The sequence below is a fragment of the Oncorhynchus keta genome, chromosome 6 (assembly GCF_023373465.1).
Source record: "Oncorhynchus keta strain PuntledgeMale-10-30-2019 chromosome 6, Oket_V2, whole genome shotgun sequence".
Taxonomy (NCBI): domain Eukaryota; kingdom Metazoa; phylum Chordata; class Actinopteri; order Salmoniformes; family Salmonidae; genus Oncorhynchus; species Oncorhynchus keta.
In genome coordinates this window covers 29,805,504-29,915,976 of record NC_068426.1, presented here as the reverse complement: position 1 = coordinate 29,915,976, position 110,473 = coordinate 29,805,504, and the positions used below count along the sequence as shown (strand labels likewise).

Genomic DNA, 110,473 nt, shown 5'->3' with positions numbered 1-110,473 from the left:
ACATAGACTGACCAGGTGAAAGCTGTGATCTCTTATTGATGTCACTTGTTAAATCCATTTCAATCAGTGTAGATGTAGGAGAGAAGACATGGATTAAGTATGTGTGCCATTCAGAGGGTGAATGTGCAAGACAAAATATTTAAGTGCCTTTGAACGGGGTATGGCAGTAGGTGCCAGGCGCACCGGTTTGTCCAGAACTGCAACGCTGCTGGGTTTTTCACATTCAACAGTTTCCCGTGTCCACCACCCAAAGAACATTGAGCCAACTTGACACAACTGTGGGAAGCATTGAAGTCAACATGGGCCAGCATCCCTGTGGAATGCTTTCGACACCTTGTAGAGTCCATGCCCCAACGAATTGAGACTGTTCTGAGGGCAAACTGGGAGTTGCAACTCAATATTAGAAAGGTGTTCCTAATGTTTGGTACACTCAGTGTATAGATGAGCTTTGAGTGCAGGCAGTTTAAAGGTTCCATTTGGTGCAATAACACAATCTTTAAGTTTTCAATGTTTATTATGATTTTAGTGGCAAAGCAGAATTCAAAAATCTAAATACTCCCAACAAAGCCCCAAGTACAATGGATTTATCCTCTGGCATGTTGATGTCCTCTGTAGGCTATCCATAGCCAGAATGATTTTGCAGTGTTATAGTCATCAGAGGTATAAGGAGGGTGAAGTCTGTAAATACAAAAAATTATAGAACTCTATTCAATACCTTGGTTTTTGTGGTAAAAATGTATGAAAAAACATCACATTTGACAACGGTTTTCATACACATACCTTGTTTATAATGTAGGGGCCTCTTGGTCCTATAATATTTTAGAGATTCAAATGAGATGACACTTGTGATCTGCATAACATTATGAGACAAACCAATAACAATTGTACATAACTTTGTGTGCCTCCTTGTCTGTATACCTGCAGACACACAGACACAAATAAGTTAACAGTTCAGTCATCTGCACCCAATGCGGGTAAATTCTTTAACATATTCTTACCTCTTTGTTGATTGACAGCCATTGAATTGTACATTTTCTTGTTTAGAAATCATTTTAAATATGAGTGTCAAATAACACAGCCATTTGCACAAATATGAAAAGATATATGGTATCATCATAAAACATTATGAATTTAGGTCATTCAAGGGAGAACCCTTACCTCTACATGAGGAGAGCCTTACATTTTTCAGTTAAGTGCCTGCACCTGCTGTCTTCTCAAATTCAAATCCACATTTTTCTGTTGGGCATCGAGGAACAAAAGGGGTTCCTCGATTAACCCCCTCTCCTATGGGGTTCTTGGAATAACTTTTTTGGGGGGAAATTTTGGATCTAGTCACAAACTGGTTGACTAAAGACTTTTTAAAAAAACTTATTTTTACTGACAGGAATATGACATATTTTTCTGACAACCATAAGGCCAGCTGGTCATAATTCTGACCACTATGTTATGAGCTATGTTACCTACTAGTCAGGTTCTTCGAGGCATTGTGAGACTCCCTGTTAGTGTAGAGAAAGTAAACAGGTACAAGTCAGTTTCACCTTGATTTTTTTCTACACCGTGCTGCTGACATTAATTATTTCTCTGACTTTTTCTTACCTCTCCCTCCCACTCGTGGCGTGACGTTGAAAGAGGGATGGAACTTTAAAAATTGAAAAAGACTGCGCGCTCGAAGAGCTTCTTCAGACGCGCGCAGCGAAATACACAACGATCGCGAAAACTCGAAGATTTACTTAGAATGCTGTGATAGAATATGTCGCGGTATGAATAATCTGAAACTCAGTTTCTATATAGTTTGTAGGACCGACGAAATAACATTGATTAGTGCCAGATAGTTTCACTATAAGCATTTCTAGACGATATTAGGCTATTCCACTTGGAGATTAATAGGCTACTTCTCAAATCCGGGAGAGTTGCTCTATGGAGTGAGACCCGTGTTGCAAATGTATTTCGTTGTTTGAAACTCAATAACAACTTTCTTGATTTTATTGAACAAGAGAACTGGGACGTCGGCTTCAGCGCGCCTCTGGAGTCATCCCTGACTAAAAGCTGGACATAAAACTCCGGTAGAATGAGCACGGATAAAAACAAGTGAGTATGAACCCGTTTTATATCTGAAAATAATTATTTTACAATGACCATAGCCTATCCAAAATTGGGACTTGAATTGTCCACTATATAGTGGGGCTGTGGCTGTGCATGTTGCGCTTCAAATATTGCCCCAGTCAGAAGTGGGGTAATTTATTTTCACGTTACTACTGAGTAGCAGATGTTCCTAATACTACGACTTTGATAGAGTTCCTATTTCAACATACGCTATATCAATTTTTCTGGAATCTAAGCGTAATTACGCATAGACCTTTTGTCGCCAAAAGTGTATTCCATCATGGAAAATCTTTCTGTCATTGCATTGAATCTGGCATGGCATTGTGTACCTTTTGAGAATTCCATTTTAAAAGCAGGGGGTAACTGCTTAGTGTAAATTACAACACCTTTCGAGGAAGGATGTTCAGCTTTGTGGTAAAAGAGAATTAACTACGTGTTAACTATTTAGCAGCCTACATTTGCTCAATTCTCAGTAGCTAACGGATCTTATAGGCTAAGCAAATGAGGTCTGGATAAGCCGCATGTTACGGTTGCTTCTTCGAGACGGCTTGAGAGGGCACGGTAATCCTTTTTCCCGAGATCCCGTCACAGTCAATTAGATTGGACGCGTCTAAAAAAAAGCACTAGAGCCAAGTGTTATCGCTCGTCGGGGTAAAATAATCCATGGTTACAAACATGTCTGTATATAAGACAACACCACAAAGCATGTGGCACTTCTCTTTCAGTCTGTGTGGCCTCTGTTGTAAAGTATACCCAACCAATTGTGCTTGCTTCTCAGGAACATGCAACCACGTGGAAAGTTTGAATGTTTGGGTTGTATAGGTTGTTACACTCCACTCATTCTCCTCATATCTAATCCTCCAGATGGCATTGTACTACTTTGCTCAGTTATTTGTACAGAGTATGTAATCCATTCATTCTGTAGATTTTATTCTGGTATATGTCTGAAGCAGTAACTGGGTGGGTGGGGGGACATCAGCCTGTCAAATTCATTGAAAAAGAGAGCAAAGAGAACCTTTGGATATATTTGATCTCCTTCTGAATAATTTCCACACACATGCAATGTGCATTCATTGCTTCATAGTTTAACAAGGAAACACTTTTTTTAAAAGTTCTGTCCACACCTTTAATCTGAAATTGCCTACTAAGAACCTTTATAAGAAATAATTGATTCCTCGTTCTTTGTCTATGTTCATCTTTTTACTGTCTATCAGTGTATTGTTTCCTCTTGTTTCTGCTTTAGAGAACACATAGAGCAAACCAGTGATAGACACACTGCATGGCACATGCTGGTTAGATTTTGAAAACATCTCTTACTTCCTTGTTCTTTTCTTTCAAGTGGCGTCACACCTGTACAGGTATTGTTAGAGGAAATTCCAAAGTGACTTAAGACTTAAAAGTGCACAGTCACTAGGAAAGATACAGCCACTGTTTACACAATCCTTTAGAGCCGATAGCAAGTTTCCCAAAGATCGTTTTCCAAGCTGCAAAAACAGCCACCTTAACATGTGAGAGTGATAGGGAAGCGCGGGTGGGGAAAGTACTTCACCCTGAACCAGGGACGAAAGGCCTATGCCTATGCAGGTAAGAGTGAATGCAAAGTTGAATGCCAATCAAACAAGACTACAAAGAACCACACATGCCCAGACCAATCATACCCTCCAAAGGTCACAACAGTTTTTTGCTAGCCCTGAGAAGGTAGCTCTCTCTCACTATCTTTCTGTTATTAGCCTTGTAACTAGCTCTGTGCCAACACTGTATTAAGGTTCAAACCTCAGCCAGAGGCTAGGCTTAAGGACCCTCTTCAGGGTGGAGGACCTGACCAGGAACAGTGTGGTGGGATTGGGATTTAATGAGTCATGCTGTAAGGAGCCTGGGTCCAGGGATGATTTCTGATCCTATGGCCCTGGCCTGCTGATCCCACATCCTCACGCACTGACACACTAATCTGGGCTAGCCCAAGAGAGAGGTCACCTATATGCTGAGAGGTATAGTTAGCAAGAGGTCTGTTGGTAGTAGATAAGATAAGATTGTACTTTAACACTCTGTGGTGAAATAAGTCCTTGGTGGAAAGGTTTTGCCCTCTGGTGTATCAACAGCCTATTCAGATTGAAGAGAGTTGAAGCAGAGGTTTCCGAATTAGATTTTAATTAGCATAATATGTACATAAACTTTTATTTTTACATAAACAATGGGAAGGCATGTGCCGAGAGATGGTTCGGGGGCTTGGCGACTAAACATTTTTTCCCCGCAGCTAAAATTTTAAGTCAACTCCCCTTCTGTCCTTGACTTTTCCTAAATAAATCAATTTAACACACTGACTTTAGAATTTCGATATCACAAACAGAGTTTTTGTTATAAGCAGTTTTATGAGGACATGTCATTTCCCCCCCTGCCCTTCACCCGACAGATAGCTACCGATCTGACGATGTCCCATCGAAACTACACCTAATTTATATTGAAACAAATTTCACACATGTAATAATAAAGGGTGACAATATATATAAATTGTCTTCTGAATGAAGAGACTGATGAACAGTGCCGTGTGTAATTGACAAAGAAGGGAACGGAACATCAAGGGATAATAAATCCTGGGCTGAAAAATAAAAGTGTCAATGTATGCCGATGACTCAAGTTTCCCCTTAAGTCTGCAATCTGGATACCTGCACGGTCTCATTGAAGATCTAGATTACTTATCTTGCCCCTCTGGACTAAAACCAAGTTATGATTAGTGTACCATATTACGTATTGGATCGTTAAAATACACAACCTTTACATTACCATGTAGTTTACCAATAAAATGGGCTGATTGTGAAGTAGACATATTTGGTATTCATATCCCTAAAGATATAAGATCATTTACCACAACAAATTTCCATAGAAAGTTAGCAGAAACAGATAAGATCCTGCAACCATGGAAAAGTAAATACCTGTCAAAGTGTCACCCTTTCTTAAACAAGCAATACAAAGCAGGTTACAATAAATGATTTATATTCCAGAAAAGACAGAACACATATTACAACAAATAGTATGTTTAAACTAAAAAAAAAATCTTAATGACAAAAAGGTAATATAGTCATTAATTATATTATGAATAGGAATGGTGGAGTTATGTCATACATGCAGCTATTCAAACTGATAAACAACTGATTGCAACATTAACGCAAAAATGGAGGAGGGAAAAAAGTTAGGGAACTTGTTTGTCTGCCATATATTAAAGACAAATTCTCTGAAATACATTGAACAAAAATAAACGCAACATGTAAAGTGTTGGCCCCATGCTTTTTGAGATTAAATAAAATATCCAAGAAATATTCCATATGCAAAAAAAGCTTATTTCTCTCATTCTGTGCACAAATTTGTTCGCATCCCTCTTAGTAAGCATTTATCCTTTGCCAAGATAATCCATCCACCTGACAGCTGTGGCAAATCAAGGAGCTGATTAAACAGCATGATTGTTACACAGGTGCACCTTGTGCTGGCCACTCTAAAATGAACAGTTTTGTCACACAACACAATGCCACAGATGTCTCAAGTTTTGAGGGAGTGTGCAAATGCAATGCTGACTGCCGGAATGTCCACCAGAGCTGTTGCCATAGAATTGAACATTCATTTCTCTGCCATAAGCCGCCTCCAACGTAGTTTTAGAGACTTTTGCATTACATCCAACCGGACTCACAACCGCATACCACGTGTATGGAACCGAGAATACCAAATAGTGATTTTATTCCTAAAATATGGTCAGAAACAGCAGATTCTAAGGTTTCTAAAACACCTACATTTGCCAAACAGCTCTCAAAATTGATTGGATGGGCTATATTTAAACATATTTTCTATTTTTGAATAACTGTAAAACTCGTCGTATGAGGTAGACAGCGTGGTACGTGTTCATGGTTCTTGATTTTTCTCAGAACACTAAACAAAACAACAAAAGAATAACGAACTGTAGGCTTTACAGAGCTAACAAAAAAACAACATCCCACAACCTAAGTTGGCAAAACAGGCTGCCTAAGTATGATTCCCAATCAGAGACAACGATAGACCGCTGTCCCTGATTGAGAACCATACCCGGCCAAAACATAGAAACACAAAACCTAGAAATAAAGAACATAGAATTCCCACCCAAATCACACCCATGTCAAACCAAAATAGAGACATAAAAAGCTCTAAGGTCAGGGCGCATTTCTCCGCGGTGGCGGCTCTGGTGAGGGACATAGACCCCGCTCCACCTCTGGCTTGGCCCACTTAGGTGGCGCCTCTAGAGCGGGGACCCTTGCCGCCAAGCTGCTGGGGACCCTCGTTGCGGGCCACGGACAGGAGGGCGCCTCGGGAAGCTCCGGACCGAAGGGCGCCTCTGGGCGCTCCGGACCGAAGGGCGCCTCTGGGCGCTCCGGACCGAAGGGCGCCTCTGGGCGCTCCGGACCGAAGGGCGCCTCTGGGCGCTCCGGACCGAAGGGCGCCTCTGGGCGCTCCGGACCGAAGGGCGCAGGCACAGGACTCACCAGGCTGGGGAGACATACCGGAGGCCTCTTCCTTGACCGAGGCACCGGATACACTGGGCCGTGGAGGTGCACTGGCGGTCTCGGTAACCCGTTCTGGCTGGATGCCCACTTCCACCCGGCATCTGCGGGACGCTGGCACCGAGCACACCGTCCTGTGAATGCTCGGCCGAGACAGCCTGGGGCCTGACCAGTCACCTGCTCGCCACGGTAAGCACGGGTCGTGGGCTCAGGTCTCCAACCTGACTCCGCTACACTCCCCGTGTGCCCCCCCCCAAATTTGTTTTGGGGGCTGCCTCCCGGGCTTCCTTGCCGACCGTGTTCCCTTATAACGCTGGTTCCTCTTTCCTGCTGCCTCCACCTGTTCCCATGGGAGGCGATCCCATCCAGCCAGGATCTCCTCCCATGTGTAGGATCCCTTACCGTCCAGGATGTCTTCCACGCTGCTTGGTCCTCTGGTGATGGGATGTTCTGTAACGCTCGTCATATGAAGTAGACCAAGGTGCATCGTGGTACGTGTTCATGGTTCTTGATTTTCTCAGAACACTAAACAAAATAATAACGAACTGTTCTGTTCTGTAGGCTTTACAAAGCTAACAAAATAATGACATCCCACAACCTAAGGTGGCAAAACAGGCTGCCTAAGTATGATTCCCAATCAGAGACAACGATAGACAGCTGTCCCTGATTGAGAACCATACCCAGCCAGAACATAGAAACACAAAACCTAGAAATAAAGAACATGGAATTCCCACCCAAATCACACCCTGATCAAACTAAAATAGAGACATAAAAAGCTCTAAGGTCAGGGCGTGATAATAACCGCAATTCCATGCATTCCACACCTGCGCACTCGCAGCAGCATAGAGCCTAGGCTAGTGATCACAGACGGCAAACAAATAATATAATAAAGTATAAAATATGCAAATACATGGGTCTGCTATTAAGATTTTTTACTGTAGGAGAATTACGTTTGAAGAGACAATTCTGTTTATATCCGACTGCTCGGAGAGGGTGAACTTGGGCAAGTTCGACCGCGACCTCCGGAGGTGGCGCACGAGAATTTCGCAGCTTTACATTACAGTAAATTGTCTAGTCGCTGGTTATTTTTGATACCTCTTGAATCTATCATAGAGTAAGAATGTTCTTAATTATGTGTAAACCAAATACAATTCACCCAGACTCAGGCAGTTATATGAGGAAGACATGTGTGTTAGTGATTGACTAGCTACATAGCAGACTGTGTCGGACTGTGCGAAATCACTGGTCTATAAATCACCATGCAGCCCAAATAGCTACTCATTATGTGATCCCGATGAGCTATTCTGCTCCTCTTGCCTTGCTCAAACTGATCCCCTCAAACATTGGATCTTAGGAAGACATACTATCCCCAAATAATGAGTTGAGTGACTAGCAAAACCGTTGTATGGAATGAAGCCAGTCCTGTAGAGACAAGCCAAACCACAGCTTTGCTGACCTTACACCTGACACAAAAATCAGCTCAACACCAAGGTGTGAAAAATCGTGTTAGGCCAAATGTCCCAGTGGTAACCTCTTGTACACTGCTGTGGCCCTATGTACATGGAGACCACGAACACTACATATCATGAGGCTGGTATAGAGAAATAGAGTATAGAATATTGTGTCACTAATAGTGGGGGGAAAAATATATCCTGAAGATACTTTTCACCCCCCTGGTGTGTGTACATCTAGTCCTGCGTCCCTGTTGTGGGTTTACCTCCGGTCCTGTGCTGTGCATTACTCATAAGGCCCTCACTTTCAGAAACCGCATCATCGGCAGATTAACTGGCTTCTGTCCTGGGCGGCGTATGGGGCCCCTAGTGTGGTAGGAGTGTTATCTTCCCCTTTTGGGCAAGGCTAGAATGAAGGCCCTATCACTCTGTTACTTGACCTTGACCCCCCTCTGAAGGCTAACCTGGTGAATGCTTCGCTAAATGCTACTTGAGGGCTATGGTAAAGTCTACGCTAAATTCTACGTGAGTGGATCGGCTAAAGGGTTTGTTCCCGTCTGTTTGGAAGATCGTAGACTGAAAGGGCACTATCAGCCAGTACTTCCATATCACGTTTCTGATGTCCTTCCAATATGCTATATCACAACAATGTAATACTAAGGCTTTATAAAATAATGAAGGTAAGCCACTGTAAACTTAATTCACTCTTCACTTTTTCCAGGGAAATTGGCCAAATAATTAGCAGTTGCAACTTACAAATACACATTTGACAAAGCCTTGTTCTGTTCAATGTTCTCTACTTTATATAGTACTCTAAATTCATGTTCTTAAGTTCAAAAGAATAGTAGACAAAAAATAGCTGACACCATTCAGGCAGAGGTAATTGTAAAGCTGGCTAATTTAACTAGCTAAATATTGAAAACCTGAATTATGCCAGCCTTACAATTACCTCTGCCTGTTTGGCTGTCTGTCTCATAAACCCTCTTAAACCACTAACCAGAACTCCCTACTCCTTTTAGTTAATATGAATAGGAATGACCTCTGACCCTGTACACTTCAAAGCTCACTCTCCCTATGTGCCTGCAGCTGTCCGCACAGACGTTTCTCTCTGTCCTTAAACAGAGCTTCAGAGCCTCAGAGGAAGGGCTGGCCTTGTCATATCACCAATGACACCTCAGGGACTTGAGAGATTGACTGGCTGACTTACTGACTGGCTGGCTGACTGAAGCTATGGCCGGCTCTGACAAATAGGAGATGATTCTCTGTAGCTGTTCGCCTCGAAGGCACGTAGTATCTTGGAGGGATTGACTGAGGCCATGGCCTGCCCTCTGTGTGACAGATATGACTCTATAACTGTTCGCACCAGGAAGGCACGTAGGCTGTCCTGGAAAGACCGAAGAAGAACCAAGGAGATAATGGTGAGAGATGCAGTATAGTACAACACCCCCCCCCATTTCAATCCCTCCTTTACCTCACAAAGAAACACAATGACACTCAAGGCTGCTTTGATCCCGCTCAAAACACAACTCTGTGGTAACTAAACCTTTTCCCATTCTTTCCTCCATTCTTTCCTTTAAGAATGAAAAACCAAAGGAGGGTACACGAGAGTCTGAGTCCAAGCTTTGTCATCGCATGGCAGGATGGCCTAATGACAGGCCCCCAGGCCACGCCTCTCCCCTGTGTGTTTGATGTTGGGAGCTTTGCTTCAACTTTATGGTTGTGGCCTGACCCCAATCATATCTGAAGGCCAGATAATGGAGTGATAAGGCTGTCCCACCACTGGGGAAATGCAGATGAGCTGCTTGCTAGCTGGTGCTATCTATCTCAGGAACAAGTTGTATCCTTCCTGTCTTTGTTTATTATTTCTTTTTCAAACTGTGTAGCAGTGTTATTCCAGCCCGGGGCAGTGAAAAGGGAGAAAATAAACATTTGCTAGCCTACCTTGCTGTCCAAGGTGCTCTAATTAAGGAAGTTGGATGTGAAATACCACATTTATCGTCAGTAAAAATCACCTGTTGACGATGTGTCTACAGGACCATATTATTGACAAGTTAATGTATATATTATTTTTTAAATCTAAGGACCGTGAGAAAGGGGGATGGTCACAGTTCTGCCCTTATCCTGTTAATGATCTGTATTGAAAACTGGAGTGCCCAATTACCCATATGTTGGGTAGATTTAAGAAGTATAGCTTACAATGGGTACTGTAGGTATGTTCAGTATGTATAGCTGCTGCCATGAAACCACAGATGAACAACAGCCCCTCTCCAGGACCCTCTAATGTTACAACCCCACTGGTGAACCCGGAAACCATGTGGAAGCAAACTGCTAATTCCCTTACCAACGCCTTCACTCATCACCCTTCCACAAGGCCGGAACCACTGACTGTCTTTTTTTTCTTCAATTTAAAGTACTGACTGACTGTCTAAAGGAGAATTTACCAGACTGATTGTCAGTCTGCACAGTACGGGGCCGTTTATTTGCCGTTCATTCGCTTGCTGTCAGTGCGGTGTGCCATGGGGACCACCTGCCATTGGCGACTGACAGCCGTAATTTCCCCCCGTTTCTACATGTAGAGCCGATTTTGCATTTGGTTTACAAATTACGATGGCACTCTGTTCAGAGATGCTAACTGCTCTCGGCCGGCAGACGCTTAACAATCCTACCCTTCTGTCCGTGCCTTAATCTGTCTCTTTATGTTAGCATAAAAAGGGGGGATAGAGATGGAGAGATGTGAAAAGAGAGATAAGAAGAAGGGGGGTAGAGAGATGGAAAACTCTCTCTACTGATGTGACCCAAGTCTACAGGTTAAGAACATTGTGCAGGTATGTAGAATACCAAGTGCGCTTGTGTGCTTGCCCCTGTACCTTCTGTCAGACACTCTAAGCCACGTGTCAAACTCGTTCCACAGAGGGCCAAGGGTCTGCGGGTTTTCGTCCACCCTTGTACTTGATTGATGAATTAAGGTCACTAATTAGTAAGGAACTCCCCTCATCTGGTTGTGTAGGTCTTAATTGAAAGGAAAAAAAAAAAAAAAACCAGCAGACACTAGGCTCTCCATGGAATAAGTTTGACACCCCTGCACTAAGCGGTTGATTCACTATGAACATTTTAATCCATCCAGGAATGAGGAAAACAGTAGTATAATGTGGTTTCTACAGGAGAGATAGGAATGATAATACAATTAGAATTGTACAAGGATTCATCAACACAGTAGTGTAACATAGTAGTACAATGGTAATAAGCTGGGATGTTCATGAACATAGTGGTAAAAATATGCATAATAATATGAAGAAATGTACACAAACATAATGGCAAACATTATAGGGAATGTGCATGCATAATACGTTGCTGGAATATACATAAGTAATGCAAACAATAACGAGTTATTAGGACCTCTCCGGGAAGTCATGAAGTGGCTGCCTAAAGTGGTCAGGACGTTGTGTCATGGTCCCCGTGAGGCTTTGTTTAGTGCCCAAGTTAGTCTCAGGGACATCCCAGAGGATGTTTTTAGGACGTCCCCCCCGGGACAAACCGGGAACTAGACAAAACCTCCAGGGGACCAGGACACAACGTCCCAAGAACGTTCAGGGGACCTTCAGGGGGCCATGACAAACCTGTAACTATAAAAAGATCCCCCAGAGAACGTTACCTTGGGACCATTGATGGGAACTACACAAAAGTCTCTCAGAGAACATACCCTTGGGACCATCATGCAACATTCTTAGAACGTTCTCAGAACATCAGTGGTATAACGTCGTGCTGAAACCCTTAAGGGAACTAATGGGAACGTTGCCGAATGTCCTCAGGATGTCCCCTGTTTCCTGGGATATTAGCTGTAATATAAACTGCGTGGGAGAACAATGTAATGCTTTAAATGGCTGACTACCGTGAAGATGCCGGAAGGGGTAGAGCTAGTGAACAACAACCTGTTGTAATCAGGGGTGAAAGTAAATTGAGAATTCGTGTGATTGATACTTCGAAGGAAGATGGCGGAAATGTATGTTGTCAAGCAAATGCCTGCTGGTCTCACAGTAATTGAACGTTAATTAACATAAACACGTTTAGCATCTCCTGGTTTCCACACATAGCCTACAAGCCACTGATGCAGGACTTTGGAACATCTACATTTTAAAAAGTCCCAAAAATCTATGTAATATAGCCTACACCTTCACAATAAATCCATGATTTACTTTAGACAGGTCTAAAGAAACATGATATGAAGGAAATGTAGTCTTTTTCAGAAGAACTGAATAGCATACTGAGTTTTGCTTATGTTAGGTCCTGATCTGGCTATGCCAAATGGCTGTGGGCTACACTACTTCATTTAATTTAGCAGACAAGATTTGCTTAGAATTCTGTGGCATTATTTTATACTATTTTATAGTATTAAGAATACAATTGAACATAGCTGAATAATATAGAATGGATATTTTCTCCAAATGATTTGAGTGAGTGTGCCCACATGCTGCTAATCTGTGTTAAGAGGTTAACAAAGTTACAGGTCCTCCTATATTCCGAGGTGCATATTGAAGATGTTGGAAGAACTGTCCACATTTACTTTTCTACAAGATGAGTAGGCCTAACGTACAGCAAAAGCACTAGCCTATTTCAATCTACTATCTTCCACAGTAAAAAAAGTTGATATATTCTGTGCGAGAAACTCTTGCCCTGCGTGTGTATGCCAGTTAGGCTCTACACCCGTTGTAAAGCAGATTAATGTGCTTAATTTTTAAGAAGTTATTTGTCCACTTTAGTTGTGATACAAACCTTATCAAAACATATAGGGCTATGGACTAGGCTACATGAGGTGTGCGACTATGATTTGAAAAAGTCAACAACAACAAAAAGGCATGCGCTATTTTTTTTGCCTTAGTGCCCACAAGCTGGGCATCACTCACAAGGATAATATATAATTCACAAGTGATAGGCTAATATTGTCACCCATCAGACTATTCTTTGATTTAATCTTGTCTTTACATATACTAAATGATTTATATGTGTGAAATTAGTTTTGATTTAGAATTGACCTTTGTCATGCACCTGTATCTAAACCGAGGCAGGGAAGAAAAATACATCAAATGCACTTAAATGGCGAATGGAGGATGCTTTTCCTGGGGTTCATTTTTATGCCAGTCAGGTGGCTATACTTCTGTTGTAAAGAGAAGCAATGTGTTTAATATTAGGAAAGTTTAGAAATAAATGTAGTAGGCCTAGCCTAATTGCATAGCCTATAGAAATGTTGCGCAACATGAGCTCATGAAGAGTGCTGAGTACCAGGCAGTTAGCAAGTTTGGAAGGCTACTAATGACCATCAGCAGCATCAGTGCTTGGAGAAGCCTAATGACTAAACAGTCACGTTGGAATTTGACTGCCGCCTTGACCCGTGACTGCCGTTGTGGGGGTAATATGGCCACCGTAACAGCCCTAGATGGAAACTAAGAAACCCCTAAATAATTTTTTGGTCGGAGTGAAAGTTTTAGACCAATGTAACCTGGGAGATCCGTAAATGTCATGGATGTGTTGGGTGAAGTGGCATCCGCAGAGCAGTAGAGGCCTGCATTGTTCCTCAAGGAGATATATGAGTGGAATGTTTTGTGTATGGATCTTCAAAACAGAGTGCCTATCGAGAGGGTTATCTCTGGGGTGGGGGATTAAGTGTGTGCAGACGAAATGCCTGAGGAAGTAGGTGGATTGGTTCGCGCCCGTCGACTGACCCGTATGGTTGATGGAGTGAAGAAATTCACTTCATCCACACTTTTGTTATTTCATGTGATGTTAGGCTATAAGAGATACCCTGTAAGACCATTCGGCACAAACCCCTTCAGTGCCGTAAATGCAAAAGTTTCGGACATGTGCTAAGTGTATGCAATTGGGAAGAGTATCGAATGCCAGTGGAGGTTAGATGCTGCATTTGTGGTGGCAAACATGCTCCCGAGATGGAGAGACGAAGGGCTGTCCAGCGTGTCTCCTATCTTCAGGGCAGTGGAAGGAGCTGGTGGCTTTGAAGACGCAATGTTTTTAGGCCTGCACCAGTGAATTTATCTCGGCAATCAATGGATCCTGATATATTACCTGTGAAAAAGGTGGACTTTGTATCATTTATTACTATGGTCATAAACTGCACAGCACAAAAGAAGAAGAAATCATTGTGAGGGCAGCAGAACGCTTTTTTGGACTCTGAGTTTACAGCCGAGGCATTGCAAGAAATCCTGTAAAAGGATGTTCTGCCCTCACAGGCCCCTAAGCCTGTGTAGGGATGTGACTTGAATTGGAATGTGACGGAAGGAGTGGGATGTTGTTTATGTATCTATTTTTGTATTTTGTTGGATGTTGTTTTTTTTTTGCCCTTTCCTACAATGTATATTTTTTCTATACTACACCACCTGTACAGTAGGTGGTGGCATCCACCTCTACCGATTGTTTACCGACCACCATAATACCATAGAAAAAGAAGATGCAAAGTGGAAGACCAAAGTAGATTGACATTCTTACCGGTACAGGACCTAATATGTCTGCACGCAACATTTTTGTATGGGTCTAATCATAGAATTATACAGGACCTTTATGTGTGCTTAGGGTCGTTGTCCTGTTGGAAGGTGAACCTTCACCCCCCCCAGTCTGAGCTCCTGAGCACTCTGGAGCAAGTTTTCATCAAGGATCTCTCTGTACTTTGCTCCGTTCATCTTTCCCTCGATCCTGACTAGTCTCCCAGTCCCTGCTGCTGAAAAACATCCCCACAGCATGATGCTGCCACCACCATGCTTCACCATAGGTATGGTGCCAGGTTTCCTCCAGACGTGATGCTTGGCATTAAGGCCAAAGAGTTCAATCTTGGTTTCATCAGAACCAGAGAATTTTGTTTCTCATGGTCTGAGAGTCTTTAGGTGCCTTTTGGCAAACTGCAATCGGGCTTCATGTGCCTTTTACTGAGGAGTGGCTTCTGACTGGCCAATGCTGCAGAAATGTTTTGGTTCCCTTCCCCAGATCTGTTCCTCGTCACAATTCTGTCTCGGAGCTCTACGGACAATTCCTTCGACCTCGGCTTGGTTTTTGCTCTGACATGCACGGTCAACTGTTGGCGCTTATGTAGACAGGTGTGTACCTTTCCAAATCATATAAAATCAATTGAATTTCCCAGAGGTGGACTCCAATGAAGTTGTAAAAACATCTCAAAGATGATTAATGGGAACAGGATGCACCTGAGCTCAATTTCGAGTCTCATAACAAGGGGTTTGAATACTTACTGTATGTAAATAAGGTATTTCTGTTTTGTTTTTTTTAAACCTGTTTTTGCTTTGTCATTAGGGGGTACTGTGTTTAGATTGCTGCAGATTTTTAAAAATGTAATCGATTTTAGAATAAGGCTGTAACGTAACAATATTTGTAAAAAGTTAAGGGGTCTGAATACTTTCCGAAGGCACTGTATATAGAGTTCTCCTCTGTATCTGTGGCAGCACTGGCAGTGCCATTGAGGCTATTTATATTTTAACGTTGCATGCGCCATGCTATACCAAATGAGCTAAAGAGGATCACTATGTGGGTAGGGGACACTTCAGGAAACGGTGTAGAATATTGATATGCATAGCCAGCAGGGGGGCTCCAACCCTTCAAGAGCCCAAAAATGGACATCTTTTTGGCCAAAACAAATATGTCTATAATGTACTATACTGTGCTGTACTGTGCTGTACTCGAGTTTACTCGACTTGAGTTGCTTACATTTTGAAGAAAGGACCCATGGACTCTTGATCTAGTTGTTTTGGTCTTGAGACTGCTCAAGACCACATACATTTTGTCTTTCACTTGTCACAGTCTCAACTCTTTGGGTCTGGATCTTGGGATCAACATCCTCGTATAAATATTGGTCTTGGCTCCTGGATATCACTGTAGTCTTTGGTTTACAAACCTGAGGCGACCCAATTTGATGAAGACATTTCTCTCTCATCTTTGGCTGATCACTCCCAACCCTGATCAATCACCACCCAGTTGACTACTTTTAAATGGTGGAAGTTATAAGTTGCAATTTGTGTAGCTGTGGCAATATAATACAAACATAATACCTTACACTTTATAACATTAGGAGGATTACTTACACAGGCATAAATGCACACAGAACTAGAAAAGAACACAGCTAAATGTTTGTGAGGGACAGCTGTAGCTGTAAGTGACCACTGCCTTTGGTGATTGAGCTGGAAACTGATGGAGAGAATTGTGTGCAGAGTCTCTCACCGGGGTGACCTCACACCCCAGCTCGTGTCTGAGGGAGCAGGGAGTTCTTCACAATGTGGAAATATTTGACTATCTCCTTCCTGCTCCTCTCCCTGTGGTGTGCCTTCTTGTTCTGACGGAGACTGGCTCTCCATGTGGTCTGAACATCTGGTCTCTAAAGTCACCTAAGCTGGCTGGTCTCTGCTGGACTGGAGGAGCCACATTCCTAGCCCTCCCTGCTCCTGGAAGAGCTGGCTGGCTGGGGGATCAGGGGAGATTTTGTAAGCCATGTAGCCCCAGAAAGTGATCCGACTCTGGGACAGGGAACTGAACATGAGCCCTTACTTCCTCATACACCAGATACATACCTGTCCCGCAGCAGGCTTTTAGCACAGACTATTTTGTTCTCTCTACTACGACTGGCACTTTGAAGCAGGTGTATGGTCATTGTCAGGCATACGACTAAAGGTAAAATACACAATTAGTCCTACATACCAGTAGTATACACACATAGGAAACATATTAGCATGGACAGGACATGCATGCATGCACATGCTCAAATCATTTAACACTGTGTAACAAGTGTTTGGAAATCCTGCTCAGGAAATGCAAATCATTACTTTTCCAGCCTAGGAGATCGGAGCACACATGCTGGTATGAGCAGTGCCACACACTCTCTCATAGACACCGTGTTGTGCTGGTCAGTCATGGGAACGTGAAAGAGCATCTGACCAATGCAATGGAGTCACATTGTGTCTCGAGACCTGAAGAGTTACTATCCAACAACGAGAACATAGAACTTTGCTCTATTACGTGATGTTCCAGAGTCCATGCCAGGTTCAGTGACGTCCCATGAAAAAAGATGAGCAATAGAGACTGAATGGGAGGAGTAATGATGTTCTATCTCTCCATTGTAGTAGCAGGATCCTCTGCCCTCTGGCACAGTGTTTGACAGGTCTGAATAATAAAGGAAATAATTAGTCTGACAATGCACAACTATGTGTGTGTGTTATACAGTAGAAGTGGCGGAGGTTAGCTATAGCAAGAGTACTTCGCCATTGAATGAACAGCAGCAGATTTTACTCTTTCTATTCCTACTACGCACTTGTTGTCCCTAGAATTAACAAATAAGCATAAAACAAGTTGAGGCCCTTTTCACGGCATCTAATGAGTCGTTCTACCATTTGCTTTTTTATCAATCTGCTCGTGTTCTTTTATTTTCTCTGCACGCATTTGGATACACAATAGACGGTAGGTGGTGTGATCATACTATACATTTCACAACGGAGCTCATAACAGTCTTGATGTAAATAAACACTGAGCCTTTGATCTAGTAACTTGTCTCTTAGTGTAGGTAGCTGCAGTAAAGAAGCTTTGTGTGTGTATTTGTGTAACACGTGTTGTAGGTCTATTCCCCTGTTCAACTAGTGTTCTAAGTAAAGCTTGGCTAATCCCGACAGCCAGGGCAGATCATTGTAAGAAGCCAGCTGGAGGGGTAAGGCATGTGTGTCTGTGTCACCCTCATAACCACAGGAGTCTCTGCTCGGAGGAGCCTCTGATGTTAGGTTAATGACACACCTCCTGCTCTCACTGCTACAGACTCTCTATTGATCTCATAATAATAAATAATCATAATGATAATAATGTATATGCTATTTAACGGATGCTTTTATCCAAAGTGACTTAGTCATGCATGCATGCATATATATACGTATGGGTGGTGTTTCCCAACCCTGTCCTCAAGACACCCTGACACTGACTTTTCACTTATCTTACCTATTCCAGTACGAGCACAACTGATTCAGGTCAACTAGTCAACTTATCAGCAAGTCCTTGATAAGTTGGATCAGGCGGACTCGTGTTGGAAATTAACAAATGTGGAGGTGCTGCTGGTGGTCATGAGGATGGGTTTGGGAAAAAGTGATGTTGCTAGTGGTCTATTCCTCTTGTTCTACAAAGTGTTCTAGTTATATTGCCCTGCTCTACAAAGTGTTCTAGATATTTCCCCCTGCTCTACAAAGTGTTCTAGATATTTTCCCCTGCTCTACAAAGTGTTCTAGATATTTCCCCCTGCTCTATGAGTGTTCTAGATATTTCCCCCTGCTCTGAGTGTTCTAGGTTTATTCCCCGGCTCTACGAGTGTTCTAGTTATATTCCCCTGTTCTACGAGTGTTCTAGTTCTATTCCCCTGTTCTACGAGTGTTATTAGTTATATTCCCCTGTTCTACTAGTGTTCTAGTTCTATTCCCCTGTTCTACAAGTGTTCTAGTTCTATTCCCCTGTTCTACAAGTGTTCTAGTTCTATTCCCCTGTTCTACAAGTGTTCTAGTTCTATTCCCCTGTTCTACAAGTGTTCTAGTTCTATTCCCCTGTTCGACAAGTGTTCTAGTTCGATTCCCCTGTTCGACAAGTGTTCTAGTTCGATTCCCCTGTTCGACGAGTGTTCTAGTTCGATCCCCCTGCTCTACGAGTGTTCTAGTTCGATTCCCCTGTTCGACGAGTGTTCTAGTTCGATTCCCCTGTTCGACGAGTGTTCTAGTTCGATCCCCCTGCTCTACGAGTGTTCTAGTTCGATCCCCCTGCTCTATGAGTGTTCTAGGTCGATTCCCCTGCTCTATGAGTGTTCTAGGTCGATCCCCCTGCTCTACGAGTGTTCTAGGTCGATCCCCCTGCTCTACGAGTGTTCTAGGTCGATCCCCCTGCTCTATGAGTGTTCTAGGTCGATCCCCCTGCTCTATGAGTGTTCTAGGTCGATCCCCCTGCTCTATGAGTGTTCTAGGTCGATCCCCCTGCTCTACGAGTGTTCTAGGTCGATCCCCCTGCTCTACGAGTGTTCTAGGTATTCTCCCCTGTTCTCACAGTGTTCCTGTTGTTGTTCCTGCAGGGTGGAGGATGAGGCGGTGTTGGACAGAGGTGCGTCCTTCGTCAAGCATGTCTGTGATGAGGAGGAAGTGGAAGGTAAGAGCACTGAGCTTCTGACGTCTATGATGGCTGGCTAACAATGTTATTCAAGAATGTCTCCTTCTCTCATGCCTCTCAACCACTAACTCCACAAGTCTACCCCTTTTATTTCTCCCTTCTCTCCCTTCCTCGCTCTTCCTCTCTCCATCACTTCTCCCACCCCTTTCTCTCCTGCGCCATCCTTTTTTGCCAGCTGTCACTCTCCACTACCCTATTTCGTAGTACTCTCTCTCCAGGTCTGTGTTTTCTATTGGTTCTCTATTGTTGTGGTTTTCCCACTAATATCAGGATGACGTATAGGAGGGATTAATATTGAAGATAAAGATGTGGAGTGCCTAACACAGGTTTATCAAGCCATGTAATGCCTGCCCTACTCCCCACATGAAGATGTTTACTCCTTTAATCTCCCCAATGGCCAGCACACACACACGTTTTCACAAACGCATACATTCTTACCAATTTTGACACAGACAGACAGACAGACAGACAGACAGACAGACAGACAGACAGACAGACAGACAGACAGACAGACAGACAGACAGACAGACAGACAGACAGACATGCCACAGTTTAAGCTATGATAGGCAGTGTGTACACAGCCATATCTGCCAGCTATCTCACCTTTCTGTGAGATTGTGTCTTAGAATTTCCCCCAGTTCAAAGAAACTCCAAAACCAGAGTTCACCTCACATGGAGTCACACAGTGAAAATAATCAACAGCCAGAAAGCCACAGTCAAACTGAATGTGAAATCACTCAAAGCCACATTACTCAGTCACGACCAACCTTATGTTTGAATGGATTTCGCCATTTGGTGGATGACCCCTGGTTGATCTCAACTTCGCTCTTTTTTATACATCCCAAGACAGCCTGTCCTGACATGTAGTCAGTGCTCTGATTTTAAGTGACCTTTGTAAAGCCTAGTTTATAATATAATATTCATAATACTACTTTCAGATAAGATTAAAATATATAAGCAACATTTTAAAAAGCAGCCTGTAAAATGTCTTCACTTGACTTCCTAAATCCACTGTGAATGCTACATATAGGCATGTTAGAATGTAGCATGTAGCATGTTAGAATGTAGCACGTAGCATATTAGAATGTAGCATGTTAGAATGTTAGCATGTGTGTGAGATTACACTAGGGCAGTTCTTTCCAACCCTGTTCTTGGAGAGCTACCATTCAGTTTTCACTCCAAACCTAATCAACCCTAATCTGATTTGAATAATTAGCTGGTTGATAAGACGAGGGTAGCTCTCCTGGAACAGGGTTGGAGACCCCTGCACTAGGTGTGAGGTGTGAGTTCTGTTTTGTATAGATTACCCATGCCAACCAAATCAAATGTTATTTGTCACATGCGCCGAATAAAGAGGTGTAGGTAGACCTTACAGTGAAATGCTTACTTACAAGCCCTAACCTAAACAACAAACCTAACAACCAAAACTTTTTTTTTAAAGTACCGGTACAGGGTCAATGTGCTGGGGCACTGGTTAGTCGAGGTAATTGAGGTAATATGTACATGTCGGCAGAGTTGTTAAACTGACTATGCATAGATAATAACAGAGAGTATTAGTCTACATTGGGATCGTGTATACAATCCTAAAGAACTTTGACCAGGCTGAGATACAGAAATCTGTGTGCTGGAGCATCTGGCTCTGTGGGACTGTTTCTTTCTCTCTCTGAAATGACTTCCTGGAGATGTTTAGCAGTTTCCTGTCAGAGCTGCTGCACGGGAAGTGGTTCAAATTTATTTACATCCCCAGCATGTGTCAGGATGAGGACAGATCCCAGTCGGATTGGCCCAGGGGAAACAGCTTGACAAACAAAGGTTGTTTTGTCATATAACTTTTGTTTGGTAACAGCCTAATTCATACCTAAAGGCAGGTAGCCGAATCGATCAGTAGGCATACATCTATATGTATTCTTTGACAGCCAACCCTCCCCCTGTCAAATCTAATCCATCACTGTCTATCCCACAGTTTTACTTACCCAACTGATCCTCATTGATTTTGTGCATTTCTTCCGTTTGATGCGGATTATCAACATGGCAGGATTAATGTTATTTCCTTGGCATAGTAATCGTAGTCCTCCTAATCTGACCTGCGTCCTTTGCATTGTGTCCCCTCTCCCTCCCTCAGGTCACCACACTGTGTACATCGGCGTACACGTGCCCAAGAGCTACCAGCGGAGGCGGCGCCACCGACGCAAGTCCAGCCACAAGGAGAGGAAGGAGAGGCCGGTGGAGAACGTAGAGGGGGACAAAACGGACGGAGAGAATGCTGATGAGGCAGCGCCCAACATCCTCAAACCTCTCAGTGAGTTATGACAGGAGAGACTACACTACCCAGCGTGTATCTCCACTAGTAAAAACAAGGAGTGAATAGATCTATGGATCTTTCAACTGTTAGGTTCTAAATAATCAGAGTAAAAAACTCAGACGCTTAATCGAGCTCAAACCAAGTTTATTCACCCACTGGGTCATACAGCTGCATAAGACAATGAATATATTCACACAATCACTGATAATGAACCCTTTCTCATATGCTGAGCCCCTCCTTACAGATCTGAACAGCCAATACACCTCTGTTGCTATCTACAAGATTAGTGACATATATATTCTTCCCCACTTCATCTAACCTGACCTCTGCCCAAATTCCTCACTCCTCTCCAACTCACGGCTGTCATGGTGACTTGTACCACTGACTTGTAGACTGTTTCTCTTCTCCTCCCATAGGATCCCTAATGGCTCACAATAACATATCCTGACATAATGTAAATGTTATGCATTACCGTCTCTTCCTCAGTGAAATTAATAAGTAGGGTGGCAGGGTAGCCTAGTGGTTAGAGCATTAGACTAGTAACCGAAAGGTTGCAATATCGAATTCCCGAGCTGACAAGGTAAAAATCTGTTGTTCTTCCCCTGAACAAGGCAGTTAACCCACTGGGCCGTCATTGAAAATAAGAATTTGTTATTAACTGACTTTCCTAGTTAAATAAAGGTAAAAAAACAAGTATTTCTCATTATTTCAGAGGTTAAGAAATCAGAACCCATCACAACCAATATAGGGAATAATCAACCAACCGTTTCACTCATGAATATCCTGATGAATATCCTGATAACCATTTAATTAGATAGATTTGGTAGATCTCTGTCAGCCTTGGGATACCTTACAGTATGTTGACATTAGAAAACTGTTCATCGACAGCATCGCTGACTGAGAAACTATTACCTAATTCCCCTGGCCTAGTATTGCCTAGTAACACATCGTTGTTAACCAAACCTCACTACATCAGTATTCACGGATGTGTTACTTTTAGCTGTTGGTTCACACTAGACCACTCAACAAATAAATCCATGTGGAGTTGTTTTTATGCTAAGAATGCTATTTCCATACTGCAGGCTTAAACCAGAGAATAAATGGGCAGGATGCTTGTCCTAAATGTAAACTAACACAGAAGCTCATGATAGACTCGTGCCATACCTTCTGTCTGTGATAACTCCGTTGGTGTCACGTCAAATAGAGACGTGTCAAAACCATAATAATCCAAACCACCACAAGCAACTTTCACACATTCAGGGTTTCTCTTGACTGTGCAGTTACCCCTCCTTGCAGTCAACTGCTTTAATCCAGCGTGTTGATAGCCCTCCAATGTTGGTTTTATTACTTCGGGGCTCAAAGTTGTTGGCCTAACAGCAGTAAAGAGTATATCCCCCTGCAGGAATACAGGGGCAAGCAGCAGTAGCAGTATGTCCAGTTGATGATTGAAAAGAGGGGACAGAAGGAGATTAATTCTCCTCTGTTTGGGTCACTGATGGAGTTTAGATCTGGTTGAAAGACCCTGCTGACCCCATGGACGTGACCATCAGTACACACACTTGAAAGGGAAGCAAAGCGTAGGTAGACAAGAGATCAGAGTTATGGTATTGTGTAACTTTGACGGACAGAATAAACAGTCACACTTAATGTGGATAGTTCGGGTTTTCCATCTGTAGATGCTCCACAGACGGTCATAACCTCAACATACTGTCTGTTGAAAAGCAACTGCTTGCTAAGGTTAGGGTTCGGTATATATGGAACGGTATTGAAAACAACATATAGCTACTCCCACCATCCTCCACTGATCCATAGAGATACTCTTGATTAAAATGTGTGCTCCATGGTATCTTATCTCTCAGTCAGTGTATGTCCTTAATTTGCCCTGTAACATTTCTATGTTGTATTATCCACACAGAGCCATGCACACAAATAAAAACCAAGCATTAGCGGCTGTTTATGAAGTTCTTATCTCTGCTCGGATGCATTGGAACAGAACCAGACGGACTCAGGGATGGGGGACTCTTTTGGCTGTGACAAGGCACCCAGCCAGCCAGACAGCCAGTACCTGTAGTGTGTACTTAACCATAATCCCCTCTCTGTCTGCCTGTCTGTCTGACACTACCTGTAGTATACACTTTTCCATAAACCACCCTCTCTGTCTGTCTGTGAAATGATGTTGCTGTAAACAGCTCTTTGTGGTTGACTGAGAGGGTAACTAGATGGAATACTATCACACGGTATTGAACCCCCCGAACCATAAATACCCTGACACACTGTATTGACGATGAAGCTATTGCCAATTACGTCAAGTGTCAGTACACTGAAGAGGATTATATCATTGACACACATTGCCTTTACCTGGTCCTGTTCTTGGTCTATAGCGGGATATTGAGAAGGGTGTGGTCATGTCACCAACCCTGGTTAGCTACTAGGGATGTGCATCTTTCCCTTTCAAGACGATTCAATACGTTTCTTGATACATGGGCTCCGATACAATACAGGAACGATACGGTTTAAAAAACAAGGTGAACCCCGAAAGCCAGATGGAAATGGGTAAATTAGACGTGCATTTGGTATTTATATTACTGTATCATAGACTATGCCCCAGAAAATGTAAGCCTACCTGTCACAAGAAAAAAAGTTACCATGAGGAGATGAGGTTGACATGCATTGTGAAGTGTGCTCCATACTGAGATGGGCGGTCTGTCCCAACCCTGAGCGTTGATTCGTCATTCAGAGGCCGTAGAGAAGCCAGATTTAGACATCACATATAATTGAACAGTTCCATTTCACGCCATCCTGTTCTTCTAAATCATTTATTATATTTGACCGGTTTCACACATGTATTTATCCCAGGAAAAGGGAGAGGTTTTGAGCGATAAATCCCAGTAACCAGGTTCCCGCCACACAACGTTAGTATGGGCAACGTGCCATCGCATCACAACACACGCAGACACCTATCCTACAAGTCTACAGCACAAAAATTTTAACTTTGAGGATTTTCCGAACTCTGTTTTGCCCTCTGGCTAATTCCCCTTAATACTGTTGATTTTGGCAAACAGTGTGAAGCCGTCCACCTGAGAGTTGTGAGCAACAGCAACAAAGCCCCGTTTTTTTTATTGATAACACCAGTTGGTAGATTTAGGAGTTAAATGGCATAATGTTCTGTACAGCGTTAACAAACACTCCGTTGGGCCTCCCGGGTGGCGCAGTGGTTAAGGGTGCTGTACTGCAGCGCCAGCTGTGCCATCAGAGTCCCTGGGTTCGCGCCCAAGCTCTGTCGTAACCGGCCGCGACCGGGAGGTCCGTGGGGCGACGCACAATTGGCCTAGCGCCGTCCGGGTTAGGGAGGGCTTGGTCGGTAGGGATGTCCTTGTCTCATCGCGCACCAGCGACTCCTGTGGCGGGCCGGGCGCAGTGAGCGCTAACCAAGGTTGCCAGGTGCACGGTGTACACTCCGACACATTGGTGCGGCTGGCTTCCGGGTTGGATGCGCGCTGTGTTAAGAAGCAGTACGGCTGGTTGGGTTGTGCATCGGAGGACGCATGACTTTCAACCTTCATCTCTCCCGAGCCCGTACGGGAGTTGTAGCGATGAGGCAAGATAGTAACTACTAACAATTGGATACCACGAAATTGGGGAGAAAAAAGGGGTAAAAAAAAAAAAAACACTCCGTTGTAAAAGTCAGGCCCTAAAAGTCAGACAGCGCTAGCACGCATGTGCGTCGCCCCACGGACACACACACACACACACACACACACACACACACACACACACACACACACACACACACACACACACACGCTGCAGACATCAGACATCAGGGAGTCCTAACATAGGACTGAAAATATAACTCTGTATTCCCCTTGTCTTCTCAGGAACATGTATTTACACTGTGATTTATTCCCTCTTTGTTTATTTTGAGCAGTTATGCAGTATGACTTTGTATATGAGCATCTCCGAATGGAACAGGACAAAGTTGTCCTAGAAATGAAATCAATATAATAAACTGCAACAATGGAAAACTGTATTTATAGAGCACAAAGTGATTAGCCATGGATTAAAAGCTTACTTAAACATTTTTTTATTTCACAATTATTTTGTGAACTATGTAAAGCAACTCTTAAAGGGGCAATCCGAAGCTGAAACGATAACACCGGGGCATCCCCACCCCTGTTTTGGTAAAAAGCTGAGGGATGTGATTGGAGAAATGTAAGCACTCTCAAATTCATGAACAGAGCTAGGGATTCAAGGACTGATATATTATATCAAAATGATAGTTTTAACTGTGTTTTAACTGTGTTTTGAGGCTAGACAGTGGTTTGTGAAATTTACTTTATTGGTGTAAAGATTCTATTTTGCTTTCTAATGGTGTACGACAGTTGAAGCTCATGGGGCATTTATCAATGGGAAGATATAATTAATTAATCAGTCAAAAAATGGATGTTGCAACTGCTGATTGACCCATTTAAGCCCTCTGTGTGTGAGAGTGTTTCTTAGGTGTCAGTAAGTCAGTTAGTCTTTGGAGCTTATTAATGGCTTCCGTAGGAAACTCTCGTCCTTCAGAAATAGCCTGGTGATTGACATCTTCACATCCTCTTTGTGACTCTACAGGAGTTGCACAACCTTTCCCTCTCCTATTCATAGAAGTGACAGCAGATGTCAATACAACTCTTATCTATTCTCACAAATCTACTTGTGACGAAATGCCACTCAGGTATCAGCTTATCGGCTTCTCCAATTTAAAATCAAATTTTAAAAAAGGACGTTCTCTGAAGCGACGTCTCTCTATGTATACACCAAGTTTTTTGTGTTGCATTTTACGGCCTTTCTTAACGCAATCCCGGTTAACCCAAAACTATGCGTAACAGACGAATGAATCTCCATGAGAGATTTAAAAATGATATGACTCATTAGTCACACACACTGGGTGCCAAGTAGACATAACCCCTTTTCTAAGAAGGAAGTCATTTCCTGAAACTTACATGCACACAGAACATTTCTGTCAGTCTATCAGGTGTGTGATTGCCTTCCCTTACACTAAGCATTCCATCAGCTCTGGCTTAGTGAGTATGTCTCATTCTGGAAGCCCTGCTCCTAGGAAGTAGGGAGATCTGTAGCGAGGTCAGAGGAGAGTGAGCTAAGCATACACATGTATTTACTGTAACATTTATTTACGGGTCATGCACATGTTGTGACTGGTATTTTATTTCTGTCTGAATTCCCGTCTTTATATAATGAGTTATGATGTGATGACGTACAGATGGGAGCTGCCAGTGAGCACACTACAACATGCCCGCCAATAGTAGTGATCAGTAATATTACTGACGCAGGCCTACCTCAGACCAGGGGTTTAAAGTTATCCGTCACGGCGACAGATTTCCGTCATATGGGTGACATGAGAGGTTTTGAGTAAGAATGATTGATTATTTTGGGTGAAACCCCCCCCCCACTCCAGGACACACTTGAATGTCTAAAACTACTGTAGATAAAGTACAGTGGGGCAAAAAAGTATTTAGTCAGCCACCAATTGTGCAAGTTCTCCCACTTAAAAAGAGGGGAGAGGCCTGTAATTTTCATCATAGGTACACTTCAACTATGACAGACAAAATGAGAAAGAAAATCCCATTGTAGGATTTTTTATGAATTTATTTGCAAATTATGGTGGAAAATAAGTATTTGGTCAATAACAAAAATGTATCTCAATACTTTGTTATATACCCTTTGTTGGCAATGACAGAGGTCAAATGTTTTCTGTAAGTCTTCACAAGCTTTTCACACACTGTTTGCTGGTATTTTGGCCCATTCTTCCATGCAGATCTCCTCTAGAGCAGTGATGTTTTGGGGCTGTTGCTGGGCAACACTGACTTTCAACTCCCTCCAAAGATTTTCTATGGGGTTGAGATCTGGAGACTGGCTAGGCCACTCCAGGACCTTGAAATGCTTCTTACGAAGCCACTCCTTCGTTGCCCGGGCAGTGTGTTTGGGATCATTGTCATGCTGAAAGACCCAGCCACGTTTCATCTTCAATGCTCTTGCTGATAGGTTTTCACTCAATCTCACGATACATGGCCCCATTCATTCTTTCCTTTACACGGATCAGTCGTCCTGGTCCCTTTGCAGAAAAACAGCCCCAAAGCATGATGTTTCCACCCCCATGCTTCACAGTAGGTATGGTGTTCTTTGGATGCAACTCAGCATTCTTTGTCCTCCAAACACAACGAGTTGAGTTTTTATTAAAAGGTTGTATTTTGGTTTCATCTGACCATATGACATTCTCCCAATCTTCTTCTGGATCATCCAAATGCTCTCCAGCAAACTTCAGACGGGCCTGGACATGTACTGGCTTAAACAGGGGGACACGTCTGGCACTGCAGGATTTGAGTCCCTGGCGGCGTAGTGTGTTACTGATGGTAGGCTTTGTTACTTTGGTCCCAGCTCTCTGCAGGTCATTCACTAGGTCCCCGCCGTGTGGTTCTGGGATTTTTGCTCACCATTCTTGTGATCATTTTGACCCCACGGGTTGAGATCTTGCATGGAGCCCCAGATCGAGGGAGATTATCAGTGGTCAATAGGTAGACCAAGCTGCTTACCTATTGCAGATTCAGTCTTCCCAGCCTGGTGCAGGTCTACAATTTTGTTTCTGGTGTCCTTTGACAGCTCTTTGGTCTTGGCCATAGTGGAGTTTGGAGTGTGACTGTTTGAGGTTGTGGACAGGTGTCTTTTATACTGATAACAAGTTCAAACAGGTGCCATTAATACAGGTAACAAGTGGAGGACAGAGGAGCCTCTTAACGAAGAAGTTACAGGTCTGTGAGAGCCAGAAATGTTGCTTGTTTGTAGGTGACCAAATACTTATTTTCCACCATAATTTGCAAATAAATTCAATGTGATTTTCTGGATTTTTTTTTTCTTCTCATTTTGTCTGTCATAGTTGAAGTGTAGCTATGATGAAAATTACAGGCCTCTCTCTGATCTTTTTAAGTGGGAGAACTTGCACAATTGGTGGCTGACTAAATACCTTTTTGCCCCACTGTATGTAGAAATTAAAATAGACCTTTTGTACAGTATTTTCAAATAACTGTCCTTTTTCTTGCCCGAAATTAATTGTGAAAAATGAATCGGTCATAAAACAATCTGTGCAACCCTCGATTTCAAAATTTCAATATGGCCCTTCAATATTACTTAAATTTCAGTCATGAGATTTTGTTGTTGTTGCTTTAACCACTGAGCCTCAGACCCTCATGTGATCTTTCGCTCTTCTTTGCTCTCTCTCTTTCTCTCTCCACCTCTCTCGCTTTCTCGCTCTTTTCCTCCCCATCCCCTTCCAGTCTCTGCAGCAGCAGAGAGGATCAGGTTCATCCTGGGTGAGGAGGATGATGGACCCCCGCCCCCTCAGCTCTTCACTGAGTTGGACGAACTCCTGGCCGTCGATGGACAGGAGATGGAGTGGAAGGAAACAGCCAGGTGAGCTGTACACACACACTGACTCTTTCCTTTAGTTGGAGAGTTGGTCAGTAAGTCACTCATGCGCGTCAGTTCAAATGTCGTGGCTTTACGCGTTTAACACCCAGCTGTGGTATATTGCAGTATCGGGTGTGTGTATAGATGTAGGGGAGTGTTCGTGTATGTACATGAATTAGGGCTGGGAATTGCCAGGGACCTCACGATACTATATTAACGCTATATTAACACTATATTAACACAATTCCATACTGCGCTTGTATTGCAATTTGATGTTATGAAGGTGTTCTTAATGTTTTGTACACTCAGTGTATGTCTGCTGCAGAGAGAGCACAAGAAAATTAGTTTTCATCAGTCATGAAAATAAAAATGCAGAAAATATTTTGGCTCACTTTTGAAGATGGAGAACAAGCTATAGGAAGACAAATTGTTTTAGTGCAGGTACAGCTGACTAACGCTCCACAACAAATTATATATTTTTGTATTATTTTGTATTCTTTAGTCATACTTGGAGTCAAAGCATCAATATATTGTCGTCCAAAATAATATTGCGATATGTAACGGTATACATCCCCCCCATCACTAACATGAATTCCTGCACAGGAGAATAGTGTGTCCTCCAGTGAACTCCTTGCCCACTCTTATCTGGATGAACAACACTGCACTGTCCCCTTAGCGAACCCAGAACACAACCTCAGTTACCTACCATGTGATCTTCTTTCTGGACAGGTGGCTTTCTGACAGCGCCTCAGTGTTGATTTCGGATACATTATGCCTTTTACAGATGTAGGATTTCAATTGGATCACTCTTTTGTTGCTGTCATTTTTCTGCTAAGCAGGAAATGCAAACTTGTAGTGTATTTGAGTTTTAAAAAGGCATCTAAAGTTGGTCATTTCCACTTTGACATTTCAGACTTGATTTGCCCTAATGGAAAAATGTCAAACCCTACAAAAATGTCCATTAATTATAATAATTCACATTTCCTGTTGCTGCAGGATTCTTTTCCTGAACTGTGCAAACTGGCTCAAATTAAGATCCTACATATGTAGATGATTTAAGATTAAACGGGGGGGGGGGGGGGATCTGTTCCAACATCAGTATTAGTACTCTGATGCGCTTAATACATATAAAGTTTTGACCCTAAGGGCCCTGGTCAAAAGTAGTGCACTAAATAGGGAATAGAGTGCCACTTAGGAAAACAAGCACAGTAATGAAATAGCCAAATACGTCAGTCGTTTTTACTAGCAGCAGTGAGTTCCTGGTTGGCTCAAAGTGAAGGACGGGCAGACGGACGGAGCCAGTAATAGCATTGCAGGTGGAAGACAATGGACATTATCTTTAGGGAAACAAATGTCTGCTTTATACACCTCCTGAGTTTCAGTAGTAGGCTTATCTATTATCATACAGCCACACACTGATACTCACACCCTATCATTTTCTCGCCCCCACCTTCTCTCTCTCTCTCTCTTGCACCACCCTCTCTCTCTCTCTCTCTCTGTCTCTCTGTTTCCTCCCTTTCTTTCTCACCTTACCACTCACTGACAGAGACATGTACACACATACTGAAAGATACGTGCTCCTTTACCCATTCATTTAAAACCTCCAATAAACCCCTGCTGTAATACTTGAATTGAGAGTGCCTTGAGTGTCTTAGCCCTAGTTCAAACACTGCTCTATCGCCACTCTGAACAGAAAAAAATGCCACTCTTTGGAAGAGCATGGGAAGAGTGCCGTCTGAAACAGTGCGCCTCGTCGGACATTTGACGATAGTCTCTTTTGGTGCGGTGCAGGTGAAGCACGCCTCTGTTTCATGCAGCGAGCCAGAGCAGTTCTTCGACTGTCGGGAGAAATGGTCATGCATATTAATAATAATGCAAATAAAGGTTGCTTTTTACCACACCCACAACAGAAGCACAGCACGGTCTCAGATTTTCAGCGTCGTTTTTGGTGTTCTTTGAAACCAGAAAAGACAGTAAAAACATGACTTCTCAACACAGCGGTTGAAACAGTCATAACCGATGGGCAATACATCAGCGTACAAATTGAATGTCTACGTTGCACAGTAGGCATAATATCACTATCTCTAACAGATCTCATGGTTTATTTTAGGGATGAGGAGACTCTTCCTGATTCCTTAGTGAAACGGGAGTTATGAAATCTGAAGACACGTTACATTACCTGGGACATTAAACCAATCATATTCACAGTTTCAAACAATAACTTCAGCAATGCACGCACAGGTGTGTGAATAATCTTTATTTGTATTTTTAGTGCAATAAACTTGGTTTCTTTAAAAGAAGAGGTCGGTGTTATGCTTGAATTTGACACAAAACCAACAAGGAAGTCTGCAACGGTTGTATGAAACCAATCAGTACGTCAAGCAAAGCTCTCAACCATGCCAGCCCACTCTTAATTTCTATTCAGTTCGCCTCGCCATATGTTCGGTGTCTGAATTGTGCGTTAGAAGATTTCAGTCCACCCCCAAACTCCCTGTGGGTTCCAGCTCCCCCGCCTTCCCTCATCCCTGCCTCCCCATTAGAGGGAAAGTAAATCCCTAAGGCTGTAAGTGTCCCAGGGGTCCCCTACCTCTCCCTCCCTCTCCTCCGGGGGCCTGAATGGAGGTGAGTCAGGGGGACCGAGGTTAGATGAGGCCTGAGTTATGACCATAGGGACACTCTATCCTCCTAGGAAACCCCATCCTCACCCTCTCCTGGACCAGGTGAATAGCTCTTTGTTATGGAGAAATGTGAAGAATTCTAAAGGGATGAACCTCTCCCCCTCAAGGTTCTGACTGCCACAGAGGGTGTGTGTGGTCCTTGTCTTAGTTCAGAGGCTGTTATTTTAAGATTCTTTGATGTGTACGGTTACAGTGGTTCTACCTTTAAAAGTTTTGGAGCTTACGCCGCAACCTTTTGTGGTAGATGGTGACAGATTGTGGTAAATTGCGCCATTCTGGCAACAATGGCTGCCACTTAAATGACGTGCCATAGAATTCTGCGGCACCCCGCAAACTGTGCTGCAGTACGTCGCAACTTTTCAAGGAAGAACCACGACTTGGCAATGGAAAGAACCACGTTCAGCATGTAAATGTATAGTTTTTGTATTGGGTCGTCCCGCATCCTCTGCTATTTTCCGTGAACAGTGATGAAAGCATGACATAGAGGGGTTGTTTCGTAACAAAAAAAAAAAAACTGTCCTTGTCTCCTTTTGTCTTCGGCCTGTTTTTGGCTGTGAAATGATATGAAAGGCTTTGTTGGGATGTTTTTATTGCTCTCCTCTACTGACCTTTACTGTGAGGTAACTTACCTTGCAGAACCTGCACCTCTGTAATGATAAAGGATTTTTAAAATCAAACTTAACCAAGGTTATTCCCTTTCCTTCTGTTTGTCTCTGTATCTATTTATGTCTGGGTCTCTCTCACTCTCTCTCTCTCACTCTCTCACTCTCTCTCACCCCATACCCTCTCACCCTCTCTTTCTCTGTGTCCTTAATCTATTTCTCTCTAGGTGGATAAAGTTTGAGGAGAAGGTGGAAAAGGGAGGTGAGCGTTGGAGTAAGCCCCACGTGGCCACCCTGTCCCTTCACAGTCTGTTTGAGCTGAAGACCTGTATCGAGAAAGGCACCATCCTGCTGGACCTGGAGGCCTCCACTCTACCACAGGTGGTTGGTAAGACAACTACACTTCACATAAGACCCGGCATATCACTGCACCAGACAGGCAAAATCATCAGTCAGTGTGTCTGACTGTACAGTGCTTTTACAATTGGGACATTGCAAAACAGTGTTCTTTGAAACCAAGTGTCCTCAATATTGACATGCTCTTCATTCCCTTTTGCCTCTCTCTGCCCCCCTCCCTCTCTCAGAGTTGATCACTGACAGCCAGATCGAGATTGGTCAGCTGAAGGCTGAGCTGAAGGATCAAGTCATGTACACGTTGCTACGAAAACATCGTCACCAGACCAAGAAGTCCAACCTGCGCTCTCTTGCCGACATCGGCAAGACGGTGTCCAGTGCAAGCAGGCTGTTTTCCAACCAAGACCAGAACGGTAATGCAGAGGACAGTTTGTTGCAGTCTTTATTTTTTTTGTCCTTACCTCCTCCTACCTACCTTATTCCAATCACATCTACAATGATAAATGTTTTACCTCTGGTGGACTTAACATCAATTCTATAGGATATGGTGTAGTGTATGATCAACATTATGGGCCATCATTTGATTGCATTAAAGATGTTATAGGTACATACAGTTGAATTCACAAGTATACATACACCTTAGCCAAATACATTTAAACTCAGCTTTTCACAACATTAAATCCTAGTAAAAAAGTTAGGATCACCACTTTATTTTAAGAATGTGAAATGTCAGAATAATAGTAGAGAAAATGATTTATTTAAGCTATTATTTCTTTCATCACATTCCCAGTGGGTCAGAAGTTTACATACACTCAATTAGTATTTGGTAGCATTGCCTTTCACAAGCTTCCCACAAAAGGTTGGGTTCATTTTGGCCCATTCCTCTTGACAGAACTGGTGTCACTGAGTCAGGTTTGTAGGCCTCCTTGCTTGCAAACACTTTTTCCGTTCCTCCCACAAAATTTCCATAGGATTGAGGTTAGGGCTTTGTGATGTCCACTCCAATACCTTGACTTTGTTGTCCTTAAACCATTTTGCCACAACTTTGGAAGTATTATTGTGGTCATTGTCCATTTGGAAGACCCATTTGCATCCAAGCTTTAACTTCCTGATGTCTTGCTTCAATATATTCACATAATTTTCCTCCCTCATGCTGGTATCTATTGGTATCTATTTTGTGAAGTGCATCAGTCCCTACTGCAGCAAAGCACCCCCACAACATGATGCTGCCACCCCTGTGCTACACGGTTGGGATGGTGTTCTTTGGCTTGCAAGCCTCCCCTTTCTCCTCCAAACATAATGATGGTCATTATGGCCAAACAGTTATATTTTTTGTTTCATCAAACCAGAGGACATTTCTCCAAATACTATGGTCTTTGTCCCCATGTGCAGTTGCAAACAGTAGTCTGGATTTTTTATGACGGTTTTGGAGCAGTGGCTTCTTCCTTGCTGAGCGGCCTTTCATGTTTTGTCGATATAGGACTCGTTTTTACTGTGGATATAGATACTTTTGTACCCGTTTCCTCCAGCATCTTCACAAGGTCCTTTGCTGTTGTTCTGGGATTATGTCAATTAGCCTATCAGAAGCTTCTAATGCCATGACATCATTTTCTGGAATTTTCCAAGCTGTTTATAGGCACAGTCAACTTAGCATATGTTAACTTCTGACCCACTGGAATTGTGATACAGTGAATTATACATGAAATAATCTGTCTGTGAACAATTGTTGGAAAATTTACTAGTGTCGTGCACAAAGTAGATGTCCTAACCGACTTGCCAAAACCAATAGATTGTTAACAAGAAATTTGTGGAGTTTTTGAAAAACAAGTTTTAATGACTCCAACCTATGTGTATGTTAACTTCCGACTTCAGCTGTATATCTAGGTGGCTATAGACTGAACTATTAACCATGTGAATGTGCCTGGCAAGATTATTGTAACCCTGAGTGTTGATGCTTGTTTTTTTTTCTTCTAAATACTACTATCTCCGAAATGGATTCAGACTTTACAGCATCTGATTTAATTATTTATCAAAACCGGAACTGCTTGGATAGCCACTCACAGTAATATGGTACAACACTTTGAAGTGTGTGAGATTGTTCTTGTTCTCTCTAACCTCACTCTTTATTCTCCTGAGCAGACTAACATTCTCTACACTGGCTTTGTATGAAAAGTCTAATAGGTTCTTGTCTTTTCTCTTCCTTTCACTTCTTTCCTTTCCCTGTCTCCCTTCCTTCACTTACGCTCTCTCTCTGGATGCTCTGTCTGCACTAAAGCACGCAGTCCCCATGAACACTCCCAGCCCTTCCCCCACTCCCAACCCCAGTCCCAGTCCCAATTTGTGCCTTATGCAACCCCGCTCGGGTCTGAGGAACCGATAGAGGAGGTCCAAAGGAGCTCCAGCATGCAATACATCAGTAAGTCAGGTTATAATGCATTTATTACACATGGGATACCGTATTACGTCAGGTTATAACACGTATGGCACAAGACTTGCCTGTGTAAGTCAGGCTATAATACATTATAACCAGGGGTTGGAACCAAAGTTATTTTCCTATTGTTTCATTCTAAACAGAACCACTTTTGAATTTTTTTTGTTCCACTGTTCCGACTAGCAAAATAAAGTTCTGAACTTGAAGCGCTGGGCAGCTTGTTAGGTAGATAACAAGCTTGTGTGTGCAGAGTTAAAAACACGTCTTACCTTTTTGTAGTTATTAAATCCAATGTGAAATATAATAACTATGCCTATAGTGTCCTTAAAAAAAAGTGAATTAATAAAAAATCTCATCTAAATCAAGTTTGTAACGTCAGTACAGTAGCCATTCTTCAGATGTGGGGATGGGCAGGTAGCTTAAACACACACAGGCAAAGATTATCAGCTTGCTGGCAACCACTGGAATAAGTTTGGATTTACAGAGTGAGGGCTTTGCATAGGCACTTTTGTTGCGTTTTGTTGTGGGACTAGGAAAAAATGCCTGTAACGTAAAATGAATATTATTAACTGGTTTCCATACTTTTAAAATAACGGTTCTGTTCCGGAACAGTATGGATAACTTTCGTTCCAGGTTCCGGTTCTGTTCCTTACAAAATGTCATTATTTTCCGGTTTTCAGTTCTGTTCCCTGAACCGATTTCAACCCCTGATTATAACATTATAGTGCATTATAACATACCCTTGTGTGGGATACTTTTGTAAGTCGGGTTACAAAAAAATACAACACTCTAAAACATGAACATTTTTCAGTAAGTCAGGTTGTAATGCATTACAACACCCTAGTGTGGGATACCTGCGTAAGTCAGGTTATACTAGTCATATAACATTAGTCTATAACAGGTCATAACACATACCTTGACAATAGTCTATGTGCTAATTTGCGATCCAAACTCATATTGCTGATATTAGTATTGATGACTGAAAACAATACTCTCATGGGAAATCACAATCAGTCCACCATTTTTGGAGGATTTTTTATACGACTGCATCAAACAGCATCCTAGTCGGTCTGTCATGCCCAGAGAACTAGTAAACAACCAACTAGCTAATGTAGACCCTACTTGACTATTGAACAACTTTGTCAGGTTAACAGAACTGCAATGCAAAGCCAGCCTTCTCACTGAGTCTGGGTATCTCTCCCACTCGCCCACCAACCCCACCATAGACTACAAACAAGACTGAGTGTCCGTGCCTTCTCTCTGCTTTGCCGTGTCAGTGAGTGACCAGTTGGCATCAGATCAGAGACGAACAGGGCACGGCAGTGGGAGATTTCAGTCAGAAGATCTGATCCACTGCAGCTGGCATCGGCCCTAAAGCTTAACTAAGCCCTGGCAGCCTTCCCGATTTTTATATTAGGCCTTCTGAAGTTTCTGTTCCTATTTTCTTCTGTTTCTCTTCATCTCCTTCTCTGAGATCAGTCTAATCTAACTGGGCCTTTGTCTTTTCTGTGACTTGTGCTTTACCTTTCATCTCAGTGACTTTGTTGGACCCCAGGGTTGTGTTCATTAGGCACCAAACAGAAGAAAACTGCCTGAAACAGGGAGGGACTACCTGGTCCAATAAGAAACACTCATCTCCACTTCAGAAAGCTATAAAAAACATTTGACTGTTTTGGGCCCTAATGAACACAGCGACCCCTCTCAGTCCTGGTCTTTGAACTCTGACCTCTGACCCCACAGGTAGCCCAGCCACAACCCATCGGAACCTGACCTCTAACAGCCTCAATGACTTCTCTGACCAACCAGATCGAGACCAGGTGAGGATATATTTGTGTGTGTGCGCGCGTCTGTTTGGGCACTCTAAATTTCAACTCCTGCTCTAACACTATGCAGGGTCAAAGATTGGGCACAGCGTGTGTGGTTGTATGTGATGGAGTGTGTTCCTAGGGGTGTGTGGCCTTGCTCGACTGATAAAGCCGATGAACCCTGACACTCTCTCTTAAGTGTTTAGTGCCAATGTTGCTACTCCTCCTGAAGCCTGCTGAAACCAGTACACAGACACAGTAACTAACTCCGGGAATTACACTGACAACAGTAGCTCATTTGTCAAATTGCTCTGGCTTTTGATTAAAAACCAAGGCCTTGCTTAGTTGATCATCTCCTCACCCGAGGTCTCTGGATGTTTAGTTTTTTAAAAACATTTCACTGGGACTCGGTAGTACGTCCAGTGTCCCACTTAGGCCTTCATTTGAATTTAGCGGCATATTGACCTAAAGGGAAGGGATGGTATGCATTCACCTGGCCTGTTATTCTGTATATGCACAGAGGTGAATATTTTCTTCTGTTGCTACTGTGTTACATTCTCATTACATATCATTATAGAGACTTGTTCAAGTGTATAACCAATGAACAGAAAGGACTTCATTATGTGTCCTTTCTCAGACTGCTTGTGAGTTAGTGAGTCACAGTGATAAAAACGCTTTAATCTGTTTCTATAGACGCGACGAGCTGCAATGTTGCCACATAAATCAGCATGCAATGCCAATGTGCCGGGGACGGGTTGTACTGTGCGGCCCCATTTAATTCATGGAACTATGTACAATTTTGGAGCATGTGAAATGTCCATTGTTACAGTACCTTTGCTGCTCTTCTCATTCTACTCTGATAAGGACAGTCGTTTCAAGCACCGTGTCTTTTGAATGGATGTGGGTCAAGGCTAGGATTTCATTGCTTTCTTTCTCTTTTTCCGTCTCCATCTTTGTTTCTCATGCTCTCTCTTTCGCTCTCTCCTCCTGCTCTTTGTTCAACTCTCTCTCTCTCCCCTTTCTCTTTATCTCTTGTCCCCCCCTCTCTCTCTTAATCTCCCTTTCTCTTCCCCCCTCACCATCTGTAGCTGAGGAATAAGTTTATGAAGAAGCTTCCTCGTGATGCCGAGGCATCTAACGTCCTGGTCGGAGAGGTGGACTTCCTGGACACGCCCTTCGTGGCGTTCGTCCGTCTGCAGCAGGCTGTCATGTTGGGAGCTCTGACAGAGGTCCCCGTCCCTACCAGGTAACCTCATGACACCAACTACAACCACAATCACAATCACACCAGAACTAAACAAACCCACCAAATATACCACATATCTCATAGCCTGTAGAGCAGGCCTGGGCAATTCCAGTCCTCGGGGCCTGATTGGTGTCATACTTTTGCCCCAGCTAACACACCTGACTCCAATAATCGAATAATCATGATCTTCAGTTAAAAATGTAATTTGTTTAAATCAGGGGTGTTGGGGCAAAGGTGTGACACCAATCAGGCCGCCCACGAAGACTAGAATTGCCCAGGCCTGCTGTAGAGGATGATTGGTACTGTATTTATAGAGTTCAACCACTAGTGACCAGTGTTTCACCCAATTTTGGCTTTTTGTTAACTGTCTATTTCTGAATAACTGTCTACTTTTTTCTCCGTTTCCTTTCAGGTTTTTATTCGTGCTGCTGGGGCCCAAAGGAAAAGCCAATTCTTATCATGAGATCGGACGCGCTATCGCCACCCTCATGTCCGATGAGGTACGTGACCACTGTGTCCAGCCCGCTTATATTGTATATTTACCAAGGAGTTGATACCGTCCAGTCTTCCTGGAGTTCAAGGGACTTGGTCCGTGTGAATGTATATTTTGTTTGTTAATCTGAGTGTGAGTCTATTGCTGCGCTGCTATGTTTCCCCTATGTTTAGTGAATGTCTGGCCAGCTGTAGTATTAAGAGATTAACATAGGCAGAAAGAAGACTCCAGGCCACATATAGCACCCAGGTGGCATATGGCTCAACACGGTGTAGTCTAGGAAACTAAGATGTCATGTCTTACACAAGGCTTTCTGGATCCTACAGTTGTAATTATGAAATTGGCAAGGCTTAAAAGGTTGATCTGGGATTGAAGTCATAGTACGGTTAGAGTTGATTTTAGCCTTGTACTTCCACATTTATTTATTTTTTATTTCACCAGGTAGGCCAGTTGAGAATAAGTTTTCATTTACAACTGCAACCTGGCCAAGATAAAGCAAAGCAGTGCGACAAAAACAGAGTTACACATGGGATAAGTAAAAGTACAGTCAATAACACAATTGAAAAATCTATATACAGTGTGTGCAAATGGAGTAAGGAGGTAAAGCAATAAATAGGCCAATAGTAGCGAAGTAATTACAATTTAGCAAATAAACACTGGAGTGATAGATGTGCAGATGATGATGTGACAGAAGAAATATTGCTGTGCAAAAGAGCAAAAAAAGTAAATAAAAACAATATGAGGATGAGGTAGGTAATTGGATGGGCTATTTACAGATGGGCTGTGTACAGCTGCAGCGATCGGTAAGCTGCTCAGATAGCTGATGCTTAAAGTTAGTGAGGGAGATTTAAGTCTCCAACTTCAGAGATTTTTGCAATTCGTTCCAGTCATTGGCAGCAGAGAACTGGAAGGAAAGGTGGCCAAAGGAGGTGTTGGCTTTAGGGATGACCGGTGAGATATACCTGCTGGAGTGCGTGCTACGGGTCAGTGTTGTTATGGTGACCAGTGAGCTGAGATAAGGCGGAGCTTTACCAAGCAAAGATGAGTCGTAGAACGAATATGTAGCGAGGGCCAGCCGACGTGAGCATACAGGTCGCAGTGGTGGGTGGTATATGGAATTGATCTTGCGAGATTACATACGGTCAGGTCCATAATTATAAAAAAAAATATTTATTTAACCTTTATTTAACTATAAACAGTCAGGTCCATAATTATTGGCACCCTTGATAAAGATGAGCAAAAAATATGGTATAAAATAAATAATACAATACTGTGCTGTATTGTATGATTATTTTTTTGCAAATGTTTTGCTCATCTTTATCAAGGATGCCAATAATTATGGACCTGACTGTTTATAGTTAAATAAAGGTTAAATAAATATTTTTTAAATAATTTATTATCCGTGTAGCAAATCATATATGTAAGCTTGTGAGATCAGTGTGGTAGTACGAGGCAAGGTTGACCCTCATGCCTATTGACAAGACATTATGACAAGACAATCGTAAAAAGGAGCAGCCGCGTACTGTACGACAGCTGTATCGTTTAGTGTTATTGCAGGGAAATGCCACATTCTCTGACTATTGTCTCCCAGCCTCATAGTAGGATATAAGGTGTTATAAAGACCAGCACTGCTCCTGCTTTAGAGTTTCTATGATTGTAATCTCTCATGATTGTCACCATATTCTTTTCCTGTGTTGGTGGATATCTGAGTTCTTATTTTACACTCCTCCTAACCTCTCCTGCACTGCCCACACTGACCCACAAAATGTTTACAAACACTCCTCTCCCTCCGATTACCCATATTGCACCGGACTCTCATATTCCCCACACCCCCTTTTTTTCCCAGGATTTCCTCAAGTTACAGTTGAACTAAAACCTCAGCTTCCCTGTGAACGCTCAGTCCCATAGAGATCTTTATCTGACTGTGGCTCTGATGCTGCTTTTTGACTAACACCAGTGTTTCACTTAATGTATACTGTACCAGGGAAATTATACTAGGGGAGTTGTGTTTGCCTAGCTAGGGCTGACAGTGAGGACTTGTGAAGAGCAGAATCGACAACTCCCACATAATCAAAACAGTTTCTTTCTGAGAAGCTGTTAAAGCTCTAAAGTACCAGTGGCCCGGCTTTGGCCCCAAGTGAGAGCTGGTCCGTCGGAGCCATGGCCCAGTGAGACACGGGTGCCGGCCCATGTAGATGGAAAAGGCTGAGCCTTTTGGGTTAAACACCTGGTTAAATCCTGTATGAAGTGATCTGCCCTGGCCTGGCCTGAGTCGCTCAATACTCTGTGCCTGAGATTTACAGAGATACTCTCAGTGCAATAAAAGCTCCTGATGGTCCTCTGTAGCTCAGTTGGTAGAGCATGGAGCTTGCAACGCCAGAATAGTAAGTTCGCAACCCTGTACGTAAAATGCATGCATGCATGACTGTAAGTTGCTTTGGATAAAAGTGTCTGCTAATTGGCATATATGTATACTATTATTAAGAGATTATGGCTTAAATAGATTGGATACGGTAAGTCTTTACATAGAAATAGATGATAATGATTAGGATCCAATTACTCAGGTCACAATATGAGGAAGAGACAAGTGTGAAATAAGAAATGCTTGGTTGTGTGCCACTGTTGATGTTAATATGATTCCTCATCGGTTGTGTTGTGGTCAGGTGTTCCATGACATTGCCTACAAGGCCAAGGACAGACAGGACCTGCTGGCGGGCATCGAGGAGTTCCTGGATGAGGTCATTGTCCTACCCCCAGGGGAGTGGGACCCTGACATCAGGATAGAACCCCCCAAATCCCTGCCCTCGTCTGACAAGAGGTACAGCCTTGTCACACACACCTCTGGTCCTAGAAGGGTTAAACAATTCTGTAAATGTTCCTAGTTCCAGGAAATTACTTAAATTGCGCATGTCTTTTTAAAATTGACCCAGACTATTCCCTCTCTTTCCTCCAAACAATCAGATGTGTGTCGGAGAGTGATGTCTGTGGGTTAACCTACTGTGTCTGTCTGTATAGGAAGAACCAGTATAATGCTGGGGGTGGAGGGGATGGGCCCCAGATGAATGGGGACACACCGGGACATGACGGGGGTCAGGGAGGAGGGGGACATGGACATGTCGGAGAAGAGCTCATGAACACTGGGAGGTAAGGATGACACTGCTCATTACTACTAGCCTAAACCATATGATATGGTGTAGTCTTGAATAACAGAGCAGTCTTCAACTGTCAATACAGAGCTGTCTTCAACTGCCAATACCAACATGTACATTGATAGAATGTCACTCAGCAAGGGCCTCAACTCTCCCTGAAATCAGAATGCAAAACTATTTACTTTTACACTGTAAATCCATGCATGTTTACTAAGGGATTCCAGGAAATTACACCTCATGTGTGTGGCCAAAGCAAGACACTATTTACCATTGCCTTTTAGTTACGTTTTGTGCCAGACACTGATTTGTGATGAGACCGCATCTTTAGTTATCTCGTAAACCAGACAGATTCAGTAGCTACGCTGACCAAAACAGAATGGGGATCGTAGCGATCCGTCTCCTTTTACGAGGCTACGTCTTTAAATCATTTGCCAATAACAAAGAGTTTGTGGCATAAATGTAACATTTTACTGTCACATTTTCATTGTTAAGGTTTTGCGGCGGCCTAATTCTGGACATCAAGCGGAAGCTGCCTTTTTTCGCCAGTGATTTCTACGACGCCATTCACATCCAGTCGCTGTCCGCCATCTTATTCATCTACCTGGGCACTGTAACCAATGCAATCACCTTCGGAGGGTTGCTAGGAGACGCTACAGAAAACATGCAGGTGAGCCCCACCTGTTTATTTCTTTGTGAAACAGAATCAGTTGAAATATTTATTATATATATTTTTTGCATAGGCATAACTGGATTTAAGCATTGGCAAATACTATATTAATAATTCGTAATGAGGGACAGGATATTGACCTGTGACCTCAACAGGGCCCTAGTTGTAGCATATAACTGGGACTCCTTGTCATAGTACCGTCATGGCAAATGCTCAACTTCTAAATCTAAATTGCTTTACATCTCCTTATAGCTCATCTTGTAATGTAGGCTATAGTATAATTAACCTGACCTGGGACACAGCGCCCCACCCTACTTGTGCAGTTGCCACTAACTGTGTGTTAAGGGCATATGCCAAGACAGGTGTGTGTATATTGCTGGCTAGCATGATCTGGTTTACTGTAGATATGCAGACAGCTTGTTGACTGTTAGAGTATGAAGTGGGAGAGTTGGGGAGAGTACAACTAAACACACACGCTCACGCACACACACAACCCTCCCCCCCCCACTACCACCACACACACAGCAAGCTGTATCAGTCGTAGCTGAGTAAACCATAACTCCATATACTGAACATCTCAATGGAGTTGAGTTGCAACATCTCAATGGAGTTCACTGAGTTGAGTTTTGGCGGAGTGCATCGCCGACTAAATCGATATATCGGTATCTGTCGATACTTGTTAAAATGTAAAAAAAAATTACGCATACCTTGTACCTATGTTTGGACTGTATAGCTATGTTGTTTGCTTTGGGTGCTGCAGTTTTGGATAGAAAATAGCATTTTATACAACCTCCGCCAAGGAATCTGTTTGTAAGCAGCCCCTTTATTGCACGGCAGATTTTTTTGCTTTAGCAGGGGATATATAGAATACAATTTTTTTTAAATAAAAAAACTACGGATCGCAACTTCTATCGTATACTCCATTGGGAAACAGTGGATTACACGGCCCAATAGAATTAAGTTATTATCAAAAACTACGGATCGCAGAACCCCCCAGAAATAACATAGTTATATAGTACAAACATATGTATGCATTCAAGAATGCACATTTTTGCAAGTATCGACTGATGCCGACTTGATGTAGTCTAAGTGACAACTCAACTCTATTGAGATGTATATGGGGTTGAGTTTACTCAGCTACGTCAGTCGAGGCAGGCATGTGTGAGCCGAGGAGAGCTGGCCTCAGGGGATTTGGCTCCACTAGAAATAACTACAGATCCAGATTACTCAGCTGGCCTCGTCATTGCCCCATCTCCTCCGTCCTCCCCCAACCTCACTCCACTGTGTGGGAGGAGGGGAAGGGAATCCCTCTCCTGACCTCTGACCTTTCCAAGAAGCCATAGCTATCCAAGCATTGGTGCACAGCGTTCCAGGCAGCGTAGCTCTGATCCTGCATCCCATCTGTCCGTTGGCTCCTACCCAGGCCTGGTGATGGTGTGTAAAATACAGCTAGTATAAACACACGATGGCACAATGTGAACTTGAACAGGGCTGTCTGTCCTGATTGACCTGTATAACAGCTCTTTGTATGTCTGGAGTTGTGTGATGGGGGAAATAAAGCAAACGCTGAATCGGCAGATTGATATCATGATGTCGAAAGCTTAAAATCAAAAGAAATTACATTTGTCACATGCTTCATAAACAACAGGTGAAGACTGTGAAACGCTTACCAACAATGTAGAGAGAAAAAAAGATAATTGATATGAAAAATAATAACACGAGGAATAAATACACAATGAGTAACGATAACTTGGCTATACATTTGGAAAGTTTGGAAAGTTTTCAGACCCATTGACTCTTTCCACATTTACTTACTTTACAGCCTTATTCTAAAATGGATGAAATATATATATTTTGCAATCTACACACAATACCCCATAATGACAAAGCGAAAACAGGTTTTTAGATTTTTTTGCAAATTTATTAAAACTAAAAAACGGATACCTTATTTCCATAAGTATTCAGACCCTTTGCTATGAGACTTGAAATTGAGCTCCGGTGCATCCTGTTTCCATGCATCATCAATGGTGACTTTAAAACTGAGCAATCGGGGGAGAAAGGCCTTGGTCCGAGATATGACCAAGAAACCGATGGTCACTCTGACAGAGCTCTAGAGTTCTTCTGTGGAGATGGGAGAACCTTCTAGAAGGACAACCATTTCTGCAGCATTCCACCAATCAGGCCTTAATGATAGTGGCCAGCAGAAGCCACTCCTGAGTTAACCATTTAATACATTTTAGAATAAGGCTATAATGTAACAAAATGTGGAAAAAGTAAAGTCGTCTGAATACTTTCCTAATGCACTGAAATACACAGGATACCAGTACAGAGTCGATGTGCAGGGATACACGGTCATTGCGGTAGATATAGGGATTAAGTGACTAGGCAACAGGAAAGATAATAAATGGTAGTAGCAGCATTGTTTTATTTTTATTCCACCTTTATTTAACCAGGTAGGCTAGTTGAGAACAAGTTCTCATTTATAACTGTGACCTGGCCAAGATAAAGCAAAGCAGTTCGACACATACAACAACACAGAGTTACACATGGAATAAACAACATAAAAAGTCTATACACAGTGTGCAAATGAGGTAGGAAAGGGGAGGTAAGGCAATAAATAGGCCCTAGTGGTGAAATAATTACAATATAGCAATTAAATACTGGAGTGATAGATGTGCAGAAGATGAATGTGCAAGTAGAGATACTGGGCTGAAAAGGAGCAAAATAAAGTAAATAACAGTATGGGGATGAGGTAGTTGGATGGGCTATTTACAGGTGCAGTGATCTGTGAGCTGCTCTGACAGCTGGTGCTTAAAGTTAGTGAGTAAGATATGAGTCCCCAGCTTCAGTGATTTTTGCAGTTAGTTCCAGCCATTGGCAGCAGAGAACTGGAAGAAAAGGCGGCCAACTGAGGAATTGGCTTTGGGGGTGTCCAGTGAAATATACCTGCTGGAGAGCGTTCTAGGGGTGGGTGCTGCTATGGTGACCAGTGAGCTGAGATAAGGCGAGGCTTTACCTAGCAAAGACTTATAGATGACCCAGAGCCAGTGGGTTTGGCGCCGAATATGAAGCGAGGGCCAGCCAACGAGAGCATACAGGTCACAGAGGTGGGTAGGATATGGGGCTTTGGTGACAAAACGGATGGCACTGTGATAGACTGCATCCAATTTGTTGAGTAGAGTGTTGGAGGCTATTTTATAAATGACATTGCCGAAGTCGAGGATCAGTAGGATAGTCAGTTTTACAAGGGTATGTTTGGCAGCATGAGTGAAGGATGCTTTGTTGCGAAATAGGAAGACGATTCTAGATTTCATTTTGGATTGCAGATGCTTAATGTGAGTCTGGAAGTAGAATTTACAGTCTAACCAGACACCTAGGTATTTGTAGTTGCCCACATATTCTAAGTCAAAACCGTCCAGAGTAGTGATGCTGGACGGGCGGGCAGGTGTGGGCAGCGATCGGTTGAAGAGCATGCATTTAGTTTTACTAGCATTTAAGAGCAGTTGGAGGCCATAGAAGGAGAGTTGTATGGCATTGAAGCTCGTCTGGAGGTTAGTTAACACAGTGTCTAAAAAAGGGCCAGAAGTATACAGAATGGTGCCGTCTGCGTAGAGGTGGATCAGAGAATCACCAATAGCAAGAGCGAAATCATTGATGTATACAGAGAAGAGTCGGCCTGAGAATGGAACCCTGTGGCACCCTCTTATAGAGACTGCCAGAGGTCCGGACAACAGGCCTTCTGATTTGACACACTGAACTCTATCTGAGAAGTAGTTGGTGAGCCAGGCGAGGCAGTCAGTTTGAGAAACCAAGGCTGTTGAGTCTGCCGATAAGAATGTGGTGATTGACAGAGTCGAAAGCCTTGGCCAGGTCGATGAATACAGCTGCACAGTATTGTCTCTTATGTGATGAGTCAAAAGAGTTAGTGCAAAAGGGTCAATGCAGATATTCCAGGTAACTGTTGGTTAACTATTTAACTAACTATTTAGCAGTCTTATGGCTTGGAGGTAGATGTTCAGGGTCCTGTTGGTTCCAAACTTGGTGCATTGGTACCGCTTTCCGTGTGGTAGCAGAGAGTGGTAACAGTCTATGATTTGGATGGCTGGAGTATTTGACAATTTGTAGGGCCTTCCTCTGACACTGCCTGGTACAGAGGTCCTGGATTGCAGGGAACTCTGCACTAGTGATGTACTGGGCTGTACACACTACCCTCTGTAGTGTCTTGCGGTCGCATGCCAAGCAGTTGTCATGCCAGGAGTTGATGCAGCTATTCAAGATGCTCTCATTGGTGTAACTGTTGAACCTTTTGAGGGTCTGAGGGCCCATGCCAAATCTTTTCAGCATCCTGAGTGGAAGGGGCATTGTTTTGCCTTCTTCACAACAGTGTTGGTGTGTGTGGACAATGATAAATCTTTAGTGATGTGGTCACAGAGGAACTTGAAACTCTCAACCCATTCCACTACAGCCCCTTTGATGCAGATGGAGATGTGCTCGGCTCTCCTTTTCCTGTAGTCCACAATCAGCTCAATTGTCATCGCTGTAGGCGATTATAAGTTGTTTCATTGTCGTTGGTTATCAGGCCAACCACCGTCGTGCCGTCAGCAAACTTAATGATGGTGTTGAATCATGCGGCCATGCAGTCGTAGGTGAACAGAGAGTACAGGAGGGAACTAAGTATGCACCCCTGCGGGGCCCCCGTCCTGGGGGTTAGCGTGGTGGATGTGTTATTGCCTACCCTCAACATCTGGGGGCAGCCCGTCAGGAAGTCCAGGATTCAGATGTGGAGGGAGGTGTTCAGTCTCAGGGTCCTGAGCTTAGTGATTAGCTTGGAGGGGACTACAGTGCCTTCAGAAACTATTCACACCCCTGATCTTCTTCCACATTTTGTTGTGTTACAGCTGAATTAAACATTTATTAAATTGAGATTTTTTTTTGTCACTGGCCTACACACAGTACCCCATAATGTCAAAGTGGAATTATATTTTAAGCAATGTTTACAAATTAATTAAAAAGGAAAAGCTGAAATGTTTTGTGTCAAAAAGTATTTGTTATTGCAAACCTAAATGAGTTCAGGAGTAAAAATGTGCTTTAACAAGTCGCATAATATGGATGGATCATCAAAAGTGTGGTTATTCTGCAAAACTAACCTAATTGGCAAAGTGAAAATTTGAAAGCCAGTAAAGAATAACAATATTCCAAACATGCATCTTGTTTGCAACAAGTCACTAAAGTAATACTGCAAAAAATGTGGCAAAGCAATTAACTTTTTGTCCTAAATACAATACAATACATTACTGAGTCCCACTCGTCATATTGTCAAGCATAGTGGTGGCTGCATCATGTTATGGGTATTCTCGTAATCGTCAAGGACTGGGGAGTTTTTCACAATAAAAAAGAAAAGGAATGGAGCTAAGCACAGGAAAAATCCTTCAGAAAATCCTGGTTCAAACAGCATTCCCCTGGGAGACTGGGAGTTGAATTCACCTTTCAGCTGGACAATAACCTAAGACACAAGGTCACATCTACACTGGAGTTGCTTACCAAGAAGACAGTGAAAGTTCCTGAGTGGACGTGTTACAGTTTTGACTTAAATCTACTTGAAAATCTATGCCAAGACCTGAAAATGGTTGTCTAGCAATGACCAACAACCAATTTGACAGAGCTTGAAGAATTGAAAAAAATATATTGGATAAATGTTACACAATTCAGGTGTGGAAAGCTCTTAGAGACCCAGAAATACCACAGCTGTAATCACTGCCAAAGGTGCTTTTACAAAGTAAAATAGTTCTGTTTTTCATTTCCAATAAATTAGCTAAAAAAAATCTAAAACATGCTTTAACTTTGTCAATATGGGGTATTGTGTGTAGATGCTTGAGAAAAATAACAACTATTTTATCAATTTTGAATCCAGGCTGAAACACAGCTAAATGTGGAATCAGTCAAGGAATGTGAATACTTTCTGAAGGCACTGTATGGTGTTGAATGCTGAGCTACAGTAAATGAGCAGCATTTTCATGTAGGCGTTCCTCTTGTCCAGGTCGGAGAGGGCAGTGTGGAGTGCAATATAGATGTGAATTTGAATTGGTACAGGGTGTCTGGGATAATGGTGTTGATGTGAGCCATGACCAACCTTTCAAAGCATTTCATGGCTACAGATTACCTTGGCGTTCTTGGACACAAGGACTATGGGGGTCTGCTTGATACATGTAGGCATTATAGACTGGGTCAGGGAGAGGTTGAAAATGTCAGTGAAAACACTTGCCTGCTCTGAGTATGTGTCCTGGTAATTTGTCTGACCTCACAGCCTTGTGAATTTGAACCTGTTTAAAGTTCTTACTTACATTTGTTGCGGAGAGCGAGATCATACAGTCGTCCAGAACAGCTGGTGCGCTCATGTATGGTTCAGTGTTGCTTGCCTCAAAGTAGACGGAATTTAGCTCATCTGGTAGGCTCGTGTCACTGGGCAGCTCACGGCTGGGTTTCCCTTTATAATCTGTGATAGTTTGCAAGCCATGCCACATTGGAGTGTCACCTCCGGCAAAGTAGAATTCGATCTTAGTCCTGTATTGACATTTTGACTCTTTGATGGCATGTCGGAGATCATCCCGGGATTTCTAGATTAGTGTCCCGCTCCTTGAAAGCTGCAGCTCTAGCCTTTAACTCCGTGTCGATGTTTGCCTGTAATCCATGGCTTCTGGTTTGGATATGTATGTACTGTCACTGTGGGGACGACATTGTCGATGCACTAATTAATGAAGCTGGTGACTGATGTGGTAAATGTTATCGGATGAATCCCAGAACATATTCCAGTCCGTGCTAGCAAAACAGTCCTGTAGCTTCATTGGACCACTACCCTATTGAGCATGTAACTGGTACTTCCCATTTGAGTTTTTGCTTGTCAGCAGGAATCAGGAGGATAGAATTATGGTCAGATTTGCCAAATGGAGGACGAGGGAGAGCTTTGTATGTGTTTCTTTGTGTGGAGTTAAGGTGATCTAGAGTTGTTTTCCCTTATTGTTACACAGGTGACATGCTGGTAAAAATGAGGTTAGACTTTTCCCTGCATTAAAATCACCAGGCACTAGGAGCGCCCACCTCTGGATGTGCATTATCTTGCTTGCTTATGGCCCTATACAGCTCATCCTGAATTTAATTTAGCTGCTCTATCGATCTCTCCATGCGTCAGTCTGAACCACCTATCCTAGAAGTCGTTTGGGCTGATGTCCCAATTACATGATTCAGGATCTGTGTAGGCCGGCTCTGGTCCCAGAAACCAAATGGGTTGAGCCAATCAGAACGTTTTGAATGTGTTCACATTTGAGAAGTCGTCAGGGAGGAAGCAAATCCAGGCTCATTGTAGAGAAGAAGCAGTGAGAGTGGCTTTTGGCCGGAGCGATGCGGATGGGTAACCAGGCAAGCCAAGTGTGACCAGAGCTTTTCTCTCTTGTTTTTTTTGGTAGGGTACGAGAACAGTAGTTTAGAACCAAACCCTGCCTTCGGCCCTCTACCAATCACTCTCCTGTCCAGTCCCACTCGGTTTAAACATATCTAACAGTGGTTTGGATTTTGCCACTCTCGCTGTTTACTCTGTGTTCTTGACCTAGGACCTTTAACTAACTCCACCCAGAGACTAATCGTTCTCTGGATTTGGGACAAACGTCTCCATCTGCCTCTTTTTTTCTATCTCTGTCTGTTTGTGTGTTTCTTTGACTCACCAGACCCTCTGTGTCCCTCTCTCCTGTCCTCAAGGGTGTGTTGGAAAGTTTCCTGGGCACGGCAGTGACAGGGGTCATATTCTGTCTGCTGGCTGGCCAGCCTCTCACCATCCTCAGCAGCACCGGTCCTGTACTGGTGTTTGAAAGGCTCCTCTTCAACTTCAGCAAGTAAGTGTCACCCTCTATTTTTCTTGCATTATGAGTACCACAGATATTGATACTCCGTCGGGGAGGCTTTCAAGAGTAGGTTCCTCCAGGTTGTTAACGCTGTGGCTCCCATTAGGCAAGTTAGAGTAAAGCAGAGAGCCAACCCTTCGTTTAATCATGAAATCCTTGAAGCCATTGAATGAAGGAACAATGCCTTCCTTTTATATAAAGGGCTCAGGAATGAGGCTCAGAAGATTGTGGGAGCCAAGAGGGGGTACTATACTGACTACATTGCAGAGAACAAAAATAACCCCAAAAATCTGTCAAAATCATTAAAGTAATTAAGATATAGTAACTCTGCGACAAACAAATCCACTAGACTGGGAACTAATGAATTCAACTCATATTTTACCTCAGTAAGTAAGTTGGCAACTTACCCACCACCAGTCGTTTGTTTCTCTCTCTCATATTTAAATGACCTCCTATGACTGGGGAAATATGTCTGAGAGAATTCAATAGAAGTAAAACAAATTAGCAACAATAATGGCCCTAGGGATGTCTGTCTTTGCTCCAGTATTTGTTTTCAGAGTTGGACTGTTGTTGTGAGGATTACCAGTGGTATGTGGTCCTGGCTCAAGGGTACTGTGGTGCCCACTAAAAACCCAAACCCCAATCTAATTCACCATGGGAATGTGTTTAGTTCTCCTTCTGGCAAAAGTTGCATATTGCTTTTCTATTTACACAGGTTCTGTGTATCCTTCATTATAAAACAAGTAAAACTAAAATACAAATAATACTCACGATAGACATAAACAATATGCAATTCATCTCCAGTCAGAGGTTGGCCACATTGTTTTGGGCTCAAGTTTTTGTATCCATCTGATTCTCTGGAACAAATAGTCCTTCGATTTATTCACAATAACAAACAAACTGCCTGCGGTCCCGTTGCCAGGCCGATTGTCCTTTCATTTCCCGCTGCGTCCTGCTCGCTACTTCCTATTTCCTCCACTAAATGGGGTCATGTGACCCCGGTCTAGACCTGCTCCCACACGGGCCAGACCAGACCAGAATTCTCTTCTCCTCTTTCTCTCTTTTTCCCTCCTCCTTGCCATGCCAGAGAGAAGGCCATCTTCAAGTATTACATTACAGAGAACACTGGAGTGGTTATGTTCCGTTATGAATAATTCACATTCATTCAATGTCATAACGTGAATGGAGACTATCAACGCTGAGCTGACGGCACCATGTTTCCACGGCTCGGGTCTGAGTTGAAGCCGCCATGCCCTTCCACTGTTTTCACGACTGGGTTCACTGACTCCTGGGTGGTGTTGTTTGCAGGCCTTACAGCCTCTGTCCATCTTTATGACTGTCTCTGATACACACAAAACACACATACTGTACATGCTGTGCAAGCATCGATTTGGGATAGGAATGACCAAGTGACTTAGAAGGGACTTCCTTTTTAGATAAAGGTTAATATATTAATATGCTACCATCTCTCCCACCTGTCCCTCTACAGAGACATTGACTTTGACTACCTGGAGTTCTGGTCGTGGATTGGCCTACTCTTACATTAACTAACCATGGTTGTACCATCACTCTCTCTCTCCCTCCAGAGACAATGACTTTGACTACCTGGAATTCCGGCTGTGGATCGGCCTATGGTCAGCTTTCTTTTGCCTGGTGCTGGTTGCAACAGACGCCAGCTTCCTGGTCCAGTACTTCACGCGCTTCACAGAGGAGGGCTTTTCATCCCTCATCTCCTTCATCTTCATCTATGATGCCTTCAAGAAGATGCTGAAGCTGGCCCACTACAACCCCATCAATGCTGATTACGACCCTAACTTCGTCACAACGTACGACTGCCGCTGCATGCCCCTACCGGACGACGGTATGCTGATCAGCACTGTGCTCACAGCTCATTGGCTGTTGTGTGGTTTAAACCAATCAGATCAGAAAGTGCTAATGATGATGATCCAGGTGACAACAAGGGTGTACCGAAGAGGGTTTGACCCATTTATATATAATCCCTTTTGTGGTTTGGCCAGTGTTGCTCTAGCTTTGAGCCGGTGATCTCACGTCCCATTGACATCCCTATAGCTCAGAAAACAATTTTTCACAATATTTAAACTGGTTATAATTATATGGTACAAGTATGTATTTACTTAAGAGATATCACTGTGTACTTGCTCAACAGTTTTACCAGGTCCTGTTTAGTGAGTGACTTGACAGATTTCTATGGTTGTAGTGCTGAGCGATTAACCAAAATGTCTGTTATTTTTCATTTTTTTAAACAACTATTTGACCAAAATTGGTTCAATTATTTGAATTCCATTTAGTTATTCTTTTCTGTGAGCTCAGTGCGCAGTTTCTCTAGAGATAAATCAGCCCGAACTGTACGATGTAGTAGGGAATTATAGTTTCCAACAGGCCAATATTCAACATAGTTTAGTGCAGAAAACGTGTTAATTAACTACAATGACCATAATCCATTGTGAGCCTACTTGTTCGGTCTGTGTGGAGCAGATACAGAGAGGGAGAAAAGAGACAGAAGACACACGATCGAGAGGGATAGAGAGTAATTGCTTCGCAAAGTATCTCCAACTGAAAATACATGATCTAAGTGATAGTTGGTTTTCAGTAGTCATAAAAGTATGCCTTATTTACTTTGAAGAACTATTAAAATAGTAATTTTGTCAGACAGCATAGGCAGCAGCTCTATAGATATGAGATGATGACTTTGAATTAAATAATAAAGTCATAAAATAAAACAAATGTAATATACACAAAAATATAATATGTTCTATTAAAGTAATGTGAATAAATTATGGTTAATAAGTGATGAGCAGTAATGGTCAGTCACTACAGTCATGGGACATTTATTCTGTATTGTTAGAGGATTCAACACACCTAATGCATTTAATAACACATTTAAATAACAAAAAAATCAAGAAAAAACGTGATTCTTTTTTATATTCGAACCGAAACTGAACCGACCTCAAAAAAACGAATCGCTCAGCACTACTGTATATGGTTGGTGGGAGATATGTTCCTCAGGGGCTCGGAGTTAAGTAGCACAGCATATGCCTGAGCCTGTCAACCATCATCTCTCTCTTTTGACAATTCAGACAAAAGGCTAGTGCTTAAAACTCAAAGGAAAATGCATGTTATATTTTGACAAGTACCTCGTAAAGTGGTTTTGTGGAGACCTCACTGTCGTTGTTTTTGTTGTGGTTTGTTTCCATCCAGGAAATATGACTGGTATCTATAGCGATGTCTCTTCCTGGATAAATGATACTGATCTGGTAAGCAGCAGCCACTTGAGTGTTTCTTCTCTGACAGCCATATCATCTTCAGTCACGGAGGTCTGAAGGAAGTCTATATTCCTGAGTGTGTCTCAGACAGGAATGTGTCTGAGCTGGTGTGGGTTAATTAGGTTATGACAGTGTTATCCATCAACAATGCAGTGAATTGTTGATGGACAATGCTGTCATTAACTGATTTCAATTAAATCAACAGTAAAGGTCTTTCTTTCACTTATGTCGTGAAATGTTTTTCCTGGGATTTAGTAGATTATGCATGTACGTACGTATTCAGTTAATCCTTTAGTCATGACTCATGATGTAATGGTTTTGTCTGTGTGTGTGTCTGTTTTTCTCCCGTAGCCGGTAAATGCCACGTGGGCGTCTCTCGATAAGGAACAGTGTGTGAAGTATGGTGGTGAGCTGATTGGTCCAGCCTGCGGCTTCGTCCCCGACGTCACTCTGATGTCATTCATACTTTTCCTGGGGACCTACACTTGCTCCATGTGTCTCAAGAAGTTCAAGTTCAGCCGCTTCTTCCCCACCACTGTGAGTGACTGACATCCCTGACCGCCAATCACATTTCAGGATCAAAGTTGTGACAGCCCAGTCGGCCAATCATGTTTCAGGATCAGTTTGGTTGATTTTTAAGAAAGGGAAAGGGGCGAATGTAATTGAAACGTCAAAACATTGTATATTACAGGGACGAGGTGTGGACAGGTAGTGGCAATACAATCAGGTTACTTTCTATATATTTACAGATATAATTGATTCTACAGCAGTCATGATAGTTAGGCCTATATACCTACTGTATGACTTTCCTAGGATTTCATTACCTTCTATGTAATTCTTGGCAAATTTCCATGATCCATGTCTGGGTTCAGTGGTGAAATCTTCGGTGTCGTCAGATGAACAAATCAAACCCCCGACAGCCCTGACCCTTTTGACCCAGTTAGCATCCACTGAGCTTCTGTTCTTCCAGTTTCGAGTACATAACGATGTGTCATGATCAGAGTATGTGAGCAGTCGGAAATCCTGCTCATCACTCATGGAGCCGTGCAGGCGCACCACTCCAGTGCTCCACATCTGTTCGAACCTCTCTGCCTATAAACCGCTCCGCTCTCACAAGAAATAAAGGCTGCGCCGAATTCGCTCCATTCTTTAAAATCACAAGTTAATCAACACCCATCAATTTTTGTAAACTACCTGAATCTACCGTTTTGGTTTTGAAATATTGAAACCAAACCATATTTTTTAATCAACATGAAAAGGTGAATGTAAGAAGTGCTCATCATTTCAAATAGGTTACATTATTAAACAACATATAAACACTCGAAATAGGTCAGGAGCCAGACATGGAGCCCAATAAGGAATGAGATTGCATTATTTAGGCTATATTATTTCTATTATTTCAAGGCTATGGCCTACAAAGAAATACATTGTGAAGCATTTGCGAGTGCGACACTAGGCTGGTAGGGACATAAAGCCTCGGCATTTAAACAAAAATTTGTTGTCTATAAATCTATAAATTGCGCAAAATGGCTGTGACTTACTGAGATTTAAATACAAATTCAATGAAAAATTCCTTTTTAGGCTCAATCTACAGTGCCTTTGAATTCATTTTTAGAAACACGAGTTTGGCTAGAGTCTGTGGCTTCAGGCTCATGCGATGGTGCCTGGAGAGCAGGCCAGCAGCAGAGAATATCCTATCCGCACTTGCAGAGATGCAGAGTTGTTTTTTAAAACATTTTTCTATAGGTAGGCCCAAAGGTTTTTAGGCAAAATAACCCAATCAAAACGGAAAGCTTCTTGAAAGTGGGAATATGCCAGGCATATTGAGCCAAATATTATTGTATAGATAACTTTTTAAGAGATCTGATTTTTAGTTTAGAAATACTTTGCTACAACGACACACTTAGTTAGCTACCCACCTGGTTCCTTTCTTTTAGCATGTGCACGTAGTAAGTACACCACCATGCTTTTGGGATATGTTTTTTTTTTCAGATTACACAATAGTTCTTAAGTTGTGGACACTAAATCACTGTACTCCCTTTCTTGCTCTTGATCCTCATCTTTGTAAGTCACCCTGATTTTCCACCTGTGTTTGATCAGTTTCTTTATGAAAATATTTATCAAACTCAAAGACTAAAGCAAGGGGCTATAGCAGCACACAAGTAGACTACAAATGGATGCTGGGCCAGGCATGCCCTGAGCTCAAGTGAGCTCTACTGGAGCAAAATTGGGGTGGGCAAGAAGGCAGACGCTCCAGCCTTTGGGAATCTCGCTCCTCGCTCCAGTCAAATTGGGCCCGCTCCGCTCCAGCTCCTTTCACACACTCTTGTCATGATGTACAGCAAATCACTATAAACCCCCTTGCTCCCCCATCCTTGCTGTGACATTCTCAGGTTAGTCTATAGGCTCAGATGTCAATGAGAGTCTTAGCAGGAAGGTCAAATGTCGACCACTGACACTGTGCAAGGTGCTGTGCTGTAAGGAATGGGATGTACTAAAGTGTAAGTCAGTGTGTTAGTGTGGGCATACACTAACACTACGCTTACTCTTCAGTGTATCTGTATCCTTATATATAAACAAAACACCAGTGGATGAGCTGCCTGGTATACAGTATGGGCAGTACTCATCTCTGTATTTCCCAGTGGAGGAGGGCCCCATCCTCTTGTCCTCATTCACACACAGTCATTACATTAGTAGTGTGTGTTAAGCCAGCCAAGAGTCCTCTCTAAACTCTGGGGCCTTAGTTGGAGTGTTTATATAGGCAGCTCATAAGGATTAAGAGCAGGGGGAGGGGGCTGATCCTAGATCAGCACTTTAAAAAATAAATTAGGCCCAGAGGTAGGCTCACTTTACCCTGCTCCTCATTACTCTCTCTGTCAACTGTTTTATCTGTCTCATTGTCCTGCATTGCTGGCTCGAACCCTAGGTAGGACTGTAGATCAGTGCTTGACTTGAGCAGGAGCTCAGCAGTACTGAGTTTTTATTTATTTTACTATGCAAGTCAGTGAAGAACAAATTCTTATTTTCAATGACTGCCTAGGAACAGTGGGTTAACTGCCTGTTCAGGGGCAGAACGACAGATTTGTACCTTCCGGTTACTAGTCCAATGCTCTAACCACTAGGCTACCCTGCCACCCACTGCACCACTCATTTCCTACTGCTTGAGTTCCTGCACCTCATAAAATATTAGCTCCAAAGTTTTGTGCAGTTCCTGCACCTAAATATAAACAGAACCGGCACCCAAAGTGAGTAACGGCACTTATTATAGACCAAGTCAAGCACTGCTGTAGACGTTAACATTTCCACTAATTTATCGCACTCTGGGAAGGAGGGAGGGACTGGAGGGAGAGAAGGGAGGGTGGGGCACCTGCATTACATACTGTTCACAACATGAGTTCAGTAGCCTATTTACAGTAAGGGGTTTAAATGTTTGGAAACATGGCTCAAGTATATGGAGCAATACAGTAACAGCAATCTAAATATACAATATCTACAGTAAGATGAATGTGAAATCTGAGATAATTTGAATATTTTGGTTAGCCTTATTGTAACCATCCCCCCCAATAAAGCTTTGGCTAAATAACTGCACTCAGTGAAACTACATTGGTCATAATGGCTTAGTTGGAAAAATTCTGCTCCACCCTCGTGAACATATTTTTGTGTGACGAAAAATGGGAGGTCTTACTGTATTGTCTCAGCCAAAAGCCTTGCAAAACTCTTGTGCCTCCCTATTGTACCCGCAGGTGAGGAAACTGATCAGTGATTTTGCCATCATCCTGGCTATTGTCATCTTCTGTGGTGTGGATGCCTTGGTCGGAGTGGACACACCCAAGCTCATCGTGCCAACTGAATTCAAGGTTAGTACCAGGGCGGATGTCTGTGGTGTTGAGAGAGTCCTTGTGCAGAAACATGGGCTTTGTAGATGGTCCACTATATCCCCTGTTCTTGTTTTGTATAGTGCGCAGGTTTACACCTGCATTCATTTTAGTGATGATGCTTTATATTCAAGTATAAGCAAAGGTGTATGTAGTACTCTGGTCTAGATTTTGATTTATATATTGAAACAATATCATTTTCTAGAGTTACTCTATCAGGGACAGGTGTATCAATCAGATCTCCGCCTGAACAATGCTGCATTTTCTTTGGCAGACATAGTCTTTGTAATCCTTGTCTTAAAGTCTTGTATAATCATTACCTGGTTGTGTACTACTGCCAAGGAGGGAGAGCAGATAGAACCTGAAACTCTGATACAGAGCCAGTCACTAAGATTATTAGCTTACCTCAGTTTACCTTACCTCACTGGGGCCAAATGGTGGGGGTGAGGAAGGGTGAAGTATCGAGCGTGGGGGTTGGGGAGGGGTGAGTTTGAATGGGGCAAGGGTGATGTGGAGGAAGAGGGGAAATGTGATGAAGGGTAAAAGGGGGTGTGGGGAGGGTGCGTGCATGAAATACAAGGTGATTATAGGACATGGGGAGAACACTGAGGTCCTTATAGTTGCAGGTACAGACACAGCTTTGTGCGGCTGCAGACTAATTTCAGAGCGTTTTCTTTGTCGTGTAATGATGTACCTCTCCAGGACTTTTAGACTCTAACTCAAAGTACAGCAGAATAAGGACATTTTGTTTCCATGAGAAGAAATGTTTCATATAATGTCAGGGCAACCATATCACATTTTACATTGAGTCATGACACACTCCTAACAACAAAATGACATTTCTAAGAACACCCTGAAACCATGACCATGTTAGCTTGGTAAGGATGAAGTGTGAGAGAGTCTGTTGTCCTGTGTCTTTTTAAATCAACCCTGGCCTACAATATTTATCTGACTGGCTGTGTCTCTCTGCTCCTGGTCCCCAGCCCACCAGCCCCAACCGTGGCTGGTTCGTGCCCCCGTTTGGAGGGAACCCGTGGTGGGTGTATCTGGCTGCAGCCCTCCCTGCTCTCCTGGTCACCATCCTGGTGTTCATGGACCAGCAGATCACCGCTGTCATCGTCAACAGAAAGGAGCACAAACTCAAGGTGAGGAGCGGAGGGGATGGAGGGCGCAAGGGAGAGAGGGGTGGAGGGGTAGAAGTGGAGGGATGAAGGGGCACTCGGTCAGAGGGGTAAAGAGAATAGATAAGATAATGACTTATCACAAATACACCACATGTATGTGGACACCTGCTCGTCGAACATCTCATTCCATAATCATTATCATTAATATGGATTTGGTCCCCTCTTTGCTGCTAAAACAGATTCCACTCCTCTGGGAAGGCTTTCCACTAGACGTTGGGGACTTGCTACCATTCAACCACAAGATAATTAGCGAGGTCGGGCACTGATGTTGAACGATTAGGCCTGGCTCGCAGTCGGCGTTCCAATTCCTCCCAAAGGTGTTCGATGGGTTTGAGGTCAGGGTCTGTGCAGGCAAGTCAAGTTCTTCCACACCGATCTTGACAAAACATTTCTGTATGGACCTTGCTTTGTGACGGGGAATTGTCATGCTGAAACAGCAAAGGGCCTTCCCCAAACTGTTGCCACAAAGTTGGAAGCACAGAATTATCTTGAATGATATTGTATGCTGTTGCGTTAAGATATCCCTTCACTGGAACTAAGAGGCCTAGTCCGAACTGTGAAAAACAGTCCCAGACAATTATTCCTCTTGTACCAAACTTTACAGTTGGCACTATGCATTCGGGCAGGTAGTGTTCTCCTGGCATCTGCCAAACCCAGATTCATCCATCGGACTGCCAGATGGTGAAGCGGGATTCATCACTCCAGAGAACGTTTTTCCACTGCTCCAGAGTCCAATGGCAGCAAGCTTTACACCACTCCAGCCGACACTTGGCATTGCGCATGGTGATCTTAGGCTTGATCTTAGGCTGCTCGGCCATGGAAACCCATTTCATGAAGCTCCCGACAAACAGTTCTTGTGCTGTCGTTGCTTCCAGAGGCAGTTTGGAACTCGGTAGTAAGTGTTGCAACCGAGGACAGACGATTTGCTTCAGCACTTATTGTTCCTAGATGTTTCCACTTCACAATAACAGCACTTACAGTTGACCGGGGCACCTCGAGCAGGGCAGAAATTTGATGAACTGACTTGTAGGAAAGGTGGCATCCTATGACGGTGCAACATTAACATTCACTGAGCTCTTCACTATGGGCCATTCTACTGGCAATGTTTGTCTATGTAGATTGCATAGCTGTGTGCTCAATTTTATACACCTGTCAGCAACGGGTGTGACTGAAATAACCGAAACCACTAACTTGAAGGTGTATCCACATACTTTTGGTGATGTAGTGTATCTTAAGATAAGGATAATGAACTGGAAAAAACAGAGGGGCAGCTCCACTTTGCATTGGATGTTAAGTCCATGGCAACTCATTTGATTCCTTGTGGTTAGTGGTTACTGACACACACCTCTCCATTTCCGTCTCTTCTCTCTTTCCTCCTCCACACAGAAAGGGGCAGGCTACCACTTGGACCTGTTCTGGGTAGCAGTACTACTCATTGTGTGTTCCTTCATGGGCCTGCCCTGGTACGTGGCTGCCACTGTCATCTCCATCGCCCACATCGACTCTCTGAAGATGGAGACCCAGTGCTCGGCTCCTGGGGAGCAGCCCAAGTTCCTGGGTGTCAGGTGGGTGAGCAGGGAGGGGAGGGAGGGAGGTGAGAAGGGAGGAATGGAGAAAGAGTCAGTGAAGCGAAGAGAGCTATCAGAGCAGAAAGACTCCTGGCTCCTTTACAAGTAGCCTACAGTACAATGGACTTGAGTTTCACTTTGTCGCCACTCCCACACAGTCACATTTTTGTTTTTGTTTGAATAGAATACATTTTACAATCTCGTAGCAGTACGTGAACATGATGAAGTTATTTGATTGTCACATCAGAACAGTGGTCAATAGTTTGGACAGAATAGTTTGAAAATTGACTGTGGTTGATGTGGTGTCTGTGCAGTGTGTGTTTGTATGATGTGATGTGGGATGAACTGTCCCTTCTTACCGCAGGGAGCAGAGAGTGACCGGTGTCATTGTCTTCGTTCTGACTGGACTGTCTGTCTTCATGGCTCCCATCCTCAAGGTAGCGCTTCATACACGTGTTCATTCCCCAAATCCATCTAATTTATTCCCTTTAAATCTACAATAATATATGCCATTTAGCATACACTTTTCATATGAGTGGCCTTAGCTGGAATTAAACCCACAATCCTGCCACTAGCTGAGCCTGTTCTACCTGTTTTAAATCTATCTTTTCTATTCTCAATTTACTGGATTTACTGTCCTCCCCTTTTAGTGGGAAATCCCATCACTCATTCCAATTGTAAATAATGTGAATTATTGTGGTCATCCAATTAGTGAGGGGCCTAGTTGAGGTGATGTGAAATAAGCATGTTCATCATCGGGGCTTAGGGTCAGGTTGCAGCTCAGTGACTATGACTTCTCCGGTTACCTGTTCTCTCGTTAATCTGACCATCATAAATGACTTTACAGTGCTGTGAGTGGGAATGGTTCTCCCCCTTGTGGGCCGTTTAGAGTAGTTACACCTCCATCTCTGAGATGGTGTCTTTTCTAGTGTAGTCTACTGTAGTCTCTTCACATCCCTCAGCTCCCCGAGCCATTTAGTGTGTTTGTGTGGAGGGGGGGGGGGGTCTTACTCTAAACACATTGATGTCCTTCTATTCAGAATAAATTAGTGTTTTGTTTTGTTCTACAACATCTAAATAAGTAGGAGCTGAAGACAGCAAAAAAGGTTAACGTGGGGGCCTCCCGAGTGGCGCAGCAGTCTAAGGTGTCATTACAGACCCGGGTTCGATCCCAGGCTGTGTCTCAGCCGTTCGCGACCGTGTGCTGCCCATGTGGCGGGACACAATTGGCCCAGCGTTCTCCGGGTTAGGGGAGGGTTTGGCCGGCCAGGATGCGCTTGTCCCATTGTGCTCTAGCAACTCCTTGTGGCGGGCATGCACGCTGACTTCGGTCACCAGCTGTACTGTGTTTTTTTGGTGCGGCTGGCTTCCGGGTTAAGCGAGCAGTGTGTCAAGGAGCAGTGCAGCTTGGCAGGGTCATGTTTCGGAGGATGCATGGCTCTCGATCTTCGCCTCTCCCAAGTCTGTATGGGAGTTGCAGCGATGGGACAAGACTGGAACTACCAATTAGGGAGAAAAGGGGGTAAAAAGTACATTTATTTATTTGAGAGCGAACGAAACAACATATAATCCAAAGTTATCACTGTTGTTATTGAAAACAGGGTTAACTTTAACCCTCTTTTTTGATAAGACGTTTTCATATCAGCCCTAGATTTTTTTTAAAAGGAAGGAATATGTTTTTTGATTGTATTTCTGTGGAAAACAGCCTCTACTTCCGTTGACTCATTCACCCAGTCCTGTTCTGTCTCCCCAGTTCATCCCTATGCCCGTGCTCTATGGCGTGTTCCTCTACATGGGCGTGGCATCTCTCAATGGTGTCCAGGTGAGTGGCTCTGACCCAAACCTGGTACATAAGTCGCTTCCATGTATCTGGTTCTTAACGCTGTACAAATGTCAGTCAGAGAACACCGAGTCAAAATGGAATCTGAAACTCTGTGCCTGTTAGTTATATTAGTCCATCAACAATAGTGTCTGTGATGCCAGACGCACCCCCAGCCCATGTATCCTAGCCTTACTTCTGTGCGACTGTCTGTCCATCAGTTCATGGATCGCCTGCAGCTTCTCCTGATGCCTGCCAAGCACCAGCCTGACCTGATCTACCTGCGCCACGTTCCCCAGCGTCGCATCCACCTGTTTACCTTCATACAGGCTCTCTGTCTCGCCCTCCTCTGGGTCCTTAAGTCCACTGTCGCTGCCATCATCTTCCCTGTCATGGTGAGCCATGCGCATGCAACACACACACACATACAAATGCACGCACAGACACACACACTCCCAGGTATGTGTGCAACAGTCAGACAAGTACACCTACAAGATGAAATGTACCAATTAACCAATAATAAACCATTCCTACACATACAGATGGGTAAAATATGGTTGTGACACATCCACTCAGTGTGGAATCCGTTACTAGCTGACACAAACACACATACCGTACAATGAATCCAGCCACATACCCACCAACACAGTATATAGTAGAACCATTATCTATCTCCATTGATGTGTGTCTGTGTCCGTCTCTCCAGATCTTGGCCCTGGTGGCGGTCAGAAGGGCCATGGACTACATCTTCTCCCAGCACGACCTCAGCTACCTGGACGATGTCATCCCGGAGAAAGACAAGAAGAAGAAGGAGGACGAGAAGAGGAAGAAGAAGCAGAAGAAAGGAAGCATCGACAGTGAAATCGATTTTGTACGTTATTTTGAGGCTTTATTGGAAACTAAACAGTTTGTTTAATTTAATGTGTTTTTCCCAAAGGTTCTACCTCGTGATGATGATAAAAGTAGTAATAGTACTCATGTAGCACTATTATGTTACTTTTTGTAGAACACTGATACCCTTAACTCATGACCTGTCGTCCCTCACCTTCTCCAATCCTCAATTTTGTCACCTGTGTTCACCCTTTGTCCAATACTATCTCTGAAATGAATACTGTCTGTCTGTCTGAGCACTGTCTTTTCCACGGACTTACGGTACAGAAATGACCAGGTATTTGTATAGAAACTACATTGTTAAAATTGTTAATAACACAGCAAGAATGACAGTATGAATTACTTTGTTTTAAGACGAGCGCCACTTAGACACCATTACAGTAAATGCATGTGTCGTAGTCATTATTTACCAAACAAAGTAAAACTCAATGAAACCGGTAAGGACTACCTGAACTTGTTCAATGAGAAACACACGTTTTGGTTTTCCATTGCAAAATGATTTTTTGCTACTGTGTGCCCAAATTAATACGACCCAGTTAATTAGTTGCCAATATGCCAAAAAATATAGCCGTTGTTATTGTCTCTCCCTCCAGCCCTCTGAGTACCCCTACAATGACAATATCCCCAGTATTAAAATCTCCATGGATATAATGGAGACGGAGCCCATGTTGGGGAATAAGGATAAGACCTCAGACAGTGAGTACAACAGGATTGCGTGGGGTCTCTTACCCACAACCGCACTGGGCTTACTACTTAGTGCTGCTAATGAATGCCTTGGAATTGTTTCTCTCTTACCTTCTTGCCCGCTTCCCTTCTTTTCCTCTGGGAGAATCTAATTAGGTTTTGCTCGACTCCTCGCGTCCTGTTTTCCATCGAGGGAGTGGAGGCAAGGAGAGGAAACATGGAAACACAACAAATCCCACCATCAATGTGTAAAGTGCTAAAAACAAATTTAGCTGGATGTGCAAGACATTTTATCGAAAAAAGGATAAGTGGCGTATGGTTTTTAAATGTTGGCAGGCTTTTCTTTGAGAAAAGAACAGCTGATTCAAAGTGGATGTGGTGGATTTTACAAACACTTCCGCACTTGCTGCCTGGAGAATACTCTTGTGCATCCTCTGCCGAACTAGGTAATCGCGTAACGGAGCGTACTCCTCTGGTCAGCACACTAACGAATTATGCCCATTTGAGAATCAATCTCTTTCCCTCCCTCCCTCTCTCGCCGCAAAGCAGTAACCTCATCTTTGGGTCTTCATCAAATCTCATGCTTTTCTCTGACTTTGCAGACATCCAGTTTTATTTTGAGAAACTAATGCAGATGACCTTACTTTTCTAATTCTTTCTTGTTTTATTTTCAGCTGCTTTCGAATGCTTAATTAAAGGGCCAATGCAGCCATTTTTTTAAATCTCAAAATTAAATTATTTTTGGGGTAACAATTAAGCACCTTAATGTGATTGTTTTCAATTTAAAAAAGTCAACAAGGAAAACAAAAAAACAAGAAGTTTGCAGTATCTTTGCTAGGACTGTCTGAGTGGGTAGTGGAAAACTGAAAATGTGCTGTTATTGGCAGAGAGGTTTGGAACTCTCTTTCTTATTGGTCTACTAAATAATTGGTGATGTCACCATGGAAGGCCAAAACTTCATCCCACCAAATCAGGCCATCTTTTCAAACAGCTCTTACACTGAATGGGCGTTATCTTAATTTCACAATTTCACAGTATTATTTAAATCTCATAGTGTGGAAATATACACTACCGGTCAAAAGGGTTTTTCTTTATTTGTACTATTTTCTACATTGTAGAATAATAGTGAAGACATCAAAACTATGAAATAACACACATGGAATCATGTAGTAATCTTCAAATAGCCACCCTTTGCCTTGATGACAGACTTGCACAGTCTTGGCATTCTCTCAACCAGCTTCACCTGGAATGCTTTTCCAACTGTTGTGAAGGAGTTCCCACAAATGCTGAGCACTTGTTGGCTGCTTTTCCTTAAGTCTGCAGTTCGACTCATACCAAACCAACACAGCCTTGAGGTGTGTTGGGTCATTGTCCTGTTGAAAAACAAATGATAGTCCCACTACGCACAAACCAGATGGGATGGCATATCGGTGCAGAATGCTGTGGTAGCCATGCTGTTTAAGTGTGCCTTGAATTCTAAATAAATCACAGACAGTGTCACCAGCAAAGCACCCCCACACCATAACACTTCCTCCATGCTTAACAGTGGGAAATACACATGTGGATATCATCCGTTCACCCACACAGTGTCTCACAAAGAAACGGCAGTTGGAACCAAAAATCTTCAATTTGAACTCCACGCCAAAGGACAAATTTCCATCGGTCTAATGTCCATTGCTCGTGTTTCTTGGCCCAAACAAGTCTGTTCCTTCTTGTTGGTGTCCTTTTAATAGTGGTTTCTTTGCAGTGATTTGACCACAAAGGCCTGATTCACACAGTCTCCTCTGAACAGTTGATGTTGAGATGTCTGTTTCTTGAACTCTGTGAAGCATTTATTTGGGCGGCAATTTCTGAGACTGGTAAATCTAAAGAACTTATTCTCTGCAACAGAGAGAACTCTTTCCTCAGAACTTCATTTCCTGTGGCGGTCCTCATGAGAGACAGTTTCATCATAGCGCTTGATGGTTTTGCGATTGCTCTTGAAGAAATGTTCCATATTGACTGACCTTCATGTCTTAAAATAATGATGGACTGTCGTTTCTTTGCTTATTTGAGCTGTTCTTGCCATAAAATGGACTTCGCCCTATTTGGTAAAATACCATCTTCTGTATACCACCCCTATCTTGTCACAACACAATTGATTGGCTCAAACGCATTAAGAAGAAATGAAATTCCACAAATGAACTTTTAAGAAGGCACACCTGTTAATTGAAATGCATTCCAGGTGACTACCTCATGAAGCTGGTTGAGAGAATGCCAAGAGTGTGCAAAGCTGTCAAAGGCAAAGGGTATTTTGATTTGTATAACTCTTTTTTTGGGTTACAACATGATTCTGTATGTGTTATTTCATAGTTTTGAGGACTTCCCTATTATTTTACAATGTAGAAAATTGTAAAAATAAAGAACAACCCTTGAATGAGTAGGTGTTCTAAAACTTTTGACCGATAGTGTATGTACACAGGAAAATCACTTTTTGACTGCTACAGCTACTTCGACTGTGAAACATCCTGGCATTGCAAAGCTTGCTCTAACTTTCCTCTTTTGCTATACCCGTCTTGAATTGGGAGAATATTTGGGGGGAATATTTAAGTGGCTAAAACATTTATGTTATTGGTCTTCTCCCATAGGACCCCCGCCGTCTTTCCTTGACCCACACTCAGCATGCTGAGGGCTACTTTAAGCCCACTACTGTTGCAAGGTAACTATGTGTGTGCCTGCTTGCATGCCTTATTTTATACCCATAGACACACACACCAATATCACATGTTGTGACAATCTATTCTAGAGTACAGCTTGTCATATTAATGTTGAACGTTTGCTGTGTCTGGTTGTTCACTCTCTCATACTTATCTCTGTCTCCACCCCCACTCTCTTTCTTTCTCTTTCAGTCTGAATCCATTAAAAAAAGCAGCGCCTCAGATTAGGATAGAACTGGAGCAGGAGGACAAAAGCTTCTTCTGCAAAAAACAGGCTCCGAGTTCTGAAACGTCCCTTTAGTCTAAAAACAACCTGTCCTAATGTCCCAACAACCCAACTGAACCAGCAGCATTACCTGCACACCACTACTGAAATCCCATAGGGCCCTGCTCAAAAGCAGTGCACTATATAGGGAACAGACCTGGTTTCAAATATTCAAAACATGTATTCAGAAAACCTTTATTTGAAAAAACAAGCAGTTGAATATTGGAATGTATTTGAAAATACAAAAATACATGGACTGAAATACACTCCCATGCATTTAATCCAGCTATATGAAAATATACTTTCAAATACAATTTGGTCAACTATTTGTTTTTTTTTGCATAACCATTTGAATACAAAAATAAAAGTACTTGTTTGGGGCTGTGTATTTGAAAATACTCAACTACACATGTATTTGAACCCAGGTCTGGTAGGGACTCCTACAGCAGCCTCTTTTTATAATGTAGCACTGTTGTATACTCCTCCTTTTAATGTCCTGCATAAGTACATATTTGTCTTTTATTTTAAACAGACAGAATTCTTTGTTTTGAGAGTGAGAAGTATAGGAGGGACCCTTGTGATAGGGGAGATGTGATTCTTCATTTGCTGTATGAAAACAGTATTGGCCGATTCCATGGCAGCGTAGCCTGAAAATATTTCCTGCTCCCGCTGGCTTGGAATCGCCCTAATGCTCTGTACCAAGGAAAACTTTGAAGTTCATTGTTATCCATTTATGGCTAATTCATGGGTAAGGTATTCATGATTTATAAAGCATTCACAAACTAATGCAATGCTTTATGCATTCAAGTACATGCCTGTTAGATCATTAAGTACAACATACTTTCTTATACAGATCTTATGGTGACATTAAACTGGACTGTCCTATTTTTGCCGGCCAGAACAGATCAAACTTTCAAATCCCATTATTTTTTCATGTCCTACTGTCCAGCATAGGCCTATTATAGTTTTATTGTTCATGTATATTAATATTCTTCCGTCTTTTATCTTATTCCTTCACACTTGTATTATTTATTTAATCTCTATCTATGCAAAAAAAAACAACATAAATGCTCTTGATTCAAAATGTTGATTTGAGTATTTACCTTCCCAATGTGTGTGAAACTTTTCTGATTGAACTGTTTTCCTAAGAATGTCTGTTGTTTCTATCAGCTTTATAAGAGACAGAGGACTTCAACCACACTTATCTGTAGTAGGGATTGAAATACATGTATATACTTGTATTTTTGGCTCTACCTCTGACTTGATTAATGTAGGCGCCAGGTATTTGTAAGTACAGTATGATGAACACATTGTTAATATGAAATTATCTGTCATCATACTGAATTCTTTTTATGAAAGGGCACAGCATAGGATCTCTATCTAATCACTTTCTGAGTTCCTTTTGCTCTGTAACTAATTCATTCAAAGATTTTTATTTGTATCATATTGAAATGAAATGAAAATGCAATAACAGTGACGTATATTATATTGCTGAGAGAATAAGTAAAATAATAATTAAGTGTATTTACTATTAAGCCGTTAATGAGATGACAGCATTTTTACAGTTGTCTGTGGAGTGACATTTGTATTATTACCTTTTTTTAACAAAGTGATGATTTAGTGTTTTTTTTATTATATTAAACTGATTATGAACTGATCAATCATTGAATAATCACTGTGAGACAATGCAATGTTGACGTTTCTTGTGTCTTGCAGTTGCATTTCTGCAAAAACTAATGCTGTATAGTTTGCAGCTTTTTGCGAAGTTCCATACCAAGAGAAAATATGAATTCAAAAACCATTTATTTAATCTTTTCCACGAGCCGACTCGCTGAGTAGCAATTGAACCTGGGGATGAGGTTACTCAACATTTCAGAGCTGCCATTTTACTGATAAACGGATACATTGCAGCCCTTTATAGAATGTATTATTTTTTAGATACAGTGTACAAATTATGGCTTAAATTATTCACTTGAGCAAAATTGATTTTGTGGTCTTAGTGATTACTGGGTTTATAAATTATAAAAGATACTATAGTGATAAAATACCAAATTTATATTTGTTGTAATCTTGAGAGGTATAATCAAACAAGATTGTTTTGTAGGTGTACCTGTAGTGTGAGAGGACTGCAGCGCATGATGAAATGATGGTACACTCTTAATCAGGGTCACTATTGATGTCATGTTTTCTATCCCAGATAATGCCAGCATCCCATCTTAATCAGTCTTGGGACAAATGTTAATCGTCTGTACAGTATACTCATTTTCTGGGATTCTAATTTTAGGATGAGTCCATGTTTTGCTGTAAAATGTGTTGATTCAGTGGGCTAATTTAATTGAAACGTATGTTTTTAATATTGTTGACACATTTGATGCAATATTTTTTATCTACAAACATGGTTCATATTAAATAAGCACTTAGATACAGGTGTCGAGCAGTTTATTGTAAAACGTGGTAGAACAAAATATTCAAGCAATAAAACTATAATTACGATCAATTAAACCTACAGTACTTGTAAGACTTCATCAGTATGTCCTTCATCTGTATAGACTATCATGAATGAGTATGTTACTTTTATAAAATGATTGATTTGGCATATACATATACATACGTATATTGACAGCAATAAACTCACTTTGAAAATGATTGTTAGTCTCTCCATGTAAGAAATGTATATGTGATCTAATATAACCTTGCCAAACATTCAGGGGCCGGATTTACAAATCCTTCTAAGAAATGTCTTCTGAACTGCCATTTTCCTGGTCTCTTTGCAAAATAACTGATGTTAGATTGACCACCTTATCAGAGACTGCCGGCAGACACTGTAATTGGTTGATATACTCCGTTACCATAGACGTCATAATATGTTGAAGTTGAATGAGCCAGAGCAATCTATAGGGGTCAACCATAGGGTCAACAATTTAACTGGGATGAGAAACATAACCCTGGAGAAAAGTGAGCTGATGCGATCAAAGCTACTTAAAGACCATTAGGCCTAGCTCAATCTCCTGTCCGATAGAAAGGCCTAGAGCAGGGCACACAAGGTCTCCGTCCACACATGTTGTAGGTGGATAAGCTGTGTTTTGTGTCCACCTAACAGGCCAATATAAAGACGTCCGCTCAAGCATTATCAAAATGACCTGTCACAGCATCGAGTCTAACAGCAAAGATAACCACTAGTGATGGCTGCTGCATAGTTTCCATTGCCGTAGCAAACAGAATCACGGGAACGGAATGAACGCCTAATGAGCTCAAATCTGTAACTATCTTGTATAGTGTGCCGGACACTATTGTCATGGTTTCCAGGGGAAAATACGATCACTTGAGATTACCCGTTACTTTGATCTTGAGGGCCACGTGACATAAAGAAAGATTTTTTTATTGCTACATACAGTTGCAGTTAAAAAAGAGTAGTTTTTACAGGGTCAGCCATAGTAGTGCGGCGCCCCTGGATAAAAATAGGGTTAAGCGCCATGCTCAAGGGCACATCAACTGATTTTTCAACTTGTTGCCTCAGGTATTCATACCAACTTTTCAGTTACTGGCCCAACACTGTAACCACGAGGCTACGTGCTGCCCAAAGCATGGTGGTTCCCATAGGGGTTTCCATAGCATGTTCCCACGGATTTCAGGCATCCGTAAACCTGATTTGAGATTACAGGTGTCTCTTTCACGGAGGGTGAAGGATGATGCTATGCCAAAACGGGGATTACAATATATTACTCCCTAGGTTACTACTTATGTCGTCCATACGCCTTCCATTGGGTGTGATATATAGGTCTACCTGAATGTTGGTTTTTATTGATAGAGACAATACAATGTTTTGAAGATAGATTTTATTTCTGAATTCATTATTGACGTGAGCACAAAGAACATTTTCACATGTCAGATCCATATTTGCATTGCCACATTGCCTTGAAAGAACTGAGATAAGAAACCTAAATAGTGGCCAGTACTATAAGTAGGCTAGAGTTAATCTGCACCCTAAAGACTTGTTTCAACATTTCATATTGACTGAAAACATCCAAGGTGGATCAGATACGATAAGAGAAGTGGGAAGTGGATTCTGGCCTGTGAGAGCCTGTGTTTACACAGGCAACCAAATTCTGATATTTGTTGACCAATCAGTTCAGCTCTAAAAAGATCTGATGTGAAAAGATCTGATGTGATTGGTCAAAAGACCAATTAGTGTAGAAAAAATCTGAATTGAGCTGCCTGTGTAAACACACCTAGAGGGCTTTGAGCCTCCAGTCCCTGGTATGACCACTGAGTGGCAGTATAGACAAGGATGGACACGAGGCAAAACTAATGTTTTATTGACCAAAGACAGCAGTGGGGGTTCTAACTTCTTGTATCCTCTGCCCTGATGTTCACAGACCTAATACGGGTATTTCTGTTTGTCCAGCATATTCTAGATCTCTTGTGCTCTTGGAGAGAAAACAATGTCGTTATTCCTTGAAATAACATTGAACTCTTGAAGGGGGGGAATTCATGTAGGGGGGAATTCTGACCTGAGTTACGTACATGTACATTTATGCAACTTTCTCTCTATGCCTATTCTGTCCTTGAATTTAGGAAAAGCCACGCTTTTGGGGTGGTGGTCAAAGAGATGGAGGTGTGGCGGAGGTGTGTCTACACTGTATTCTGACCTTGACTTATGCTGTGTTCATAATCAAGTGGGACGTGGGCATTTACCACATACGACTGGGTAAAATCCACTTGAACACCACTCCAACTGGTAATTACTAGAGGGAAACTCATTTATCATCCCTGAAGTTCGACTTCTCCCACATGCAGACCTATGACGTCACCTACCGTACAAAGGAAATTACCTAGATAACAGCATTTTCGGCAGTTAAATGCAACAACAAAACAGTATTTTATATATAAAGCAGTAAACTAATATGGTTTTTGAACACTATAATTTGTTTACAAGCATGATAGCTGTACTTTTAGTTTATGGTTGACGCAGCTTGTTCGCTATTAGCCAATAGCCGTTTCTCAAGTTCAAATTAGTTTATGGTTGACGCAGTTGTTGGCTATTAGCCAATAGGCGTTTCTCAACGAGTTCAAAGCATGTGAATACATCCAACTGGTATTTATGACTTCACATCTGCTAATTACCACCTTCCCACTTGTTTATGAATGCAGAATTAATTCAACCCGCTTTACATGTGAAGAAACAGCAAATAAGGAATAAGGTTGAGCAACTTGTTTTGAACATATAATGAATTTTCCCCAATAGAAATAACACCATTCTCCATGCACTGTATTTAAAGATTGAAAAGAGATATTGATAAGAGCTAGGTAAATGAGTAAGCTGTTTGGATAAGGGGATTGTAAATATGAATGACAATTGTTTTAGATCTATTTTACCTGGAGACAAATGTGAAACCAGTCATATGGCAACAAACGGAAGCATATCAACTTGACAGGTACAGTATGTGCGCCCTTTTCCCACAGTGAAGGATATGAAATGCAGAATTTAAATTGTATGGACTTATAACTTTGCAGGGATGAATCTTGGAGACGCAAGCCAATGTGATGGTAAGCCAAATCCGTGCCGAGTAGCAGTCGGCCAAATGTAAACTTTGTGTGTTCTAGACGTTACTATGTTTTTTATTTCACAATTTGTATCATGTTAAATATTAGCAACTATTGATAGCCACCTTCAGTAATACCCACAAACATTTTTACCTGTCACTTTAGTGTTAAATCCCTTGAATTTGTAGCCTACATTTGGCATCATTCCCTTTCTTTCCTCTGTCACGTCTGTGTGGTTGATCCTCAGGGTTGCTAGCAATAGTGGATAATATTTAACTTATTTAAGTTGTTCAACACATAGTCCATTTCATGGAATCATCATGGAACGCAAACCAGGCCTGGAAGTTTAAACCTGGAGCCTGGCACATGGTTTATGACAACTGGACCGTTGGCATATCAGTTTCATGATCAGTGAGGATTGGGGTAGATGTATAGGACTATTGGTCAACCCGTATTGTTAAAGTTTTCTCCCCTTCCAATATTTAACGGATCAGGATTAATCAAACCACTGTATTTTTGATTCACCAATATATGTAGTGTGTAAAGGCTCTCCAAACTTGTTTTATGTTTTAGGTAGATTCCTAAATGCGTACCTAATCCTAAATAATATAAACCCATAGGAAAAGCATACATTTCCTAAATCTGAATTGGGCCCTGTAGAGATCAACCCGACCAAACCTCAATGAGGCTGCTCTTTGGTCTCTCTGGTCTCTCTCTGGTTCTGTGCTCAAACTGTGCATTACCCGAAGGCCTGCACCCTGCTGTGTGTGTCATTTGTTCGATCTGGAGTCCTCCACTCCTGGGGCCCTGAAACATCACTGTGAGGACAGAGATTAAACTGGGATGGGTTTAGATGTGGATGTCTTAAGCGTCTTCTCCAAGAGTGTTCTTCAATCAAACTCCCACAGAGTGGTTAGACGCTAGAGCATGGATATTCAATCTGGGGATCACTGAGGTAATGCAAGTGGTCCGCAAAAATACACATACAAAAATGCATAGAAAAGAGGAGAATGTCTTTCTTATGATGCCAACTTTATTTCTTATTTCCAAATGCAAATTACACTCACTGGAGTATCTGACATGGGCTTTTGAAAAAGCACCCGAAAGCAAGACTGGCCCAGACAAAATGCAACATAATGCTTATGGCCCTACGGCTGCTAGGGGGCTACAGACCAACAAAGAAATGACTTGTTCCTATTATTATGTCAGCCACTGACAGTCACTCAATTAGCTCATGTCAGCTAACATTTTTACACAGCTGGCTAGACTAACTTACCTAGCAATCTAAACGTGGTAGTAATCATAGCTTACAGGAACGCAGGGCACGTTCACAAGGGCCCTGACCTCCAGTGAGGCCCCCTTGATTCTGTTAGTCACTCTCACTAAGATATCATGGCAAAATGTGTAGAATTGCAGGAAATGAGCTCATGCTGATTTTAGAGGGGAGGCCAGTTTACCTGGGTGGGGGTCCCTTGGAAAGAGACGTTTGAAGACCCCTGATGTAGAGAACAAACCCACCAAACCGGTACTCAAACTGCATCAGTGTTTCCTGTTGAAAATGTCTAGGGAAAAGGTCACAGAGGGTGGGGGTTCGGGGGTTGGTCCCTTTTTAACAAAGGCCATTAAAAATGCTGTTTTCCCCACGATGGCAAGAATTTTTTTGCATTGACTGCTTGACAGAATGTTTTCCTCCCTATGGCACTCGTAACATGAATGTACCTCGAGAATAATATTTATCTGGCACAGAACACACAACAAGCAGACTAGTTAAATAGATAAACTATTCTACCATGGGGTTGTTTGATTAAAAATATATATATTAATGACTAAAATAAATTATACGAAACATACTGTACATATACAAAAGACAACATACAGACGCACACAAACAACATAGAGACCCACCCGTTCTACTACTACTCACTACTCACTACTCAAATTGTACCATTTTGTTCCTCTCCATCGCCCGCACTCTTTCAATATTCAGAAAATGAAGCATATGATTTTTCTATTGTCTTAACGTTGGATGATTGGTTGATTTCCAGTTAGGTATACATTTCGTCAAGACAACTGACGAGACGAGAATCATCCAACCCATTGGGGTAACTCACTGCCACCTCACATGACATCTTGAAATATGCAGACAGACCGATTTAAAGTACATTTTAAATGTAATACTTATGATAGCCAGCGTCATTTTTGGACTTTATAGAATTCCCAGAAGGTATGGATTATTTAGTAATTGTTAGTTTTATTCTTAACGACATGACTCTGTCATTGTGTTGTAGGATTTGTGAATTGTGTCTCTTGTATAAGACATTATATACATTAGTTTATACCAGGGTTGGAACCTAAATTATTTTCCAATCATTCTTACAGTTTGAACATAACCCTTATTCTTTTCATTCCGTTCTACTATTCTGACCATCAAAATAAAGTTCTGAACCATTCGAAATGGTTTATAACGGTCCTTTCTGTGCCTTTTTAATAGTCTGAAATCAAACAAAAATATATACATTTAGCACAACAATCAAATTACTTCACCAATCAGTGTGGATAGAGTAGATTGCTATGGAGCGGGTAAGCGATTCAATCAGTATAGGAAAGTTGTTCATTAAGAGTAGGGCTGTTACGTGACCGTATAACCACCACACTGGCGGTCATGAGTCATGAAGGCATTCCACGTGACCGTTTAGTCACAGTAATTAGGCTTCTCAAAGCTCTGATGCTGCTGATGGTCAATAGTAGCCTACCAAACTTTCTAACTGTCTGGTACTCAGCACTCGTTTGTCCCTCTAATCACTCTGACATCAATGCAAATGTGATAGAAAATCTAATGAAACACTTCACGAGAGCCCATGAGCTCATGTTGCGCAACATTTCTACTGGCTACGCAATTGCGCGTTTAAAACAGTGATGGCCTCTATTAAAAAGAGGAGCATCCCATCAGCTTTCTATATGCTAGGCCTACTATATTTATTTCTCAACTTTCCTAATATTAAGCACATTGCTTATCTTTACAGCAGGAGTTTAGCCTACCTGGTTGGCATACAAATTAACCATGGGAAAAGCACCCTCCATTCGCTATTTAAGTGGATAGATGACATGTATTTTTTCCCCTGCCCAATTCCCAACAATACAAACAAGAATCTTCAATGTGCGCTTCAGCAGAATATTTCCAGTGCCACAGCTAAATGATTGCAGCGGAATCACTGCTGTGCATTACCCGAAAGCCTGCACCCTGCTGTGTGTGTAATTTGTTCAATCTTGAGTTCTCCACTCCTGGGGCACTGTAACCTTGCTGTCAGGACACAGATTAAAGGGATACTTTGGGATTTTGGCACTTCCCCAGAGTCAAATTAATTCTTGGATGCCATTTTTATGTCTCTGTGTCCAGTATGAAAGAAGAGTTAGTTTTGTGAGCTAATGCTGATTGTGCATTAGCACAATGACTGGAAGTCTATGTGTATCTGCTAGCATGCTAGTAGGTACACACGCACATGCATAATACTATTATTATACACATATACAGGTAACTGCCAAAATTATGGAAACAAATCTGTAAATGAGGGATACAAAGTATATTGAAAGCAGGTCCTTCCACACAGGTGTGGTTTCTTTGTTAATGAAGCATTTAATATACCATCATGCTGGGCAGGTCATTATTTTGGCTACCATGGCATTTTAAAAGTATTTTACCTTCATTTAAGTCAGTTAAGAACAAATTCTTATTTTCAATGACGGCCTAGGAACAGTGGGTTAACTGCCTTGTTCAGGAGCAGAACGACAGATTTGTACCTTGTCAGCTCAGGGATTCAAACTTGCAACCTTTCGGTAACTAGCCCAACGCTCTAACCACTAGGCTACCCTGCCGCCCAGCTAACAATTCCCCCATCCATAGGGCGCAAGTGGTCACTGATTGGGTTGATGAGCATGACAACGATGTAAACCACATGCCATGGCATTCTCAGTCACCAGATCTCAACCCAATTGAGCACTTATGGGAGATTCTGGAGCAGCACCTGAGACCGTGTTTTCCACCACCATCAACAAAACAAATGACTCAAGTAAAAGTGAAAGTCAACCAGTAAAAAGAAAAGTACTACTAAAAGTATTTGTTTTTAAATATACTTAAGTATCAAAAGTATATGTAATTGCTAAATTATACTTAAGTATCGAAAGTAGAAGTATAAATCAATCCTGATTGCACCATTTTTTCATTTACACCATTGCCAGGGGCACACTCCAACACATAATTGGCCAGATCAGAGGTTGTTGGGATGACCAGGGATGTTATCTTGATAATTGTGTGAATTGGATCATTTCCCTATCCTGCTGAGCATTTAAAGTGCTTTTGAGTTTCATGTAAAATGTATGGAGTAAAAAGTATATTATTTTCTTTAGGAATGTAGTGAAGTAAGTTGTCAAAATTATAAATAGTAAATAAGGTAAAGATACCTGAAAAACTACTTAAGTAGTACTTTAAAGTATTTTTACATAAGTACTTTACACCACTGATCAAAGTGATGCTTGTCCATAAATCCAAACCATAAACAGCTAGACTGCTTTAGGAAATGGAATACACATTAAAGCCACTAAAGTACAGGTAATGACGAAAATGAGGAAGTAAGCAACAAAGGAAAATCATATGATAGCCTACAGCGGGGATCATCAACAACATTCAGCCGTGGGACAATTTCTTCTTGAGCGGATGGTCTGGGGCCGGAACATACTGTAATTACAAATCATTTGTAGACTGCAAACTGACCGCAAGAAGCCCAAACAGATATAATATTTTCCTAAAACATAATAATTTCAAACCTTGCTTACATTTCTATAGAATCAAGTGGGAATACATGGGAACAGATTTCCAACATTCAAATCACCTGGAGCTGATTTAGTGGTTTTGTTACAGTCTTTTGTGTCCTACAATAAACCCCACTGAGGCCCCATTATAGGTTAGAGCTCCAGCTTTTCAACTCAGTTGTAGTTCCCCAACACTCCCAATACATAATCCGCCAAAGCCACAGCTCATTGTCATCCCTCAAATCTTTAAATCCCCAAACTGCCACATTGACTTTGCTTTTCACCACACAATGCCAAATTCATAGAGATCTGGTCTTCATTGGTAACATCTGTGGTCTCATCTACTTCTACTGCAACAAATGGGGCTGCATTCATCTCATTGTCCTTTCGAATCACATCACTGACTGTTTCAATCAAATCACTCTGTATTCGTCTTGATGTACCTGAAAACATGGTGGAAGTCTCAGTGTTTTCCACAAGCACATGGAATAGCCAGCCAAATAGAAATAGTAGCCAGCCAGGCTCCCCTGGGAAGAAGGGAGGGGAATCATATTTTTTTCTTCCAAAAGCTCTATTTTGGTGGCCTCTGGTACATTCTAATGCTAGATTGTATTTTCAACCAGGAACTACTAGGAAATAACACTGACACATTTCCCCCGAAACTTTTACAGTGTTTCATCAGCTGTGACAATATGATAAAACACACAGGTAAACGTAATGTTGAGTGCACTGGGCCTTTAACGAATCCTGTAAGTCTGCTGACTTCCACAGGCTTTAAGCTTCTTTATAAGAGCCATTTTCTCAGCTATCTGCAAAACAGGTATGATTGTAGAATGAAGCACGTGTTAAATATGGGCTTAACGACACAGAAAGCAGCAGTTTATTACTCCATTGCCAACACTTTGACTAAATCAGTAGACCTAAATCAATATCTTTAATAATGCCATATGAATATGATTAGCTTTAAAAACAATTCAATCTGTTTTCTTTTGTAATATTTTGGACCAGAGTGACGCTCGCTCTCCATTATCCTACCTATTGTTCCTGCAATGAGGAGGATTCACAATCTTCATAATGTTTTTGTCAGGGATGCGTACTGGCGGCAGGGAAGTCAGGCGCAGGAAAGCAAAAACTGGGTTTACAACGGAGCAGTTGAATACATAAAACCACCGGCATCCAGAACAAACAATCAATGGGTACAAAACCTGTCGCACACCAGCTAAACGTGCACAAGCACTTACAATAAACAATTCCAGACAAGGACATGGGGTGAACAGAGGGTTAAATACACAACAGGTAATGGGGAATTGAAACCAGGTGTGTGAGAAGACAAAACAAATGGAAAATGAGAAGTGGATCAATGATGGCTAGAAGACGGCGACGCCGAACGCCGCCCGAACAAGGAGAGGAACCGACTTCGGTGGAAGTCGTGACAGTTTTCATAAATTATCTGCAGATAATGGCCTAAAAGCCTACAAGTATGCAAATTAGGCAGCCAAATGAACAGCTGTCTTAACAATGCAATTCGGTAGGCTACTCGGTAGACTCACCCACGTTATAATGTTACTGTTTGGCAAGTCCTGATGGACTTCATATCAAAAATACAAACGAGAACTTAGTTTACTTGTTCGAATGTGATAACATGGACATATAACTATGTTGTATGATTTGTGAATGGCAAGGATTTATGAGATTGACTTTATTCATTCAGTTCGACACCTTTCATAAAACTAGTCAAGCTTGCTGTTTGTCAATCAAAGCACAGTAAATAGCCAATGCGCCACCACTCCGTGGCTGCAAGTGAAACATGCCAGGATCCAAGGTTAATTTTTATTCTCAAAGGCAAAAATCTACTGGCCCGAACAGAATTTCTACTAGCCCTGACATGGTGTAGTTATTAAATGCATTGGGGTCAGGCAGGGTGTAAAACGGTTCTCTTCTTCTTCTGACGAGGAGTAAGAGACGTCGGGGACCAATGTGCAGCGTGGTAAGTGTCCATTTTAGTTGATTAAAACTGAACACAAAATAACAAAGTGACTGATACAAACGAAAACCGAAACAGTCCTGAAATGTGAAACAAACATCCAACAGGAAACAATCACCCCCGATCTAGTGTCCTGTCCAGGGGGTTGTTCTTGTACATCAAGCTGCCTGATGCTACAGAAACAAGAGATAGGCTCCTACCCTATGAGCCGTTCCGTCTCGCACGCTACGAGAGCTTCAAGTTCCTTGGTGTCTACATCACTAAGGATCTTTCATGTTTCACAAAGAAAGTTGTGAAGAGGGCACGACAATGACTCTTCCCTCTCAGGAGGCTGAAAAGTTTTGGCACGGGCCCTCAGATCCTCAAAAAGATCTACAGCTGCACCATTGAGAGCATCTTGACTGGCTGCATCCCTGCTTGGTATAGCAACTGCTTGGCACTACAGAGGGTAGTGCATATGGCCCAGTACATCACTGGGGCCGAGCTCCCTGCCATCCAGGACCTCTACACCAGAGGAAGGCCCTAAAAATGTTTAAAGACTCCAGCCACCCAAGTTATAAACTGTTCTCTCTGCTACCGCACGGCAAGCGATTTCGATGCAGAAAATCTGGAACCAACAGGACCCTGAACAGCTTCTACTCCCAAGCCATAAGACTGCTAAAAAGTTTGTTGAATAGCTACCCGGACTATCTGCATTGACCCTATTTGCCCTAACTTTTTGACTCATCACATACGCTGCTGCTACTGTTGATTATCTATCCTGTTGCCTAGTCACTTTATTCCTAGTTATATGTATCTACCTAAATTACCTCATACCCCTGCACATCATTTCAGTACTCGTACCCTGTGTATATAGCCAAGTTATCGTTACTCATTGTGTATTTATTATAACTTTTATTATGACATATTATTACTTTTCTATTATTTCTCTATTTCCTCTCTCTCTCTCTCTGTATTGTTGGGATGAATAACATTTTATTTTATCAATAAAGTGCCACCAGTCACTAAAACAGGTGTTCCTTATTTTGTAAGGATCAGAATAGATATACCATTTAGTGTGAATTAGTTATATATTCCAGAGCTTGAGTTGTAAAACCATAACTTGTAATGATACATGCCATGATTTTGACTTTGATTATAACCTTACGATCTGAGATTGATACGTTTTATTTACACAAATGCAAGTGCCACATTGGAGCACTTTGGCAGTTAACGACAAAGAAAACAACTGAATTGCAGTGCATCTGTTTGTTATGCTATGTGAATAACTGACAAAAACGTATGAATATAATGAAAACAATCTTTCATTGCAGTCTTGTTTCTTAATTTACTTTCAACAGTGTTTACTCAATAGAAAAATTGAAATAAGTTACAATCTCCAGTATCATCTCAAAATCTATTTCACAAAATTATGAAATATAGACTTTGTGATGCTGCTGAAGATTATACTATGGGCCATTGCGTCTCAGAGGCATAACACAGAAAGTAATACTAAGTATGTGTTTTGCCTCTGAAATGCAGAAGCCAATAGTCTGCCCTGTAGATAATCTTGACTTTTATTTTGTACATTTTATTTAACCTTTATTTAACTAGGCAAGTCAGTTAAGAACAAATTCTTATTTACAATGACGGCCTACCAAAGGTAAAAGGCCTCCTGCGGGGACGGGGGCTGGGATTACAAAAAACAATATATAGGACAAAACACACAAGACAAACGAGACAACACAACACTATATAAAGAGACCTAAGACAACAACACAGCATGGCAGCAACACATGACAACACAGCATGGTAGCAACACAACATGACAACAACATGATAGTAGCAACACAACATGGCAGCAGCACAACATGGTAGCAGCACAAAACAGGGTACAAACATTATTGGTCCACTATGCAAACAGGCCGTTCTGGTCCTGCATCTTCTGGTGACCTATTGAAAACAGTACAACAATGATATAATAAATTAAGATGCATAATGTACTGTATAACTTTTGTTTTAATGGCAAAACAAAGAAGTCTTCACACCTGTGGAATTCGTCACTTTCAACTCCAACTCCAGCTCCAAAAGACTGCAATATATATGCCCACGGGGAGAAATGGTGGTGCCTGTAACTGTATAGCCTATTTAAAACAAGTTATTGTTTCACTCTCTTTTAAGCCTCATCAATAGTCAATTTCATATTTTTTTTGCACCACCGCCAGCCACTACGCCATAATTCCGATTATGGAAATAGCAAAAATATTTTGACAGCATAGCGCTACCGCCAGCACTAAGATCTCCCATTGCATTAGGTTTGTTAAAATATTGCCCGTTATCTCGCCGGGTGTCATGGCAACCCCAAAAATTGGGAATGGGGAGAAAGAGATAGATATAGAGTGAGCCTAGATGGAGAATTGTTTAGAAAATGTATTTATTTAACCTTTATTTAACTAGGCAAGTCAGTTAAGAACAAATTCTTATTTACAATGACGGCCTACCGGGAAACAGTGGGTTAACTGCCTTGTTCATGGGCAGAACGACAGATTTTTACCTTGTCAGCTCAGGGATTCAATCCAGCCATCTTCCGGTTAATGGCCCAACGTTCTAACCACTAGGCTACCTGCCGCCCCAAACTAATGTACAATCTACCCTATAATCAATGAACTGAGCTGTCATGCTGTCATTCTCCCACGGCGGACCACGGTGGCACCCTGAGCCCAGAAAAGAAAGATCATGCCATAAAAAAGATGGCATGGGGGCTATGTCCAGTAGAACATGCATAATACATAGTCCTGCTTTGATTACACACACACACACACACACACACACACACACACACACACACACACACACACACACACACACACACACACACACACACACACACACACACACACACACACACACACACACACACACACACAATATAACACCCTGGCTTGATTAGGCCTTACAGAGCACACTGAACAGCATTCTCCTCACAACACCCTGTTATTACCACCATTCATCACAGGAAAAAAATCATTACAAATCGACCGCATGCCAAGTGTGTAAAACCTACATAAATAACTAATGGATAGTCAACTGACAATAGTTAAAGAGGGAATGTGTTGTGTGTGTGTGTGTGTGTGTGTGTGTGTGTGTGTGTGTGTGTGTGTGTGTGTGTGTGTGTGTGTGTGTGTGTGTGTGTGTGTGTGTGTGTGTGTGTGTGTGTGTGTGTGTGTGTGTGTGTGTAAGCACAATATATGAGTGTTGTGTTTTATGGTTTTTGTGTGTGGGTTAGTGTGTGCGGTACAGTGTGTTGTGCCGCTCTTTTTGTTGCTGAGAATTTTCCTGCAAGGTAGAAAATGAAAACTTGTAGAGTATTTGAATTTTAAAAGGCTTCTAAAGTTTTTAATTGATTTGCCATAACGAAACATGTATCAACCCCTGTAAAAATGTCCATTAATTATAATCCACATAATAATTCACATTTCCTGTTGCGGCAGAACTATTTTCCTGCTTAAGCAAACTGGCTCAAATTAAGATCCTACATCTGTAGAAAAATGTATTTTGTTGTCCTGCTGCATTACTGTATGGAGTTATAGTTTCGTCCACCCACCTTTTTCAGGCAAGATAGACAAACAGATAGACACTCTGGCATGTCTGCCAACAGAAATACAACCTGAAGCACAACAGATTAATAGAGAGAAGTTCAGAACGAGAGACTGAGTATTTATCTGCATGTAAATCAGGGTCTATTTCCAGACCTGTCTTTTTTTCTATTCTCTTTTTTTCTTTCTCTCTTTCTTTTACGTTGAACTGTATGGAGAGGAACCAGATTATAATCAGGTCAGATGTTGCCCTCAGATATTCTCTCTCTTTCATCTGGTTCTGTTTTTACTTCTAATTCTCTCTTTCTTCTTCTTTTTACTGGGGAAATATGCCATCGCTGTGTGATTCTTGCCTTTTGTACACATCCCCCCTCTCGCCTTTGTCCAAGGTTATTTTCCTTGGAGCTTGTCTGAAACGGGCAGGGAGGAAGGCTGAGACTGAGGCTGAAAGGTCAGGGTGAGACTAAGGCTGAGAGATGGGTCTGATACGGGGATTGAGTGAACAATGAGTATTCTTCCTCAATAAGGGCTGAAGCAGACAATAGATAAATAAATTAAATAAATAAAAAGTATACTGCTGTTTGTAGACAGGCAGGCAGGCAGGCAAACAAGGCACACACACACGCAAACACAAACTCTCACTCTCTTCACACAGAGTCCTTGTTAGCCAATCCCACTTGAATTGAGCCTGGTCATCTGTCAGATGCTTATCAGTATTTGCCCTGTGGAAACTTCCAAATTCTACTTACACACGGTCTTTCCCCCCCAAGCCCAGTGCGTTCTCTTGTTAGACTGGCAGACTAGAGTGGTGAGGATGTAGGAAGGTAGACAGTGTCTATGTCACAAATGGCACCCAAGTCCCTTTACAGTGCACTATTTTTTTTACCAGGGCCCATAGGGGACAGCCAGTGTTTTCTTAGGGAGAGAGCCTTCCTGAACTCCCTCCTCCTGGAACTTGGAACAGAGCTACGGTGGAGACAATTGAGACAATTGACTTAATCCACACTGATGAAGTGGTGAGGTCATCCAGTAAGGGAGTGAGTTGTATGGCACTCTACTCCAAAACAGTGTGGCTGTACTGTTCCGATGAGGAGAGAGAGAGAAGACAAAGCCAAAACAATGTCTGACTGCATCACTGGAGTGTTGAGTTGTTGTTCTATCCCACATCACATTTTATTGTACTCTGCATATAATAATAATAAAAATACATAATTTTAAGTTATTTTCATGAAATGACTTTTTTCATGACCCAAAGTCACTTTACATACACTAATCAAATTGATTTATATAGCCCTTCGTACATCAGCTGATATCGCAAAGTGCTGTACAGAAACCCAGCCTAAAACCCCAAACAGCAAGCAATGCAGGTGTAGAAGCACGGTGGCTAGGAAAAACTCCCTAGAAAGGCCAAAACCTAGGAAGAAACCTAGAGAGGAACCAGGCTATGTGGGGTGGCCAGTCCTCTTCTGGCTGTGCCGGGTGGAAATTATAACAGAACATGGCCAAGATGTTCAAATGTTCAGAAATGACCAGCATGGTCAAATAATAATAATCACAGGCAGAACAGTTGAAACTGCAGCAGCAGCACAGCCAGGTGGACTGGGGACAGCAAGGAGTCATCATGTCAGGTAGTCCTGAGGCATGGTCCTAGGGCTCAGGTCTTCCGAGAGAGAGAAAGAAAGAGAGAAAGAAAGAATTAGAGAGAGCATACTTAAATTCACACAGGACACCGGATAGGACAGGAGACGTACTCCAGATATAACAAACTGATCCTAGCCCCCCGACACATAAACTACTGCAGCATAAATACTGGAGGCTGAGACAGGAGGGGTCAGGAGACACTGTGGCCCCATCTGATGACACCCCCGGACAGGGCCAAACAGGAAGGATATAACCCCACCCACTTTGCCAAAGCACAGCCCCCACACCACTAGAGGGATATCTTCAACCACCAACTTACCATCCTGAGACAATGCCGAGTATAGCCCACAAAGATCTCCGCCACGGCACAACCCAAGGGGGGGCGCCAACCCAGACAGGAAGATCACATCAGTGACTCAACCCACTCAAGTGACGCACCCCTCCTAGGGACGGTATGAAAGAGCCCTAGTTAGCCAGTGACTCAGCCCCTGTAATAGGGTTCGAGGCAGAGATTCCCAGTGGAAAGAGGGGAACCGGCCAGGCAGAGACAGCCTAAAATTGTGGATTTGGCTATTTCAGCCACACCGGTTGCTGACAGGATTAGTTGCTGACCACACAGCCATGCAATCTCCATAGACAAACATTGGCAGTAGAATGGCCTTACTGAAGAGCTCAGTGACTTTCAACGTGGCACCATCATAGGATGCCACCTTTCCAACAAGTCAGTTCGGCATATTTCTGCCCTGCTAGAGCTGCCCCGGTCAACTGTAAGTGTTGTTATAGTGAAGTGGAAACATCTAGGAGAAACAATGGCTCAGCCGCAAAGTTGTAGGCCACACAAGCTCACAGAACGGGACCGCTGAGTGCTGAAGCGCATAGTGTGTAAAAATTGTCTGTCCTCGGTTGCAACACTCACTACCGAGTTTCAAACTGCCTCCCTCTAGAAGCAACGTCAGCACAATAACTGTTCGTCGGGATCTTCATAAAATGGGTTCCCATGGCTGAGCAGCTGCACACAAGCCTAAGATCACCATGTGCAATGCCTAGCATCGACTGGAGTGGTGTAAAGCTCGCCCCCATTGGAATCTGGGGCAATGGAAACGCATTCTCTGGAGTGATGAATCATGATTCGCCATCTGGAAGTCTGACGGACTAATCTGGGTTTGGCGGATGCCAGGAGAACGCGCCTGCCAACTGTAAAGTTTGGTGGAGGAGGAATACTAGTCTGGGGCTGTTTTTCATGGTTCAGACTAGGCCCCTTAGTTCCAGTGAAGGGAAATCTTAACGCTACAACAAACCATGACATTCTAGACGATTCTGTGCTTTCAACTTTGTGGCAACAGTTTGGGTAAGGTCCTTTTTCTGTTTCAGCATGACAGGCTGTGTGCACAAAGCGAGGTCCATACAGAAATGGTTTGTTGAGCTCGGCATGGAAGAACTTGATTGGCTTACACAGAGCCCTGACCTCAACCCCACCTTTGGGATGAATTGGAACGCCAACTGGGAGCCAGGCCTAATCTTCCCAAATCCCAAATCACTGCCCGACTTCACTTGCTCTTGTGGCTGAATGGAAGCAAGTCCCAGCAGCAATGTTCCAACATCTAGTGGAAAGGCTTCCCAGAAGAGTGGAGGCTGTTATAGCAGCAAAGGCGGGACCAACAAGGTGTCCACATACTTTTGATCATGTTGTGTACATAAGAAAAGGAGCAGCATCAAAAGCAATAAAATCACATATTAAATAAGTAAGTATATTACAAATCGATAAAAGTACACTAAACATGATGACAGACTAACCAGGGAAGTGAACTAGACAGAGTATAAAAGTTAAGACAACAAATAATCTGAGTAAGCCTGTGTGAAGAGGTGTGTCTTTAGTGAGAACTTTAATATGTGTATGGATTGTGAGGTTTACCATTGCATTAGGTTTGTGAAAATAGAGCTCTAAGAGAGTATACTGAGCATTTGGAAAGTATTCAGACGCCTTGATTTTTCCACATTTTGTCATGTTAGAGCCTGATTCTAAAATGTATTAAATAGTTTTTTCCCCCTCATCAATCTATACACAAACAAAAACAGGTTTTTAGAAATTAATGCAAATGTGTAAAAAATAAAAAACTTAAATATCACATTTACATATTTATTCAGACCCTTGATTCAGTACTTTGTTGAATCGCCTTTGGCAGCCTTACAGCCTCGAGTCTTTTAGGGTATGACGCTATAAGCTTGGCACACCTGTATTTGGGGAGTTTCTCCCATTCTTCTCTGCAGATCCTCTCAAGCTCTGTCAGGTTGGATGGGGAGTGCTGCTGCACATCTATTTTCAGATCTCTCCAGAGATGTTCGATCGGGTTCAAGTGGAAAGTGGACTCAATAATGGATTCGCCGCAAACATAACACTTTGTATTCAGGACAAAAATTATTAGTTGTTAAATCTGTGTTTGAAATCCACTGCTCGACTGAAAAACCTTACATATAATTAATTGTATGTTTGTGGTACAGAGATGAGGTAGTCATGCCAAATCATGTTAAAGACTATTACTGCACACAGAGTCCATGCAACTCTTATGCGACTTGTTAATCACATTTGTACTCCTGAAGTTCTTCAGGTTTGCAATAACAAAGGGGTCGAATACTTATTGAATTTCAGCTTTTCATTTTTAATTCATCTAAAAACATTGTTTCACTTTGACTTCCAGGGGATATTGTGTGGAGGCCAGTGACAGAAAAAATCTGAGGAAGCCCGATGATCTGGTGGAGACTTAACAGTTTGACGAGCCGGCTGGGCGAACAAGACCTGACGATCCGACTGAGGCCCGACGTGGGATGGGCACCTTCCGAGCCAACCGGGGCAAGGAAACCTCTCAAGCCAGTTACGACGTGGAAGCGCCGACGAGCTGGCTAGGCACCCCCGGTTCCATCGGCGGCGACCCTGGTCCGACGTCACCACCAACCGGAATGCCAGTACTCCCCGATGCTTCGTGTGATGGCTTTAGGATTCTGTAAGGCGTGACGCCGGACAGGAGAAGCAGGCAGGGATTCAAACATTTAATCAGGAACGGCCATAGAACACGGCAGGAACAGCATCAGCACACAGGTAAACAAGGACATATGACAAACATCAATCCCGAAGCAGGGAACAGACAGATACAGGGAAGGCAATGACACAAGTAATAGAGTTAAGCTGAGTCCAATGAGCGCAGATGTGCGTGATGGGGAAAGGCAGGTCTGCGTACTGATGGTGGCTTGCGTAATCCATTTGGAACTTCTAACGCGAGTAGGACGGGTGTTGGCTTTGTGACAATGACCACATGGCCGATTTTGACAGCTCCAACTCGGTTACACCTCCAACACTGCCAAAACACCAGCTTTGTGGGTGTCGGATATTGTGTGTTTATGCTTGATCTGATTTAATCTAGGTCTTAATGTCAAGTGTCCCTGACACTGCTACTTTGTAGTTGGTGTTGTCAGATGTTGTCAGATAATCGTACAATTATTGACTTTATTCCCGGCAACTTTTAACAAAGTGCCGAAATGTATTCTTGCCAATAAATCTGCCACAGGCCTGGTAGCGAAGCAGGAACTTCAAGTTGCTGTCATCTAAGAGGTTGTGAGTTCAAATCCCAGGTGTGGTTGCTTCCAAAGTGTGCAAACTAATGTTGAGGTCAATTCCATTCCAATTACTATGATAAAAATACTAGATTTTCTTGAGTGTATTTTTAACAATCATGCAACGACTTGAACATGTCTTGTGGGCTTTTGGGGTCACACACTTCACAGAGCTACCACACAGAAACGGTGTTGTGTATATGGTTGTGTTTTCATGGGCCTCCTCCGTATGTTCTTCATGTTAATGGCCATTTTTATATCGATATCAAATCATTTCTGGGTATAAAAGAAATACCTTACTTTATACTATTGCAATGTTGAATACTCACATTGGCGTGAAGGGCATTATTTCCCTATGACACACAGTATATCCACACAGTAAAATTCAATGGCTATAGTTAATTCTTACATGTTGCTGCTTTTGAAAGCAAAAGTCAAATTAAAAACATTATTGGCATTGTTAAATTCATTTGAAGTGACAAATGTGTTAAATTATAGCCATGGTATAAGGGCACAAGGCGAGACACAGATGCAGACAGGAGGCGATGGTTAGAGTCTTTGTGTTTATTTACAGTATATCCAAAAGGAGTAGGCAAGAGAATGGTTGTGGACAGGCAAAAGGTCAAAACCAGATTCTGAGTCAAAGAGGTACAGAGTGGCAGACAGGCTCGATGTCAGGGTAGGTAGAAGGATCAAGCAGTTTGGTCCAGAGTCTAGAAAAAACAGGCATGGTCCAAACCAGGAAGACTAGAAAACAGGAGCACGGGAAAAGCACACCAGTTGACTTGAAAACATACAAGACAAACTGGCACAGAGAGACAAGACACACGGGGATAAATACACTGGGGAAAATAAGTGACACCTGGAGGAGGTGGAGACAATCACAGGAACAGGTGAAACAGATCAGGGCGTGACACATGGTATAAAAAGGATAATCAATTCGGGGCCATGCCTTCTCTGGGAAAACTGAAAACAAATTGTTGTTGGCAGAGATGTTTGGAACTCTTTGTTATTGGTCTATTAATTTACCTCATGGTGATGGAACCATGGAACACAGAAACTCCCGCCCATGCAATCATGTTTTTTTTCCATAATGGTAGCACATCGAAGTATTCAAACTTTCAATCAAAATGATATAGTTGTTTTAGCACATTGGTAGCATTAGTGCAGCATGCATATACAATATAAATGACTTTGTTAAAAAGTTTGGGTTATTCTGTTTTGCCCTAATGGCTTAGGTAATGAACTGAAGGACTCAAGATGAATAGTGGGTTTGAGTCTCGCATTAGAATTATTCACTAACCAGTCTGGTTCTGCTCCCTCCCTGCTCCTTATGGAACTGTGTTTGTCTTGACTAAGACAGCAACGGAGTTGGCAAGATTCACAAATAGATCCGGACCCACCCAGTAAGCACCGTCCGACACTGATGTTGATGGACGTCTAAAATATTTAGTTTTGCTCACTGGGCAGGCTTCACTGCTATAATAGTGAAAACTTTCTGAACAAATGTTTTTCAATTTCACTCTTCCTCCTCCCACATCCAAAACAGATTTGAATATGAATGTTTTGATATCCCGTTCTGCTTGCAGGCTTTGTTCAGGTCGGGGGAAGATAGCAAGGAGAAAGATAATCAGTTGTTTCAAAGTTTCACAGGCCCAACAATAATACATTAAATATATAAATAATAATGAAATATACATCTGTCACAGAAAACATATGATTGCTGGGGAATGTGAAAGATATATGAATTTGAGGATGACATTTGGCATAACACTTTAATAGACAGCCAAAAGCCATCCCATTCCTAACAATACGTAAAGCATTATGGAAATGAGTTGGAAAAGCAGGACGCTTGAGACTATTTAATAATGAATCACAAATGCAGCCGAGCAATCTCACATTGTTCTGTTCTGCATCTATTTTCTCTTTAGGGTAAGAGGAGCCCCATAATTATTGTTCTTTGTTTAAACTGAGAGCTGGCACAAGTCTCTGCCTCGGGTCTATAATCTTCACATACCAGTGAGTGGTTGAGATTCTATCTGGTCTGTGTCTCTATGTTGCCGTGCCCAATAGGCCTGTAATATGCATGCAGTTGGACAGTATTCAAGCCAGAACTGGGTTCAAATGATGATGGAGAGGATGGAGCGATGGGAGAGGAGTGGTCTACCGATGTCTATCCCAACTCCCCCACAGACGACGCCACCCACTCCACCTACGTCGTCGTCTGGGTCCAACACATTGCGTCTCTCCCCCCGAGGGAGTACGATGGAGCGGCGACTGGGTGCCAGGGATTTTTGCTCCAGCTCGAGCTCTACCTGGCTACCGCGCGTCCGACTCCCTCGGGTGAGGATCTGGTGTGTATTCGGGGAGGAGACGAGTGGAAAACAGTGTTTAGTACCACATCAGGCCACTATGAGTACCTCGTCATGCCGTATGGGTTGAAGAATGCTCCAGCCGTCTTCCAATCCTTTGTAGATGAGATTCTCAGGGACTAGCACGGGCAGGGTGTGGTAGTCTATATTGATGACATCTTGATTTATTCTGCCACATGCGCCGCGCATGTCTCCCTGGTGCGCAAGGTCCTTGGGCGACTGCTGGAGCATGACCTATACGTCAAGGCTGAGAAATGTGTGTTCTCCAAACAAGCCGTTTCCTTCCTGGGTTATCGCATTTCCACCTCGGGGGTGGTGATGAAGTGTGACCGCGTTAACGCCATGCGTAATTGGCCGACCCCGGCCACGGTAATGGAGGTGCCGCGGTTTGTAGGGTTTGCCAATTACTACCGGAGGTTTATCCGAGGTTTTGGCCAAGTAGTGGCACCTATTACCTCACTGCTGAAGGGGGGACCGGTGCGTCTACGGTGGTCGGCCAAGGCCGATGGAGCCTTCAATCAGTTGAAGGCGCTGTTTACTGAAGCTCCCGTGTTGGCGCATCCGGACCTTTCGTTAGCATTCATAGTGGAGGGGGATGCGTCCGAGGCTGGGGTTGGAGCCGTGCTGTCACAGTGCTCGGGCACGCCACCGAAGCTCTGTCCCTGCGCTTTCTTTTCCAAGAAGCTGGGTCCGGCGGAGCGGAACTATGATGTGGGGTACAGGGAGTTACTAGCTATGGTAAAAGCCCTGAAGGTGTGGAGACACTGGCTAGAGGGGGCTAAACACCCTTTCCTCATCTGGACTGACCACCGCAATCTGGAGTATATTCGAGCAGCGAGGAGACTGAATCCGCGTCAGGTTAGGTGGGCCATGTTCTTTACACACTTTAGATTTACGATCTCTTATAGACCAGGTTCCCTTAACACTAAGGCCGACGCGCTGTCCCGTCTCTATGACACCGAGGACCGGTCCATCGATCCCACTCCCATCCTTCCAGCGTCTCGGCTGGTGGTCCCGGTGGTATGGGAGGTGGACGCGGACATCGAGCATTGAGGGTTGAACCTGCGCCTTCACAGTATCTGACCAGTCTTAGGTACGTGCCGCTTGGTGTCCGTGATAAATTGATATCGGTGGGCTCACACACTACCTTCTTCGGGTCATCCGGGGATTGATAGGACAGTGCGGGGTCTTAGGGGGAAACACTGGTGGCCCACCTTAGCTAAGGATGTGAAGCTCTATGTCTCTTCCTGTTCGGTGTACGCTCGGAGTAAGGCTCCTAGGCATCTGCCTAGAGGGAAGTTACAACCCCTCCCGGTTCCACAACGGCCATGGTCTCATCTCTCGGTAGATTTTCTTACTGATCTTCCCCCATCTCAGGGGAACACTACCGTTCTGGTCGTTGTGGATCGGTTCTCTAAGTCCTGCCATCTCCTCCCATTGCCTGGTCTCCCTACGGCCCTACAGACTGCTGAGGCTCTATTTTGCCACGTCTTTCCGGCACTACGGGGTTCCAGAGGACATCGTATCTGATCGGGGTCCCCAGTTCACGTCCCGGGTTTGGAGGGCGGTTATGGAGTGTCTGGGGGTCTTGGTCAGCATTACCTCTGGTTATCACCCCGAAAGTAATGGGCAGGTGGAGAGAGTAAACCAGGAAGTGGGTAGGTTTCTGAGGTCGTATTGCCAGGAACGGCCAGGAGAATGGGCGAGGTACGTCCCGTGGGCAGAGTTGGCCCAGAACTCACTTCGTCTCTCATTTGAATGCGTCGCCATTTGAATGCGTACTACCAGCCGGTCCTGGCTCCGTGGCATCAGAGTCAGACCGAAGCTCCTGCGGTGGAGGAGTGGGTACAGCGCTCTAGAGAGACCTGGCGGGCAGTCCAGGATTCTCTCAGGCAGGCCAGTGAACGGCAGAAGAGAGACGCTGACCGCCACCGCAGAGAGGCCCCGGTGTTCGCACCAGGGGACAGGGTCTGGCTCTCGACCCGAAACCTGCCCCTCCGCCTGCCCTGCCGGAAGCTGGGGTCGCAGTGTGTGGGGCCATTTAAAGTCCGGAGGAGGATAAACGAGGTGTGTTATAGATTGCAACTTCCCTCTTACTATCACATTAACACCTCGTTTCATGTGTCTCTCCTCAGGCCGGTGGTAGCTGGTCCCCTACAAGAAGGTGAGGTACCGGAGGTCCCTCTGCCCCCTCTGGACATCGAGAGGTCCCCGGCGTACACAGTACGAGCTATTCAGGACTCGAGATGCCGGGTCAGGGGCCTGCAGTACCTCGTGGACTGGGAGGGGTACGGTCCGGAAGAGAGGTGCTGGGTACCGGGGAGGGACATTTTAGATCCTTCCCTCTTGAGGGATTTCCACCGCCTCCACCCGGATCGCCCCACGCCTCATCCTCCAGGTCGTCCTCGAGGATGGTGCCTCTTCCTGTTCGGGCAGCGTTCGGCGGTCGTCGTCACAGGCCTACTAGCTGCCATCGATTCCCTTTCCTTTTGTTTCTGTTAGTTGGGTCTAATTGGTTACACCGGTTTTGAGTTTAGTTTTGTTTGTAGGCTATTTAAGGGCACTAGGCCCGCTGGGTATTGTGCGGGCTTGTTCTCTGTTTATTGGTGTTGGTTGATTAGTGTGATCTCTATTTTTCCGGACAGTTTTAGTCCTGTTTATTTGGACGGGTTGTTTCATGCGCCCTTGTGTTTTACATGTCTGTTTTTCCGCTGTCATTGGAATAAAAGATCCACGTACGGAATTCCCTGCTCTCTGCGCTTGACTCCTCCACCCACCATTCATAGAAGTCATAACACAGTAACTGTGAAAAACTGACTTTAAATGTATTTGGCTAAGGTGTATGTAAACTTCCGACTTCAGCTGTAAAACACAGGAAAATCACATTTCTGACTGCACATGGCCTTCAAAGCCGTTTTAATAGCTGAACATGAGCTATTCCACAATACAGTTGATTGCTACAGTACAGTTCCACTATAATTATGCATTACATAATACCCCATCTGAGTGTGACTGTGAAACTGGGGCACAGCATTCACACACTCTCTTCCCCACTGTTCTTTATCATCATGCCCTTATACATCTTTATCATCATATCCGTATGAATCTTTCAGGGCATATCAATGATAACAGGAAAATAACATGTAAAAATGTAAACAATTCATTTGATGTGCCTTCTGTATAGTGTATTTTTTAACTAGGCAAGTCAGTTATGAACAAATTCTTGTTTACAATGACAGCCTAGGAACAGGGGGTTAACTGCCTTGTTCAGGAGCAGAACGACAGATTTTTACCTAGTCAGCTTAGGGATTCGATCTTGCAACCTTCTGGTTACTGACCCAACGCTCGAACCACTAGGCTACCTGCCGCCCCAATATCAAATGTATTGGACATCATATTTTGAGGAGATGTATTGTTAAATTAATACACTGCGTGCACAATTATTAGGCATGTGAGTATTCTGATCTTATCATTATTTCTATTCACATTTTCAAACTCCGAACCATATAAACTCGAATGCTTATTGGATTTAATCATTTTCAGGTGATATGTATTTGTGTAATGAGGGAGGGTGTGGCAAAAGTTAATACACCCTATATCAAGGTGTCCATAATTAAGAGTTTTAACTGACACTGAAAAGCCCAAAATGTAAAATGCCTTTCAGACAGATGCGACACTCTTTAAATAGCTAAATTATTGAGGTGTGACCACCGGACAGTCAAATGTTTTGTTGCCAATAGTCAATTGGGGTGCAAAAACCACATGGGGAAGGCGCAAATGAACTGCAAAAGACTTTAGAAGAATTAAACGTCAAACTACCAGGATCCCATTATCCTCCAGTGCCACCATATTCCAGAACTGCAACCTACCTGGAGTGTTCAGAAGTACAAGGTGTCAAGTGCTCAGAGACATGGCCTCCACGTGCCTGTATGACCTCCCTACAACGCCTGGGCATGCTCCTGATGAGGTGGCGGATGGTCTCCTGAGGGATCGCCTCCCAGACCTGGACTAAAGCATCCGCCAACTCCTGGACAGTCTGTGGTGCAACGTGGCATTGGTGGATGGAGCGAGACATGATGTCCCAGATGTGCTCAATTGGATTCAGGTCTGGGGAACGGGTGGGCCAGTCCATAGCATCAATGCCATCTTCTTGCAGGAACTGCTGACACACTCCAGCCACATGAGGTTTAGCATTGTCTTGCATTAGGAGGAACCCAGGGCCAACCGCACCAGCATATGGTCTCACAAGGGGTCTGAGGAGCTCATCTCGGTACCTAATGGCAGTCAGGCTACCTCTGGCGAGCACATGGAGGGCTGTGCGGCCCCCCAAAGAAATGCCACCCCACACCATGACTGACCCACCGCCAAACCGGTCATGCTGTAGGATGTTGCAGGCAGCAGAACGTTCTCCACGGCGTCTCCAGACTCTGTCACGTCTGTCACATGTGCTCAGTGTGAACCTGCTTTCATCTGTGAAGAGCACAAGGCGCCAGTGGCGAATTTGCCAATCTTGCTGTTCTCTGGCAAATGCCAAACGTCCTGCACGGTGTTGGGCTGTAAGTACAACCCCCACCTGTGGAAGTCAGGCCCTCATACCACCCCCATGGAGTCTGTTTCTGACCGTTTGAGCAGACACATGCACATTTGTGGCCTGCTGGAGGTCATTTTGCAGGGCTCTGGCAATGCTCCTCCTTGCACAAAGGCGGAGGTAGCGGTCCTGCTGCTGGGTTGTTGCCCTCCTACGGCCTCCTCCACGTCTCCTGAGTTACTGGCCTGTCTCCTGGTAGTGCCTCCATGCTCTGGACACTATGCTGACAGACACAGCAAACCTTCTTGCCACAGTTCCATCCTGGATGAGCTGCACTACCTGAGCCACTTGTGTGGGTTGTAGACTCCGTCTCATGCTACCACTAGAGTGAAAGCACCGCCAGCATTCAAAAGTGACCAAAACATCAGCCAGGAAGCATTGGAACTGAGAAGTGGTCTGTGGTCACCACCTGCAGAACCACTCCTTTATTGGGGGTGTCTTGCTAATTGCCTATAATTTCCACCTGTTGTCTATTCCATTTGCACAACAGCATGTGAAATTTATTGTCAATCAGTGTTGCTTCCTAGGTGGACAGTTTGATTTCACAGAAGTGTGATTGACTTAGAGTTACATTGTGTTGTTTATGTGTTCCCTTTATTTTTTTGAGCAGTGTATTTGAGTTAAACCAAAATATTTGTTGTAATATTTGTTCTGTCTTTTCTGGTTGATTAAACTGAAATAGCAGCCAACTTTTTATGGCTTGTTTTAAAAATAACGATATTTTGGAGATGATTTCATTTTCAAATAACCTAAAGTGAGAGGTTGTAATAAGAGGAGAAAAGCCGTTCTTGAACACGGGGTGAGCCATTTTTTAAATCTGGTAGAGAACCAGTTTGAATTTAAGTATAATTTTGATTTTTTTAAATAATTTCTGCCCTCCGAATTCATATTCATTATATAAATAGGCCCGTTTCCTTTTGTCTGGCTTAACGTTCTAAATAAAATGGCATATATTTTGCTCATATAATTTTTAAAAAGTCATTAGGTGTAGGCAGGGCCATAAGTCATTAGGTGTAGGCAGGGCCATAAGCAAGTAGGTAAACTGGAAAATGCCTAAAGAGTCAATCAGTGTGCTTTTTCACAAATAGACGGGTATTTTCCTTTCCATGTTACAGACTTAGCTCCAGGTAAATGTTGTAATTCTTCAACCTGTGACTAAAAATAAGAGCTTAACTGTTTTTGCTAACTTTCTATTCAAATGTATTGTAGTGAGAATTTCTTTCTGCCAGGATATGAATATCTAGCATGTCCACTTCACCGTCAGATCATTTTATTGGTAAACTACACGGTAATATAAAAGTTGTATTTTTTAGCAATCTAATGTGTAATATGGTAGATGCATTTATCATAATTTGATTGTATTCCAGAGAGGATAGAAACTCTGAGGCTGTGAAGGGATCCAAATTGTTTAGTCATTTGTTTATACACATACTTTCTATTGATGGGTAGCTGTCCCACACCTGACTCCTAAACTTCATGTTTGAAAATAAAGCAATTCATGATTTTCATCACTATTATTTCAATAGAACATCTTGAGTTGTTCTATTACTACATTAAAAGATACTGATCTAATTAGTAGTTTTATTAATTTTAAACATCTTTCTCTAAATAATGATGTCCAACCTTTTGAAGTCACTACCAAAACACACACATTAAAGTCACATCCTTACAAATATCACCAGGTGATGGAATTGGACCCCTCTCCGCAATGGCCACATGGTGAATAAGTCTGTTTGCACCATGCTCTACCAACTAAAATTTCAGAGGACCACAGTGTGGGTAGTGGACCGGAAAAAGTGTAGAATATTGAGATTCATAGCCAGCAGGGGGGCTCCAACCCTCCAGAGCCCAAACATTGAAATCTATTTGTCCAAAACATAGATGTCTTTAATGTGCAATACTGTATTGTAATGTACCCTACTCTAGGATACTGTACTGTACTGTACTGTGCTCTACTGTACGGTACCCTACTTTAATGTACTCTACTGTACTGTACTTTACTCTACTGCACTGTACTATGAGCTACTGTACTGTACTTTACTCTACCCTACTGTACTGTACTGTAATTTACTCTACTTGAGTTTCTTACCGTTTAAGAAAGGAAGCCCTCAATGGCAATGTCTATACTAAAACCAGTGATTAATCTTATGCTACACAAAGATAAATAACAAAAAAAATCCAAACTAATCCAGTCAAATAGTTAGATTTATTGCAGCTGTTGCTGAAATGGTTGTCCCAGTTTAAATGGTTTAGGTAGTCTTTTTGTCAATTTACCTGACCCTGATAGTCATTCTGAATGCAGATTAACACACATTCCAACTGTTGGCTATCCTAACTTTGGATGGATTCCAATAGCAATTACACATCACTTTGCAAGCCAGCACAATGTGACTTGCAAGCCTGATGTGGTCTGTAAACCAGGAGTTTACCCTAACACCACTGTGTTAGGGTAAGCCTGGGCCAACAAAGTGAGGCCTTAGGATATACCTGTATATATTGTTTTGTCATAGAGTTTAATTTTATTGATGGCAATCACCTAGATACTCACTTTGCTAAAGTCACAGGCTTTACAAAATAAATAATTTAAAATACTTTTGTCTGTCACTAACAAATACAATCATGGGTTGTAAGCGCTACAATTCACTCGAAAAGAAAAGGCACCCAGGGAAATATGCAAATTAAGCTTTACAAACTGCAGCGTTAAAACAAACAACACCCCAAAATTAATAAGGAGAAGGAGAATAATGGCTTTGCTCCAAATGGCACCCCATTCTCTATTTAGCCCTGGGTCAAATGTACTGCAATATGTAGGCAATAATGTGCTATTTGGGATATAGCCTATGGTTTGGTCTGAAAGTCTGGTATGAAAACTGTGAACTAATGAGTATCAGGGTTGTTAGAGCATAGATATTATATATATGTGCTATACACACACATTGCACGCACTTGCACCCATACACACAAGCACACACACACACACCCAAACACACTGCACAAATACTGCATAATCACATCTTTAATTTCTCTCTCATCTAATCCTTTGATTAGGCTTTACAGTAAAGAACACTGTAGTAATTGTGTTTTCCCTGGTAGAGACATACTGTATGCTCAGGGTGACAGCATCAAGAAGATTTACTTCTTTAGCCAATGATGCAGGTAATTGAAAACTTGTCTGTATCATAGCCTAAGAGTATATTGACACACCTGTGTGTCAGTCTAAGTAATATAATAGCATAATCTGCCAGTTTAAGATAGACATATCAGTTTTTTTGCTCTACGACCCCCACAAGTGTCATGAGACTCATCAGGCTATCATCAGACTCCATACAAACTATTAGAAGTATGGAGGTAGTTTTGTGCCAACAAGAATAAGGGGGTAAATATGTGTCCAAAGAAGGAAAAATATTTGAGTGTATCACCTAGATATAGGACAGACACTTTAAAACCTTATTCCTTTTGATTTATTTTTGACTGTCTTTTTTGCCACTTATGAATGTGTTAGTATAGGCCAAATTCAATATTCTGTCAGTTTCTAAATGTCAAATGTAAAATCAAGTAGCTAAAGGATCCATGGTATGACCATCTTAAAACAATTCCATATGTTAGCTTAGTACCCCCACAATGGCTTTGACATTTAGAGGCTAAAGCACATCACACCTTGCACACAGTGTTGGAGTGGTGCCTGGAGAAGTGGGTATACTCTAATACTGCTCAACATTTCCCAAACGGCCCGCCCAGCGAAAGAAAGGCGCCCTGTCTGAAAAATGATATGTAAAAAAGTGACATGTCCCCACTACACCACTGAATGTCAAAAACGGCTGATGCACAACCAAATTTAATTTATTTAACCTTTATTTAACTAGAAAATCATTTAAGAACAAATTCTTATTTACAATGATGGCCTACATACTTAGACTTGAGTATTTCAACAACTCTTCTCTTCCAACTTGTTTGGCAATCCTATGTACCTACGTGGGAAGGATGGCCAGCCACACAGGAGGGTGATTTTTACCAAGGAGGAGAAGGAGGCCGTGCTGACCGAGGTACATGCTGGCCCTTTCGGAGTGAAGCGCATGATTGCCAAAATCAACCTACACTTATTCTGACAGGGAATTGTCTAGGAGGTGGACAGTTGGGCAAATGAAATAACCTTTTGGTTTCAGTGAATGTCATATCAGAGAGCACACAATGTTTCAATTTGTCACTTTTTGCTTTCAGGTCAGTATCCTGTCAAGCCTGCCAGAAGTTTGAGACGGTGAAGATGTTGGCGCAGGAGTTGAAGCCCATCAAAGTTGTTTCACCATGGCACATGATCAGTAAGTGTCCCAATTCAAATTTTGCACTGATAAGTTGTTTTGTAATGGTTACTTTATTTGACCACAGCAGAGTTCAAGGAGGTATGTGAGTGTGTGTTTCAGTATCCTTACAAATATGAAAATATGCATACTGTATGACACAGATATAGGTAAGAATAAAGTAATCTTCTCTCTAACACTTTAAATGTTAGGGATGGACCTCATCGGACCCTTCACGAAATCCAGGAATGGCAACAGCTGGTGTCTGACAGAGACCAATCACTGGGTGGAGGCAATACCCATTAAGGTCAGTAAAGGAAGAGTAAGTGTTAAACTCTAAATTACCTTATGTAACCCATTAAAAAGCGTGCTTGGAACCAAAAAATGATTTTTGTTTTGTATGATACCCATCAAGGACGAGACTGGCGAGGCCACTTCCAAGGCAATGGTGGACATCTTCAACACCCATGGTTCTCCTGAGGTCATCTTGAGTGACTGAGGTCATGAACACTGGAACAATGTACTGATGTTATAGGTTATATTCTGTCACCAATGGTTTGTTTAATTTATTTTTTATAATTTGTTTTTGTTTTTCCATGGTACATAATCAGACATTTTAATATATTACATTGTCAATAGATATCACTTTCTTACCCCCTCCTCCAGGTTTGTTGGATGGACCAACAAGACTGCATTGGCAAATCCCTTGACTGGTACCAGGAATGGTGGGAGAACAAATTGAAAGGTAATTCTCTTTGCACACAACAGCAGCAAATCAGCAGAAAATCAGCAGCAAATCAGCTGATGTTCAAACCAAATCAAATGTATTTATATAGCCCTTGTTAGATCAGCTGATATCTCAAAGTGTTTTACAGAAACCCATCCTAAAACCCCAAACAGCAAGCAATGCAGGTGCAGAAGCACGGTGGCTAGGAAAAACTCCCTAGAAAGGCTAAAACCTAGGAAGAAACCTAGAGAGGAACCAGGCTATGAGGGGTGGCCAGTCCTCTTCTGGCTGTGACGAGTGGAGATTGTAACAGAACATGGCCAAGATCTTCAAATGTTCATAAATGACCAGCAGGGTCAAATAATAATAATCACAGTAGTTGTCGAGGGTGCACAGGTCAGCACCTCAGGAGTAAATGTCAGTTGGCTTTTCATGGCCGATCATTGAGAGTATCTCTACTGCTCCTGATGTCTCTAGAGAGTTGAAAACAGCAGGTCTGGGACAGGTAGCACGTCCGGTGAACAGGTCAGGGTTCCATAGCCACAGCCAGAACAGTTGAAACTGGAGCAGTAGCATGGCCAGGTGGACTGGGGACAGCAAGAAGTCGTCATGCCAGGTAGCCCTAACGCATGGTCCTAGGGCTCAGGTCCTCAGAGAGAAAGAAACAAATAGAGAATGAGAGAATTAGAGAGAGCATACTTAAATTCACACAGGACACCGGATAAGACAGGAGAAATATTCCAGATATAACAGACTGACCCTAGCCCCCTGACACAAACTACTGTAGCATAAATACTGGAGGCTGAGACGGAAAGGGTCAGGAGACACTGTGGCCCCATCCGATGATACCCCTGGAAAGGTCCAAACAGGCAGGATATAACCCCACCCACTTTGCCAAAGCACAGCCCCCACACCACTAGAGGGATACCTTCAACCACCAACTTAACATCCTGAGACAAGGCCGAGTATAGACCACAAAGATCTCCGCCACGGCACAACCCAATGGGGGGGCGCCAAACCAGACAGGAAGACCACTCAAGTGATGCACCCCTCATAGGGACGGCATGGAAGAGCACCAGTAAGCCAGTGACTCAGCCCTGTAATAGGGTTAGAGGCAGAGAATCCCAGTGGAGAGAGGGGAACCAGCCAGGCAGAGACAGCAAGGGCAGTTCGTTGCTCCAGCGCCTTTCCGTTCACCTTCACACTCCTGGGCCAGACTACACTCAATCATAGGACCTACTGAAGAGATGAGTCTTCAGTAAAGACTTAAAGGTTGAGACAGAGTCTGCGTCTCTCACATGGGTAGGCAGACCATTCCATAAAAATTGAGCTGTATAGGAGAAAGCCCTGCCTCCAGCTGTTTGCTTAGTAATTCTAGGGACAATTAGGAGGCCTGCGTCTTGTACGTGTAGGTATGTACGGCAAGACCAAGCCCATGTAATGCTTTGTAGGTTAGCAGTAAAACCTTGAAATCTTCTAGGTTCTAGTCAGGTTTCTAGCAGCCTTATTTAGCACTAACTGAAGTTTATTTAGTGCTTTATTCGGGTAGCCAGAAAGTAGAGCCTTGCAGTAGTCTAACCTAGAAGTAACAAAAGTGTCACACCCTGACCATAGTTTGCTTTGTATGTTCTATGTTTTGTTTGGTCAGGGTGTGATCTGAGTGGGCATTCTATGTTGGATGTCTTGTTTGTCTGTTTCTGTGTTTGGGCCTGATATGGTTCTCAATCAGAGGCAGGTGTTAGTCATTGTCTCTGATTGGGAGCCATATTTAGGTAGCCTGTTTTGTGTTGGGTTTTGTGGGTGATTGTTCCTGTCTTTGTGTTTGTTACACCAGATAGGGCTGTTTTAGTTTTTTTTTTCACGGTTTCTTGTTTTTTTTGTATATTGTTTTTTTTCTCATCTTTATTAAAGATGTAGCAATAACCATGCTGCGTTTTGGTCTGCCTCTCCTTCGACAGAAGAATCCCGTTACAAAAAGCATGGATTCATTTTTCTGCATCATTTTTTAACAGAACATTTCTGTGTTTGCAATGTTATGTAGATGGAAAAAAGCTGTCCTTGAAACACTCTTGATTTGTTCGTCAAAAGAGAGTTCAGGGTCCAGAGTAACCCCGAAGTACTTCACAGTTTTATTTGAGACAACTGTACAACCATCGAGATTAATTGTCAGATTCAACAGGAGATCTCTTTGTTTCTTGGGACCTAGAACAAGCATCTCTGTTTTGTCCGAGTTTAAAAGTAGAAAGTTTGCAGCCATCCACTTCCTTATGTTCTCCCAATGCTAAAGGGTGGAGATCCCTCAGATGCTATTTGTAACGATCTGGGTGTAGTGGTTGTAAAGCCAGGCGCAGGAAGCAGAGAGTTCAGGGTAGTGCTATTTAATGCATAAACGGCGAACATATGCCACCCCACGAAAACACAGGGCACACACAAAACAAATGCCCCAAACACAGGGACTAAAACAGTCCAGCAAGAACCCCACAAACAGGAAAACACGTTAAACCTCTAACGTGCACACTAGTCACACAAACAATCCCGCAGGCGGGCCGGCTGGCTACTAAAGCCCAACTAATCACCAAATAAACAACAGGTGTAACCAATAAACAGACAAGGAGGTGGAGGAAAGAATCACCCGAACGGGAAGGGGAGCCACCTTCGGTAGGAGTCGTTACACTAATAACTATCGTCCTATCTCCAAACTCACTCTCCTGGCCAAACAAAGTCTATGAATCCCTAGTGAACTCATGTAACAGGGTTGGTTATGTTTCCGCTTGCCTCTAAAGAAATGTGTATTTATTGATGTTCAAGCATTCTTATTGGTTAGTTCAACTCTGATGACAATAAAGTGTGTTATGATTGGCCCCGCTTGCAGATAGGGGGAGATCGCGAATGTCAGGTCTCCCCAGTATGAAAATGTGATGCAAGGGGTCGGTCACGTTCTGAATAGTGTTTTCTATTTTCTATTTTACAATGTGTACAAGTTTGCTGTACATTACTGATTTATACATGTGTGGGTATATGGTACCTGTTAGGGATAGAGGGGCTTTCCGGGATGTGCTTTGGCATATGATTGCTGTAAATAAGTGTGTTAGCTAGCATACACCGATGTAATGGTCACATAAGCCACTGCTAACACAGTTGTCTTCATGCTACAGATTTTGCCATCGACAAGCCATCAATACCGTTCAGCCCTGCACAACTAACGTGCTGTTTCCCATTTAACAACATACATAAATGCTCAACTGGGACCACTGGCCGAAGTTATTTATTTTGAGAAAACACAACGCATGGAGAGTACATATACATCTGTTACACTCACAGGTAAAACACTTCTTAATTGAAAAGAACATACTGAGCGGGGTTCAGTCTGGCTTTAGATCGGAGCATAGCACCACAACTGCGACTATGGCAGTGGCAAATTACATCATAAATGCACTTGATAAAAAGCATGATTTATTTCAGCTTATATTTCTTTCATCACAGTTCCAGTGGGTCAGAAGTTAACATACACTCAATGACAGCCAGACAAGCCAGAATCAAATGGATTTACATATGAATGGGATGGAAATTAGTAACTTTAATGTGTCATGCAGATTACATGTTTTCTTTGCCATTTCTGAAAAATAGGAAAGTTTAAGACATGGATTTTGTGTTGTAAATGTTAACAAGGTACCCAAATGTAGTTTGAAGTAATGATTTCATTGTATTAACTAAACATAACTTGTTTAAACAGAGAAATTGTCACTCAAATCAGGCTTGTTTGCATAGCGATGATGAAAAGAACATAATTTAGGCTGTAATGATCTCCAAATGTCTAATCATTAGGTCATCAATCACACCATTGATATAGCAACGGACGCTAATAGTTCATTGAATCCCATTATAACATAGAGGTGGACACTTTTTGGTCGGGGGACACTTTTTTGGTCGAGGGACATTATTTGGGATGACAGGACCCCTAATCGCTGGGGGCCGTAAGTGACCACTTATGTTGCTTATGCTTGGAGCCGGCCTTGTCATACAAGTTCAGTATGTTTGAGCATGCCTTTCCTCCTCTCTCAATGATCAAACACACAGCAGGGCAGTGATTGACTAGTTAATAATGGTAGTCTATTAAAACTTCTTATGGCTTAGATCCCGCTAACGGGATCGATATGACAACAGCCAGTGAAAGTGCAGGGCGCCAAATTCAAAACAACAGAAATCTCATAATCAAAATTCCTCAAACATAGAAGTATTTTACACAATTTTAAAGATAAACTTGGTGTTAATACCACCACAGTGTCCGATTTCAAAAAGGCTTTAAGACGAAAGCACACCAATTCAGATTACACTCATAGGACTTCATGTTACACAATACATGTATGTTTTGTTCGATAAAGTTTATATTTATATCCAAAAATCTCAGTTTACATTGGCGCATTACGTTCAGTAATGTTTTGCTTCCAAAACATCCAGGTGAAAGTTGACACGAAAATTCATATTACAGTTCGTAGAAACAAGTCAAACAAAGTATAGAATGAATCTTTATGATGTTTTTATCATAAATCTTCAATAATGTTCCAACCTGAGAATTCCTTTGTCTGTAGAAATGCAATGGAACGCAAGCTAACTCTCACATGAGCGCACATAATCAGCTCATGCCACTCTGGCAGACATCTGACTCATTCAGCTCCCATTCCCCCCTCCTTCACAGTAGAAGCATCAAACAAGGTTCTAGAGACTGTTGACATCTAGTGGAAGCCTTAGGAAGTGCTATATGAACCCATAGACACTGTATATTCGATAGGCAAAGAGTTGAAAAACTACAAACCTTAGATTTCCCACTTCCTGGTTTGATTTTTTTCTCAGGTTTTTGTCTGCCATATGAGTTCTGTTATACTCACAGACATCATTCAAACAGTTTCAGAAACGTCGGAGTGTTTCCTATCCAAATCTACTAATAATATGCATATATTAGCATCTGGGCCTGAGTAGCAGGCAATTTACTCTGGGCACCTTATTCATCCAAGCTACTCAATACTGCCCCCTTCAGTTAGGGACTGAGGATGAAGCATTTGACATGGATTTGTGTTCCATGAACCACATGGTGCCATCTTCCTCTGTAATGTTCAGTAAAGACCTCCTGCATTCATGTGCTGACCATGTAATGGCTTGCACTTTCATGTGCAAGCATCTTGGTTAGAGAACACAGCATACACCTGGGTTCAAATACTCAAATACTTTGAGCGTTTGCTTTGCAAAACGATTAGTAGTTTTCAGACCATATTCTTAGCACACAATCAGTACAATCAAGTTTGTGACTCTATAAACTTATTGGATGCATTTGCTGTTCGTTTTGGTTGTTTCAGATGATTTTGGGCCCAAAATAAATTAATGGTAAATAATGTATTCTGTAATTTTGTAGTCACGTTTATTATGAATAAGAATAGAATATGTTTCTAAACACTTCTACATTAATGCGGATGCTATAGGGGTGTGCCGATCTCTAAATAATATCTGTTTAATTACACTTGATACTCATAATCGGATTTACTGGTGAACGGCAAACCCGGAAGTGTGCTTTAAATGCCGGAAAGTGCACGCTCAGAGTGCATCGCAGTGCGAATCATTATGTTCCTTCACTCATTCACAAACATTGCTCAAAGTTAAACGACCCCGACAGATGAAAATGCAAATTAGGGCCATTTACTTACTTAGTCGTATTCAATTATCAAAGAAATAGGCTAATAAATACCCTATGTCTGGCTGGCTACTACGGCCTGAATTTATTACAGACATTAGATGAAGGTAGGCTAATTCGCTTGCTTTTTCCTCCCGTCTCTTATGTCACAACATTTGTACAATCAAAATAATCTATCTGCATTTATAATTAGATGTTATAATGATCTGTTGCTCGTTAAACATTCTTGGCCTAGAATAAATAATAATAGCAAGACGCATGGGCTTGGCTCACGACATAATGACAGACGTCATCAGCAATGGAGTAATTATACGGACAGACATAGTAGGCCTACTAAACAATGCCAAGTAGACAGACAAAAACAACCATACGGCATCAGCAAAGTCTACAGAAAATAACTTGTTTGAACAACGACTAGCTACGGATTCATACGGGATATTTGGAGAAGGCGAGATTTATGCCCTGAGACGATTGACTCTGAGTGAGTGAAACAAAATGACACAATACATTATTTACCATTCACAAAATAATCTGAAACACAACCAAAACGAACTGCAAATGCATCCAACAAATGTGGAGATTCACAAGCTTGATGTAGTCATTGTGTTCCAGGAATGTGGGACCAAGTACTAAACTAGACTAATCTTTAGTGGTGTAAATACTTTTGACACCTACCTTCTTGAGAAAAAACATGTCTTTCTCTGAGCAATTGTAAAATAATATAACCCCCCCCCCCCAAAAAAAATGTGTATACAATATAGCTCAGTATTTTAATTGTTTATTTTATACAGTCATTATTGCTCATCTTTAAGTCAATCTCGACAAACAGAAAATACATCCCTTCCTACCTTCTAGGCTTACCAAGTGTCGAAGGCCTGATTTGACAATCTCCAAATGTCATTAAACCTTTTATCGTTTTGTGATATAGATGTCTCTTTCCATTTATAAAATGGCCGCTGTACAGTTTGGATTGATTGATTTTATTTGTCAATAATTTTTTTTAAAACAATAGTGGGGTCCGACATTTTAGACACTATTGAAAGTCTGTTTATTGTGGTGTTGAAAAAGGCAAACCATGATATTGAAACACCGAAGTCGTTATGCTTTGATTATTGGTTGTGTGGAAAGTTGGCACAGAAACCTGTTGGTGGAAAATTTGTTGCATATATATTATATAATTATAAATATGGCATCAAAATGTTGAAAATCTGATTTCCCCCGAGCTGATCATAGTCTGCAGCCGTGCTTTGATCGTACTCACAAACTTCTACAGATGCTCAATCGAGAGCATCCTGTCGGGCTGTATCACCGCCTGGTACGGCAACTGCTCCGCCCACAACTGTGAGGCTCTCCAGAGGGTAGTGAGGTCTGCACAACGCATCACCGGGGGCAAACTACCTGCCCTCCAGGACACCTACACCACCCGATGTCACAGGAAGGCCATAAAGATCATCAAGGACAACAACCACCCGAGCCACTACCTGTTCACCCCGCTATCATCCAGAAGACGAGGTCCGTACTGGTGCATCAAAGCAGGGACCGAGAGACTGAAAAACAGCTTCTATCTCAAGGCCATCAGACTGTTAAACAGCCACCACTAATATTGAGTGGCTGCTGCCAACACACTGACTCAACTCAGCCACTTTAATAATGGGAATTGATGGAAATGTATGTAAAATATATCACTAGCCACTTTAAACAATGCTACTTAATATAATGTTTACATACCCTACATCACTCATCTCATATGTATATGCATATACTGTACTCTATATCATCTACTTCATCTTTATGTATTACATGTGTCACTAGCCACTTTAAACTATGCCACTTTGTTTACATACCCTACATTACTCATCTCATATGTATATACTGTATTCGATACCATCTACTGCATCTTGCCTATGCCGTTCTGTACCATCACTCATTCATATATTTTTATGTACATTTTCTTTATCCCTTTACACTTGTGTGTATAAGGTAGTAGTTTTGGAATTGTTAGGTTAGATTACTCGTTGGTTATTACTGCATTGTCGGAACTAGAAGCACAAGCATTTCGCTACACTCGCATTAACATCTGCTAACCATGTGTATGTGACAAATACATTTGATTTGATTTTATTTTTAGTTTAGGCATAATAAAACAGTCAGGTAGATTTGTCTTTGGTGGTCAGCGAACCCTTAACCTTCTGGCCCGTAGCCTTGTGCGGCATTTACTGTGCCAGAAAATCATGAACGTGCCAATGTCGACAACCACATTTATAAACAGGTTCCTACAGTTATTGTTATTTGTGATCGTAAACATTATTTAGAGTTCTATGAGGGGGCATTTCATATTTTACAGTAGAGCAGTGCTGGTATTTCATATTTTCCAAAGAGCAGTGCTGGTAGCCTCAACCATATAAACAGCAGCACGCACTTTACCTACGCGCTCTGCAATACTGCGCCACTTGTGCTTGTTATTGGATTTATTTGTGCCAAAGCGTGCAGAGCGATAACAGTCAGTCCGTGTCTCGGTCGTTGCTATGTACAGATCTTCTTCAAAGCAGTGCTCTCATTCAGCAGTGAGCACATCTATCTCTTTGGACTTTTGAGTCTTCCTCTTCTAGTTTTCTACATCACCTTTTGGAAGGAAATATTATCAGTTAGACATTTTATGAAGTTCTTAAGGTAAGGCAAGATCTTTCTTTTTTTTTTTTGGTAACACTTTAGTTGACACCTTGCATCATAACACATTATGACATGGTCATAATATGTCATATAATGTCATATAATATGTCATAACAGCTGGCATAACTTGTCATAACCTGTCATAATATGGCCATGACACATTTTTTTAGACCGGTTGTGACATATATTGCGTTATTTTATGGCTGATTATGACACCTACATAAGTGTCCAAACCCACAAAACCTACCACGGTAGTTATTGTATGGCTGGTTATGAAACCTACGTAAAGAGGTTCAAGACCCACAAAACCTACCACACAAGGCAAAACATTCCATTACACCATAGCATACTTGTCAACATTATTTTTATGTTATATCACATTTTCTGAAATTGACCATATTAAATGGTAATTGTGTACACATTGATGTCACACATACACCCACAACAAAGCTCTGTTGCTGATGAATGCAAGAGCAGATTTCAGCAGGACAAGACATCCTCTTTTTAACTGATGACTGACTGACTGTACTTTGGTAGGCCTATCTGGCTTACACGATTCTGATGTTTATAATGCTTATTGACAGTGTCATAAAGTGTATTTTCTACAAGTTCTTTAAAATCTGATGAAAAAAACATGACTGTAAAAAATGCATGACAAGTTACCATTAAAGGATTTAAGGAACACACTGTCAAACAAAAGGAAGCTTCTTGGTAGGGGAAAAAAATGTGAATACATGTGGGTTTTGACACTTATGTAGTTATCACAATTAGCCATAAAATAATGCAGTATATGTCACAACATGTGTAAATATATGGGTCATGACAGCTATGACCATATTATTACAGGTTATGACCATGTCATAATGTGTTATGACGCTAGGTGTGAAGTAATAAAAAAAAAAATCTAAATGTTAGAAAGTAATGATAAATCATCAAAGCATTATGCCTATCCATTTAAAAAAGACTTTGCCTTTTTTTTTTTACGCATACAAATTGTCACTTTTCAAAGCGAGATGACGACAGCCATCACATGGTCCATAATCAACCTAATTATATGACTGACCTTAATTGATACTCTACAACTACATATTTAAGTTGTAGTGTCAAAGTTCAGTGAGTAGATGGCCTACAGTGTATACGACTGTCTTTCTCATCAATGGCAGGTGGTATAACAGTCCACCCACTCCCATCCATCTCATTTCAGCTAGAGATTGGCACAATTAAGTTTATAATTCAGGAACTGAAATTGAGTTTGTGTGAATGTAATTAAATATAGATATTTTATTACATATTGAATTCTAACATCTACATGAGTTCAATTTGAATTATTTCCATAAAAAGGTTCTTAAATCTCCCTTGATTTCTTCACATCTGGCATTCTGTGTATGTGCATAGGGTGACTAATTGCTTCTCATTAATTCTGCTTGCTGATCTTGGTTTTGGTCATGTCCAGTTGTTGACTGGAGGTTGTAGAGGATTACAGATCAGTTTATCTGTGTTTAGCCTGGATTCAATTAGTATTTGTGATCTTTCAAATAATTTAGCTGTACTTGATTGAGCTTGCCTGGTGCAATGCAGCCAATTAAATAAACCACTAGAGAAAACCCCACTTGGTACTCCAGGCAGTCAAATGGTCAAATGGTCAATGTCTAAAACCCAGATCTGCCCAGGAGAGGGCCCTAGAGAATATGCTGATTGAAATTCAGAATGATTGCTATATGGTAAATTCCATCAGTGGGTCTCACCTGTGGCTTAAGTAATGAAGTGCTGCAGGTGAACTGACAGCATCTGGAAGTCAGTCTGATCGGATCATTTCTCATGTTGGTGGAGTTTTTTTCTAAATCCAATTGAACATCTTCACTTACCTTTCTTTAGAAGTAAAGAGTAAAGTAAGGATGAAAGTGCCCACAGGTGGTATGTGAAGTGTATTTAGCTAGAAAAGAGGACTTCAAAACTACTTGTCAACTCTGTTAAAATGTCATATGTGAAAGTTAACAACAGCCTAAAGGAGTGTACTTATCAATCATTGGCAGTTTGGAACTTCAGAGAGAAAAGAGCTTGATATCAAGGATAATTCTCTCCAGTCAAATATTTGAGAAATTTGCCAATTTTTTTATGTGATTTGATCGTTTTGATGCCTTGGTGCACAGAGGGGTACCAGCATGCCAGTAGAATATCACCATAAAAAATACTTTGGAATTTTTCACTCAAGCTCATGTTTTAATTGTCTGTCTGTCTGTGTGTGTGTGTGTGTGTGTGTGTGTGTGTGTGTGTGTGTGTGTGTGTGTGTGTGTGTGTGTGTGTGTGTGTGTGTGTGTGTGTGTGTGTGTGTGTGTGTGTGTGTGTGTGTGTGTGTGTGTGTGTGTGTGTGT

General features: G+C 42.4%; 1 protein-coding gene and 1 long non-coding RNA gene across 3 annotated transcripts; one reads left to right on the top strand and one right to left on the bottom strand.

The window, feature by feature from the left end:
• Positions 1-362: 362 nt before the first annotated feature.
• Positions 363-1,515, bottom strand: LOC118385371 (uncharacterized). 2 transcript variants are annotated; one of them, XR_004826008.2, is made up of 3 exons: positions 1,159-1,515; positions 781-809; positions 363-678 (listed from the first exon to the last, which is right to left on the bottom strand). It is a non-coding gene; the product is annotated as an uncharacterized LOC118385371 (long non-coding RNA). The 2 variants fall into 2 exon arrangements; XR_004826009.2 differs by having other exon boundaries at positions 1,181-1,515.
• A 172-nt stretch (positions 1,516-1,687) lies between these two features.
• LOC118385370 (electrogenic sodium bicarbonate cotransporter 1-like) lies at positions 1,688-69,256 on the top strand. Its single transcript, XM_035772463.2, has 26 exons — positions 1,688-2,088; positions 19,167-19,240; positions 21,384-21,560; positions 28,895-29,030; positions 32,535-32,695; positions 32,892-33,074; positions 36,833-36,909; positions 37,986-38,143; positions 38,556-38,643; positions 41,300-41,454; positions 41,652-41,780; positions 42,278-42,452; positions 50,202-50,335; positions 51,931-52,205; positions 53,564-53,619; positions 53,980-54,165; positions 57,372-57,485; positions 58,487-58,648; positions 60,074-60,252; positions 60,620-60,692; positions 62,009-62,077; positions 62,296-62,469; positions 62,781-62,945; positions 63,559-63,661; positions 66,277-66,347; positions 66,538-69,256. Exons 1-25 carry the CDS (start codon positions 2,069-2,071, stop codon positions 66,315-66,317), a joined length of 3,264 nt encoding a protein of 1,087 aa, XP_035628356.1. The 5' UTR covers positions 1,688-2,068; the 3' UTR covers positions 66,318-66,347; positions 66,538-69,256.
• Positions 69,257-110,473: the final 41,217 nt, after the last annotated feature.

Bases quoted from the DNA above. Each gene is read 5' to 3' on its own strand.
- LOC118385370 (XM_035772463.2), top strand. From the start codon at position 2,069: ATGAGCACGGATAAAAACAA. The intron at 2,089-19,166 runs GTGAGTATGAAC...TTGTTCCTGCAG, and splicing joins ATGAGCACGGATAAAAACAA to GGTGGAGGATGAGGCGGTGT. The intron at 62,946-63,558 runs GTACGTTATTTT...CTCTCCCTCCAG, and splicing joins TCGACAGTGAAATCGATTTT to CCCTCTGAGTACCCCTACAA.